Source organism: Diadema antillarum, unplaced genomic scaffold (genome assembly GCF_040938485.1).
Source record: "Diadema antillarum isolate AM-2024a unplaced genomic scaffold, OU_Dant_1.0 scf00000070, whole genome shotgun sequence".
In the NCBI taxonomy this organism is placed as follows: Eukaryota; Metazoa; Echinodermata; class Echinoidea; order Diadematoida; family Diadematidae; genus Diadema; species Diadema antillarum.
The window spans coordinates 2915201-3059379 of NW_027270959.1; the positions used below are offsets into that span (position 1 = coordinate 2915201).

General features: G+C 37.9%; 4 protein-coding genes and 1 long non-coding RNA gene across 6 annotated transcripts in view; 1 reads left to right on the plus strand and 4 right to left on the minus strand.

Moving 5' to 3' along the window:
- The window catches only part of LOC139716840 (uncharacterized), a 9376-nt gene extending 1340 nt beyond the window's left edge, over nt 1-8036 (plus strand). The window contains exons 3-9 of the mRNA XM_071628373.1: nt 541-683; nt 1543-1809; nt 2675-3337; nt 3814-4126; nt 5843-6059; nt 6865-7032; nt 7552-8036. Of these exons, the coding sequence (XP_071484474.1) occupies nt 541-683; nt 1543-1809; nt 2675-3337; nt 3814-4126; nt 5843-6059; nt 6865-7032; nt 7552-8036 (2256 nt within the window). The remainder of the gene's footprint in view (nt 1-540; nt 684-1542; nt 1810-2674; nt 3338-3813; nt 4127-5842; nt 6060-6864; nt 7033-7551) is intronic.
- Nucleotides 8037-15575: 7539 nt separating this feature from the next.
- On the minus strand, nt 15576-24333 carry LOC139716841 (sushi, von Willebrand factor type A, EGF and pentraxin domain-containing protein 1-like). Its single transcript, XM_071628374.1, has 6 exons — nt 24068-24333; nt 23292-23512; nt 20796-20948; nt 16750-16938; nt 16225-16419; nt 15576-15616 (listed from the first exon to the last, which is right to left on the minus strand). The coding sequence occupies exons 1-6, from the start codon at nt 24331-24333 to the stop codon at nt 15576-15578; spliced, it is 1065 nt and encodes a 354-aa protein (XP_071484475.1).
- A 10919-nt stretch (nt 24334-35252) lies between these two features.
- LOC139716852 (uncharacterized) lies at nt 35253-62706 on the minus strand. Its single transcript, XM_071628385.1, has 20 exons — nt 62638-62706; nt 58239-58422; nt 57009-57164; nt 55894-56055; nt 55221-55382; nt 54566-54820; nt 54083-54237; nt 53238-53517; nt 52060-52330; nt 51258-51468; nt 50041-50191; nt 49097-49303; nt 48325-48453; nt 47417-47539; nt 46773-46810; nt 45537-45635; nt 44680-44731; nt 43438-43957; nt 38667-38971; nt 35253-37316 (listed from the first exon to the last, which is right to left on the minus strand). The coding sequence occupies exons 5-20, from the start codon at nt 55264-55266 to the stop codon at nt 37132-37134; spliced, it is 3027 nt and encodes a 1008-aa protein (XP_071484486.1). The 5' UTR covers nt 55267-55382; nt 55894-56055; nt 57009-57164; nt 58239-58422; nt 62638-62706; the 3' UTR covers nt 35253-37131.
- A 37-nt stretch (nt 62707-62743) lies between these two features.
- On the minus strand, nt 62744-95573 carry LOC139716842 (sushi, von Willebrand factor type A, EGF and pentraxin domain-containing protein 1-like). Its single transcript, XM_071628375.1, has 12 exons — nt 94930-95573; nt 94138-94358; nt 80003-80152; nt 79115-79267; nt 77670-77858; nt 77127-77333; nt 75287-75481; nt 74445-74687; nt 67733-67978; nt 63585-63794; nt 62827-62942; nt 62744-62785 (listed from the first exon to the last, which is right to left on the minus strand). Exons 1-12 carry the CDS (start codon nt 95382-95384, stop codon nt 62744-62746), a joined length of 2427 nt encoding a protein of 808 aa, XP_071484476.1. The 5' UTR covers nt 95385-95573.
- Nucleotides 95574-139537: 43964 nt separating this feature from the next.
- Nucleotides 139538-144179, minus strand: part of LOC139716853 (uncharacterized) — a 5331-nt gene continuing 689 nt past the window's right edge. The window contains exons 1-3 of one of the 2 annotated variants that reach the window (XR_011709921.1): nt 141150-141214; nt 140546-140690; nt 139538-139834 (exon numbers count right to left, since the gene is read on the minus strand). This is a non-coding gene — a long non-coding RNA (uncharacterized lncRNA). Of the gene's footprint in view, nt 139835-140545; nt 140691-141149; nt 141215-144179 lie in introns of those variants that run through there. The other variant, XR_011709922.1, reaches the window with a different exon arrangement.

Consider the following 144179-nt stretch of genomic DNA (forward strand, 5'->3'; position numbering starts at 1 on the left):
ATATATCATTCAACTTAACTTGATATTTTAAATTATGGCATATCAAGCAATCTTACCACATAATATTTCAGCTAAAATTTTATTTAGACATTTTGTTTTAAAGGTGGATTTGAAAAATCACATTTTCATTCAATACTTTTGCAGCCTGACGCTATTTTTTCTTTTACCAATATCATTCTATTACATCGTGAATATAGTTTGATACATGAAGTTTTAAATAGTTCTAATTGTGTAATGGTTTCCATTGTATGTAATCATTCCTGTTTGTAATGTCCATTTTATGTAAATATTGCACTATTTCATACAGATAAACCGAAGTGAATTGAATCGAATGGAATGGTCATAGTCTACTTTTAAGGTTATACTTTTCAATGTTCCAGCACCCTGCTCTAAAATGAGCTTAATGACTATTTAAGGAATAACTTTGCAATTAACTGAGTTCACTTTTGCGTCTGTGAGCAAAGAATTAGTAACTTCAACTATTTAAAAAAAAATCTCATATTCTGTATTAATTATTATTTTCAAAATTATTCCTCACAGAAATCGTATAGGTGCCACCACAACACTAGACCAAGTCCTGGTGCAAATGCTAACCGGAAAACACAGTCCAAGAATACCAGCTGTCCAACAACCTTCACTGTCACTGTAAAAAACACTGTGCCAGTCACGAACAAGCTCTCAAGGTACGTCCTATTTTACATTTTAATGAGGAATAATGGTTATGATAATAAAGCAGGCTTGCTTGAGTGCTATTATGCACATTTCTTATCTTTCCCAAATCTTTTTTTAATTTCAAAAATCACAATTTTACGAAGAACATAGTTCTGTTCACCAAAATGACTCTTATAGAATACAACTCCAATTACTTAACTTTTATAATAAACAGTCATTTTCGGTACTAAGAGGGTCTATTCAAAACCTAAATTGGCACAAAGCAAAGAGGAAAAGTTTGTCATGACAAGTAAAGGACCACTATTCGTTAGGTTTATGGATAGCTGCATGTCCCTTATGAATATTTGTCCGAATGAATATCGATCTTATGTCAATATTACCCCCAAAATGAGCCTTTGGAATTTAACCTCAATGAACAAATGGAAGTAAAACACAATTGTTCTTACAAACTGTTCAGTGCAGTATGGTATCTATTGGGGGGGGGGGGGAGGAAAGAGTGTGTATTATTCCTTGATAGTCGAGTCCCTATTTTCAAAGAATTTATTTCATTTGTCCCTATTACTTACTGGCAGGTATACAAATTGTAGAGAATAAACATAATGAGAGGATAAGTAAAGGAGGATTTTTTGAGGAAGCTCCCTCTTCAAATTGTAATATTTGATAGAAAGCTTATAAAGTTATCTCTCAGTTAACTTCATCCTATTTGTTTCTTATATCTCGGTTAATCATTTCTGTAGGTGTTGAAGTGCTATATATCTGACCTATTTTAACCAAGTCCTCCTTTCATTATTTATGCATGCATATATAAAGAAAAATTTGTTTCTGTTTCCATTCCCCCCCCCCCCCCCAAAAAAAAAAAAAACCATTCAGAAACAAGACAGATGTCCATCTGCAAGGATTCCCAACAGTGATTTTGTTTAATTACAACCACAACCACAACCTTCAATGCGCTGGTGCGCTTAAATACAGGGACGTATCCCAGGAGACCAAAGACACACTCATCGACCTCTTCCATAGGAAGTATGGTCCTACTGCAGCTCTAGAAGCTCTCAAGTATGAACTTCAGGTGAAACATCCAAATTACTACAAAGTAGCAGCTGATAGATCTGTGTGTCCAGACATACAGTATTGCTGTAGGTGAGTATATGGAATTTAAAGGGAACGCAAACCCAACAAGCAATGTGGATTGATTGAAAGCAGTAACATTAGTATAACACATCAGTGAAAGTTTGAGGAAAATCGGGCAATCGATGCAAAAGTTATGAATTTTTAAAGTTTTGGTGTTGGAACTGATGGGTAAGGAGACTACTAGAGGTAATGTCGTATGAGTGGACTACAATATCAAGAAAATATAAATGAAATCAATAAAAATTCATTTTTCATGGAAATTACATATTCCATCGACTTGATACTGACATACGTATCTTAGGGGTAGCACTTATTCCCCCTTTATGAAAGCTGTTAGTCAAGTACTCTTTCATTTTGCTAGAAAATTGAATTTTTGTAGAATTCCTCTTATATTTTCTTTATATTGTTGTCCACTCATACGTCATAACCTCTAGTAGTCTCGTCATCCAGCAGTTCCAACACCAAAATTAGAAAAATTCATAAGTTTTCCATCGATTGTCCAATTTTCCTCACACTGTCACTGATGTGTTCTAACTAATATTAATGCTTTAATTTACTCAATCCACATTGCTCTTTGGGTTTGCGTTAACCATTAAAATATGAAGTGAGCGTATAGCAGTAGACCTTCAGACTCAGCTCTTGGGCATATGGGAGTGACAATATTCTGATGAGATTTTGGGGTCAAAGGTCAAAGAGGTCATTGTATACAAGAAAATGGCTATCTTGAGAAATCTAGAAATCAGTTAACAAATCAACTTTTTGAAAAACTAACATGAATGTGTAATATGATTCTGATCTAGCAATGGCAGAGGCATTAATTTTGTCTGCCGGTGGTTGAGAATTCATCTAGTTTATCTTCCTATTCTTCTTTCAGACTCTATCAGAAGATCTTCAAAGCAAACTACGGCGAAAGTAATGATGGAGAGGGCATGGTGAGGAGCCTGCAAGATCTTGCCAAGCAGTTTAATGCTGCAAGTGGCAAAATGGCTGTGGACATTACGGAAGACAATCAAGTTATTGCAGCTATTTGTACTCCCCTGATGCAAAGGGTCCATAGGCTACACAAATACTCCGGTGAGCTCTGCTTCATGGACGCATCAAGCAACATGGACAGACACAATTGCAAGGTGTTCATGTTGCTTACTCACTCGTGCGTTGGTGGTCTACCTATTGGTGTCCTTATTACCACAGCTGAGACACAACCGACCATCACTGCGGCTTTGCGACTCTTCACCACTATCCTGCCATCCGGGTCCTTCAGTGGAAGGGGTGTCGTCGGTCCCCAACTCTTCATAACGGATGACTGCATGGCAGAGCGCCGTGCTCTCCAGGATGTTTTTCCTCAGTCAACCTTGCTCCTCTGCTCCTTCCATCTGTTGCAGGCCACTTGGAGATGGCTGTGGAGTGCTGCTCACAACATTCCTCTCAAAGACAGGCCAGAACATCTACGACACATGAGGAGGATGATATTTGCCACATCATCACAAGAAGCTGATGAATTATTTGCATCCAGCATGGCTGATCCAGAGCTCCACAAGTAAGTGACTGCTATTTTCTATTTCTAAAAAAAAAGCAATCTTATGGTTAGTTTTGAGGGAATGGTCATCAATTCAGGGACATTTATATTTGAAATAAATCAATCAAGATAGAATGGGAATGTTGGAGTCAACTAACATACCGGCTTTATATCAACATAAAAACAGAGTATGATGAAGATGAAACTAAACATAATACTATCAGGAATTAAAATTAGCACTGAATAAATTGATTCAAATTACAAGACTCCTCAACTGGCTGCCACAAAGTGAGAAACGAGAACTACCAGCAATGACTAGGAATGAAAACATCCAAACAAAAGGAAACATTATACAGTCACTTTTTTTTTGCTGCCTGCCATGCTTCCACCACATCTATTCTTTTTAGATTAATTGGGATTAAGATAAATCAAGTGATGATCACCATAAAGGAAATTATTTTCAAATTTTTCACATATCTTGTCATTTCTATTTCAAGGTCCTTTAAGGATTATCTTCAGAGTGCTTACTCTAGAAAGTCTCAGTGGGCCTGCTTGTACAGAACTGAATTACCTCTGCGAGGTAATTTGACCAACAATTACTGTGAGTCAGCGATGAGACTGCTCAAGGACAGAGTTCTTTCAAGAACGAAGGCCTTCAATATTGCACAACTGGCCGACTTCCTCTCAAGCCATCTCCAAGACTATTACGAGCGGAGAATCTTGGACGTTGCCAATGGGCGCTTGGGTGATGTCCTCAGCAGCAAGAGTATGGTCAATCCAGTTGGCATTTCCAAACAGCATGTCACCAGAGTATGTATATGCACATTACCTTCATTAAGTGTTTTAATATCTCACTCATGGATCATGTGCTTAAGGGAGAGAACAATAGAGGTGTAGAGGATCAGTGGATAAGTCTCCAGACTGTGAACCATAAGATCTGGGGTTCAAACCCCCGCAGCACTAAAAGCATTTGCCACTCTTCACCCAGTGGGGTGTCTGTTCGTAAAGTTACGCATGATTTTACAAATGACTAAAATTTCACAAGCCAAATGGGATGCCCAAATTATTTTTAACTGCATCGACTTAAAAGTTGAACTGTGTAGATGAAGATTGACATTCCCATTATAACAAACATTCTTAATGCAAAGTGTATTTTTTTTTTGCCATAATTCAATTGAGGTTATCGAAAATACAGTCACACTTTGTTGAAACATCAGGAAAAACTTCTGGCACTTCATATTCAAGTCATTCATAAAGTCAGGCGTAGCTTTACGAACAGCTCATGAATGCCCCCCATGTGGGTATCCAGTAGGATGCGAACGATATTGTGTATGAATTTGTCAGCGCTATCATGCAGCAGCTAGCCAAGGAATGCTCCCTGGTGAGTGAAAGTTATGCACTGCCAAAGTGCGGTTTAAAATGCATTGACCAGGGTAACAATATGCTCTTCATGTAAAGATGCATTGAGCATCCCCTGGGATGCATACGTGCGCAACAATAAGATAATGCAGTTTTATTTTGTTACAATTATTAATCTGAAAGCTAGGGTATTGATCAGCTTTTCTTAAAGGACAAGTTCACCTTAATAAACATAAGGTTTGAGAGAAAGTAGCAATATTAGTAGAACACATCATTGAAAGTTTGAGGAAAAATCAGACAATCCGTTCAAAAGTTATGAATTTTTGAAGTTTTTGTGCAGTAACCGCTGGATGAGAAGACTACTGCAGTGTACGATGTCACATGCGTACAACAATATAAGGAAAATATAAAGAGAATTTTACAAAATTCCATCTTTTGAAAAAAGTACACATTCCCCTGACTCGTTACCGACAAATGTTATGGGTAATATTATTCCCCCTGCCTTTAGAAAGAGGCAAGTCAAGTGCTCTTTTATTATGCGAAAAAAGTGAAAATATGATGAATTTTCTTATACATTTTCTTTATACTGTTGTACGCAAATGACTCACAAGCTGTGGTAGTCTCCTCATCCAGCGGTTCCAACACAAAAATTTTAAAAATTCATAACTTTTGCATCGATTGTCCAATTTTCCTCAAACTTTCACTGATGTGTTCTACTAATATTGTTGCATTCTCTCAATCCTTATGTTTATGAAGGTGAACTTGTCCTTTAAGCTATCTGTATCAGGCACTTTAAGCAAATGTAGTATCAGAGTGAACTGTAATAAAGAAAGACCTTTTGACCATATAGAAACTACACCTGAAACCACTGCAATTGCCCATTGGTTAACAGGTGTTGTGTCATAGCCAGCCCATGATGTTTCCACTATGCATGTCTTATCTCCATGATTCATGTCAACAACTTTGGTAAATTATATCACCTTAATCCTTTGGTCCATGTGATCAAAGTGTATTCGTCAATATAGGGAGTGATCCAAAACATTAATCATTTTAAAGTTTAACATTCAATCATTTATCTATTGCTGTTCTTTTGCCTACTATAAAATTGTTTGGGACAAGCCAAAAATGTTTATCACAATAATTTTTATTTTGAATTTTCCATTGTAGATTTCAGAAACAGACTTCAAAGTTCTAAGCCAGAGCAAAGCTGACACTGAATACCACATCGACATGCAAGTTGGATGCTGCTCATGCTACAAGGGACGAACAGGAGGGCCCTGTAAACATCAGGCTGCAGTTGTCAAGTACCATTCAGCTCCATCACTCAACTTTGTGCCTTTGGCAGATGTTAAAGCGAAAGAGCTGTTGTACAGAATTGCTACAGGTATATATGAAAATGATATGTGCTTATATAGCACCTAACACTTAGTAAGAATTCTCTAGGTACTAGTATTTACTAACATAATATGCTACATAATTATTTACGCGAGTGTCTCCTACATTGTATGTACTGTATTGGTACATCTGACACTATAGCACATCTCCCAAATGCTAATTGTCCATACAATTACATTATCACAATCTAGATCCCTATGTCATATCAAACACAGTGAGTATCCGCTTTTATAAACAAAAAACACAAACCCAGAAACGAATTAATGAGTATAAAAGTGATCAGTTATAATAGTGAAAAGTAAGACACTGCATATAATGATATAAGCAAATACATGGGTAGATAAAGGATTGAATAGATAAAGTAACATGAGTGAAATATAAAGACATAGATTGGTTGGTCATCTGGAGCTTGTTCACATGTTCAATGAATTCTAGGTGCTTTTCCCATAATACAAGATGTTACTTGAATTATTTTTATTGAATATCATTCATTCTGTTTGTCTTTGCATTTGTATGAGGTGACTCTCCTGAACCAGGTTGGTTTGCAGGATTGCAAGGATTGCAAACTGAGGCTGCAACCGAGACCTCCAACATGTCAGAGGTAACCCCACCATCTCCAGCACTTGTACCCCAAGACGCACAAGAGCAGTCTTCCACCAAAGATAGCACAGCAACAAGTCCAACAGCAGGTATGCGCACTTCATATTTTAACTTGTAGGAATATATTTGATATTACTATTATTATCATTGTTGTTATCACTAACATTGTTATCTGTCTGTCTTTGCATTTGTAGGAGGTGACTCTCCTGAACCAGGTCGGTTTGCAGGATTGCAAACTGAGGCAGCAACCGAGACCTCCAACATGTCAGAGGTAACTCCACCATTGCCTCCAGCACATGTTCCCCAAGACTCACAAGAGCAGTCTTCCACCGATGATAGCACAGCAACAAGTTCAACAGCAGGTATGTGCACTTCATATTTTAACTTCTAGCAATGTATTTATTATTACTATTATTATTGCTGTTGTTGTTCTTGTTGTAATATAGTATTATTATTATCATTACTAATATTATTATTATTATTACTGTAATTATTATTATTATCATCATCATTATTGTCATTAAAAGTCTCATTATATATTACCATTATTAAATACCATAGGAAAAAAGTACTACCTGATTGATATCTATTTGTTCAGTTTGGGTTATTGTGGTCATTCAAGGTGCAATACTCAGTGAAATAATTTGCAGCAAATGACACATATTTCTGTTGACTCTTTAAAGTAATATAAACCTCATTTCACTCTTACAATGTAGTCACATGGTCGCATGAATCTATGTGGCCGTTCTTCTGTTTATATTCTTCTCTCATAGATATGATCGCGTTACTCCATTACTGCTTTGTTATTTCCATCACAGTGCCATTAACCCTTTATAAATTTTTTAGAAGTTATATAACAAATGTTTCTTTTCCATCCACAGTTACTGATGTTAAAGCCCAACTAAAATCCGAGATTTTTGATGCGATAACTGCAAAAATTGATCTCTATCCAACTGAGTTTGTACCAGCCGCTGAGGCAATGCTGAAACAATGTCGACAGATGAAGACTGATAGTCAGTGGGTGTCAGCAATGAATACATTCGGAAAATATTCCGGTGTTGCTGCAGCCTTCAACAGGGTGTCTGGAAAGAAAAGGTCTCTACAGCTCACATCTTCTCAGATCGGCGTGCAGCCAACAGCCACTGCAAGAAGAAGGCCGCACATGGGCCGTGGTAAACGCCATCTTGGCTGTGGCCGGCCCTCTAAAAAGTCTGGATTAAGTGATGAACATGGGTATGCGAGGCAGCAGGTCCATGGATCCAGCACAGTTCTACCAGTACCGAGGAAAAAGAGGTGTGCCCCACACAGTTTGGGATATTGTGTGGACATGAACATTTCCCTGGGGAAAACTCATAGTACAAAATAAAGGCAAGCCAATTTTGCCATCTCTTAGGGTCTTTGACATCTCATAGAGTGGTTTCTGAATATCCCGCAAAACGTAAAAAGCTAAATCCTCACCTCGACCAGAACTGTACACACCCTTTATGGTCAAAGTTCATAGACAGGGGTTAACAAACTCTTAGGGGCCAATGTTTTTCTTTTAGAGTGCGTTTCGATTATGGCTCATAACTCTTGATCTACTTGTATGCTATGAAATTGTACCATTTTTGTCAACCATATGACATTTTCACAATTATTGAAATATACTGTCCCGTGTTCTTTTTTTAGCCAATTTTCTTTATGAATAATTCTTATTATGCCTCCGCCACGAAGTGGTGCCGGAGGCATTATATTTTCGGGTTGTCCGTCCGTCCTTCCGTTCGTCTGTCCTTCCATCCGTCCTTCCATCCGTCTGTCCTTCCGTCTGTCCGTCCTTGCCTCCGCCACGAAGTGGTGCCAGAGGCATTATGTTTTAGGGTTGTCCTTCCGTCCGTCCGTAATGAATTTTGTGGACAGCGTAACTATCAAAACCTTTTGAGGTATCCTAATGAAACTTGGCATGAATGTGTATTAGGAGGTGAAGTTGTGTCTATCAACTTTTGGGTGCACGTGCTCAAGGTCAAAGGTCAAAAGGTGAAGGTCAAATACATAAAATTTCTCTATTTCCACCATATGTATGCAATGCCTGAAGATACTTTCTTGAAACTTACTTTGTACATGTATTACCCAATTAGGATTCTCTGGTGAAAGTTTGGGTCATGAGGTCAAAGATCAAAGGTCAAAAGGTCAAGTAAAAGTATTAAAAGTTCACTTTTTTTTCTCCGTACCTTGGAAATTGTTCAAGGTATCTTCATGGAACATAGTATATATACATGTACTGACTGGCAGAGTAGAGAATTTAGGGTTCATGGGGTGAAAGGTCAAGGGCAATACTTCAAAAATTTTACTTTTTCCCTCATGTTTATGCAATGCCAGCAGGATTATATTTTTCTTACACTTGGTGTATGCATGTACAACCTAATTGTAGAGATTCTTTTTTTTTTCCTCTTTTTTTTGCCTCAAAGGTCAAAAGGTCAAAGATTAAGTGAAAGTGCTGAACTAATTTTTTCCTCCATATCTCGGAAGTGGCTCAAGTTATCTTGAAACTTACTACATATTTATTCATGTTCTGCCTGACAGTGATTATCTTATGAATTTTAGGGTCAAAGGCCAGATGAAAACGGTAAGAATTTACTATTCAATACAGAAATTGCACTTTTTCTCCATACCTTTAAAATTACTCAATTGGATGCATAAACGTATGAACGGGTCAAGTCAAGTTAAAGTCCTTAAATCCCCAAATACATTCTCTCCTATTCATCCAATCAAACCTAGGTCAAGGAAGGTGAACATTCAACACATTTGTGACAAACTTGTCATTTTAATATTTGGCCAATTTTGTGAAAATGTAATCACACATTGTCCACATGTACTATAGACCTATTAGGAGAATCATGCATTATGGCGGAGGCATACCAGTCGCCATAGCGACATTTCTAGTTTTACATTTGTTGTACTAACACTTTGTCTTGATTCCACTTTTTATAACAATCAAAGTTAGATTTCTAAAAATGTGTTGTGGTACGTTTGTGGGAGAGACACATTTCGGCACTGAATTGCCTTGTATAAGATTGCAGGTAGACCCTACAAATGTAGAACTGCTTACATCTTACTTGCCAGCTATGCAACTTGGCTTTTGGTTTGTTAGAGTGTCCACTATAGGAATCAAGATATTTGAAGAGCTCAGTTACGAAAGGTACCACATCCATTTTCCATCAAAATCCACTTTTTGGTCTTGATGTGCTCATTTTTAGGACCTTTTTACACCTATACTAAGAAAAAGCTGAATTTCCAACCAGAAAGTGTTTAAAAATTAGATTTAAAAATCAGTTGGGATTCAAAAGGTAGATACATCCATTTTAGTTGGGTTTCAAAAGGTACTACACGCGTACTACATCCACTCCAATGACATCATCGGAAAATTGACCAATCAGAGAGCAGCATTGACTTGACCCTCTCCCATTGTCTACCGACTTACTCTGTAAACGATAGAAGTTGGCTTTTGGCGTTTTGGCTTTCTATTAAAATCACCACGCAAATCTGACAAATATCTTGAAAAAAATTAACTCATCACATTTTGATGAAGTACGTAATGGAGGATAATGAAGGAGAACTCATTGACAAAACAAAACATCCCAAGAAAAGGATCAGGAATTAAAAGCAGTAGACAAGGGCAAAGGAGAAACAGCAGAGAGGCTGGACAAAATTACGCGACTTTCATGTAGTCCCACGTACTGCATTTACTGTTAGTTACCGGTACTGTACGTTACTGCTAGGGTGTTGAGTTTGCACCATAAATTGTCCCCATAATTAAGTACAAACACTTTGTAGATATGAACTATACCTTATAGAAATGGACAGTTGTGTGACAACTACAAGTAGTCTGAAAGCAAAGTTACTTTGTTAGATGTATACAACGGCAAGGAATTCTGACATCCCTACCAGCAGCGCTTTACCTGTGAGTATGCTGTGCTATTCCATACGTGCATAATAAAGTACCAGGGCTGGCAAAGTACGTAATAGCATAAAGCTTTGAACACTAGATTCGTATTCGTTCTTGTAAATGACACATTTTACTTATACAATGTCACAGAGGTAATACCAAATGAGTGTTTAGTATAGGCAGCAATAGTACTCCTCGACGGTCTTCATTTTATCAGCTTTTAGATTATCAGATTCATCTTTCCTGATAAAGAACATACCGGAATGAAATTCATGTACGCATTCAATTACAGCGTTAAGAAAGTACAGCACATTCAGATAGGTGAAAGTGTCTGTAGAGGATACGTTGCACATATATATGCGAAGTTCATGTAATACAGTGTAACATGAGCAATGAGTTGGGCGTGAGGGCGTTTGCGTTCTGATATCACTTAGAGTTCTTATTTCTATATGAAGATGGATACTGTAAAATTATAACTATATGTGCTTTGTAAGAAGCGAATAAAGAATATAATAATAATAATAAGATGCATACTATTTGGATGATTATGGGAGTTTTAATGTCCTATATAAAAGGGGACAAAATTACTGCCAGTATTACAGTACATGTACATTTATTAGTAAAGTGCATGGATATGCTTTATTATGAAGAGTTTATGTGGATGTTGTGATTATAAAGGCAGGCCAGTAAACATGTTTATTTCTCAGATTTATTTAGTTCTTATGAAATTAAGGAACAGTGCTAGAGAATATTTATTTGGATTTGTCAAAGCATAGAAAGAACCTCAGAATATTACAGAATAAAGGTGTGATCATTTCTCTTGGTTTAAACAAAGTAATGACAGGTCAAGATTGCAATACACTGTACCTTTTCTGAGGTAATCTTTATTTGAATTTTTGGGAAGAAACATAATCAGTTCATGATGAAAGAAGAGTTATAAAAATGGAGACATATATGACTAAACAAATGTTTATATGCATGTTTACATTAAATTGCAGATTGAACCTGCATTGCAGATGTTACACAGTATCTTTATTGGTTTGTGTGGTTATGTCATCAGTGGTGTCAGGGGTAATATATGCCACACTTAGGCTTTTATACCTAAAACACATTTCCACTCTCCGTCTTAATTCGTTTGAGATCAATTATCAATGTAATGATTTTTTAAATTGGTGAGAAAGAATATTTTCACTTTGGCGCTTAAGCATAAGATTTTTAAAATTATTATTAGACATGTTTAATTTAACTGGTTGGTAGTTTGTACTGTTACAGTAGCAGATATCTCACCAAAAAGTAACACAGGCATATTTCACAGAATAATTATTTTGAATTAACAAATATTTTTTTCCTCATATGCACATTTGATTAATTTATTTGCCGGTGTTATATCAACACTAAATGACTTCCAAATTACAATTTGCATGGCCATGAAGGTTAAAGTATTCTTTGATTGATAGAATTTTCCTTCACTTGTCTTCTATTCTGTATTGAAAGTGAAACGTGACATGTGATGTGATTATAATCTTTCCACAATGCCTCTTTCTTACATTCTTTTCTTTTTTTTACACTCTAAAATAGACCTGGGCCCCTTTTCATAAAAAGTTGATATGATAGCAACTCTTGCTGGAATTTCAATTGTCATGATAACGACAAGAATCCAGCTTCCTGATTGACTGTTGCTATTGCAAGTTGCCATTCCAGTAAGAGTTGCCATCCTAAACATCTTTTATGAAATGGGGCCCTGTTGATGTATTTCAATTTATGCATGTTTCTCGTCAGAATCCTTAGTTGCCAACTATGTAGTGCACATGCTATGCATAATGGCATCTCCATGGATGGAATCTATTTTGCATTCAATACTTGTTGCTATGTCAGGCAAGCCTCGGGCAAGCTTTTGAGTCGTCAAGAGAAACTTTTGTTCAAGAGGTATGCATAAAATTAGTAAACAGGGAGGTCTATTAGACCAATACATGCATTCATTTTATTATAGGACCATGCAAGGAGAGTCACGAGTTCAAAGTGAGAGACGGGGGAGAAAGAAGGGGGATCAGAGGTTAAAGGGTTGGCGCGGAAAGCAGGAAAGAGAGAGGAGGGCGGAGAGAGAGATTTTTTTTTTTTCAATTCAATTTTATTTATTCCACATTCTAACAAGTATAAAAAAACCCACAAATACACGGTACAAGGACATAACATATTGCACATTAGGTTTACATAGGAAACAAAAGGAATGATGCAAACAGATATAGTTACCATGTGTGGGAATCAGAAAAAAGACCATAGGACTTATCAAGGCCGATTCCCTTACAAATGAAGAGGCTACAAATTGCAGTCAAAGATATACATTCTAAGAATAAATCTATGCCATTCAAAATTGTACGCAAAATTGCAAGAAGAAAGGACAAAATACAAGCAAAAGACAAAACAAAACGAAAAGGCAAATATCCCAAGAATTATTCAGCTGCACTTTGCATTAAAACATTCTATATCTGCTTTTAAAAGATGATAGATGTAGGACATTCTTTGATCACAACAGGTAACTCATTGACTTAGCTCCAATATATCTAATTGTAGTCTTTGAAAACTTATATTGGTAAAAGGGTGAACATATGTTATCAGCACATTTAATTGTGTTATAACTATGAACTACACTATTTTGAACAAATAACTTATGGAAGGTTACAGGTAAAACGCCTTTAAAATTCGAAAACATAAATATGGCCACTTGTAATCGCACTATTTGATCAATTTTTAAAACTTTCATTTACTTGAATAATGTTGCAGTGGGCTCAAAAGGGCTTACGTCACAGACTATTCTTATTGCACGCTGTTGTAATGATAACACACGGTTTAACAATGAAGTGTGACCCCATACTATTGCACAATATATCAAATGGGGGAAATCATTGTGTGATATATGGTTAAAAGATTTTCTTTTTTGAAGGAAGTGCATATTTCAAATAACTCATATCACCTACAATTCTGCTTATTTTGATGCAAACATCATTTATATGGTCTTTCCATGTTAAGCCATCATCAATTATCACGCCAAGACATTTGTGGGGATGACGAATAGCTATTTGCATGACGAATGTGTATGTGTGTGTATGTTTCATGATTATAATTATACATTTTCACGTTGCTATGTCATTGCACAAATCATGTTTTGTTAGGCATACATATAGCCTCCCTGTGCCCTGTTTCATAAAGCTGATGTGCTGTACTTTGATCAGAATTTCCATAATATCAGCACATCACCACTCGCCCGTATGTTGTTCGCAACTTTACAAACGGCTTTTATGAAACACCCCCCGAGTTTCATACAGCCATGCTATTCCGATGCTCGAGCACCATTCATGTATATTCATAAGCAACAGGAGTTTCCGTAAAGATAGTGCGCATGTGCAAAGATTGCTTCTCATGAATATTAATGAGCCCCATTGGTTTTCTGCCTCGCTGTAGTACGGAAAAAAAAGGCGCTCCCCGCCGGAAGTAGCATTTAGTAGCAAAATGTACAATATAGGTAAAAAGATCAAGGTCAAAGGTCAAAGAAGTCAAAGGTCAAAATTCTATGTAGAAGTTTTGAAGCCCTCACCTAGTGCCATCACATAAAGCAAACGGAATCGAAATCGGGTTAGAAATGGTGAAGGAGTAGCATTTTGTAGCCAATGTACAATATAGGTAAAAAATCAAGGTCAAAGGTCAAAGAAGTCAAAGGTCAAAATTCTGTGTAGAAGTTTTGAAGCCCTCACCTAGTGCCATCACTTAAAGCAAACGGAATTGAAATCGGGTTACAAATGGCGAAGGAGTAGCATTTTGTAGCAAAATGTACAATATAGGTCAAAAATTAAGGTCAAAGGTCAAAAAAGTCAAAGGTCAAAATTCTGTGTAGAAGTTTTGAAGCCCTCACCTAGTGCCATCACATAAAGCAAACGGAATCACAATTGGGTTAGAAATGGCGAAGGAGAAGCATTTTGTAGGCAATGAACAATATAGGTCAAAAATCAAGGTCAAAGGTCAAAGAAGTCAAAGGTCAAAATTCTGTGTAGAAGTTTTGAAGCCCTCACCTAGTGCCATCATATAAAGCAAACGGAATCAAAATCGGGTTAGAAATGGCGAAGGAGTAGCATTTTGAAACAAAATGTACAATATAGGTCAAAGGTCAAGGTCAAAGGTCACAACTGAAATTCTGTATACAAGTTTCAAAGCTCCCATGTAGTGCTATCATATAAAGCAAACAGAATCAAAATCGGGTTAGAAATGGCGAAGGAGTAGCATTTTGAACATTTTGATCACACACGGACAGACGGACACACGGACACACGGACACACGGACACACACACGTACGGAGCCCGTTTCATAGTCCCCTGCTCGAACTCGTTCGGCGGGGACAACAAGTGTAGGTATAGGTAGGTATAGGTAGGTAGATTCAGTGTAATTATAATAGGTACACAGAGAGAGAGAGAGAGAGAGAGAGAGAGAGAGAAAGAGAGAAAGAGAGAGAAAGAGGGTGAGAGACGTGATAACACTTGCTTTATCTTGCATTCTTACATCAACCTTTGGAGTATATAGCAAGACAAGGATGAATGTCTTCAATTCTTATGACAACGTTCAGTTTTAGAAACAATATAATACAGTTAAAGATTATTGTTCCAAACGAAATGTCCGAGGGAATGTTTCTTCCATTACCAGTACTGGCCCATCAATATTAGCAGACCCATATCAATCGATATTATGTGGTGCAAAAAAAAAAAAGAACAAAGAATCTAGTCAGTGAAAAGCGTAAGGAATACCTCAGAACAATTAACGTTGACCTGACAAGTGCTTTTGACTAATGAATATAAATTGTTGTGCTTTGAAAGCACACTAGATTCACGTTTCATTATACACGTTCAAGATTTTCAACTTAATCAGCAAAAAGAAAGAGATGGGGATCACAGGGAGTTATTTGTTTACTCTAACATTTGACAGTGGTTATTGTGGTCTCACAAGAAAACTGGTAAGTTTTCTCTTTCGGCTGATTCAGCTGTAAGACAAACACAAAATGTTAATGTGATCCGTCATCACGAGAGCCACGTAATGTCGGGAAAGTATACGTGTGGTTTGGTTTGTCATTTTATGCTTGCTAGATTTGGTTAGATTCTAAGCGTAAAATTGATAGGTCCGTATGATCTGCACTTCTTCCTATATGGAAAAGTCATACTTAAAGAAAGAATAAAGAATTAGAACACTGTAACTGCTATATTGCCAAAGATGGTGTAACACCCATTTTTCCTTAATGATCTCTGACTTTAAACGGGTAACGTGATGACACACTACGTATACATCGGGGCTCGACATTGACTTTTTTTCTCTGTTGGTCCATTCGGGCAACTAAAATCTTTAAGTATGAAATTGTACTGGCTCGACAAAGAAATGTAGTGGCCAGAAGTAATAAAAAATGTGAAGTATCATTTTGGATTTTAGCTGCCAGATCGAGCTATACCAAAAAAAAAAAAAAAAAAAAAATGGTGGCCCGATATAAACTTTTAGTGGCCCTTGGCCGCGCCATCGGGCCATCGAGCAATGTATAATATAGATAGACAGATATATTCTTAAAACAAAACAAAAAAGTCCTCAGAAAAGTTATCTTACTTTGACACTTCCAGTCTTGCCGAGACCATTCACCGTTGGTGTCGCCCTGTGGCTCGCACTCGACAGTACCTTGGTCGTGTTCATCGTAACCATAATGACAAGTGATATTACACGTTGTTCCAAGCCTGTTGTCATTTGGTGGGCTGCATGTGACGTCTGCGTTTGGTGGCGGTGTCAACGCAGGACATGTAATTCCTTGGGTGCACACGAATCAATATAAGTGCATGATATATTTAAGTGAAAACAAAATAATGACATATCGAATTTGAAGATGACAATTAAGCTCTCAAACTACCGACATGGACAAGACATCCAGCATAAGCACACTATGTAGCAACATCGGATATCATAATTGTTATTGGGATGCACTGTTGTTGTAAGGCTCTTTTTTGTTCTCTCTCTCTCTCTCTCTCTCATGCATCGGAACTTTTTTAATTTTGTTTTTTATTCGTTTCTTTCAAACTTGGTCAAACTAATTCTCAACACCTCTCTCGTTCGATTTTCGATGCCATGTTGTCGACTCACTTTCACACTGCAAGAAGTCATGTGACCAGTCGCCTTTCTCCGTGCACCGAGAGCTGTTCGACCCTCCGGAGGGGCGGTAGCCATCCTGACACTGGAACTCACACGAGGTATTGCTGTACGTATTGGGGCAGGCGGATGAGATCATGGAGACGCCAATTTGGTTTAATGACCGAACCGGACACTGAACAGCTGCGGGATTGGTATTATAGGGAAAGCTCATTAATAATTGACGTCTTATACTCTGGTGTCGCTACATAATCCGGTAGACTGTTCTAATGTTTTCTAACAGTTTCTAATGGATTTTCGAGCTGGGAACCTAATATCAATTAATGTCAAGTGCTCTTTGCACTTTTATGAGATGTACAAACTCTTGAAAACTTAGAAATCACCCGTATGGAACAAACACAGCGTTACCACAGTGTGTTCACACAGTTGACTATGTGTAAACAATGTGTTAACCATGTGGTCACAGTGTTGTCACAGTGTGATATTTGAGATCACATAGTGTACCACATAATTGGCATACCGAACACAGAGTGGCACACATATACCACAGTGTGGTATAGTGTTACGACAGTGTGTTCACATAGTTGACTTTGTGTAAACAATGTGCTAACCATGTGGTCACATCGTTGTCACGGTGTGAGATTTGAGATCACATAGTGTACCACATTATTGGCATTCTGAACACAGAGTGACACACATATACCACAGTGTGGTATATATCGAACTATGTGTAAACCCTGTGTTCATAATGCTACCACAGTCTGGTATTTCAGTTTAAGTGTTTTCCCACATAATCCCCACTTAGATCACATACTGAACACACTGTGAATCATGTTTGACACAGTGTGGTATATTTTTAACTATGTGTAAACCCTGTGTTGATAGTGTTGTCACACTGTGGGATTTCAGATCATTCATTTACCACATAATCCACACAGACTTGGCATACCGGACACTGTGACTTGTGCTTACCACAGTATGGTATATATTGAACTATGTGTAAACCCTGTGCTCGGTGTTGTCACTTTGTGGGTTTCAGATCATTCACCTGCATCATCTCCACATACTTGGCATACTGAACACACAATGTGGTATATATTGAAATATGTGTACTCCTGTGTCCATATGTTGATACACAGTGGGATTTCATATCATTGATTTAACACTATAATATCCACATACTAGATGTTAAGAAAAAAACACTACATTTTTTATTTTGAATAACTAAAAAATAATAAAAATTAACTTTCCTCAAATTTACACAGAAGGTAGCCGCTGAATAACGCACAATTTTGATGTGTACTGTTTCAAAATATTGCAGGGAACAGCATACAACAAAATTGTATGCCTATTAGCTACCTACTGTGTAAATTTGTGGAAAGTTATATTTTCATGGGTTTTCAGTTATTGACTATCAAAAGCGCAAACTATTTTTTTTAAACATCTAGTACTTTGACACACAATGACTCATGTTTACCACATTGCTGTGTATTGAACTTTGCTTTAGTATTGTCAGTAGGGGATTTCAGATCTTGTACTACCACATGGCATGTTAATCCTTGTAAAACCAGGCTATTTCTAGTTTTGTTGGGGGAGCATTTTACCAGTTTGGTGAAAGGATTCAAGTATTGTAGTTTATTAATAAATGTACATGTATGTATCAAATTAAAAGAATATACCTCATCACTAAATGTGCTCCCCAAAGATTTTCATCAAGTTTGTAAAGCCACTTAACTGGTCCGATTATCCAAAAAAGCAATTAACCAATAACTCAAAGCTGGTTAAGTAAACAGTGGTTGCTAATGTTTGATACTTATTTATTTTCCTAATTTCAGTTGATACCTGTCAAATTTCGAATACTGGCATTCAACAACAGATTCATTTAATGTGAGAATATGACCTATACATGTCATTTATCCAACCTTCAGATGAATAAATCATGCATCTAGTGTTGTGTTAATACCGTCTATGATATAATACTAGGAGTATCTGTAGTTGTGGAAAGAGAACAAAAAGCGACATGTTATAACTTCCCTGTTTCTCTCATAAATCACATGCTTTCCTAACATTTCACCAGGAGGTATTGCATACAATCTATTGGTCACACGTTTCACTACTCTGATGTGTACAGCATCAGCATGGCTCTCCCTGTCTCTATTCTTTACAAATGGGCCATCATGCTCTACATTCTTAATTAGAGCAAAGGCATCACTATCATCTTCCGAAACCACAAAACCATGTACAAAAGCCACGTCATTGCCTGTTACTTGCACACAATAATTTATTCTGGTATTGTGCCGACAATATTCAGTAGTATGGATACAAACTGTGTTTACAACTGCTTTGTTGTACACTTTGATTACAAAAAAATGTCACAGGATATTCTTGTGGGGTTTTTTTTCGTGACATGCTATACCACATGACTATCACAGGACAATACCACACAGCAGTACCACACAGAAGTACCAACTGGAATATAAAAAAGCAAAAACAAAACAAAATGCATATTCAAGAATCTCATTAATAGTTGAGTTATGCTGCGAATTATGACAATTGCTTTAAGCAGTACTTAACCTGTCCTATACTCCTACAGTATTACCTATCAAGTGGGAGTGCTGAGGTACAGAATGTGATACTTCAGGCGGTATTTCTGTGGTATTCCTGTGGTAACACTGTGGAATTCCTGTGGTATTCCTGTGGTATTCCTGCGGTACAGACTTTGCTTAGCTCATGAATATTTATAAAAAGCAACCTAAATGTGAGAAAATTCATAGAATACTTCTAAATTCGAAGTATTTGTGATGGGATTTCCTTTGAACTATTGTCTAATAATGTTACGTTATACCAATGTCATAAATTTTGTTATGAAAAGGTAACTTCATATTCAATAACAGTGTTATCTAGTCAGTAACTGTGCCTTCATGCATTACAAATATTGATACACCTGGTGACTATGTGGAATTTGATATATTTGATGACTATGTGGTGACTACCACATCGTACTGTGGTGGACTATATGGTGACTGCCACAGTGTGATAGACTATGTGGTGAATACCATAGTGTGGTGGATTATGTTGTGACTACCACAGTGTAATGGACTATGTGGTCATAACCCTGTGGTCATAGTGTGTGAGACTGTGGTTTGATTCACAGTATTTTTGATATATGAATGTGTTTTGGACAATGTGGTAACGCTACGTTGCACAGTGTGGTGACGGTGTGTTTCACACTGTGGTAAATACACAGTGTTACCACACGTCCCAAAATCACATATTAAACACATGTGGTCGACACTGTGTTACACATTGTGTTACACATTGTGTTCCACACTGTGTTCGACACTGTGTGCCACACTGTGTTGCACACTGTGTTACATAGTGTGGTAAAACTGTGTTCTTTCCATAAGGGGAGTCCTTTGTAAAGGTAAAGAAATGTACAAAAATAAAATTCCTCGATCTTTTTTCTTTTTCTACAATGCTTCATTGTCAAGCGCCATAGCTCCACAGGAATACAAAATCTAAAACTAAAGCGAAATCAAAAACAACAACAAAACAACAACAAAAGAAAGAAATTTGGGAGCTGCATTGACACAGTACAATAATTAGCATAAAGAACGTTGAAGAATGTTTCATACGCGATGCATGCTAACATGTGCATATATTGCATATACGTGCATATATACGTTCTTATTGAGGGAGACAAATTGAAGAAAACTTAGAAAATCACAACTCAACCTTCACCCCTCTGCTAAATATTCTCTTCCTTTCACCGTTCTTATTATACCATAGTGCATATAAAATATAGTATAGCTACGTATACCTACATGTAGCCCTACAATGATCTAATCATGTGTTATCATTACATCGTTGTTATAATTACGTTTTATACCTACATCTTTCTACAATAACTTTCTATGAAAATGTTTCATTTGAGATGCAAGTTTTACATCGTTCTTACGAATGAATTCTCCCAAAACAATAGCGTATCTGGCAATTCTAGAAAGACAAAGACATGAAAATCGAAGGGTATACTAACTGACCTTCGCAAGTATCGTTGCTGGTTCCCTCGTATCCTGTGTCACATTCACAGTCTGCGGGGCTAAGGCTGCCGGTGGAGTTCGTGGATGAGTGGGTCGGGCATGAATCGCAGGCGATGTTTCCTCGGGTGGATTTGTAGGTTCCACGCGGACAACCTGTGACAACCAATTAACAAGAAGACAGCAAAATGGTGCATATATCCACAGTTTGGGGCATGTTACAAAAAATTCCCATTACACTGGAATTTTGAAACACATAGTTGCCACTATCGTGTCCTTGAAACGGTTTTAGGCATAATCGGATATAGTGTAATAGTCTCCACCTCAGGAACAGTTTCCCTGAAATTCGTTTGACTTACACAATTAAGATCTGCATGGCTCTACATCATAAGGGCTTTTTACACTTGTGTTTCTTAACCCCGGACTTTCTCTGACCCAGGACTATCGTTAGTCCCGTACCAATTTTTTCAGCTTTTTACACTCGCTAATTAGTCCCGTACTATCTCTTGTCCGGCGCTAAGGAGAAAACTGACCTTTTTACACTCGTATTTCTTAGCCCCGGACTTTCCAAACCACATGAATATTCATAATTACGCTGTGTACTGTACACGTACACGCACGCACCGGCAGCACTTGATTACCTCGTTTCTGATTGGTCAGTGAGGGTCGGACTTCGTCTCCGTCGCTTAGCCCAGGATTATTTTTTCGTTCTGTTTACACTCACTTGCTTGGCACCGCAATTGCGGTGCTAACCCCTGCTATTTTGCAGGGCCAGATAGTACCGTACTATCGGTGGGGCTAGCCCACTTTGGCAAAAACGAGTGTAAACAGAAAGTGGGCTAAGGATAGTCCCGTACCAACGGTGGGGCTAAGGCCCCCCCCCCCCCCCCCCCCCCCTTAGCCCCACCGTTGGTCCGGGGCTAAGCAAAATTTTACAAGTGTAAAAAGCCCTATACAGGATCTAGGACTGCAAGTCCAAGGTTTTATGCTTTCTCTGCTTATAGGGTCTATACTTTGCCTGTAACTGACGTGTACCTGTAATGTTGGACCAATGACATGGATACCTTTGGATTAATTAGCATTCGAAATCAACACACAAGCATAACAGATTATCACTTAAGAATTCATAAAAGAGATACTTACTTCATGAAATCAACGCCATTGTGTCCCTGATGGGTACAAACTATGAATAGGTCAGTTTACTTCGTGTGTAGGAGGAGGTACTTGAATTCGTACTACAGGCGATCGATCCATAAAACGGGACATTTTCCGTGCTATTTTTGAGATATTTATCATTCGCATGCATTGTGCGTCAGTTTCTTTTGAACATGTTTATTCCTTTACATTTTCTAAGTTTGCTCTAAAATTGCCTTCCCCCCCCCCCTTCTGTTTCGACCAGAAGAATTTCCAGAGGGAACCTTCGTATAGTGAACCTTTTTTTTTTTATTTACTTAAAGAGCAAAAAGTGTGTGTGAGGGATGGGGGCGTTGTATAGCCCCCATCCTCTTCCATGATGTACAGTGTAGATGCTAGGCCTTCTACACATACTTGCAAAGAAATCGGAGCAAAAGTGTTCCTACCAGTACATCCACTGCCTGTGTTGTAGAATCCCGCATTACACACACACCCTAGGTCTCCGCTTTTTGTAGCACAAGTGCACACCGAGTTTGGGCCACACGAAGAAGGGCAATCACTATCACTCAGTTGCAAGAAGTCATCATCCTTCACATCTGACGAGAAAAATAAGTTAGGATACTGTATTTTTCATCAGTTCAGACACATACTACTCATTTAAACTCAATATGATCACGATACGATTGTCTTTATAGCAGAACGTTTATGTAGTTGCCCTGAACAAGTTGTTCTGAATAAGATATTCTGAACGTTCAGAGTTGTTTTGAACCTTATAACATTAAAATGGAAGCAAAAGAATATAAGCAAAATGAAATGAGAATTATATTGAATTGCGGATTGTAATATCTTCCCGCTCTCCATCACTTCGCACGCCAAACATATACACAAAGAGTGAAAAAAAAAAGACGAAGAAACAATCAGATAAAAAAAAAATAGGCAAAACAATTCAATACCAATCATAATATACGTCATGGCATCACAGGGGACATCAATGTGGCCATGTAGATGTATTCGTTTTCAATCCTTATTTCACGTTTACTAAATTTTTCTAGAGAAAAGACATGACCTGAAATGGTATTTAAGTTTTCATTGTCACAAACAACTTTTCTTGTCGCAAAGAAATTTTCAACATTTTCTAAATTTCTTTGCAACAAGTTGCGACCATGAGTAAAACTGTTTGCGAATTTGACTGCAACTATCTACGAACTTGACAGCAACTGTTTATGAACCCTGACTAAACCTATAAGATTCTTTGCGTTCGCAAACATTTACTGCTCAGTGAGATACCCCTTTTAGTGGATACAACATAATTGAATACATTACACAACTCATGTGTATACTGTGGACATGAGAAAGTTTATTTACCTGACTTGATCACTTCACCGAATCTCGACACATCTCCAAGATTGTCAAGATAGAAGAGATGATCCTCGACAGAGGTCGCTATTGCTTCCAGCTCTGCCTTGTTAATACCTGATCCCAGTCCAATGGAAAAGATGGTGATACCTTGGTCCTTTAGCCCCTGGGCCGTGTCTAATGGAGGTCCGCCGTCATTGGAGGCTCCATCAGTTGACAGCATAATAACCCTGAGAATTTTTAAACAAAGTGAAGGGGGGGAGTTGAGGGGAGAGGTGACAAAAAGATGATTCAAGTGGCGAAACATTCTAAGTTCAATTCAATTCATCTCACTTCCATTCAATTATAGTTATTCCATCAAACGAAAAGGACAAAACATAATACAAAGCTTTAATTTCGCTAAACATTTGACTGTTTAAAAAATGTAAGGCGTTATTCGAAGGTGCGATAGTCCGAAAATCAAATAAGGTTCTAGCTAATTTAGAAGGTTCCTCCTCGATTGTCCTTCCCCGCGATCCGATCACTCTACGTTAAAATCATAAAGTGGGAACTTGCTGCAGAAATCTCATTTTGTGAAAAAAAACCCCACTTAGGTCTATAGATACATGTAATATATAATGCATGTTTAAAACTATTGAATACACAATGTATAAGGTCTACATGTATAACACAATGGGAATTTGTTATTGGTATAGGCTTACTTCTTAACTCCACTACGTCCTTGGGATAGTACTTGTCCCGCTGTCTGTAAAGCGTTATTGGTGCATGTGCCACCGCCATCATACCGAACAGTCGAGTGAATGTCTTGGTCGAGGATGCATTTATGCTTGCCCACTGGGCTCCTGATGTAATCGACGTAAGTGTGGATCTTATTACACGACGAATACGAAACAATGGCAACCCTTGTCTTAGCTGGTTGTATTGGTAATATCAGGGAAGCTTTATCGACGAATTCGACGGATCTGCCGTAGTCAGTCACTCCGACGCTTCCAGACGAATCGAGCACGATGACAAGATCGGTGGGGTCGTCACCGATGGTCGACAACATCATATTTCGGAATCGTTTCCCTTCTTTAGTGACCTGATCCTGGTTTCCTGCCACATGATAATGAGCTATCAAGTGGAAGCATGCAAGGACTATTACACCGCGGGTTAACATGATCAACGCGCTTCTAGCTAAACTGACACTTTTAAAAGAACCTCCCCTTTTATCTGTGCCAAGATAATCTGAACAGCCTCTTCTGTAGATTCAACCATTCAATCGAATAGAAAAACTGGTGCCCTTCAGCCAATACTTCGTGAGACCTCTCAGAGTCCGTCTACAGTGCAGGCACATATCGGTCGGAATGCATCTGGGCGACTGGTCATTTGGCGATGTTTTGATGTGCTGCCGAAAAACCTTACCAGCATCACCAAAAAGTTGAGCTGGGAATGCTGCAAGCTCTCTATAACATGTTTATTTATACATGCATTATGATCAGGTCGTACTCTTGTACTCTTGCAAATGCATCCCGGTACATACCATGGCCATACGGATACACTGTGACAGACAAAAACAACAATAACTGAGAGAGTGCTCATTTCCTTCCTTGTTGTATCGACGAGATCTTTGGCTGTTTCAAAAAATAAAACAAGAAGCCTTGAACTTTTGCATACTCTTTAACTTGGCGGCGTATGGATTTTCATTGGTCGTTTAAGCCACCGGTCTCCAGCAGGCGCCAGACATACTTCGAGCTTTTTTTTTTCGGGAAGCAGAAGAGATATTGTGATGTCTAAAAATAGTCAAACTTCGAAGAAGAATGACTTTTGACATTTGCAAAGTCCTTTGATTACGTTTTAGTAATGCCATATGAATTAGAATGATGCTTCCACTAAATTGTAAAACAAGATGCTGGATAATGAAGAGGATAGTATCATTAAGAGCGGAAGTCAGACCAAAATGAGTTGGGGAACCATGACTTACAAATCCAATTCAGAAATTAAGACAGGAGAAATTATTCAGATTTTATGTTACTCTCTTGCATTAACTTTACACAAACGGCAAAGACGGAAATATACTAAGAAAATCTGGTGGTCGCGAAATATACACACGGAGGTAACAGCGCGGATAACTTTCTCTTAATGTTTGAGATTTACGCTGTGATTTTTGATTTCCTTCCTATTGTGACAAAAAATTATCTCGGTTTGACAGGTTACTCTCTGCCAAATGATTTGTTTGCTTTTTTACATGAACAGCGTGGAGAATGCGAAAGGAGAATCCGAGCAAAATGGCAGATTGTCACTGTAATCCTATTCCTTTTACTGAAATATAATGTTGACATATTATCCGATGCCGTGTAATGTTCTTACAAATGCAACTACGGTAACAGTGAGTTTTCAGCATTTAAAGAGTGACGCAGTACCAGTGGTGATAACTGCGGTTACACTTCGTTATTCCGAAGTTCCTTTATCACAAAGGTTCATCAATCCGAAAATGAAATAATGTTCTTCTGTTCTGAAGGTTCGTCAATCCGAAAACGAAATAAAGCTAGAAATGCGGAAGGTTCATTAATATGCACATTTTTGTTCAGATTCACGAACTTCATTTAATTTTCGGATTAACAAACCTTGGGAATGACAAACCCCATTTCATTTTCGAGCTATAACGAATTTTCGGAATAATGAACCTAACCGATAAATGCAAGTTATGAGCACGTACAAACTTGTCAGCAATGTGGTAGTACAGCATCTGGAAAGCAAGATTAATGACCTTAAAATGCGTAGTTGTGTCGTATAGACGCATCATATAATTTGACTCATTCAAAATTTTCTCTTATTGCCAATTACGTAACACATCATAGGGCAAAGGACAGTGGGTTTTACGTAACTATATGGATTTATAGACACCTCTTTGGGGGAGGGAATAGGGAAAATCCTATACAGCAAGCGGATGTTATCAACAAATTGACTTCGATTTGAACCCTGATTACGCAAGTACATGTATGCAAGTCGTTGATTATGTAAAAAGTTTGCCCATCGAAACAATTGGACACAAAACTCACAAATATGTAGGCCCACACACACACTCACGCACACACACACACACACACACACACACACACACACACACACACACGAACACACACGACACTACAGTGTTGCGATATCCTGACTGTCTTTTTTTTTTCTTTTTTTTCTTTGTTTTAAAATCGGGTTCTTTGACTTGGTAGATTGATGCTCGTTACAAGGAATCTTGTGCAATTGCAGGGGCAGATCCGGGAATTCTGTAAAAAGGGGGGGGGGGGCAACTGATAATTTGGTGTCACCTCCGGATTTCATTTCATTTTTTTCTTTCTCTTATTTCTTTTGTTTTTCACGAAAAATAAGGGGGATGCGCCGGTTGCCCCACCCCCCTCTGGATCTGCCACTGCCTTATACTTCCAACCAAAAAAGGTCGTCGCTGCAGGATAGGAGAAGTATGAAATAGCAGCAGGCGCAGCAGTAGGATGAAAAGTTTTTGTTTATTCTTCATTCATATTTATTCATTTATTTCTAGTGTTATTTAATCAGGGTAGCCTCGTCAGTTAAAAAACTGCTTTCAATGAGGGCTCTGCAGATGGGTAAAAACATAAAAAGATACAATACATAGCATTTTAAAGCAAAAGTTTACAGATAAAACTGCACCTGACAGACATGGATATAAAACATAATTACACATTGATAACAATTAGGTTACATATTTTTGAACATAATCAGTAATACATCATTGAAATAGTTATATGACACATACAATTCTGAAATTATCATACATTAATTTCCATAAATGAAATGAAACAAAATGCTCATTTAAAGACAATGCACAATGAAAAAACTGATATGATCAGATTTCTTGCTCCCAAAGTCACTCCAGTCATTATAGAAATGAAGATTCAAATGATTTGATGATGAGGCAACGATGTGTACGTTATTAGGACTACAGTAAATAGTTCTATGGCTTTTCTTGCATTTGCCAGTAGGTTGTATAATAATTTACAGCAATAACATCCTACAAACATGAAATTTTGTTTAACATATTTAATTAGAGATGTTATTCTCACCAAAGATGCACACATGTGAAAATAAACAGACTTTTAATGGCGAAACAGGCTGTATGTTACATTCACCAATGCTCAGTGCAGTGTCGATGAGCTAAAAGGCAATTGCACTTTTTCTCATTTACCTTTAAAGGTCCAGTTTACCTTCGGGAGAAGTGATTTAAAAAATGTTCAAGACATCACATTTGATGCACATGTATAGGTCTGTTGTATCACAAAACATCCTACCACATACAATTTTCGCAATAAAGCCTAAAATACAAGGAGATATCAGTATTTTTCTCAATAACACGTAACTGTATACGGTTTAGTCTGGAAACATTTTTATTATAACTTTTGTTCACAGTTTGTGTATTTAATCATATTTAACATCGATTATACGGACTCAAATTTTTACAGTGGTTGTTTCTATCCCTAACTCACATTTTAGAATTATTTTAAAGCACTAATGCTGGGTTTTTGTTTAATCTGCAAATGGTAAATTATGCCTTTAAGTAAACTGCCGACACACAGGATAACCAGAATCAGGAAACCGCAGATGAAATGGCTGCGTGTTGACCAATAATGTCGGAGCAAAATTTCCGTTATTGTAAACAAACAGATAAATCCTTCTCCATGGTTGGATATTCTTTCCTTTTCCTGTGCAAATTTGGCATGATTGTGCAATAGGAAAAGGAACAGAATAAGTTTCCTTCCTTTTTGACGTTCTGTAGAACGTTCGCCAAGACCGACCAAGAGCTTCACAGAAATCGTTATTGATGAAAAAGCAAGATTAGATCACTCAAAATATAGGATCTTTATGTTGTCAGACGTGAGGTACGTTGCACAAGGAAACCCTGTGTCTCATGGTTTCATTTAAAGTAAAAACCGGTAATCTACATGAAGTAATATACTTTATGACGTCATAGTGAGCTTGTGGTTTGTTTTTTTTTTCCTCCCAGGTTTCATGTTTTTCTCAGGGATGTCAACGCGCGCGCAGCGCATAGAATACTTTCTACGCTGTGTTGTATCTGCGGTTTTTGAGCAATAGGTTAAATATTATGTCCATGTTCTCCATAAACATACTTGTGCAGACAAGATATATGCAATAAGAACAATATTCTACAGTTATGTCATTAAAAAACAAAAAGCGCACGTTTCCTTGGCATGAACATTATGCTGTTTAAAATATCCAAAGTGATTTGGAATATTCTAGTTTCGCCTCCTAAACCGTTCTTCCACTGCACTTTTAGATTGTGGGGAAGTAATGGTAGACCCGAATCCCTCTATTTCTTTCGTTTGTTTTCTATAATATAGTTTTGTCTATTTTGAATAATAGATGCTTCAGAAAATGTACTATTTTCTCCAGTGTACACTGTTATTTCGACTGTAGAGATGCACTTTCTTTAATTCACAGTTATTACAATGTATCATGCTCCCAAAAACAGTTGACTTCGCCACTCTTGTATAGAAAAAAAAAAAAACCGAAAAAACAATGGCTAGTGTCATCAGTATCTAGGTGTATGGTAATTAATTGCTAAATTCTGTGAAGGCCATCATAACCCGTGGGTTGTAAGGGACCTTGCTATATGCCAAATGAACAATGGGTTACTAGTATATCATAAAAAATAATCATGATATTACTCTCTAAAAAAATCGAGTGAAAATTTTCACTCTTAAAGGAGTGAATACAAAAAGGAGTGAATTTAGAGTGAAATTGGAGTGAATTTTGAGTGAAAATGTTCATTTTCACTCGTTTCAGAGTGACGTCAGGGATCACTCCAAAATCTTCGAGTGATCCCTGAGGTCACTCCAAAATGAGTGAATATGAACATTTTCATTCGAAATTCACTCCAATTTCACTCTAAATTCACTCTTTTTTGTATTCACTCCTTTAAGAGTGAATATTTTCACTCGATTTTTTTAGAGAGTACTTGGCCAAAAGCATGGCTCTGCTGATGTACCCTATAGAACATTTCCGGGACACCTGCCAAAAAAAGAAAAAAGAAAAAAGGAAAACAAAAGTTGGAAAAGTTTGTACTTTTTATGAGTGCGGTTGCCAAATGTTATGGTGGTAAAATCATTCTGTTTGACAAATGCAAATACTCTACGCAGAATATGAGATGGATATTCTGCCAGTACACATGGCTAGAAGTTCTTTGCGATTACAGTGCACTCCCATTAACGAACACGGTTATAACAAAATTTCGGTTAAAACGAAGTAAAAAATTAGGCTTCAATATTATCAGCTCTTTGGTTTTTTGTTCATTTGTTCGGTTGTAATGAAATTTCGATATAACGAAAGAAAACTGCTGGACCCGAGCAATTCGTTTTAACGGGAGTGTACTGTACAAGGGATGAGGTTAGGAATTGCAGGGCTCGACATTAAAGGACAAGTTCACCTTCATAAACATAAGGATTGAGAAAATGCAACAATATTAGTAGAACACATCAGTGAAAATTTGAGGAAAATTGCACAATCGATGCAAAAGTTATGAATTTTTTAAATTTTTGTGTTGGAACCGCTGGATGAGGAGACTACTACAGCTTGTGGGTCATATGCGTACAACAGTATAAAGAAAATGTAAAAGAAAATTCAACATATTTTCACTTTTTTGGCATAATAAAAGTGCACTTGACTTGCCTCTTTCTAAAGGCAGGGAGAATAATATTACCCATAACATTTTTTGGTAACGAGTCAGGGGAATGTGTACTTTTTTCAAAAGATGGAATTTTGTGAAATTCTCTTTATATTTTCCTTATATTGTTGTACGCATGTGACATCTAAGTTATTCATACACTGCAGTAGTCTTCTCATCCAGTGGGTACTGCACAAAAACTTCAAAAATTCATAACTTTTGAACGGATTGTCTGATTTTCCTCAAACTTTCAATGATGTGTTCTACTAATATTGCTACATTCTCTCAATCCTTATGTTTATGAAGGTGAACTTGTCCTTTAAAGGAGACCTCCGGATGATTTTCAGATTTTTACTTTTGAACAACTATAAATTGGGTATAATGAGGAGAGAGTTTCAGAATTTGTGATAATTGGGATGAAGAATAAGAATATTTTCAAAATTTAGAACAAATTGCAATGAACAAGGATGATGACATTGCAGAGTCACCATAAGAATGCATGAGTTGGGGCTCAAGGAATCAGAGCAAAAGAAGAAGGCATGCATAGATTATACACAGGTGAACTCGCAAGCAAGCGGTATTGCAATGGAATTACAGTGCTACATTTCTGAAATATGTGAACCTCCTATGTCATCATTCTTGTTCAGTGTAATTTGCTTAAGGTTTTTCAAAGTATGGTTTCTCTGCTCAAGAACCACAATAAATTCCACAAATCTATACATGGAGTTGTCGATTTATGTACTACATGAAGTGAAATTATGAAAATCGTCTGGAATGTCCCTTTAACGGCGGCCCCGGTGGTCCGGGGCCAATGAAAATTGATATCGGACCACCAAACTTCCGAAAAGGCTATCTTTATCTCTATAGGTATATGTGTCTTTCTCTCTGTCTGTCTCCCCCCGCCCTGCCCCCCCCCCCTCTCTCTCTCTCTCCCTCTCTTCTCTTTCTGTCTCCGTGTTGTGAAAATAAATAACAATGAACGCATAGCGAGCTGATATGCCGCCAGTGATGCATTTTATCGCAATATCCATGCTTGACAGACAGCCGGATAAACAAATACAAGGATGATATCTCAACTTTTTCCTTTGATACCATTAAGTTTACTTTCAGGTCCCGTTTACCTTTGGAAGGAGGGATTTCAAAAATTCCCAAGATATCAGTTTTGATTTATATAATTATGTGGATCAGCTGTATCACAAAACATCCTACCATATAAAAATTTTGCTGTAAAGGCTAAAATTTTAGGAGGAATCACTATTTTTTCTCTTTAAACCATAACTGTAGACGGTTTATTCTGGGTTTTTTTTTGTATTATAATTACGGTCACATTTTTTATATTTAACAGAATTGTTGTTCCTGCAAAAGTATATATGTTCTTCACATTAAATGAATTGGGACAATTCTGGTCCATTATCACAGATGAAATATCCAGGGTTAGATAATTTATTAATGTATTTTATCAACAGACATTGCTGGTCCTTGTTTTCTGTTCTATTTTTAGTATCGATGTATTCCATGTCAAAATGTTGGTGCTTGTGAAAGTAGGGTGTTGAGTGTTCAGCTTGTGCTGCAACGTTGTGTTTGTAATTTCTTCAATCATAAACTTTTCTAAATTATAGCGTGATTGAAATATTCAGGTCATGAATTTCAGTCAAGGATCTTTTTTTTTTTCAGATTTGTCATATTCTGCAACTACATGTGTCTTATACAATGTTTTTATTTTCCTAAAAAGTACTTCGTCTTTACTTGTATTAGGGATGTTGAGGCATTTATTCCTTTGTGACATTGTATACATGCATTCGTTTTGCTTTTCAATTTTCTTCTCTAATGTAAATATATTGCATTAGCTCTTCTCTTCATGTATACATCTTTCAAGATTTGAACTGGCTTTCATCAGTTTTATTATGATTATGTGTAAACATGGCTGCACAAGGAGGAAGAAAAGGAAGATAATAAAATGTAAAATCCCATTTCAGTGTTCTTCAATTTCATGGAAAGTTGCATTCTTTTAGACTACTACTTACATATTTTTTAAACATTTAATGGTAAAAAAATGATAGTAGAGGGAACAAATGAACAAGCCTGAACTTTTAAGTGTATATTTCTAGTATCTAACTTTGTTGTTGCTTCTACTGCAATAAGTGAACGTAGCGGGATTTTCTTACGTGCGTCATAATAATGTACGTGCTTAAAGGGACTGTACAGTACTGGCTGAGGTGGGGATTCAGGTTTATAACATTCCTAAGTGAGATAATGAGAAACCTCTTATGAAATATGAAAGAGTATGTAATTTTAAGAAGGATTCAACGTTTATTTGATAAAAATTGGTTTTCAAATGGCTGAGATATCAAAAAAGGTGATAATGATAAAAGGCGACAGGCCACGCCTTTTATTAGGATCTCTTTGGTCCGTCTTGTTTTTGGATATCTCAGCCAATTCAAAATTGATTTTCATCAAATAAACTTTTGATACCCCTTAGAATTGCATGCTCTTTGACATCTCATAGAGTGGTTTCTGAATATCTCGCAAAACGTTAAAAGCTAAATCCTCACCTCAACCAGAACTGTACAGTCCCTTTAAGTTGTGTTCAGTCACACACGTAACCTTACCTCTCGTGTTTGTCCTAACAGAGGCCTGGGACGGAGCATTTTTTCCTCTACAAAAGAGGGGACAGCATGATTCTTCTGTAAGGCCAAGGACATTCAAGAGCTAGAGTTCCAACTGGCTTTAATTATTCAAAGAGCTGTCATTTTTATATGGATGGACAAAAGAATTACACAGGTGCATGTGTGCCTTTGATGATCGGGGTTTGAAGACGCCGACTTTCCGAGCAATCTGAAGATTCTTTTTGAACTCTAACACATTGTTTTCTATGTTTTGCTTGTTTACTCATTAAATAGCATGAAATTTCACCTGATGCTAAAAACATATAAAACAAAGATCAATCATGCCCAGATAAAAGTATAATCAGGGTTGTATCATGTGAAAGAGTTTGAAACTGTACCCTCCTGGAAAGCCAAATTTATCCCCTTTCAGCTTAATTCAGAAAAATAAAACTGATATTGTATATAGGCCCCTATATATATATAATGTAAGTATGGTTCTTTATCAATTACTTCATCAGATCCGTGCCCTAGCATGCCCAGTCGAGTAATTTTGATTTTTGTTTCATAAATTCTTTGCGCAATTAATATTCGTGCATGGCCCATGTCTTTATCATTATTATTTCATTATGTATATCGCCAATCTTAAAGTACTAGTAGAGGCATAGTGAAAAGTAATTACCAAAACCAAATACCATAAAAGCATATCTTAGAAAGGTGCTGGTTATTATGCAATGAAATACGAATCAATACAAATGTATTTTACTGTCTTCTTATTTCCGAGGCAGATCAATTTTTGCCCACTCCTACTTCAAATATTTTCAGTGGCGGCTTTGAACATGGGTTCTGAGGAAATAAGACAGTCGTGACTCCATTCTCCACCTCCATCACTGGGGTTCAAATCCGCGCCCGAACCTGCGCCATTCGATCGCAGGCAGATTATCATAAAGCCACTGTACTAGCAGGGAGGTACTAGCCGCCGTTTGCCTACCTGACTCCTAGTAATTGAAGATCTGAATGTAAGAACGACCCAAGTCCAATTTTTGGCCATATTCAGTTTGACATGGGAAGCTTATGCATGGACTCATCTTCTGTATAAATGATAAGTCCTAATCAACCCCGGAAGTGCCTGAAATGAATGATTGAAAATCTCACATGAATGTAAGAATGAAGGACTTGGGTCATTCTTACATTCATATTATAGCGCCCGCTCTCATCCTTCTCTCATCTCTATAGCAGAATATCATGTACAATGTATATGATTCAAAGAACGACCCAAGTCCATCACACAAAATGGCCTCTCCACAATTAATGTAAATGTTAATTGTCATAATAATGTATGTTCTAATTTGTATATACAATGTTGCCTTCCCATCACAGTTAAATAGAATGTTATTGGACAAATAAAAAAGATATGAAGTTTTTTAAAGTTTACTCGAAATGGTCTTTCATGGACATGGGTCGTTCTTATATTCAGATACTCAATTGCTTCCTTAACTGTGCAATGAGATTGGAAGAATTAGAGCAACTATACCTTGCCAGTGACGTCACCAGTATTCTCCATAAACTGACAGGACATGCCAGTGACGTCACCAGTCGTCCCCGACATGCTCGGTTACGTTCTCATCACTTTAAGTAAACCAGCTCCTGTCGTAACCTTGTTTAAACACAATGCGTTAAAGCGAGTAGACAATTAAAGAGAGAAGGCATAATCAGGAAACTTGAACGTGATGTGTTCAAAAGAAGATGTGTGTGTTGATTTTTGACCGATAGCGCGCGTTTTGCAGACAAAGAGTATGGTCCAAGCCTGACTTTATTGTAGATTATACTGACTGAGGATAGATAGGATAGAGTGTTTTCTAACAGCGTGTTCAGTGCATGTGTAAATTATTAAAATTCCTAAAGTCAATTAAGCGTCTCACAACAACTGTTAATCACAATAGATAATCCATCTAATAACGTGCAAAAAAATATATATATATATACAATTATGGAGGCCAAAAAAAAAAAACCAAAAAAAAAAAAAACACTCTCTCTTCATACTATTCTCCAATACCAGGTCAGGGAAAAAAATTCATTTCATTTCCTTTCTTGTCCATAAAATGGAAAAACTTCATGACTCAAGCTGCATGCATGGTTACACACACACATAAAACCATGAATAAATACAACACATCAAAGCAGAAATCACTGGCACATATACAACAGGACTACGCCTCACTCTCTCAAACCAACAAAACAATAATCTCTCGATCACTGGTATCGATTAAAAAATCGCATAATAAACCGTAGCTATAGGCTTTCATGTTAAGATTTACCATTTCGAACGATCTTATTATAGATTACCTAATGTATACGTATATACAGTATAGTCATGATCATATATGCATTTTATAATATACCGATACTATCTATGTATATCTTAACACAAAAAGACATAATATTGTCAATACCATTTCGTCCGTACCAGTATTCACGCAAATACACATTCTGTTTGTAAATAAAATGTTTAAATGCGCTACGACAGACCCAACGCTGTCAATAGCACTTCAAGGGTGTGCTGACATCACCAAGAGCGCTGAGTTGCGTTGTATTTGTTTTGGCTATCCATATCATAAATATATGTGTTATACACTGTGTATAGATAGAAGCATGCACAAATACGATTCGATTCAGTTCAGTTTTATTTTCCATAGAGGGGTCCACACAGGCTAAAAATAAAAACATTGTACATATTGTAAATACTTAGAGTTATACAAACGTGTATATAATGTATGGGAAGGTTAATAATATACAGCTGCATGAGCTTATTTTTAGACATGGAAGACTGATATTCCTAACAAGATTTTAGAATACAACACCAAGTCATCGGTTTTTTGGTAATTCTATTTTTTTCCAATGATGATTGTTTCGACAAGGTATAAACCTTTATTTGTTTATGCATTGTTAATGATACTGTTACATCTCTCTGCAACATCCCTAATCTGAGTTGATCGCATACAAGTAATCACACACACACACACCTGCATACACACTTCGGGCGTCGCACAGAAAGGAAAAAATAAAGAATATTAGATAGGTGTCAGAAAACGCATGCTCCAACGACTACTTTTGCAGTGGAAGAAACTGTTCACGCAGTGTTTATTTTTCGTTTTTATAGGTGGCGAGACTCCTCTGACGAATTTTCCAAAAATACAAGGAGTGTAACGAAATTTTGACAAAACGTGAGATCATAATATTATGATTGCAAGGAATTCAGTGATACTAATAATAGTAAATATTAATAATAAGGTCTTATTTACCCAGGTTAGCCTCTTCAGTGTTGCCACTGCTCTACCAGAGGGTCCTGCTATTATCATTACCCTAGCGTTGACAGGTTCCCATTTATACACCTGGGTCGAGAGGGACATAGTGGGTAAAAACATCTTGTCCAAGGACGTAAGCACTGGGCGGGATTCGAACTCGGCTCCTCCGATCAGGAGTCGGGAGTCTTATTCACTATACTACAGCGCCCCCAGCATGATCATTATTAGTGGTTTTAAAATTCAACTCAACACCAATTATCATACATGATTGGACTACCCCTATTGACTCTTGTTAATGGATGATCGTGCAATTCCCCCGAATCCTGAATTTTGTGTGCTCGACGGTACCGTTTAAGAATTAAACCAGCATCCCTCTTTTTTTCTTTTCTTTTTTTTTTTTTGCATATATGCCGCAACTATTAGATGGGCACTCGTATTCGATTTGTTCGAAAGGAATGTGGTATAAGGTAAACATAAGCCAAATTTGCAGCATTCGGAATTAGGGATTTGTCTCTGTAAATACTCCTCGTGTTACTTGTGATAGTTTTAACAACAACAACAACAACAACAACAACAACACAGGCATGACATTGAGTGCTTTACACTAGGAAAGGAAAATGTAAACTATACAACATCAGGTTCAGGGTCATATACACTGCAGCGTGTCTATAAAAAACCAACAAGATTGTATACAAAAAATATAGCATACACACTTTCGTAACATACATTAAATCATTTAGTCTTCCAGAAATAATCGCACACATCTAACCTTCCTTACCTCTCCCAACAAGAAAGGAAGTATGTGTCACATGAACTGACATTCTTCAACCTTGATCACAAGTACAAACACACACAAACACACACACACACACATATAACACACACACACATTAACACCAAAAACAAATTACGAAGAAGATAGAACTACGTTGTATCACTAAATTTTCCAATCATGCTTTACAATCATCCACGACCTGCTTTTTAGTAGAAGATAAACCCAGATCATTTAAAAAGTTGTGTACGATTACATCAAATATGAGCTTGTCCATACATGGTGGTAAATCATCTATAACAACACCTTTCACAAAGATCTAAAATATTTCCATCCGATTAACTCGCCAGCTGCTTTTCCTCACGATTCTTTTTCAAGGCGGCCTGTGACACCAAGTTTGAAAACGAGTATTCTGTTTTTACTGCAGTGAACATATTTCAGATTCGATATCATTGACCGGCGGCTAGATTGATATCGATTACGACGGGCAATCATCGATTCTGATGCACTGGCCATCGTGCAAAACACGCCCGGCCTTACACTGACAGCCAGCCTTGCATACCACCGGCGAAGGCGTACAGCTTTGGCCTTCTGGGTCCTCGCACGTCGCTCGGCATGGCGGCCCACAGTCATCGTACACTTCAGAGTGGTAACAGGTGATGTCTTGAATGAGGAAGAGGTTTTGTGAAAAAGAATGACTATTTACTTATGTTCTGAAAACACCAACTTGCTTTATAGACAGGTAATTCTAATTCATGCATTTTCGTACTTCTTGTATCAAACTATGGTGATAAATGTGAAATTCTAAAATAGGCAAGAAAAACAATAGGTAAAGATAAATTACGAAGGCATGTGCGATAGATACTTAAATATCTTAAAAATGAGTATGCAACGCAAATATTCACGTTTGGTCTTCATGAAGAGCTTCCTGTAATTGTATTAAACATTGATAAACACTTATAAACAGCTTTCTGTAATTGTTAGTTTAGAGTAATAATCAGTTGATGTATATCAGTGAATTTCGTTGACTGGTTTACTTCAATGTTTAACTTTCTTTCAAGAATTCCACGATTAAATGTGACAATTTTTAGAGTATTTTTTTATATGAGATCTTTTTCGTTAGAACGAATATAAAGGCGTGCGAAAAGAATAAGCTAAATATCTTTCGCTTGTTTTAATTATCATGCCTCAAGCATCTTTTAAAGTTTAACATTTTGATGAGAGATTCTTCATTACACTTTCAATTGATTTTGTTAAACTTTTTTTTTTGCCGGTCTTTTGTTACACAAAAGTCAGTGTATTTGTTTTTAGGTTTAATAGGTTACTAAGTGCGCCCATAATTATACTGAACGGCTGACGTGATATACCTTGCTACAGTTCATGACGCATAGCCTATCAACGTGTATCAACAATACGTCAGAAATCAAACTTCAACCGCATTCCGTATATTATCATGACTGTCGCGTGACCATAACTTTAAGTCTCAGTATTAGTGTCAGACCATAATATGGGCAAAAAACTTGTGTATAAACTCGTTATGTTTATTCTATAACACTTGCCATTCTCATAGAACAGTAGCATTACATTATTCTTTGTCTTTCTCTTTACTCAGTTGCTGCAATACAAATATTTGAATCTTGTCGACTAAATTGTAGGACCCATGGTTTTTGTTGTTTGTTTGTTTGCTTGCTTGCTTTTTTGTCCACGGAGCCTTTTCCCAACAAGCTTTGCTTTTTCACAAAGCTCCTTTGTTCCGCTTTTTTATGCCACTTTCTTTTACTATTTGCCACTCAATAAAACGTTAATTCATAAAATTTGTTGTTTTGATTTTTGTTATTGTTGGTGGTATTGCATTGGAATCTTAATATGTCTCAACGTTATATATTATCAATGTCATGACTGTGTGTTGCCTGGAGTGTGAAACAGAAAAAAAAAAGATAAGATAATAATTCTGATGAAATGAATGAATTTAAAAAGAATAAAACTGCAGTAACGAAACGTATTTAAACTTACAGCACGATGTTTGTCGTTTCCACGACTTGATCGCAACTCCATTGCGTTGGCACTCGTTGACGTAAGCTGAGATAGGCTCGCAGTAGCATGATTCAGTCACGCCACAGGTACATGTGTCTTCCAGGCAAAGCTTGTAGTATGGTGTTGGGTCGACGTACTTGTAGCACGCTTTAAACTTGTTCTTTTTAAATATCTTGCATTTTCCCCTGGCCTCAGTAAGTTGATCGTAATCGGAACACCATTCTGCCTCGATCTTCCCGAACCTAATACCTGTCTCGCTCTTTGCTTCTCGCTTCTTGCAGTACCTGCGAAAGCAATCGAACAGCTGTTAGTCGTATTTCCTGAATGAAAGATTGTACATTGAACTCGCCTCGCAACATTTAGTTAGAATATTATCTAGTATATACATGTAGGGGGATATAGTAGAAGTGCGGGGAATCAATCTTTCAAAGACATGCATCATGAATATGGCCCTACACAATAGGTTTTTAGGGTCACTGCCTCGTCAATTTAATTTCAATTTTTTGTTGATGAGAAAGAGCTCAATCATTTCAATTAGCACAGGTTATTATAAGTTGTGATTTATCATATTTTCCCCTTTTCTTACTCTTGATTCCTTTTGTTATTTGCGTGTATCAATTGTAATATGCGATTTTTCCCCTATCAATCTATGTACTTCATTATATTCATGTTTTTTGAACATATGTATTTCATAATTTCATATTGTATTTCTAATTTTCATGTTTTGGACCCCATGGAAGACCAGCGATTCCATGTTAGCATCGCTAAATATATGTGCCATCCAGCCGTTGTTGTTGTGTTTGTTTGTTTTTACACGGAAAATAAAATCAGTCAAGTTCAAGTTCAAGTACAAGTTCGAATTTATTCGTTTTTCCACAATAAAGTCATACAAACATAAATCTCACTTTCTTGAGTGACAGAAACAATGCACGTAAATTCGTACAAAGAAAACAACAATAATTGGAAAAACTAACAGTATCAATACATTGCAATTGTTGCAGAGGTAACGAAAATGAAAGAATTGTCAATATGCACTGTGTGAAAAAACGGAGGGACCCACTAAAAAGACAATGCTTGTAGAGTGTGGGCCCCTCTTGTATTAAAAACTCGATGCAAAATTTGACTATATAGCAACAAAGCAGCACGAAAAGTTTGGCATAAAAAGTTTAGCAGCCCACTAAGAGACAGACGGACATACAGTTACACACAAAACAATACAAAAGTCAATCAATCACAAGGTATGACAAAAGAAAATGACAGAGAGACGGAGAGAAAGACACAGGCAGACAAACAGACAAACTGACTGGCAGATCCAAAATGACCCGAAACGACAAATATTTCACAGTTGTCCATTCCTCGGAGTTTTTAAAGTAAAGGGACATTTCTAACTTCAGCAGCAACTGACAATCACTGATCAATAACGCGTAGCAAATGGACACTTTTGTTGTGCTTTTCTTTGTTCCATTATTACAGTTTAAAACCTTTTCTCATCCTTCTTTTATGACTGCCACCATTTTTTTTCACAATGACCTGCATCGCTGCTTAAAAGCATAATTTACCATTTGCAGGTGAAACAAAAACTCAACATTAGTGCTAAAATGTGAGTTACCAATAGAAACAACCACTGTAATTTTTTGTTGTTTTTTCATAATCTTTTATTGATTCCATATTCAATACAATTTCACGATAAATCGAATCACATGTATTACAGAATACACGATTCAACAAAACACAATTATAATGAAATCAAGCCAAGCTGTACTTTCAGCTTGAACAGTGCATTCGTAAAGAAAATACAATGCACCGAAAAAAAAAAACAAGATACACTACTTACTTACTTACTTTCATTAAAATCAAATGGAGCTGTCCTTTTAGCATGACAGCGCATTCATTAAAAAAAAGAATATTTATATCAAATGGAGCTGTACTTTCAGCATAACGGTGCTTCATAAAAAAACAAGATTAACACATCAATATGCACCCAAATAAAATCGATATACCACCAAATGGAATCGATATTCCCTTTAATCACCCCCTCCCCCTCCCCTCCCCCCTCCCTCTCCCCACTACCCTTCCCCTCCCTTCCCCCCTTCCCCGTGGACATCTGGCTCCGGGTCCTTCCATACTTATTTTCAAATTTTCCCATTTACTAAAATGAATGGTTAAAGTTCCCCTCATTGATGCTAATTTCTTTTCCTCAAATCTATCCACTAAAATATATTCTTTATTTCATTATATGTAGGCGGCTTTCCATATTCTCTACTTTTAAAAATCAAATATTTAACCAAAATTAAAATACGATTTAACAACTGATGTTTTCCCCTATTATCCTCCTTCCGCCCAAACAGAATTTCTTCCAAAGTACAATTTTTTAAATCAATATCCTCTATCATTTCTTCACATAATTCCCGGAGTAATTTCACATGCTCACAAATGTAATATAAATGTTTGTGTGTTTCTTCTTTTCAACAAAAAGAGCATAAGTTACTTGTAGTAAAACCAAACCTGAAAAGATGGTGATTTGTATAAACAATACCATGCATCAGTTTAAACTGAAACTCTCTTGATCGGCTATTTAATGTACATTGTCTTGGCCTTAAAAATATATTTTGTATCTCCTTAACAGAAAACCCATAATTTTGATTAATTCTATCAAAAATCAATACTGCACTTTCTTTTTCCTTAAGAAATTGCAAATACATTTGTTTTGATCTTAAATTGCTAATATCAATTGTTTTCCCTCCTATAATAAAATCAGTTTCCAAAATATCTTTTTCTTTTTCTTTCATATTTCTCCTCCAACCCATCGGTATATTTTCATAAATACATCTTAGCAAAAAAAAAAATATCTTTAACTCCTAAACCTAAATCTCTAAAATATCTATCACATTTCAATTCACCATTATTTCCTAATATATGTTTTAATCTATAAACTCCCTTTTTATACATATTTTCATCATTTATACAATTTCTATTTAATCGTATATATTTATTATTAAATATCATAACATTACCACTATACAAACTACTACTAACATTACTTCTCATTTGTTTCGTTTTTACCCACACTTCTAATAAATCCCTATAAAATAATGGAGTTTTCACTTTCAACAGCGCTGGTAAATAATCACACAAAAATATAAATTCTCCTCCTATGTCCCTCGTAACAAAATTAAAACATTGCTTCCATTTCATATTTTCATCTTTATTAAGAAGTTTCTTAACCCACATAACTCGCTGTGCTTTAACTAAATCAACAAAATTCATCATTTTTAACCCACCTTGTCTATAATCTAAAAACAATATATTTTTTCTAATTTTATCTCTTTTTCCTTTCCATATAAAATCAAAAACCAATTTGTCTAAAGAGTCAAAAACCCACCTGGGAACTGGAGTGAGAGAAGCTCGATATATAACTTTTGAATAAATATGTACTTTGAGTAATTGAATCCTTCCCATCAAAGTTAGATCTCTTTGTTTCCAGAAATTCAAAAGAACTTTTATCTTACTCAAAATCTCTTTATGATTCATATTTTCCTTCGTTCCCTCATCTAAAGAAAAGAAAACCCCAAGTATCTTCACAAAATCAACTGTTTCTCCAAAATTAGTATCTAAATGCTGATATGATCCCAATCTTAATACTTTAGTCTTATCCATATTTACCTTTAATCCCGACATTTTTTCATATTCTTCAAACAACATTCTTAACCTATGAATTGATTTCTCATTACGTATAAAAATAGTCATATCATCTGCATATAAAACTAATTTAATTTCCTCATCTCCAAACTTTATTCCATGTACAGAATTATCTCTTCGTAATCTATGCGCCATTATTTCCATGCATAAAATAAATAAATAAGGAGACAGTGGGTCACCCTGTCGAACACCTCTCTCCACTTTAAAATAACCGGTAGAAACCCCCTCATTCAAAACACAACTCAAAGCATTTGTATACAAAACGTGTACCCACTTTTGAAATGACGGGCCAAATCCAAAAGAAAGCAAAACCTTTTGAAGAAATTAATGAGAAATAGAATCAAAAGCCTTTTCAAAATCTATAGCCAATAAAAACCCTGGTAAATTATAATAAGATGTATGAAATATCATATCATCTATGATTCGAATGGCTACCCCAATATTTCTTCCCGCGCATATAACCTACTTGATCTCCCAAGATAACTTCATTCAAAACTTCCTTTATCCGTTTAGCTAAATCTTTGTTAAAATCTTATAATCTACATTAAGAAGAGATATCGGTCTATAATTCTTCAATAAAAAAGGATCTTTCCCATCCTTAGCAATTAACTTGATTACTGCTTGCTTCTGTGAAGATGACATTTTCCCTAATTTATATGCCTCATTTAAGGCTTCTCTTACTACTCCTCCAATCTCCGGCCAAAATATATTATAAAATTCAGTTGTCAGACCATTTGAATCTGATAATCGATGTAAAGTATTGTTAAATACACTAAACGTGAACAATAGTTACATAAAAACGGTTCCAGACTAAACCGTCTACAATTATGGTTTATTGAGAAATATACTGATATCTCCTTATATTTTAGGCTTTATTGTGAAAATTTTATATGGTAGGATTTTTTTTATATACAACAGACCTACACATATGCATCAAATGTGATATCTTGAACATTTCTTAAATCATGTACTGCTCCCAAATGTAAACAAGACCTTCAAAAGGAACAACAGCCATATTGACCACATCTGAATTGTCATGATCTGTGCTTACTTGTTTCCGTCCACCCTCCAGCCATGAAGGAGGATCTGTTTTCTCTTTGACTTGATAAACTCTCGTGTCAGTCCGTCGTCGGCCTCCTGCCCGTTCATGTTCCCGCACAATCCACAGGCCGTTGACCTATACTGAGTCGAAAGGCGCACCCGAACCTCTGTGGACGACCATTCAACAAACAGACCTTTGTTCGTCGTCACCAAGATATCATCCTCACCGATGTTTTCAATCCTCACATTCTGTGGACTATCGTGCACATACGGCAAAGCCAGAGTTTCATTGAAGACGTTCACGGTGCCGTTTGGACTTATTGTAATCTCTACACAGTCGACGTAGATATAGAGCGTCAGATTCATAGGAGTTTTCCCGCTGGTTGGTTCGTGCTGAACGTGCACCTCGAAGTTGGCCGTGCCTCCGCAGTCCTGCGTGAGGACGTAGCGGCATTTGCCCATCGACTCGAATCTATACCCGTCAAAGGTGGTGTGATTGCCTGCTGTATCCAGTGAACATGTTTTAGTTTCTGTTGATACATAATGTAGAAAAGGTGAAACATATCAATTTCACAAACGATTACAACGTACAGACACAAACAAACGAACAAACAAACCAAAGTTTTAGTGTATATCCAAGATGGACATTACTAGAGATTTAATGTGTATAGATACACTTGTAGAGAAAACATAAGAGACAATACTTGGTTCAGCCAGTAGCGCGTCTGCCTCCAGATCCAAAGGACCCGGGTTCGATTCTCGAGTCTAACTGAACAATTTCATATGCTGTCATCCCGTCCCCCTTAGTAAGAGCGAAAACACTTTGTCCCTCGTATAGGGCATATTATGATGGAGGTCCCGTCCGTGAGAGAGTCACAACTCATGCACGTAAAAGATCCCATTTCATTTATTCATCGCAAAGAGCAGAAAACCCGGTATGAACTATTGCCACTGAACATGGGCTATCTAGCTACTCTCTCAGTTGGAAATTAAACAAAACAAAACAAAAAAGACATGGAAGGTACTTCGAATGAGTTAAATGGCATACGATAGAGGGGTGAGAAGCGGATTCAGGCAGAAAACGAACATGAGAAACAACTCCACAATCAGAAAAGATTATTAGAAGACTTTGTGACGTCATGAAAGACCGATAGACAGCTTAGAGAAGATGCAGAGAGGAGGATATGATTAACCCGTCAAGGGTTCGCTGCCGTTACCTTCTAAATAAGAGATTGAGAAGGGAAAATATTACCTGGTAGACATGTGGGACAACATGCGCCAGGCAGCCAAATCTCGGTTTCATCCTGTTACAGGAAGAACAGAATAAAAACATCGCAATAGTGCATTAGAGTTACGGAGTATTTCCAGTGATTTACAAAATATATTATCATCAGAGAAGAAGTCGACTTGTTTCTGTTTTCTTTTCCTTATCTAGCAGCAAAAACGAGTTGAATCAAACGCATACAAAGATTTGCCATTTAGTTTACACTTTGATTGAGTCACTGGTTTACGTTGGTGACATCCAGAGAGGTCGAGTTCCTGATTGGCAACTTCAAAACGCTAACAGGCTCAGGTTGTTATTAAACAGGATATGTGAGTGACTTTGTCGGAGCACTAATGCTTAATTGACATCAATAAAATATGGACGCATTCCTTTTGATTTCCATTGCACATGATAATAACCAATTGTGCATTTTCATGGTGGTGTATTAATCACCACCACTATCTCAAAATTCTACTGCTGTTACATTTCTCTTGCCTCTGGACACGGTATATATGACGTATAATTTTCTGAGTGCTGCATCTTCTAGGGTTGTTGTATTCTATATTTACGAATGGCCTAATTATGTCAAGTGAAGGCAGGAACTTGATGTTATACACACATTTATGTACATGTGCAATCACTGTGTATAGACAAGTATATTGCTTCCTTCGTTTAAACCCTTTTTTTTTACAACTGCACAAACGACATGCATAATCATATGATTAAAGTATTACTGTATTTTAGGTATTATAGTTTGAATGCGTAGGCCTATGTCTATTAACACTTTAAACAAAGGGGAGATGCCTGTTACAACAATACATACACAGTGACACGGGTTAACCTACCGCGTTGCAGTTCAATACAGGACAAGTTCTCGGTGAACATTGCGCTCTCCCGTTTTGACAAATACATTCATCACACCCGTCTTCCCACGTGTATCCTCTCTGTGACAGAAGAAAAATGAAATAAAAAACAAACAAGAAATGGTAAATAAAAAACAAACAAACAAGAAATGATTAACTTGTTTTGCTTAATTTGCAACTGTGCTACTTGAAAGGATTGTTGCTTCCTGGAGTGTGCTGCCCGAACTGGGTTCCGTTTCATAAAGGTGTTCGTAAAGTTAGGCACGACTTTACGAACAACTTAAATATGGCAAGCCAAAAGGGCAACCTAATTGCTGTTCATTTCAATAGCCAAAGTTGAAATTAGCAGATGTTAGATGATCATTCTCACATGTCAACACACATTTTAGTTGAACGTGTGTTTTTGGACCAATGTAGATGATTCATTGACATACAGTCGTTTACTTTGTAAAAACGTAAGGATAAAACTGGGCACACATATTGGCACTTCAAATTCCATTCGTTCGTAAAGTCATGCATAACTAACAGCTTTATGAACCAGGGCCCTCGTACATGAAGTTTTTACGACGTCGAATATCAACGATCTTCATACGGCACCATGCAACATGACAAACCAGGCCTTGTCTGAAAATTTAATCTTCTGGCTACGGTATTTTGGTAGCTCCTTAGTAAAGTGTGTGGAGATTTCTGGACTTCGAAAACATATGAATTGATATATGATTGGATTTCTGCCGTAGAGCGTATCTATATCTACAGATTATTTAATTCAATTTAATTCATATTTACAGCTGTATTTGCAATTTTCGACAAAACATATCGAACACCGTCACTCCACTCTCTTTTTTTTTTACAAAAGAATAATGTAAATGGTACATTGTAAAAGGAACATATATTGTACAATAACAAAGCATTATCATACGCCAACATTGCAATAACGAAACATTGCAATAAATCACCAAGGAGAACGATCATGCAGGTACGAAAAGTGGAGGGACCCAACGAAAAGAAACGATCGTCATTATGTGGGTCGCTCTATGTCCCAGCATGCAAGCCACATGTTTTCATAACAGTTTTTGTGCCACTTCCTCTTATTCTGCGGTGAAATCACCATGTGGCATATTGTTTGAAATACTACAAATGATAATTGTCAGCCTATTTTTATGATCTTAAAAACCGTCATCTGGTCATCTAGTGGTCAAAAGATCTGGTGATACTCACGGCATAAAATGTCCCTTTGTACTCGCAGAAACTGATATCTGTGAAGGTAAGTGACCACACAAAATATTATTTCGTTGCAACTGACAGACAAATTGCCCAATCGACATTTGATTTAAGTCATTCATTATATAATTTAATATTTATCAATTTTTCATATTCATATTTATCAGTATGAGGAATAAATGCAAAAATATTGGTAGAACACGCAAGGAAAGTTTGAAGAAAATCGAGAAACCCTTTCAAAAGTTATGATTTATGATAAAGAACATATAACGAATATTCAGCAATTTTCATTTTGTTTTAGCAAAATGGAAGAGCACTTTGTCTTTGTCCTGCTGTGCCATCACAACTTTTTGGTAGTCTTCTTGTAAAGTCGTCGCGTTACTGAAACTTTAGAAATCCATAACTTTGGAACAAATTGTACAGTTTTCTCTCTAACTTCACTGATGCCTTCTGAAAATATCTCTGTATATACTCAATTCACACTTTTATTCCGGGTTTTATTCCCTTTTGAGGTATTTTCATTATTGCGGGTATTAGTCCGAAGACATTACGCAAGGGTTTGAAAGAAGGAAGTAAGGAGGTAGAGAAAGAGAAGGATGAGAATAGGTGAGTTTATTCCGCTAAATATATCATTCTCTTACCATTGCACGTTTTGCCATCTTCTTGAAGAACGTATCCCCTATTGCACGAACAGGAGAATGAACCAAAAGAGTTCTGACAGATGTGATCGCACCCTCCATTGTCAGACGAGCACTCGTTCACATCTATCGCAACACGGAAAAAAGCAATTAAATTTTAAATTGTGCGTCAAACACACAAAAATATGAAGACTGTCACCCAAAAATAAAATTCCACGCCACTGTCATGCTGTCTTTGAAAAAAAAAAACAACACTCGTGTAGAATATTTTTTTTCCTCAAATATGAATAAGAACATTAAAAAATAACGATTTTAATTTCACCGTTTTCGCCAACTGACGACATTGACCGCAAGAACATTGTCCAAATCAGCCGCTGTCAACGGTTCACAACTTTCTTATTGTTTTGTACACTAATATTTCACACTTGGAAATATTATGTACAAACCCCCCCCCCCCCCACACACACACACCGTTATCTAGTATCTAGCTTATTGCAGCAACAACAGAAACAACAACATCAAAAACGACAAAATCATTGAGGCTAAGGGCACAACTTCTGCGTTTTTCCTGTTTTCATATACGAAAAAAAAAAAACTCGATGACAATTTGTGTACAGATCGGAGGACTTGTGCAGATATATGTTGTGCTATAGACGTGTCAGCAAAACTAGTGGCCTTTGATACGAATGCATGGTAATTTGATATCAAAATGTATGAAAACATTCAAGCTTTATTTTGTATGAAACACAAATAACATAATCTGATACGACCAGTGTACAAACATGTCCAAACATGACAAATTTTACTTAATTGTCAGTATCTAAAACTGCGACTACACTTTGAAGGAAAATAACACAAACATAGAAAGACATGAAAAAGAGAAAAAAGGAGGGATATTCAGATGCACTCACCAAATTGGCAACGTCGGCCTGTAAAGCCACTGCTGCAGGCACAAACTGGCTTGCCCATACTAATGGAGCATATGTTGCCATTTTGGCATTGTAGACTGTCACAACCAACAACATCTTCGCAATTGCGTCCTTTTAGAAATAGAAAGACAATGAAACGAAAGGTAGGGAAGTATATTAGGCCTATGGATAGATGATCGTGCCAGTACACAGCGCCAACACCCATTGCCAGATGGGGCGTTATTTTCAATCCTTTCTCTTTCTTTTCCCGTGGCCGATACAAGAGTCAGTGACTATGCACAAGATTCTGACTTTATATGAATTGATAGTATTATTGTTTAAAATCGCACACACACACACACACACACACACTCACACACACAAAAGTATAGCAGGCCAAATGTTCCATAATCGAAAAGCGTTTTCGATTATTGGACTTTTCCCCTCTTTTTCGGGGGCCTTTTGGCGATAGATATAAGGTGAAATCTATTTTTTATCGTTTTTATAGGATATTTGCCTTGTGGCAAGCCACAGCTTAAGAAAAAAAAATGGTTTATAGACCGGTCCATCAGTCGATAATCCCAGATTAATTATGACACATTAGGCTTTCCGTACACAAACATTTTTTTTTTCTAAGTAGAAATCAATGAATTCTGTATCTTGGTACAGTTATCCCTTTGTTTACACGGTAGACACACTTACTGAGACAAAACAATAACAACAAGAATAAAAGTAAATACGTCAATGTGCATTTGGAGGAGCACCTCACAATTACCTTCCACTCCTATCGGGCATGCGCAAACACCATTTTGTCCCATGCAGCTCCCGCCGTTCAAACACTGGATGCCTAGCGCACACGGTACGGCCTCGGTCTCACATCGCGGTCCATACCATCCCTGAGAGCACACGCAGAAACGTCCGGACTGATTCTCCACACATACTCCTCCGTTCATGCAGTATGATGCCTCACACATGTCGATTGCTACCGCAACAAAATTACAACAACGAATCAATAATTGAATGATAAGCCACATTGGAATATCCATCTAATTATTAGCATAATTACACCGTGTTGCCTGCACAAAATTACAATGTCATTATAATATTTATCGTCCGAAGTCCACTTGTCAGATTTTGATGAGATTTTCCGTATTCCAACGTCGCCTCCGACGTCTTCAAGTGGAAAGGAAAAATAAGCAATGATGTTTCCTGAAATTTCCCCTTTTTTGCGTGCTTGTGTTTTCAGAGGAATCTTTAAAAAAAAACTATCAAAGTGGTTAAAAAATATCGCTCTTAGTTTTGTAGTTGCTACTTCTGTTAAGAATCAATTAATCCGTTGCTAATGAGGACTACAAGCAGAAATGTGTTTTACTTCATTTCAAGTATGTGTGTAACATGTCTAGACATAATATTCTCTGTTTAAATGATGTTACATGCTGTCTTCAAGGAGGCCACATTTATTCGCGTGATCTGTAATTTGATTTCTTTGGACTCTCTTATAGTGTAATTCATTGCACATTAGGCCCTAATTCCAATTCCATTTCATCTGGACATTTGGTCTGTGACAGTGTATGTGTACATACATGTATCTATTAATGACTGAAGTAAAAACACTCCATATAGACCCTCTGCCGAAAAAACAAACAAACAAAAACGTCGGTTAAGTATTTGAAATCATACAAACTAAAATCATCTGGCTGCAGCACAGCACAAACTTACCACCGCATTGCGCGGACGGAGTACGCGCTGTGATTTGACCCCTAATCCCTGTGGACAGCTGAGACCATGAAATGGCGTTGCCAGAGTGTGTGCACGATGCATGTACGTCCAGAATCTCGTCCGGATTCATCGCGTAGTCCCACACATTCACCTGAAAGTAACATGTCAGATCAAACGTTTGCTGAATTCAGCCAAAGCGGTATGATTATTCGAATGAGATGTTCATCTCGTAAATTCAAACAGATTGCAAACTCGCCCACCACCTTGGGTTGAACCTATGGTTTCATGAAGTTAAAGGGATGGACAGTATTGGTGGAGATCAGAATTGGGCTTTTAACTTTTTGCGAGATACCAAGAAAACACTTATGAAATAGTACAGAACATACCATTTTAAGAAGAATTAAAAGTTTATTTGATGAAAATCGGGTTTGGAATGACTAAAACATCCAAAAAACAAAGTAAAAAACGCGATCATAATCAAATGTGGGTCCCACACTTTATTAGAATCGCTCTGTTTTGGATATCTCAGCCATTTCAAAACCAATTTTTGTCAAATAAACGTTGAATTCCTCGTGGAATTACATGCTCTTTCATATTTCATTAGATGTTCCTCATTATCTCACCAAAAAATGTTAAAAACCTGAAATGAGGTCTCAACCAAAACTATACGATCCCTTTAACTATTTCTGGGCACTGAAAAAAAAATCGACCGACTTAGTTATTCGATTTAGGAATGTATTCCACCATCTATTCATTTTCTCTTCATAGCAGGTATTCGTCTGTTGATACATTGTAGGTCAGCTTTATGAGCTTTAGTAAAATGACTTTATATGGGATAAATGAAAAGAGAAACAGGATAATAGCTAGGTTAGGCTATCATGCAAAGTGTAGAACCAAGACTGCTCATCCTGTTCACCTTAAAGATGATTTCGTACCATCAACCACTGTCAACTACCTTAGCAAAGGAAGGGCAGCTTTAAAAAAATCTGTCGCAAGATTTCGTTTTGTGTCTATGGTAACTGCAATCACTGCACAATGAAATCATTAGACAGTTGGTAGATCTTTCCGTAACCCTATTTGTTCCAATGAGTCAAATGTGCAGAAATATACATTACACACACACACACACACACACACACACACACACACACACACCCCTTTGGATAAGAAATTAATGTCACACACGCAGAGGGTTAAATTAAGAAACATATCCTGACCTGTGTTATTGTCCCGATGAAGGATTCCCTCGAAACATAGGATCCCGCGTAGCTATCCTGCTCCTGGCCAACCACAAACATGCCCCGCCCCCTGATCAGGTTCCCGCGGGACAAATCCGAACCTGAATTTTCTCGGCGTCCGTCGACGTAGATTGCCCACGCCCCCGTCTCGCTGGTCCACGTTACTGTTATAAAGCGCCAGTTACTGTCTCTGAGAAAAGAAAAATGAATTCGAAGCTCAATTTGGGTGTTTATTATAGAAAACATCGAGATGGTATGGCGCGCAGCTACTCGACGGACGGCTTCGTGTCCCCTCCGTAAGATCTGCCAATGACACTGGTATATCTTGCTTCAGCCCACTATCACTTCTACCAGCGGGAACACCTTTTTAATGAGTGTTCTTTGATCAATGAATTGACCCAAATCACCTCAATTTTGACTTACACCAACAGAGAAAAGCGTCCTGCTTGATTATATAAACAAACTTAAACAAAGAACCTATCTTGACAATATGTCATTTGATATAATCTCCTGGTAGCGCCATTTCGAAAATGCTTTCCTGGGATTTATCTAACCTTCAGCTTTGTAAGAACAATTGAATAAGGTAAGAACAATTCCATTCACAGAATATGGAGACCATGCTGCAATCAAAGAGTGAAGTCATTTAATCACTTAGTGACAAATGAAGCAATAATTTTGTGCTCACTGCCGACTGAAATCATACCAGAGGAAGGATCACCCTCACTTTTCGGGCACTTATAGGATTCATTTTGATAGTGCCTATTGAAGACCTTGCGCTCACCTATTTGCCTGAACATACGTGAAAGCTGCCTCGCCATTCACGAAGAGAACGAGGTTGTTATAATCTTGAAGCGTGAGGGCGTTGTCCATATCTTCCTCATCGTTTTGACCTCTCACTGCGTAGGAAACTGGAGTGCCGTAGTTCTCTTGGTCGGACGTTGTCATCCAGAAAGAGAGAGTGAATTCGAAGAGATCTGGTAGGACGCCCTCTAATTCGGCTCGATCTGTCGTTCTGGCCGACGGAAACGGAAGATCGAAATCCGACGACAGCACTACAGACAATACACACAAAATAAACCAACAAACAAAAAGCTCGAACATGGAGTACTTCCTCATATCAACGTATCAAAACTGTCAATGCATATATTTGAAACAAAAGTAATCCCGGTTGACATATGATACGATTTTACTGCTGTAATGGCTTGCCAGGGTCTTTAAAATACCATCAGACTTGTTTCCAATTATAACATTAGGAAATGAAGAAACAACCAGGTATGCCCCCATTCCTTCAATACATATCACGATGAAATTTTGACAAGTGAACATTTTCATTAAGTAAAGCGATCATGTAAAAGAATACTGTATATACTACATTGTATAAAACGTCGTGTAATTCCACATGTAATGAGACTTTATGATTGCCTACTTTAGGGGACACTGAATTCTGAATTCCTTTTTGGTGCAAATCAGTAAAGATCATGATGTCAAACTTTGGAGATCAGCACATCGAATAAATTGTCGGCAAAAATTGTTATGTCAAAAATCTAAAAAAGAAAAAAATGACATCATACACTAGTTGGTAGGAATTCACGAAGGTGGTACAAATGAAAGCATGGAGCGCCAAGTGTCGCACGGAATGTTTCGTTACGAAATTGGTCATTTCGTCGACAAAATGACCGTTTCGTTAACGAAATTATTATTTCGTGGACGAAATGTTCATTTACTCACAAAATGTTGTCATTTCGTTACAAAATAATCATTTCATTGAAGAAATTACTGATTTTTGTAACGACACTTGGCGCTCCGTACTTTTTGTCCAAACCATGGTTTCATTTGTACCACCTTCGTGAATTCGGGCCAATAAGTTTTGTTGTATGTGCATGGCAGGGTTTAGAACACAACCCAATGATATTTCGATTAACTTCCCAGGATGTGACGAGAAGTGATGCTGAAATATACCTTGTTCACATTGCTCTCCGATGAAACCAAGAGGACAAGCGCACTGAAATCCGTTGATGAGATCTTTACAAGTGCCGCCATTTTCGCAACTGACGGCACTGCACTCATCGATGTCAACATCGCAGTCGCGACCAGTGAAACCAGGGGGACATGCGCATTCGTAGTTAGTGATGGTAGAGGTACAGTTGGCACCCCCGTAACACGGAGCTGAAGCACAGTAGTCTTTTATCTCCTCGCAGAAGCGACCAGTGTATCCCGGGAGGCAGCAGCAGGAGAAATCCTGTAAACATAACAACGGGGAATGTGGATGAAGTGGCATAGACAGTGGGCAGGGGTAATTTTTACTTTATTATGCCTGCAATTGCTTGCTAGACAGGGATATTATTGTGCAGGTTACATCAGATGTGTTCTCCAAACCTTTCGGATACTTTTACACCTCAGACAATGCTGAGCAGAATCTCGTAGATGTATCTCGTTCTTATTTCATCAACACACATGCACACATACCTATCATTTCTCACACGGTGTACCCTGCTCAATCATTTGTCAATTAATGGTTATCATATTATCATCAACTCCCAGTAACTCTACAGTAGTTACACGGTCATTTGAGACCGGACTATACGAGAGGTGTCTCAGTAAGATACATGTGGCTTTTTTAAACAGTGATCTTGGGATGAAAACAAAGAGAGGAATGAATGAAATAATAAAACGATGCATTGAAAAGGACGAGTGTATGATTACATTCATTAATGCACATTGGTAATGTCAGTATTGGATACAGAGGGGAAACCATTTCCGTATGGATAACACTCGGGAGTGGGAATAAAGTGCAACGCGCTTACCGCCTGTAGATCTATACAGGATGCACCATTCTGACAGGGGTCCGACGCGCAGTCGTACAGGTTAATCTCGCAGTGTTCTCCTGCAAAACCGTCTTGACACTGACACGTGTAGGAGTTCAGACCATCGATGCATGTGGCACCAAATCGACAGTAGGCTGCATTGCAAATATTGATGTTATAAAATAATTTACTGCATTTGCGGAATAATATCTTACTAATTCCCCTGCATGAGGGAAGATAACGGAATATTCCTAGATACCTTCCACTGGACCTATCGTTACGAGGATTGTAAGAATGATAAACACGAACAGCTGAAGAAGCTTGCATTACAAGAGTGAAAAACTGTACGATCATGGACACTAGCTGAGCTCCTGAGAACGACATACGTTTTCAAAGTCATGGAAAGGCTTGTTTGAACGATCCCTTTATCGTCTGTGTTGTATAAGTCATTCAGCGACACAAATCATCGGCGCTATCACTTACCATCTATACAGTCGTCAACGTTTATCTGGCAGTTGGCCCCTGCGTATCCCGTCGGACATTCACACCGATATCCCGCGACGAGGTCCTCGCAACGACCACCGTTTAGGCACGCGTCGTTGTTGCTGCATTCGTCGATGTCAACTTCGCAGTGCTCGCCGGCGTATCCCGGTGCACAATCGCAGCGATAGCCATGAGTAAGGTCCACGCAGGTCGATCCGGGACCACATGGTTGGTTCAATTCACATTCATCGATCACTGCATACCAAAAGCGTACGAACCAGAAAATAGATTAAGAGAGAGAGAGAAAAGAGAGAGAGAGGGAGAGAGAGAGAGGGGGGGGGTAGGAGGAGGAGGAGGGGAAGGGAGTGAGAGGGTCCTTAGTGTTTAATAGAAAATGTGGAAAGAGTAGGCTCTGTAAGACCAGGAGCAGATATTTTAAACGAAGTCTGTTCTTAATTTGATTCGGATTGAGATGTAACAGTATAGGCTTATATCCTAAGTCTACATTTCGTCTCAATTTGGATTCATCATAGTGATCATAGTTTTTCTCAGTCATTTTTTCTATCCCACCCCCCCCCCACATCATTTTATGCTCTTTCGTTCTCACTGCAACCTTTCATTCCGACATGATTGGAATATCTCCTCAGGAGCTCACCTTGGCAGTATTCAATGGCGTGCGCACCAGTCTCATGTGTGTACATTCCCGCGGGACAAATGATGCACTGGGATTGTTGGATATCCGGCTGGTAGAATCCCCGTGAACACGGTGTGCATGGTTTGAATCCCGTGTAAGACACATAACCCTTCGGACATGGATCTGTCGAAAGATCACCACAAACATGACAAATGGACACATTATTGGGCTCGTGGTTACGCGAACACTTCCACACCAGCTTTGGATATAGTCATAAAACATGCCTTGTCAGTCACCTGTCTACAGGTGTCACCTTCCGTATACGGTCACTAAAAACAACCCCGCCCCGAAAAGTCGTGTTTAAGATCCTCTCTATAACGGCCACCTGTCTATAACGGCCACTTTTCCGTCTCCGTATGATTGTCGTTACAGACAAATTTGACTGTATACTTGCGAAGACGTTCTTCAGACCTGGAATATCTCACTTTATAATGAAACCACCGAGTTTGTTCTTCGCTTGACGGAGAAACATTAGAAATGTGTTCAGAAATATTATAAAATCATTATAGTAGTTTCATTACAACATTCAGATAATGAGCGGACATAAAGATTAAAAAACGATTCCACTAGAACGAGGGGACATCTACAATTGATAAACACAACGGAGAGCAATTTCGAAGCTTGGTGGATTTACTTGTACATTCGTCTTCGGACGCAGAACCAATGGTCCAGGTGGTGTAACCTTCTCGACAAGGTAGACACGATTTGCTCCCAAACTCCGGCTGGTAGAAGCCCTCGCCACACGCTACGCAGGATTTCACTCCTGAGGCCGAGTAAGTCCCGGGTTCACAGAGGGCTGCGAAGGGTAAAGTCAGTCAGGGGCTGCCCACATTAAATTCTGATTTTCAACTTCGGCTTGTCAGAAATATATGAAAAGATTAACGTATTGAACTAAAAGCACGCACAAGATAATAATACATCTCTCCTGATGCTGCCTTGTGTCAAAATATGCGGGCTTCTTTTTCACAGATCCCATTCCAAATCATTGATTCGAATTATCTTACATGATGATATCATTTTTATTTTCTTGACCAATTAATGCCGAATGGGGTTAACGCACAGGACATAATGAAAACAGGTCTATAAAACGTCTATAATGGTTACAATGCATTACTATCAAGACACAGTGAAAATATATCAAACTTCGATGCGGGATACAGGCCATCGTGCTGAAACCGGGGTGTACAGTTTTTTGTCCCCGAAGAAAATTACAATCGTATTTTCGCATTTAATTGATTACTCCCTATGTGATTAAACTTCTAAGTGCTACTTCAGGGTCTTGAAATACAACATCTTAGCTCTTTTCAGCAGAAAACCCCCATTCAATTTTGTTATTGTAAGTAGTCACAGAGAAATGTGAATTGTTGTAAAGCATGTCATTGGTCAGATTTTTCCAAATTCAGCACCTGGATCCTCTTGGAACTGCATATTGATATGTAAAGATAATGGACAGAACTTGGAGGGAAGGAATTCCTGACATGCTCTACACAACTCCTCATTTCTCTTTGACCACTGAAGCAAATCGAAAGGGGGGTTTTCTGTTAGATGTGGGCAACGAGTTATTATTTCACATCCTGAAATTGTATTTGGATTAATTCACTATTTCTAAAGATGTCATTGCGAAGGGTCCCGTTGTATTTTTTTTTTTGGGGGGGGGGAGGAGTTCATACTGTATAGGATAGGACAAGTCTGCAAGAAAACGCGAAAGCCGAGAATTGCAATGCTCTTCGGGATAATGGACATACTGACCTCTACATCTGTCTGAAGATCTGCTTCCGCGTGACACAGTGGATGTGCCATCGGAACAATTCTTGCACTGGACTTGTCCGTATTCGTCCTGGTAAGTTCCCACTGGACACCTCTCGCACCTATTGTCACTTTGTCCAGTTCCAGGAGGGCATTGCACTGGTTCCAGGGTAACATTTATGTGGAAAATCAAGAAAAATAAAGGAGGAAAGGCAAGGTTATATCGAATTCACATTACTCGAGATTGTCTCTTGACGTGCGGTAACGTACATAGTAACGCATTCTGTGATTATTGAAGTCCTTGGGAGCAACAAATTTGTAGGTCTACACATCATTAGTGCAACACTGTACGAAATACTCTCTCTCTGGAATGTCACGGTTTAATACCATCAAAGTCCAGACCATATGAGTGGAATACCATTTTTTGTTTATTACAAAATGCCCACAAGAGGACAATGTTCGGATCTCCCATACAATATCTATGTGCTCATATATCCTCAAAGGAGTCTTACATGGAAACCCTGGTTAAAATTAAGACTATACGACATAAAAGGTAAGTACTTTCGATCATGTGGATCTTGTCCAATGTATTCATGAGTGATCTTGACATTTTAAGATGGAGTTTGCATCCGGAATAAGGTAAATTTATTGAAAGAATGTATATGAGGAATGCAGGTCACCTAGATTCACTCCAAGTATGTTTACTGAACAAAAGAGGACTGGTGGTAATAGGTTGTGAAAACTTAGGCAAGGTTTTTCGCAATGGTGCCTTGGTGCGTGTTGGTGGCTCATCGGTTATCAGTCAAAATAGTCATCATCCCTTCCCCTGATAATATACCAAGGCAGAACATTGTACTTAAGTTTCAGTCCAATGCCCATGTTACTCATTTCTTTCATAACTTCCAATTATCAATCGTTAATGTAACCCTATACTGCAAAGAGCACAGTGTCCCACAGTTAACCATAGTCGACTATATGTGAAAAAGCTCGAATTTAACAGTGTGAAAATGATTTCACACTGTGGTGTGGTTTTTGCGGAGTGTTCACATAGTAATACTCTGTTTCACACTGTGAATTGATGACTCACATTGTGTTCACAACGCTTGAACTCAACAGTGTGAAGAGATGTCACACTGTGTTCACACTGTGATTACACTGTTTTACATTGTAGGAGACTGTGTTCTTTCCAGCAGGGAATATACAGATACAGGCCTTGGAAGTCACGCTACTCACAACACAGATCGTCTACCAAGATTTCCCCAGGCTCACACGACACAACGTAGTCATCGTCAACCTCGAAGCTCGTTGCATCCAGCGTGATGTTCGTATCGTCAATCGAGATGTCCCCGTCGGTAAGCACGTTTCGTATCGAATCGATGTATGTATCCAGTGCAATACCTTCGGGTGGTACCCCTCTCTAAAATGCATTAATGTATGTAATATCAATCTTGTGATGTCTGGTAAGATTGAGGAACATTTAATCATCCAGGGCGGTCTACAGCACAAGCATGTAAGTAGCCGGTAACTTTTTTTTTTTTTGCCTTGAGTCTTCTGCATCCTATTAAACATCCTAGGAATAATCTTAATACTTTTCAATACTACATTTCATGAATTTGGAGAAAAAAAATGTCATTTAAGAAACACAAATAAGACTAATGACTGGCATATAGCATAATACTCTTGGCGAAGAGCTTGGTAAAGTTAGACATCATCTCAAATTATCATTGAACAATCTGAAATGAAAGAGTCAACATTTGTTTTTTCTTGTCGCGATGATTTTTTTTTTTCTAAAGGAGACTAACTTTTGTCAGCGCAGGCCAGGAGAAGCCCATTATCCCTTCAAGAACTTTGAATGGACATACTGTTTGTATTTTGTTATGTAGTTTTTGTAGAACATTGATTGCCGATATTGCCTTCATAGGAAGGTGGGAAGAGCTGTGAAATTAGTAAACCACAGAAACACAATTATTACATTATTATTACATAGGCCTATACTTTCACTAAATCATTATTACATATATCAATTTACACAGAATTTAAATTCCCTATTGTAAGATGATGCTGTAACGTATGAAAAAATGGTATACTATGAGAATGCTTTGCTGTGTTTATTACATCAAAATTATTGATGAGGCTCTTTGGAGCTGAAATGAGGCGTAAGAAATTTATAGTGTGGTTAGTTATTGATTTCGTTCATGAGCAGTTACCCCGATGTTTTGAGGTGTGTAGACAAGTTGTACTTAGTATCATCGAGGTGTACCGATAAATATAATTTCGGAGTAAGAATAATGACAGGAGGAGGCGGTTTGGATGTGAAGGAACTGAAATTTCAAAAGGGCATTTATTGGTTTGTGAGGTGTATTGCACAGATGTTGTTATTATTATGCCGTAAAACTGATAAGTTGGTCTGTTGGATGTTTCATTCAAACAGACTATTTTCTTGTAAAGATGAACGTGGCAGAATGAAGCTTAAGGGAGATGTGACAAGTAGTAGGGATGGTAGAATTATTTTCCCCTTTTGATAATCCAAAACTTAATTTACTTCAGGGATGACCTGGGCTCATCAAGTGCATGTTATTCAGTATGCAGTACCCATCATACGTCGTTGACCGTCACAAGTCACGCATCATAGTTACGTCCTTGTTCGCCAATAGTTCGGCACATTGTTCGTCCCTCATCGGTTTTCGCATCAACTCGGAGCATCGCCACCTCATTCCCCGTTCTCGTCCCGCATGCATGACGCGTACGGCCGACACTTCGTGCTGTGAGCATTATGGGAGCGGACTGGAGGATTGATAATTTGCGGTTCTATTCACCATCCGTAACCCCTTCACATTACTATGAGATACCATCTATACATATATGTTTCCCACAACCCTGAAGTAGTATCTATTGTGCAGCAAGTTACCACCTTGTATACATGATGTATAGACCGATTCAATTTCGATGACCTATTCACCTACCGCCGCTAGCGGCGCTATAGCGGCCGCCATAACTGGGGGCCAACGGGGCTTCCCAGCGAGCTAGCTACCCATCAGCGAGTTGCACTTGCAGCTCAGCAGCCTAGCGTACCCATCGCGCATAGTTAGCCGAGCGCGAGCGCTGCGCCGCGGCCGGCAACCGCTGGCGCCGCGCCCGGCGACCGCTGGCGCCGCGCTAATATTGTGATTGTTTACTCACTGTGTGGAAAAGTCATTCAGCGGCTTTTAATGCCATTCTGTTGGACAATTTGAGTGATTCAGACATATTGATCTACTTTGAAGGCTTCAAAGGAAAGATCAGGAAAACACATTGTGCAGTTGTTGGGTGCACAAATAACAGAAAAAACTGGAAATGGAAGCTACACGGCAGTGTGTGAAATTCAGACACCGCTGACGCATAACAAACTAAGGCAAAATTAAAGACAATTAAGTGAAATACATCGGTATAAAAATGCAAAGATTTCAAAACAAACTATGTCTTCTAGATTCTCTAATTTGGTTATCACTGCATATTCGTAAAATGTTGTTCATCTTAGAAGACAAGTTTAGATCAAAGAATATGATAATTCACTGTTTTGTTTTGTTTTATCCTTGGTGTCCTACTTGCCAAAGTTAGAATACACTTCCTAGCTAGACTTTATTATTATGACAAACATTTTACAGCCTACACTACAGCTAAATAAATGTTTCAAGATGCGTTAAATTTTTATAATCTCTAATTGTTTTCACTTCTTCAATGTTCAGCACTGAATTGACCATCTATAGGCCTATTCAATTTTGGCCTGGAACTCTGAATTTGACTTTTGATAAAGTGATATCATTAAGCCATGGATGGTGGCAAACATCCGTTTCACAATAATACTAAGAAAGTATGACTTAAAAATCACTTTTGTAGATTGTCCATGTGTTAGCATGATGCTATTTAAGGTTACTTAGACCTAAAACAGTAGAAGTTTTGCTTGTAGACATCAGGCGACGTAGTCGTAACTTAACTTAAGTTTAGGCATATTATACGGTCTAGAAACGCCTAGATTTATATTCCGTTTGGTTTATTCAGTTATAGGCTTGCCTGAAGTTATCGACATCCGAAAATGATATAGGATGTAGGGTTCTAGAAGTCAATAGGTCTAGATCTAGTCTGGAATCTTGCCTAGATTTCTAGACAAGATCTAATGTTAGACAGATTCTACCCTGCAACTGGCCCGAAACTCCCCGAGTAAAGGCAAAAGCCTGCCCTAAAAAGGTTGAATTAACCGATAGGCTAGCTTGTAATTTATCGTACCATAATCGAGCTCAAGATTCTTATTCATTATTTGTATTTAATTATGTCAGTTAACTTGACAACAGCCTAGGCTTATTAGCAAGACGTCTGCCTGTCCCTAGCAACAATTCTCCCCAGCGGCTTTTATTCTCTTGCAAGTCTTACACGAATGTGAATATACCGTACGGGGCTTACACGCGAGTACCCAAGTCATCGCCAAAGAAATAGAGTCTACAAACATTCACGGATCGTACCGATATTTACCTTGAAATTCAAGTTTTGGCTACAGCCGTATGTCATCTACCCATTCGCTCATAGTCGGTATAAGTTGTTTGATTTTATCTATTTTTAATTAGCTAGCAAAACAAAAGTAGACTCTAGTTGTCACAAATCCAGATGCGTCGATCGCTGCCAGCGCCAGAGATAGCTAGCTGGCCGGCTGGCGCCGGGTGGTAAAAAGCACTGGCTGCCGCTGGCACCCTTGCCATGCTGATGCACGCACGGCGCTTGCCGACCCGGCCTGTTTGGCCCCCAGTTATGGCGTCGCCTTAAGAGGGCGCACTTCCATGAACAGTCGCTTGAATCGGTCTATAGGTTTGTTGATTTATATACCGATTGATTTACACTGTATTTTTTAAGTACATGAGCCTGAACGTACCAACATTGTTCTAAAAAGTTTATTTCAGAGTATACACTATCTTGTGTGAAGCTACCCTTCTTTGTAGCATTATCATTTCCATTAGCACGACCTAGTTTATTTACCGGGTCACCCAGGGCTAAGAGCTAGTGATAGAGACATTTCGCCACCTGAGTGTGTGTGTGTGTGTGTGTGTGTGTGCGCGCGCGCGCGCGTGTGTGTGTGGTTCTTTTCTGCCCCCCCCCCCCCTTTTATGCGCTCTGGTAGGTAGGTAGATTCAAAAGTTGATATCAAGTCCGCTCAAAGGTGTTGTCCCCATAGGTAGAAAGACATGATGTCATTGTGTTCTGGTTACGCCCTGTGCCTCAAGTCACCCCCCCCCCCCCCAAGAAAAGAGAGAGAGGGGGAGGGGGGGGGGGGAGTATCATTGGTCTTGTTTAATTTAGCAGCTGTACAGAAGTAATCCCATATCCTTTTGTCCACGAGGAGACTGCAAAATACAAGCTTAGCTTTTTAGCATGTCTCCTCCATTTCCTGCAACTTTAGTTTAAATTCAATTTTCACTTGCTTTTGTAATGCGTAGTAGTGTTAACTTCACGTATATTTCTTTGTCACTACATTGTATTGATATTGTGTTATTTTGTGTATGAAAATGTTTTGCATTGTTGGAAAAGAAATAAACGAAATGAAATGAAATGTCTCTTACATGACTCTTTGACATCTGCAGACTATTTTTTTTTTTTTTTGGCTTACCTGATCAAAGGTATCTGGGTCTTGTGGTGGAGCCACAACTGTAGCAGTGAATATGACAGTGAGCACGCCCTCACCGCCCACCTGCCTACGCCGACGGATCTCCGCCTCACTGCAAGTGACTTTGGCACCTGTGATGTTGCACCCCGCGCTAGCGTCGCAGGGGAGTGTACCGTTAGAAGACTCAAGCACGAGTGATTCGACGTAACTCAAGAACTTTTTTGGAATTGTCTTGTTTTCAGTGTCGCAATGACCAGCGTAGAAGCGGACCTCCTTAGAGAACTTTCGACTGGCATTAGGCAGTATGACTGAAAAAGGAAATGGTTGTTGGGTAGGGAATGAGTTTATGGCAGACTCAAGAACAGCATACCGTAATGATTATTGTATTGTGTAATACAAAGTTGATAGTTTCACTGGTCCCGCAACCAATCAATGTACTTAAGATTTTCAATTTCCTAACGTAGAAAATGAAATATTAGAGAAATATCATGAAGTAGACTTAAAATTATTGGTTTGCAAATCATTGCAAGTAAGTTTTGATCTGCCGTTGAAACACACTGATTTGGAATAATAGACGTTTTGTGATCATAATGACAAAACAGTAGGGTTGAAAGAGTTAGATATGTATGTATTATCTCAATTTGTTTCTTTTGATTTGTTTCCGATGGAGGATTTTTTTTTTTCAAGAGCCAAGTTATAGGTCGTTAATCAGAAACCGGGAGTTACTATAAGTAAGTACTAGTTACTAATTGTTGTTTGCAGACACCGAGTAAATTACGTTCCAGTTTGCAAACGACAAGGACAAGCAGATTGGGAGGTTTGAACGCGTGACATCATTATCCAAACCTGCATCTGACCCAATATCACTATGTAATAGATGTAAACTTTTATAAAGTTGAATCATTATCAAGCAAGTTTTGAATTTCTCTAGGACCGAAGGAACCACTCACCAGTGCAATCGGGCCATGGCATAACTGCCTTGTGCAGCGTAGATACACCAGTCACCCATGTCTTCGTTGCGTCACAGATGTATATAGGTTCCGGGACGCCGGCGAACGTGTAGTGCTTGTTACACAGGACCGAGCAGGACGTGTTTTCCCCTGCTTCATGACATGTCAGGGCCCCGTTCAGAGGAGGAGGGTAGTACTCACAGGAATGTTCTATGAAGAAATATAGGATTAACAAACGGTATATGTTGCACTGAGGGAGAAATACAGTACATTTAAATTTTTTAAATCTTTCCCCGTGTCTATGGAAGCCGGAATGTTTAAACCCTAATAGTACTTAAGTATTCACGTCATTATCACTCCCATGTCTAAATTGCTATGAGAGCAACTGCTATAGTGTGCAGCATGTGGTTACTTGTTCTCATTTTATCACACACATAAATGCATGTGAGAAGAATCTTCTGAGCCCCGAGTAATAGTCATTCTCTTTTGTTTATCATTACTTTTGGTCTTAATTGTACCCGTGCTCCTCATCCTGTTCCCCTTACTAGGCTTTTGTTGGGACCTACACTCAACAAGCTTTGCTTTTTAGTAGGTTCCATCGTATTTCTCTTCGCATCTTTTACTTTGATTGAAAATGACACATCGACCGTTATGTATTACTTTTGTATTCCTATTTCTTCATGTATATATCCAAGCTGGACATTCTGTATTATATTTTGTTATATACCATGTATTTTCCATCGAGAAATACGAAAATAAATTGAAATTGAAAAATTGAAAATTTAATTGGCTTTCGTGTTGTGACTTTCGCAACGCATATGTCAAAACTAATTTTCATTAGCTTGTTTCTCTTTGATTGCATTATCTTTAGATGACAAATTTGGGAACTCGTCTTGCAATTACTTTTATCACTCTTATATGAAACAAAACGGCTTAAAAATAGTGAAATTGTCTCAGTGGAATTGATATTTCAATCAGGATTTGTAGGCCAAACAGTGCCAAATGAAATCCCATTGCCCATGCGTCGATTAGCATATAGAATACGAATACACATGAAGGCATACGCCTTACAGAAACATTGTTTCTTTCTTTCTCTCCCTCTCTCTCTCTCTTTCTCTCTCTCTCTCTCTCTCTTCCACTTAAACGTTTGCAGTTACGCGAGCCTGTTTGCCGATTATGACGCAGATTTCAGTCACTGACAGAAACATTCAAATCCAAACTGACGTTCCTCTCACATTGAGGATTATAATAACTGCAATCTACAGTGCTCAGGAAAAGTGTGTTCTTTTTCAGGTATCAGTGTTTGTTTGTTTTGTTTTGTTTTGTTTTTGTTTGTTATCTTCTTACCTGCCCTCATGTTATGTGTGTACATAGTATTTTTTTTTTCTTGAAGCGTCATGAGCACCGAAACTGGACCTGTGCACTATACAAGTAACCACTACTGTTATCATGGTTATTATGAATTGAAAGACAGACAAGAGTATCCCTTAAAGGAAACCAAAAGCTAAAGAGAAATGTGGATTAAAGGGGCATTACAGATGATTTTCATAATTTCACATCATGTAGTACATAAAGCAGCAGCTCCATGTATAGATTTATGGAATTCATTGCGGTTCTTGCGCAGAGAAACAATACTTTGAAAAGCCTTAAACAAATTACACTGAGCAAGAATGATGACATAGGAGGCTCACATATATCAGAAATGTAGCAGTGTAATTCCACTACAATACTCCTTTTGTTCTGCTTCTGTGAGCCCCAACCCATGCATGCTTATGGTGACCCTGCCATGTCATCATCCTTATTCATTGCAATTTTTTATAAATTTCAAAGATATTCTTAATTTTCATCCGAGTTATCATGAATTCTGAAACTCTGTCCTCAGTATAATTAACTAATTTATAGCTGTTCAAATGTAAAAATCTGATAATCATCCGGAGGTCTCCTTTAAGTGAAAGCAGCAAAATTAGTAGAGCACATCAGTGAAAATTTGAGGAAAATCGGACAATCGATTCAAAAGTTACGAATTTTAAAATTTTGGGTGTTGGAACCACTGGATAAGGAGACTGCTTCAGTTTATAGGGCTCAGACGTGTAAATAAAATGGAATGTCCCCGACCCCTTCACAAAATCGTACCAAAGATACCAAAATAACTGAAGAAAAAATTTGATTGAAAATCAATAATGCAGTTTGGCAAAAAACTGAATAGCTGCAGATATTGAGTGTGAATTCCTATACAATTTGCATTTTGGTTGAAAGATAAAAGCTTCTCTCCTGGAATTTAAAGGGACTATATTTCATTTGGTGCATGTACAGAAAATAGACGTTTTTTGTTTGAAAAGAACTCGTAGTCTGGCTTTGCGGACCCTTGGACAGAGTTTTAGCCAAAGAACCCGCCTTGGAAATTTGATGGATGAAAGGGTACCTCACTTATCCGGGTTAGTGAAGATGAAAGACCTTATTTCTCCCAGCTATTTTACAGAATTTTTTGAATTTTGAATTTTAGAACACGCCTCTACGGTGAATTATTTACCCATGTGAGCCCTATAACATCATGTGTGGACAACAGTATGAAGAAAATATAGAAATTTCAGCATGCTTTCACTTTTTTAGCGTAATAAAACAGCACTTCACTAAACTACTTTCAGAAAGCAGAGGGAATAATTGCTACCCTTAACATATGTCAGTATCGAGTTGATGGAATGTGTAATTTTTTTTTGAACAAAAAATGAATGTTGGAGGATTTCTCTTTATATTTTCTTTATATTGTTGTCCACACATGACGTCATGAAATGTGGGAGTCTCCTTAGCTATTCATTACAATACCAAAAGTTTAAAAACGACAACTTTTCCATCGATTGTCCGATTTTCACTTTCACTGACGTGTTCTATAACTGTTGCTGCTTTCATTCAATCCACATTGCTCTTCGGGTTTTGGTTTCCTTTAAAACAGTCTACCTGAGCTGTACAAAAAGTGAGGAAGCGGGGGGGGGGGGGTCAAAGTATCTTATCCTCATTGCCTATAGTTTTCAAAAGAGGACTGAAAGCTTTTCGTTCCCTGGGTCTCGATTATGAGCATTTTCCTAACTTTGCTTTGTTTTCAACAGCCACCTCCATAAAATGAAGGTCCCGTGTATGAGAGAGTAACAACTTATGTACGTAAAATATCCCGCTTCATTCATGCATCGCAAAGAGCACCGTGTTTAAAGGGGCATTCGGGATGATTTTCATAATTTCACATCATGTAGTACATAAATTGACAGTTCCGTGCATGGATTCGTAGAATTTATTGTAGTCCTTGAGCAGAGAAACCAATAAACTGAAAATCTTAAACAAATTACACTGAGCAGTGTTGATGACATCAGAGCCTCACATATTTCAGAAATGTAGCAGTGTAATCCCATTACAATACCGCTTGCTTACCAAGTTCACCTGTGTAGAATCTATACATGCCTTCTACTTTTGTTCTGCTTCCTTGAGCCCCTACTCATGCATTCTTATGGTGAGGCTGCCATGTCATCATGCTTGTTTATTCCTATATGTTATAGATTTTGAAAACATTCTCATTCCTCATCCTAATTACTATAGATTCTTCAAGTAAAAATCTGAAAATCATCCGGAGGTCCCCTTTCACCCGGTGAAATGGTCCCACCTCACTTCCAACTGGACCCCATGGAAGACCAGCTTAGCATGGCTGAATATGGGCTATCCAGCCATCTTTTCACATGGAAATTAACAAACAAGCAAACCTGATATCATCTCATTTCAACTACACAGCTCTCATTTCACTCAACAACGCAATGTCCGCAACATCAAGGTGGTTACCAGCAGTAGCTAATTTCTCGTTTCTTTGAAAGTTGAACACATGTATTCTCTCTGTCACCTGTCTTTCTCTCTCTACCTCTCTTTCTCTCTCTCTCTCTCTCTCTCTCTCTCTCGCTTTATCTATCTACAGAGGATCTCCACTTTTATGAAATGTATTATTGTGTATGTTTGCATATGACTGTTATGTATATATTTTATTGTATCATAAATGTGATTTGTTACAGCAGGGCTCTCTTGGAAAGCAGGCCTTGCGGCTTGAATGGGACTACCCTGCTTTTATAAAGAAGACAATAAATAAAAGTTTAAAAAAAAAAACAAGCACTCACGTGTTACTGTTATCGTGAATTCACAAGTGTTGTTGTTTCCAGACGGGTCTGTAGCTGTATAAACGACGTTTGTGTCACCCACCGGAAATGGCGACCCAGGTGTTGCATTGTATTTGTCAATAACGATTGTATAATTTCCGGCGTTGTCGACAAATTCTGGTTCTTCCCAGGTGACGTCAGCGTGCGTCGAAGGGGTATTTACTGTGAAGTCAGCGGGGCAGTCTCTTACCCTCGGCCTTTCTTCGTCTAGGAATTAATACATGCACAGTAAGAATTGACCTTCTTATAAATTTCAAAGGATCGCTTCGAGCCATTATACGCAGCCTACTCATCCTTCATAGAGGTACAATCGATTGCAAATTTGCCAGTTACAATCGGAACTATTTATACAATTAATATATAATATTCACTATGTACTGGGCGAGGAGAGTGCACAGGAGTAGCTTCCCTGTCGATATCTTCCATAACAATATTCTATCATGCGACATATAACTACAGAACAGTAGAAACATAATTGAAGCGCATAATGGGGTTATCTCAAATAAGTGCAGTGTATCTATAATAATATGACAATTCAAGTAAAATTGTAAAAATTGTAAAAAAAAAAAAAAAAAAAAAAAATCTTGGTCTTGTCTTCTCTTGTCAGTACTGCACCAACCGCCGCTGCTGGGCTATAAACGTGCAGTCCCTCATGCATACAGTTGCAGCACTTTAAAATCTCATTTTGGTCCAAGGTGGGTTAAGTGAGGTACGTTCGTTTCCTTACAGAAATTATCCGTCCTTATGATTTCATTATAGGATGAAGTATTTTGTTTTTGAAATGTAAATCACATGACAACAAATTGTTGCACTTGTGAACGATATCATAATTATCGATAATGCCCTCACTTTAATGTTATCAGTATAGATGTCACAAAGACAAAAGATCGCAGTTAGTTTGTGTGCAAAAATGAGGCACCAATGGCCCATCTTGCGCGCACTCTAGTATCTGGTATGAGTATAATAAACTTACTTTTGATGTATAGAGGTAACTACTATTTGGGACATCATTGAAAAATACAATTTATGCTGTCGTAGTTTTGTGTTCACTGTCCGCCGTCCACAGGTCGTCTTTTTGTGATTTTAACAGCCTTCTGTGAAGATGGCAGCGCACAACCCCACAGAAAATTGAATGTGAGACACTAACTGGTATCACTCACATTTCATGTCCAATTAGAAACTGAATTTTGGTAAAACCATTGCAATCACAACATCGCATTCAAAATGTCATTACCAACTGTAATACTAAAAGTGGTGACTTCTTACCTAGTCTTCCGTTATTGGCACCTATTTCAGCAATTTTAGCATTTTTCTTTATATATCTTTAGTCGTTATGGCATAATACTATTGCAGGGGCAGATCCAGGGATTTCGTAAAGAGGGGAGCCTTTACAAACTTAAAGGGGAGCGCAGCCATCCTCCCCCATTTTTTGTTCTTTTCTTTCTTTTGTTTTGACAAAAAACAAATGAACTAGAGATTGTAATTTGTCATCACTGACAAATTAAGGTGATCCGATTTTTTTTTTTAAATCAATGATTCGAGTCCTGATCGCAATAGGCATGACAATACAAGTTTCATCTGTGTTTAGAGACATTGGACGTGTGATGTTTGGATTCTCATTTAGAAAAGGGAGTCATATCTGCCATCTTTGGTACCGAATTCCGTATACACTAACGGAAATACAGAATGAAGTATATTTGACCTTTGACCTCACTTTGTACACCCAAGATGGCGTCTGAGCAAAAAGTGATTATTTTATAAAATGATTCTTGTGACATGGTCTTTGCGTGTGCAAAATATGGGAAAGATAGGACATGTATTCACCAAGATGCAGGATGAAACATTTATGACCTTTGACCCTATTTTACATACCCAAGATGGTGTCCGATCAAGTAGTTGTTATTTTATGAAATAATGTACGTGACATGAACTAAACAGGTGCAAAATATTGGGGTGATAGGGTATGTTTTTCTTGAGTTATTGCAAAGAAAGTTGGAAAAAGAAAGAAATATCTCAATACATCGAAGATAAGCTTTGATTTCAACCACGTTTTTCACGTGATTCCGACACCGTATGAAAATTAAAAGGCATGCACATGATAGCGCAAAGTCTCAGCTACAACATATTAAAATCTGGGAGAAATTCACCGGAGGGTAAGTGAGCTAGTGCTCGATAAAGACAATCATGTCAATTTTCACATCTAGAAAAATTCCCTCCCATAGAGATAACACGTCATAACGAATATAAAGAAAGAAGTACATTTGACCTTTGACCCCGATCTGCACAGACAAGGTGGCATCTGAGCAAAAAGTGGTTATTTTGTGAAATGATCCTTGTAACATGGTCTTTACGTGTGCAAAATATGGGAAAGATAAGACATTTATTTACCAAGATACAGGATAAAACATTTATGACCTTTGACTCTAATTTACATACCCAAGATGGTGTCCGATCAAGTAGTTGTTATTTTATGAAATAATGTACGTGACATGAACTAAACATGCGCAAAATATTGGGCTGATAAGGCTTGTTTTTCTTGAGTTATTGCAAAGAAAGTTGCAAAAAGAAACGAATATGAAAATACATCAAAGATAAGCTTTAATTTAAACCAAGTTTTTGGACGTGATTCCGACTCCGTATGAAAAAACGAAGGGCACATTGGCGATAGCCCAAAGTCTCAGCTAAACTATATTAAAATCTGGGAGAAATTCACCGAAGCATAAGTGAGGTAGTACTCGATAAACATAGTCATGTCAATTTTCATTTCCAGAAAAACTGCACTCCCATAGAGATAACACGTAAACTGGTCAAATTTGACAAGATTACATTTAATCCATTTTTCCGAGGTGATGCCGTCATCCAATTAAAATTTTGATACCACATAAGTGAAAGAGCATTTAATAAGCTACAACATACTGAAATCTGGGTAAAAATTGGCAAAGGACAAGTTAGATACGCTCGAGTGAACTTGAAATTCGATGACGTTATTTTGAAAATTTACTTTTTTTATTTTATTTAGAAATTTGATATCATTTAATCATTTCTTTAGCATCGCAAACCCATGAAATGACATGTACAAGTCATTCGCTTTCAGAATATGTAAAGAAAGTGGGGGGTCACTGACCATCCTGACGAGTAAAATCGGATTTAAAATTGGCGGTATTTTGGCATTGTTGCACTGTATATCGCCATTGACGCGCGCGCGGAATTCCAACTTTGACGGGCCCGTATGACGTCATAGTGAGTCGGATGGATTTGAAACTTGTTAGAAATATTCCTTGACATTTTAGACATCCGATCTGTGTGAAAAAACGGGAAATTTCTATTGCATATGAACTGTGCGTGCGTATATGCGCGCGCGCGTACGCGTCCGTCCGATTTTTTCATTTTTTCAAAAAATGCTCCAAATGGTCTAAAACGTATGCAAAAAAATTTTGAGCCCGATTTGAGCATACAAATATTTCAACGCGCGCGTACGCGCACGTTTTAAAGTATAGATGAATTTTGAGAATATGACTAGAATGCGCTTAACTTGAAATATATGTGACGTAAATTTCATTGAAAAATTCTATTCCATTAATGGAATATGATTGAGAATGTGTTTTCATATAATGACGTCATAGTGACGTCACGGTCGACTGATCACTGTGATTTTAGTTCGATTGTCGTCTTTTCGACACGATACATATATGGTATAAGTTTGACATTCATAGACAATGCACTTTCTGAGCTAACCTCTACACAACTTTTGGGGAGAAATAAAGAAAACTAGAGATTGTAATTTGTCATTACTGACAAATTAAGGTGATCCGATTTTTTTTAAATCAATGATTCGAGGTCTGATCGCAATAGGCATCACCATACAGGTTTCATCTGTGTTTAGAGACATTGGCCCTGTGATGTTTGGATTCTCATTTAAAAAAGGGAGTCATATCTGTCATCTTTGGTACCAAATTCTGTATACACTAGATAACGAAGATTCAGCAACAAATACATAATTTAGGCATGACCATACAGGTTTCATGTGTGTTTAGGGACATTCGCCGTGTGATATTTGGAATCTCATTTACAAAAGCGAGTCAGACCTGCCATCTTTGGTACCAAATTCCGTATACACTGTAACGAAGATACAGAATGAAGTATATTTGACCATTGACCCCACTTTGCACAGCCAGGATGGCATCTAAGCAAAAAGTGGTTATTTCGTAAAATGATTCTTGTAACATGGTCTTTGCGTGTGCAAAATATGGAAGAGATAGGACATGTATTCACTAAGATACAGAATGAAACATTTATGACCTTTGACCCTAATTTACATACCCAAGATGGTGTCTGACTAAGAAGTTGTTATTTTATGAAATAATGTACGTGACATGAACTAAACATGTGCAAACTTTGAGGGTGATAGACGCTGTTTTTCTTGAGTTATTGCAAAGAAAGTTGCAGAAAGAAAGACATATCTCAATACATTGAAGATAAGCTTTAATTTCAACCAAGTTTTTTAACGTGATCCCGACATCGTATGAAAAAACGAAGGGTAAAATACGATAGCCCAAAGTCTCAGCTACAACATATTAAGATCTGGGAGCAATTCACCTAAGCATAAGTGAGCTAGTGCTCGAAAAAGATAGTCATGTCAAATTTCATTTGCAGAAAAACTGCACTCCCATAGAGATAACACGTCATAATGAAGATACAGAAAGAAGAATATATGACCTTTGACCCCACTTTGCACAGACATGATGGCATCTGAGTAAAAAGTCGTTATTTTGTGAAATGATTTTTGTAACATGGTCTTTGCGTGTGCAAAATATGGGAGAGATAGGACATGTATTCACCAAGATACAGGATGGAACATTTATGACCTTTGACCCTAATTTACATACCCAAGATGGTGTCCGATCAAGTAATTGTTATTTTATGAAATAATATACGTGACATGAACAAAACATGTGCAAAATATGGGATTAATAGCCATTGCTATTGTTCATCTATTGCACAGAAAGTAGTAGAAAGAAAGAAAAATAAAGAAAAAATTATGTTATTTTATAGAAATTTGAAGGAGAAGCATGAAAAAATCAGAAAAAGATAAAGTTAGGAAAGGAGATTCAGACTAACTAAAGAAAAATGGGAAAAAAAGTGTTTAAAAAAATTAAAAAAAAACTGGCAGGGGTGAGCATCGAACCAGGGACCTTAGGATTACGAGTCGGATGCGCTATGCAATGACCTATTTCATGCTCCATAGGCCCTGTGTATTAAGCAAAATGACGCTGCATCGAAGCCACATGCAATTTTTCAACCAAGTTTTTCGACGTGATGCCGACGTCGTATGAAAAAATGGAGGGCACATTTGCGATAGCCCAAAGTCTCAGCTACAACATACTAAAATCTGGGAAAAATTCACCGAAGCATAAGTGAGCTAGTGCTCGAAAAAGATAGTCATGTCAATTTTCTCTGCCAGAAAAACTGCTCTCCCATAGAGATTACACGTAAACTGGTCAAATTTTACAAGGATACTTTCAATCCATTTTTACGAGGTGATGACGTTATCCAATCAAAATGTTGTTTTAATATTAATGAAAGAACATTTCATAATCTACAACATACTGAAATCTGGGTGAAAATTGGCGAAATATAAGTGAGATACGCTCGAGTGAATTTGAAATTTGATGACGTCATTTTGAAAATTTACTTTGTTTACTTTATTAAGAAATTTGATATCTTGTAATCATTTTTTCAGTATCGCCAACCTATGAAATGACATGTACAACTCATCAGCTTTTAGAATATATCAAGAAAATGGGGGGTCACCGTCCATCCTGACGAGTAAAATCCGATTTAAATTTGGCGGTTTTTTGGCATAGTTGCACTGTGTATCCCCATTGACGCACGCGCGGAATTTTGAATTTGACGGGCCCGTATGACGTCATATTGAGTCGGATCGACTTGAAACTTGATAGAAATATTCCTTGACATTTCGGACATCCGATCCGTGTGAAAAAACTGAAAATTTCTATTGCATATGAGCTGTGCGTGCGTATATGTGCGCGCGCGTACGCGTCCGTCCGATTTTATCAATTTTTCAAAAAATGCTCCAAATGGTCTGAAACGTATGGAAAAAAAATTTGAGCTCGATTTGAGCATACAAATATTTCAACGCGCGCGTACGCGCACGTATTAAGAGAAAATGTGAATTTTGAGAAAATGAGTAGAATGCGCATAACTTGAAATAAATGTGACGTGAATTTCATTGAAAAACTTCATTCCATTAATGAGATATGATTGAGAATGTGTTTTCATATAATGACGTCATAGTGACGTCAAGGTCGACTGATCACTTTGATTTTAGTTTGATTGCCGTCTTTGGGACACGATACATACATGGTATAAGTTTGAACTTGATAGGCATAGCACTTTCTGAGCTAACCTCTGCACAACTTTTGGGGAGAAATAAAGAAAGAAGAAGAAGAAAGAATCCGTACAGATACAGAAGGTGATCCGAGAGGATACTCGGATCACCTAAAAAAGAAAGAATCAGTACAGATACAGAAGGTGATCCGAGAGGATACTCGGATCACCTAATAAAGGGGGAGCGCGCCCGGTGCGCTTCCCCTGGATCCGCCAATGTATTGACATGATAATACTTCTACGCCTCAATCGCTCTAGCTCAAACCTGTAATGAGAACTGCGAAGGTGCATTGGCTGGTTTCCCCTGCCATGTCGGTCGCATTGTACGTGACAACGGTCACTCCAATGGGGAAGTCATAGGGAACCTCGTGGCTCGGTGTTAATGTTGGTGGAGCTCCACTGTTATCAGAGGCCGCTGGATCAGTCCAGATTACAAGTCGAGTTGGTTTGTGCTTGTCAGTAGTGCCGGTAATATCTCCAGGACACGTTATGCTAGGTGGTTCGGTATCTACGGAAATCGAGACAAAATCACTCGCATTAACTTGGAGAGTTGCATGCTAGATTTGTTGTAAAAGGAGGGAGAGAAAATATAAAACATATGGAACTGCTGAAACAGTTTTACCGATTAAATGAGGTGAACATAGGTTTTGACCACATACGTTGATCAAAGAAGGGGTGCAATTACCTCACAACCCTTTAGCAACTGAAGATTCTGTACTTAATGAGGTATGGCTTTCTGGAAGGTACTGCAATATTGCTCTCATTTCGACAACTTTCTAGACTATGTGAAGTAGCTCACTTAATGTTTATTTCTGTACATTAAAAGTTATGTTTATTTGAAAGCCTATTAAAACTTTACGGAGAGAATGGTATGTCACAGATTCTGACGTACTTTTATTGACATTTGATGTTATTTTTTGCATCTGCGAATGATTGGATTGCATTTTAAGAAATGTGTTTGTTTGTTTGTTTGTTTGTTTGTTTGTTTGTTTGTTTTTGTGTTTGTTAGCTGTTCATGACTAAGGACTGACAACTTCATGTCAAGAAAAAAGCTAGGGCCTACGCAAAGGCGGCTGCCCTGCGAGCATTACTCTGTGCGTGGCCTACCTATGCACTCAACTCGCGGGGAAGGGCTAGACCAGGTTCCGGTTGCCGTACAACTGACGGTGTCATCGGAGCTATTTAGACTATAGCCATTCCCGCACCTGTAGGTACACTCCTGTCCGTATTCGGAGATATTCTGGCAAAGCGCTGGTTCCACGAGCATCGGAGACACCACTTCGAGTGGTTGGCAAGTTTTCTCTTTATAAGATAGAGGAGAAAATGCCCGCAAAGAGGTATACAATTAATGTGGAACAAATGAAATCTTCTTCTTAAGCGTTCTCCTGGTTTTAAAAGCAAACCATAGCGACTCTCAATCAGACACACATACAGAGGATACAAACAGACCGGTATAATACTACTGTATAGATAGATTAGATAGATAGATAGATAGATAGATAGATAGATAGATAGATAGATAGATAGACAGATAGGTAGACAGATATACAGATAGATACACAGGTAGGTATGTATAGGTAGGTATCTATGATCATTATAGCTACAGAGAGAGAAAGAGAAAGAGAGAGAACGATACGTGATGACGCTATTATCTTGCATTCTTACATCAACCTGTGGAGTATATAGCAAGACACAGATCAATGTTTTCAATTCCTATGACAATGCTTAATAGAAACCATGCAGTTAAACATCATTGTTCCAAAGGAAAATGTCCGAAGGAATGTTTCTTCCATTACCCATATCGGCCAATCAATATCAGCAGACCCATATCAATCGATAGTATTATGTCATGCAAAAAAAAAAAAAAATAGAAAGAAAGAATCTAGTAAGTAAAGTGCGTAAGAAATACCTCAGAACAATTAACGTTGACCTGATAAGTGCTTTTGACTATAATTGAATATATGCGCTTTCGAAAGCACACTAGATTCACGTTTCATAATACACGTTGAAGATTGTTGATTAAACAGCAAAAAGAAAGAGATGGGGATCACAAAGAGTTATTTGTTTATTCTAACATCTGACAGGGTTATTCTGGTCTTACAAGAAAAGCAACTGCTAAGTTTTCTCGTTTGGCTGATTCAGATGAAAGACAAACACAAAATATTCATCGTTATATTTAATGTGATCCGTTATCACGAGAGCCATGTAATGTCCGGAAAGTAAGTGCGGTTTTGTTTGTCGTTTTGTTATATACAGTGGTGGATCCAGAGGGGGGGGGGCGCAACCGGCGCACGCCCCCCTTTATTTTTCGTTAAAAACAAAAGAAATAAAAAAAAAATGAAATGAAACCCGGAAGTGGCACCAGAAATATTAGTCACGGTCCCCTTTACAGAATTCCTGGATCCTCCCCTGTATAGGCTTACTTGCCAGATTTGGTTAGATTCTAAGCTTCAGATTGATTGGCCATTATGATCTGCACTTCTTCATATAAGGAAAATCAATATTTAAAAGAAAGAATAAAGCTTTTAGGACACTGTAACTATCATATTCCCAAAGATGGCTTAACACACATTTTCCCCCTTTTAATGATCTCTGACTTTAACCGGGTAACGTGATGACACACCACGTATATCGGTCCCCGACAATGACATTTTTTTTTCCTCTGGCGGCCCATTTGGGCCACTGAAATCTTTGAGTATGAAATTTAAGTGGCTCGACAAAGATATAGAGAAGTGGCCAGAAATAATAGAAAATGTAAAGTATCATTTTGGATTTTAGCTGCCAGATCTAGCTATACCAAAACAACAACAACAACAACAAAAATGGTGGCCCGACAGTAACTTTTAGCGCTCCTTGGCCGTGCCATCGTACCACCGCTAAAGTCGAGCCATGTATATAGCTAGATCAAGATAGATTAACAAATAGATTAAGAGACAAGTTAACTTACTTTGACACTTCCAGTCATGCCGAGACCATGAACCGTTGGTGGCGCCCTGTGATTGACATTCGGCAGTACCTTGGTTGATGGCCGATCCCACCATCTCGTAACCATTATGACAAGTGATACTACACGTTGTTCCAAGGCTATTGTCATTTGGTGGGCTACATGTGACGTTTGCGTTTGGTGGCGGTGTCAACGCAGGACACGTAATTCCTTGGGTGCACAAGAATCAATATAATGCATGATACATTTAAGTGAAAACAAATAATGACTTACGAATTTGAAGATGACAATTTAACTTTCAAAATACCGACATGGACAGGATATCCATAGCATCTAGGATAAGCACATAAAAAGCAACATAAGATATCATATTTAGAGTGAAATGCTGTTGCAATTACAAAAGCTTCTCTCCTCTCTCTCTCTCTCTCTCTCTCTGTTGCCTCGAAACTTTCTTTTTTAAATTCTATTTTTTATTCACTTCTTTCAAGCTTGGTCCAACCACTGCTCAACTCTCGTGTGATCTTCGACGCCATGTTGTCAACTCACTTTCACACTGCAAGAAGTCATGAGACCAGTCGCCGTTCTCCGTGCACCGAGAGCTGCTCGACCCTCCGGAGACGCGGTAGCCATACAGACACTTGAACTGACATGGGGTACTGCTGTACGTATTCGGGCAGTCGGATGGGATCATAGCGACTCCACTTTGGTTTGATGACCATTCCGGACACTGAACAGCTGCGGGATTCGTATTAAAAGGAAAGCTCATTAAAGTTCCCTGAAATACAAATGCATGTTGATTTTGTGTTGATTTATGACACCCTTAACATCACTTTTGCATGTTTCTATGATATTAATGTGACTCACAAAAGACATGGCGAGAGAACATAAAGTTATGCTGAGTCGAGGGGACTGAGGTGCATTCCGATGTTTTTTTGTTAAACATAACTCAGTAATTTAGCAATGATTGACAGATGAGGTCATCTCAAGAATATTGCTTTGGAAGGATTTTTGTAATCTGAAGAAAAGTAGAAGAAAAATTAGTCAAAAATATATATGGAATGTTTCTATAGATATTCGTTTCACCGCAAAAGTGATGTTTAGGGTATCATGAATCAACAAAAATCAACATGCATTATTTCAGGGAACCTTAATAATCGACGTCTTATACCCTGGTGTCGCTACATGTGGTCGACTGTTCGAAGGAACAGGTGTTAAGAATACTTCTAATGGTTTCTAACGGCTTCTGATGGATTTTCTACCTGGGAACCTAATATCAATTAATGTCAAGTACTCTTTGTACTCTTTGTACAAACTCTTGAAAACTTAGAAATCAGCCCTTTGAAAAGGTTTTAAAAAATGTAAAAAATAAAATTCCACAATCTTTTTTTTTACAATGTTTCATTGTCAAGCAGCATAGCTCCAAGGGAATACAAAATCTAAAACTAAAGCGAAATCAAAACAACAATAACAACAACAACAAAACAAAAACAAAAACAAGAAAAAAACTTTGGGAGCGTAAGTGTATTGGCACAGTACAATAATTTGCATAAAGAATGTTTCATACGTGACGCATGCTATATACCTGCATATATTGCATAAATACGTGCATCGATATACGTTCTTATTGAGGGAGACAAATTGAAGAAAACTGAAAAAATCACAACTCAACCTTCACCCCGCTGCTAAATATTCTCTTCCTTTCACCGTTCTTATTATACCATAGTGCACATATTATTAGACAAAGTATATGGCTACGTATACCTACGACATGTAGGCCCTACAATGATCTATTCATGTATGTTATCATCATACCGTTGTTATAATTACGTTTTATACCTACATTTTTCTACAATAACTTTCTATGAAAATGTTTCATGTGAGAATGAGATGCAAGTTTTACGTCGTTTCTACGAATGAATTCTCCCAAAACAATACAGCGTATCTGGCAATTCTAGAAAGACAAAGACATGAAAATCGAAGGGGATAATGACCTTCGCAAGCCGCGTTGCTGGTTCCCTCGTATCCTGTGTCACATTCACAGTCTGCGCGGCTAAGGCTGCCGGTAGAATTCGTGGACGAGTGGGTCGGGCATGATTTGCAGTCGATGTTTCCTCGAACGGTTTTGTAGGTTCCACGCTGACAACCTGTGACAACCAATTAACAAGAAGAGAGCACATCAGGAACAGTTTGCCTGCAATTCGTTAGACTAAATAACAAGATCTGTATGCATGGTCTACATCATACAAAGAGAATTCAGTGCTCTAAGTCAAGAGTTCCATGCTTCCTCTGCTTAAAGTAGGATCTATACTCTGCCTGTAATTGACGTGCACCTGCCATGTTGGACCACCTTAACATGGGTATCCGTATGGGTGGTTAGCATTCGAAATCTACCCACAAGCATAACAGTTTATCACTTAAGAATTCATAAATGAGATGCTTAATTCATGAAATTAATGCCATTGTGTCCCTGATGGGTACAAACTATAAATGGGTTAGTTTACACCGTGTGTAGAGAGGAGGTACTTCCGTCCTACAGGTGATCGATTCATAAAACGGGACATTTTCTTGGCTATTTTCGAGATATTGATTGTTCGCATGCATTGTGCGTCAGTTTCCACTGGGCATCTATATTCCTTGACATATTCCAAGTTTGCTCTAAAATTGCCCCCCTTCCGTTTCGACCAGAAGAATTTCCAGAGGGAACCTTCGTAAAGTGATTCTTTTTTTAAAGTTATTTAAAGAGCAAAAAGTGTGTGTGAGGGATGGGGGCGTTGTATAGCCCCCATCCTATTCCTTGATTCCACGAACACTGACGTACAGTGTAGATGCTAGGCCTTATACATATACTGGCAAAGAAATCGGAGCATAAGTGTTCCTACCAGTACATCCAGAGGGTGTGTTGTAGAATCCCGCATTGCATACACATTCCTGGACCCCGCTTTTTGTAGCACAAGAACACACCGAGTTTGGGCCACACGAAGAAGGGCAATCACTATCATTCAGTTGCAAGAAGTCATCATCCTTCACATCTGATGGGAGGAATATAGGAGGCGACTGCATTTCTAGTCAGTTCAGGCATTGCCAGTCATTTTAAACTCAAAACTATAATCACATTGTAATTGTCTGAGCGAGCGTTTGTGCATTACAGTGTATATTTTTGAAAAAATATCACATTTTTTTTTTACCTTACAACATGAAAATGGAAATAGAAGTATACAAAGATTACAGAATTCGCTCAATCGCGGACGTACACAAGTAAAGTAAAACAAACTTGAGAATTTACATCGAATGTGTGTGTATGTGGGTACGTGTGTGTGCTTGTGTGTATGTGTATGTGTATGTGTGTGTGTATGTGTATGTGTATGTGTATGTCTATGTCTATGTGTATGTGTATACATGTGAAAGCGTATACACTGTACTTCATGTAACCATCCGATTTGATTGAATGAAAACTGTATACTTTCAATGATTAGCTTGTACGGTACATGTATCGTTGTATTGTGTTATAAAGTCATATATAATTAATGTATTGTAGTAATGTAACGTAAGTGAGGGGACTGCAATCTACAAGTTCGCTTTTTAGCAGCCCCTCAATTTCCATTTCCATGAAGTTCTTTTAAGAACCAATATGTATTATTATGTTCCAATATATGTAATCATGTCAAAGTGTATTACCTGTGTTTGATTGGAAATGAAAATAAAAAAACATGCATGTGAACATGCATGTGTGAAATGAAATGAAATTCTGGATTGTGACACTTTATCGCTCTCAATCACTTACCCCCCCCCCCCCCCCCCGTGGGAAAAAAAAAAACACACACTGTTCCACAGTGTGAAATGCCAAACACAGTGTGAATACAATGTGACGACATTGTGAGCACATATTGAAATCTCTCCACATTTTTAAATTCGAGCGTTTTAACATTGTGAGCACATTGTGAATCATCATTCAGTGTGAAACAAAGCATTACTACTTGAACACTCTGAGAAAAACCACACCACAGTGTGAAATCATCTTCACACAGTTAATTCCAGCGTTTTACATAATACTTTGTGGACACACTGTGGACACACTGTGGACACACTGTGGCACACCGTGTTCTTTCCAGCAGGGGATCCCCAGAAAGAAAAAAAAAAACAGCAAACAAACAAACACACAAAAAACGCAAAAACACAAAAAACCCAAAGAAACAAAACAAACAAAGAAATTACAAGCAAACAAACTAGGCATAATGATTTCGTATCTTTCTCTAACAAATACGTTATGGCAGAGGACATCAATACTCCCATAGAATTGTACCTGTTTTGCATTTTATCTTAAAGCGACTGTACAGTTCTGGTTGAAACCAAATGTCAGGTTTCTAACATTTTTTGGTGAGATAATGAAAAACCTCTTGTAAAATATGAAAGAGCATCTAATTCTAAGAGGAATTCAACGTTTATTTGATGAAAATTGGTTTTGAAATGGCTGAGATATCCAAAAAGAGCCATTCTAAGAAAATGTGGGACCCACACTTCATTACGACTGCTTTGTTTTACTTTGTTTTTGGATGTTTCAGTTATTCCAAACCCGATTTTCATCAATTAAACTTTGAATTCCTCTTAAACTGGTATGCTCTGTACTACATAATAAGTGCTTTCTTGGTATCTCGCAAAAAGTTAAATTCCCAATTCTCACCTCCACCAATACTGTACTATCCCTTTAATGACTGACACAGGTTATAAATCAAAAGAAAATGTACATCATTGATGTTGGGGGGGGGGGGGAGAGAAATCTCCGAAAGAGAAACATGGAATGTTATCTCCAGAGGCTGTAAATACACTGCAGCAAATTTATTTGTCTTTCACTTGATTTCTGATTGACAAATAAATGAAGACTATAGACGAAAGGAGAGAAAGATATTGAATATCTATTACATACTATGCGCAGGTCGTAGAGTTCAGACGTGTTTCTGGGTGGGCTCCCGCCGCATACTTCCTCCGTCATTTACACATATCGAAGTACTACCTCTACTTGTCGTCAAAGGTGCAATACCACGCGGAATACCATTTAATTCTACAAGTCATGTCAGATATTCAAAAAACATATAATCTACGAACTCATATTTCAACGCAAAAATCTGACAAATCCGCCAATGTCACGTCGAAAATGCCAGGGAACAGCAATGCAAGGGGACCTACCACAGCGGGCACGAGGACGCGCTCATTGCAACCTGCGCCTCAACCGGCGCCTCAACAGGAGCCCCCACAAGCCATCGGTATCCCAGCAACGCCGACGCCAACTCCAACCCCAGGCCCTGTGAATGTCCTGCCAACTACAGGTGCTGGAGATTCCGGGGACTCTCGTGAACAGACATCCTGCCCACCAACCAACCCCGACTCTGGCGTTTCCACCATAATGAACGAGTTGAAAGGCATGATAACTGAACTATCCAACAAGTTGACAACGGAAATGGACTCGGTACTGCTGGAGATAAATACTGTGAAACATGACCTGGCAGAAACGAAAAGGTATGTGTCCGAAATTGAGGCAACCGTGAACTTCAACGCTGAAAAAATACAGTCGTTAGAGAAGGAAACCATACCTTACATAAATGAGTCAATGGAAAACAAAATAGACGATCTTAATGAAAAACTGATATCGCTGGAGCTGCACCAGAGAAAGCAGAATCTCCTTATCTACGGGATTCCGGAGGACAGGAATGAAAATATCTATGATACGATTGCTCATGTCTTCTGTCACTACCTCGGCAATACTTTACAGGAAGCCCGGGCAATTCCAGTCATCAATGCCCACCGACTGCCCTCCGCCAGAAGAGACGCTGAACCCACAGGGCCCCAGCCTATAATTGTCAGATTTGGCCGAATGGCTGACAGAAATCGTCTGCTACAGGCGTACGAGCATCCCCGAACTCGACCAGCCCCCGCCGCCCCTTCCGGAGGTCGACCGGACCCAATACGCCCCTCGAGTAACCAATCGACCCAATCCACTCCAGACGGCCAGCAACCCGAAAGCACGGAGAGAGTCGACAGTCCTACCCAACTGGGATCCACCAGCCCCGCCCGGAGCTATGCTGACAGCGTATCTCACGGATTCAACTTCGCCAGGGTGTCAATACGCACAGATCTACCTGCCAATATGAAACGGGAGCGGGCACGATTAGCAACAATCGCCTATAAACTTCGACAAGAGAAGATTCTCTCAACCAGGAATCCGGCTGAATGGAACCAAGGTGTACCTTCAAACGCGTAAAGCAAAATCGAATGGAGTGCCACAGCAAAATTGGAGTGACTGGAAAGAGTAAGCTCATTTCATTCAAAATGTATTCTACAGTGAAATTATGTTTTTAGAAATTTGATGTCTGAAAACGTGTCTTCGTTTTCGTACACTGCAACCAAACAAAGAAAAATTGTGAATCTTTATGTTACCCAAGATTATCAGCTTATTTATGGCTCACATAAGATTATCCATAAATGTAATATTGCTGTTTCCAATGCCAGTCAAAAAACAGCCTGAGTTAGTAGGTGACAGGAAAAAAAAAATCTCAATTCAGGATGTATGAGGCACAAGACTCTTCGCCAGTATCTCTTTTTTATTCATACATCGGCATGATTTTTTTTTTCTTCACCATAAAGAGAGAGCGACATATGTTACTGCCAATGCAATCAAGAATATTGCTTAAATTCCGTGTGCATTTTATATGGAACTCTTATAGTTGCCGATTAGTTTTTTCTTTGTCTTGTGTTGTTTTTGTTCTCAATGTCTCGGAATGAATTCAGTGGTACATTAACTCAATATAAAACACTGGTATTTAGTTTACAAAAGAAAAGAGAAACGTTTCTGATAAGCCCGGTGTGACGCTTCTTACATGATGAACGAACGTTTCAACTTTAAAAGTTTGAGTATTTTATTTGGTTTATGCATAATTGGTTAATTTTTTTTTATGGCGAAAAAGTGGTTTTGCGTAGTACAAATTAATGATAATTTCTCCCCCGAATTTCTATAGAGTAGTCAATAGGATGCATAATATGAAAGTTATTACACCCGTTAAAAAAATAATACTTTTTTTTGGATATACAGGGCACTAATGTCCGTGAGACAAAATGTATGTTATAATTCTTTGAAAGGTAATTCGCATATATATTCTCATTTGTTCAAGTATTCGGCGACTCTCTCGGGTTCACCATCTGTATCTTGTCAATCTGATAAATCATCGCACTCATCAATGTTACTTTTTCCCGTTATGTTACAGACTAAGGGAGGTCTGTTGCGACACGGATTGTTGCCCCTACACGGATTGTCGCCTCCTGCTCGGGGCGTCAATCCGTGATGGGCGTTGGCGGCACGGATTGTCGCCCCCTACACGGATTGTCGCCTGGCGACAATCCGGTTAGGGGGCTAGCGGCACGGATTGTCGCCCGCCCTCGAAGCACATTTTGCTGGGTAATATCGTTCTAGACATAATCATTGAAATACTAACACATAACTTACATGGCTACATCCATGCAAACATGCCATGTAAAAAGTCATGGTGAGGTTTCAAGGAAGTGTGTATGTGCGCGTGCACATGATAATTTAGTGTCCGTTTGTGCGTGTGCGTGTGTGCGTGTGTGTGTGTGTGTGTGTGTGTGTGTGTGTGTGTGTGATGGAAGAATGTGTTTATTATGTCAGTTTTTTGCGTATGTGTTTTTTAGCTGCGCGTGGGGAGGGATACTTAGTAAGCTGTTGCTGGCATAAACATTGATATTGATTTTATCAGCAGCTTTGAATTTGATGAGTTTGTTTGGCAGATTTGTATATGAATTCGGAGTGGAGCTTGCGTGCGGGCGGATGCTGCTTTTCTGCATACGGTCCATTATGTCTTATTTATCAACATTGGGAAATCGTTTCATCAGGAAGGATGTGGTATCGGTTCGGGTGTGCGTCGGTATGTGGGAAGGGGGTTACATTTCGTTATTGCAAAAGTTTGTTATTCTGAAGGCTCATTCGTCCGAAGGCTCATTCGTCCGAAGGGTCATTATTCCGAAGGTTCGTTATTCCGAATTTCATTTTTGGATCAACGAACCACTAGGTATAGGGAATTGTGTGTTTCGGATAAATGAAGCCTCGGAAAAAACGAAACTTCGGAATAACGAACCTTCGTGTGTATGTGTGTGTGTGTGTGTGTGTGTGTGTGTATGTGTATGTATGTATGTATTTGGGTCGGTGAATGTGGGTGTGGGATGATTTAGGTTTTGTTTAATCAGGGGTTGGTGGGTTGGGGATTGGATTTGAAGAAGGATAGTTATAAATGGTATGACGGATGTTGGTAGGATTTAATATTTAGGATAGATGTAGGCCCTAGATTTGTTTCGGTTTGGGAGGGGAGGGGGTGGTGGGGTTTTTTATGACTGATTTTATTCTAGATTTGTGTAATATATTTGTGTGTTTTTTTATGTATATGCCCTTTTAAGTAAGAAGGTGTTACATGATCCAAACCAATATATTCAAGGAATATAGGTTTGGTAGGGCCCTATACATGTCAAAACTTTCTCGTGAAGAAATTATTAGTAGGGTTGGTCTATAATCGAGTTATCTATGTTGAAGTGAGATTATTTGTGGTATAAATTGACACATGGATTTGCTTTTGTTTCGAATTGCCATTTGTAACTTTTTTTGTTCATGTTGCACCCAGAATGGGTCGATTTATGAATGATTTGAATGAAATCAATAAATATCAAGGAAAAAAGTGTTGAGTTGGTTTGTTTGCATTATGAGGTTTGTTCGAGTGTTTGTTGGTGTTTGTTTGTATTACGTATGTATTAGCGGTGTGCAATGGCAGTTCGTTTGTGCTAATTAATCAAGTAACGATTGACAATTTTTTACGGCGTGTGGAAATTATTCGCTCATACATAAAGCATGCCAAACCTATTCTGGGACAAAGAATAGTGGTATGGACGTTCTAGTTTATAAGACTGATGGAAGAAAATGACTGCAGGGAAAAATGAACAAAGACAAATAACATTTGGGGAGGGTACCTCCCTCGTATGTATTTTCTCTCGGTCTCTCTCTCGCCTAGCCCGCCTCACCGCTGATATCTGGTTGACACACCCATACTATTTTTAGATCAACGCTGGTGTGAATTCTTTAAACACGTGCTCATACACTCTGAAGGCGTTTGTATTGCCACAGTAGCGCCACTATATTCCACATACACACGTAAACATACAGGCACACATATACACACAGACAATCAAACCACTACCACTATGTAACCACCACACATGCACAGTTTCTACATATTGTATTATTATACTCCAAACACACACACAAACACACACACACACACACAACAAATCATACACATCACATATCATGCAGCTTACAATGCACACACACACACACACACACACACACACACACACACACACACACACACACACATACGCATAACTTTACCAGTCATACCCATCCCACCAAAGCTTAACACCGGAGGAACCACCCCGAGCCCGGGGCGACAATCCGTGACGGGGCGACAATCCGTGTCGCAACAAATTTTTTTGCCAACACGGATTGTCGCCTTCGAGGTCAAAAACTGGGAACTGCACAAGCGTCACGGATTGTCGCCAGGCGACAATCCGTGTAGGGGGCGACAATCCGTGTAGGGGCGACAATCCGTGTCGCAACAGAGGTCGAAATGATATTTTGATGAATTCATTGGAATTGAATACTGACTTTTTTCTCGGCAATGGGTCATTTTTTTTTTAATAATATATAAAATCCCTTTTGTATGTGTGGAGGTCTACCCCCTCCCCCCCCCCCCCCCCCGAAGAGGAGGTGATTTGCGACCAGGTTGTTACCGCCTGCTGGATGAATGATTATTTCAATCCTTTAAAAGGTCAAAGCCCGAGTTTGTTTTTTTTTTTGTGTGTGTGTATGTGTGTGCTAAGGTAAGGCGACACTCTTTGCCTTGCCTATTGTGTGATGATAGAATAGACTGGAGATGCACTCCTCAGTATAATCCCCATTAATATGTAAATAGAAATTAGTGTAATGTAAGAATCATTATGGAAGTTTCTAACAACGTCCACGTTGCCTGTTACACCATAGCCACTGTTAGCTGCCATCTTGTAAATTCATCCGTGACTGCTACTTTTCTTGAAAATGCACCCAATAATTGTTTGTGTGTATGTGTGTGTCTGGCATAGCGTCTCCCTTTCGACCACGGGTGTCCGTTTGATGCAATTTAACAGCTTGCATTGCTTCTCCCTCTAAAATTGAAACAAAAATAATGATGGCTTTCCCAGTCAAATGAATGGATTGAAAGGCTGTTGTAAATTTGATGGCTCATGGTATTGTCGAGGCGCACACATCCTAACTTCCTCTTTTCTCTAGATGAGCGACTTGGAATTTCTTAGAATTGTGTTTTCAACTAAAGTAACTCCAAACCCCTTCAGAGGATGAGCCCAGATGTTAGAGGTTTGCAGTTTACATAACCCCATTCTTTTGTTCTAAAAAATGCACTCCTTGCAGTGGATGCACTCTATGGTACATCCAACTTAAATCATGGCTATTGTGTGTCTTAACACTGGAGTCGAGACACGCCCATCATGAATATCCAGCCCCCCTCCCGTGTGATTTGGGATTCATTAGCCCCTATCCGATAATGAGACCAATTGTGACAGGTTTACGCACTAAGCGTAACCCTATTCTTTGTAAAACTGCAGCATTGTTCCGCATGCACCCTGAGATATTTGGTCTCTAAGGAATTCTCTAACAATGTATAGCAAATTCTCGCACTTATAAGTGAAGTGCTAATGCGCTTTTATCTCATGTCATTACCCTCTCTCCTCCTTGCATTTACAAATGAGTTGAAAGTACGCTTTTATCTTATGTCATTACCCTTCTTTTTTGTATTTACAAGTGAAGTGAAAAAACACACTTTCATCTTATGCCATTACCCTTTGCCATGACGCCTGTATTTGTTATCGTGTGTCAATCCCTTCTGTTCATTTATCGTGAAAACATTCCCTGGATCCTCTTGAACTAAAGTAATTTATGTAAAGTACATAATTATCCCACACTGGTTTGCTCCGGTTTGTAGAGTACCAAAAGAGTCTGTAAACATACAGAGAGGTTTTATTACCAATACCCAATCTGTCCTTCCCGTTCTATCCTGCCAACGCGATTCCTTGGCTATACCTTAGAAGTTGCATACTGTTTGTCATACAGTTCAATGCACAAGGTTTTAATGTTTTCCGTAAATATTGAGCACTATAAATGTACATTATTTTGTAGTAATGGAAGTTTTGAAATGTCTTTGAAAGATTATAATACGCTCTGGACCTTAAAACTACTCCAGATGTTTTATGTATTCAACACACAGGTGACGTGCCTTGTACTAAATATCACGCGAATGACTATTGTGTATGGTCTAACCGTGGTACTTTGTTAGTTTTCTTTTCCTTTTTTTATCCTTCTCCTCCTCTTCTTTTCTTCTTCTCTCTCTTCCTGCTACCACAGATTCATCTTGCAGACAAGTGCACAATAAATTGTCCCACTTGTATGATTATTAAAAAGCCTTTATTCATACTGTTCATTATACTCATAGCCACCAGGTGGCAGATTTCGGGTGTCTCGCTGGGACAGTGTGAGGTTTCCGGGGGTCCCTCGGGAATTATCATTTCCTTTGTCTACAGCCTTATTCTCATTTTGTTCCTATAACCTGAAGTCATGAGGTACTATCCTGTTTGATACCTGTATTTTTTTCCTTTTTTTTGTGCGGATATTACTTCCCATGTTCATAGTATACATGTTGTCTATTTCAAAATGCATTGTACACTGTATAGTTCTTCTCCCCTTTTACTTATATGTTGGCTTACACTTAGTCTCAACAATGTTGATGTCACACGATAGAGACGCTAGCTTCCGGCTCTATGCCGCCCTCTCTCGCTTGCACTGGCGTTCCCTCTGATTTCCTGCACACATGGTATACTGCATACTCTTTGCATCCTCAGCATACCGTCCAGTACATATCTCTGTTACCTTTCTGTCTGATGGCCATTATTATAAAACGTTTTCGCCTCATTGATTACATTGTTATATTGTAAAATTCTTGATTACCATGTACAATACTTTAATCCTAAATCTTGAACTCATTTGTTTTTTGGATGTTATATATGAATGTAATTATTTTTTTTCTTTTTTTCTTTCTTTCTTTCATTAATCGTTCCGAAATGTTATATCCGAAACTCAAGAAAGATGTATTTAAACCTCCTTACACATTCTCTTATGCTGTTAAATTGTCGTGTTATCATTGAAGGATCATTATTCATTACAATTTTATTTCATCTAATGTAATTCTGTTCCCCATCGTATTTTCCGTATCTGGCGGGAGCCCTCCCCCAAACACACTACAACATGGCTTTGTTATCCCACCTTCTTCGCTCTAGCATATCGGCTTGCCTCTCACAATCCTCTTTATCCTTTCCAATGCATGTATGTCTTCTCGGAAGCCCACTGAGACACTGGATTTATTCTTGTTATTGTGTTGTGTGTGTTCTATGTCCTTTTCTGTCGATTCTTCTCACTGCTCTTACTTACCTCATTCTTCCCCTTCTCGTTTCACGTTCTACGTCTCCTCAGCGATCTTCTGCTCATCATGATTTTGACGTCACCCATGTTCGTAACTTACTCCAGTGTCTTGCCACATTACGGCGACTGGGTATTTTCTTGTATTGTCCACTCGTTCACTACATCCTAGTTTCGTTGATGACGCAGACTTTAAAAGATTCGTTTTGTATTCGTAATTATGGCTAATTTTTTGAATGCTCCATTTTATTCCTTATCGAACGATGATTTTTTTGAATTGTTTAGGGACACAGGCTTAGACTCTGACCCAGTGAGTGGGTCAACCAGTATACGAACCACCCCTTACGATAATTTTGTTACCGATAGCCTGAACACTGCTGCAAATGAATTGCCTTTTGATTTTAGTAATGATAATATCACCCAAAATAAGTTGTGCAATTATATTAAAGTGAATCAATACAAAAATATAATTCATAATTTTTCTGAGGATACATTTTCTTAGTTGCATTCAAATATAAGGAGTTTGAATAAACATTTTGATGATTTAAAAATTTTATTAGAATCTGATGCAAGTCAGTCGCTATCCGTTATCGGATTAAGTGAGACATGGTTAGCTTCTAGTGCAGAAAATTATTTCGCAATCGAGGGTTATAATTTATTTGTTAACAATAGGTCTGATAAGAATGGAGGGGGGGGGGGTTGCATTGTATGTAGCACGTTCCTATGATACTATTATTCATGAAGATATCTCTAGAATGGACAATATTGTTGAATCTTTGTTTATAGAAATTTTTATCCCAGGATGTAGAAATCTTATGGTAGGCGTTATATACAGACCCCCTAATTCAAATTCTAATGATTTTTTAGATTATTTTTCAGATCTGGCTAATTCACACGTTTTTCAAAATAAGGATTGCTTCTTACTCGGCGATTTTAATATTGATTTGCTGAAGTCTGAGCATGATAATATCTCTAGTGAGTTTCTCCACACACTTCTGTCCTCGTCTTTTCTTCCGCTTATTTCTAAACCCACACGTGTTACAGATCGCTCTGCCACCCTCATTGACAACTTATTTTGTAATATTTTACCCCTCCCCGATTCTTTTATAATTCTTTCAGATATGACCGATCATTTTCCAATAATGACTTGTTTTACACCTAAAACACCAGCTAATACTAAACCTGTTTCATCTTTTTTGTTCAGACGTAGAGTTTCACCTGAAAAGTTAGCAAGTTTTGATGCGGCTCTCGAGAATGCTGACTGGTCAGGAGTATTTGGCAGCGATGACGTTAATATATCTTTTCATAATTTTATGGAAATTTTCAATCATCATTTAGATGATGTAATTCCAAAACAAAGAAATAGAACAGAGTATAAAAAAACACCAAGGTTACCTTGGATTTCAAGATCAATTCTTCGTTCAATTAATAGGAAAAATCGTTTGTATTATAAGTACAAAATGGAAAAAACTGAGCGATCGAAGAATAGATATACATCATACAAAAATACTTTGACAATGATTTTACGTTCTGAAAAGAAAAGATATTATTCTAAGCAATTATCGAGATATAAGTTTGATATGAAAAATACCTGGAAAGTTTTAAAACAGGCCATGAATGTTCCGAGTAAAAACTCTGACATTGATAGAGTTAAAGTGAATGATGAATTGATTAATGATCCCCTTTATATTGCAAATATTTTTAATACTTATTTTTCAAAGATAGGCGAAAATTATGCTCATAACATTCCTGCAACAGAGACTCATTTTACTGAATTTTTAGGTCAGCGTAACTCTGATTCCATATTTTTCACACCAACTAACAGATTTGAAATTATTGATATAGTTTCCTCTTTTGAAAATAAACGTAGTTCTGGTTATGATGAGATAAATAATTTTGTACTTAAGGGTGTTATTTCCTCGGTTGCTGATCCACTTGCTCATATATTCAATTTGTCAATTTTTAACGGTGTGTTTCCCGATAAAATGAAATTAGCTAAAGTAATCCCAATATTTAAGGCAGGTGATAAGTTTGAAATCAGCAATTATCGCCCAATTTCATTATTATCGTCATTGTCCAAGGTCTTAGAAAAACTCATTTATAAGAGAATGATTAATCTTTTTGAAGGCACATGAGGTTATTACGAATTATCAGTTTGGTTTTCGCGAGAAACATAGTACTACGCATGCTCTTTTGCATTTTGTTGATAGAGTTGTTCATGCAATCGATAACCATTCTCATTTAGTTAGTATTTTCTTGGACTTCTCCAAGGCCTTCGACACTATCAATCATGATATTTTACTTTATAAGTTATCGCATTATGGAATACGTGGGAAGGCCTTGGAGATGTTCAGGAGTTATTTAGTTGACAGAAAACAATTTGTAACAATTAAAAACTATGATTCAGTTGTCAGAGAAGTCAAATGCGGCGTCCCACAGGGAAGTCTTTTAGGGCCGTTATTGTTCATTATTTATATCAATGATTTTTGTCGCGTATCCGACAGCCTCTCTTTTATTCATTTTGCAGATGACACAAATGTATTTTTTGCCCATAATGATATTGATTTTCTTGTTCATAAAATCAACATTGAGTTGAAGAAAGTGACAAATTGGGTCAGGGCCAATAGGCTATCACTCAATGCTCAAAAAACGAAATATATGCTTTTTAGTAACACCGTTGATAGTTTAAGTATGAATATAGTATTAGATGACTCTCATCTACAAATAGTCTCACATACCAAATTTTTGGGTGTCATTGTGGATGACAAACTTTCCTGGAAATCACATGTTGATAATGTTTGTAATATAGTATCACGCAATATAGGTATAATAAATAGATTGAAATTTCATATTTCACAAAAATCATTACTTATGTTATATTCGTCGTTAATATTGCCTCATTTTAATTATGGAGTATTAGTTTGGGGCAACACCCATCAGAATTTATTAGACAAAGTGTTCCTTTTACAAAAGAAAGCTCTTCGTGTTATCTGTAATTCCTCTGTACGTTCTCATACAAATATGTTGTTTGCCTCCAACAAGCTCTTAAAAATTACAGATTTGTTTTTGTTTAATTTAGGGCAATTTATGTACAAGTATTGTAATAACTTGCTTCCATCTATTTTTGATTCTATGTTCCTCAAAAATCAATCATTTCATAAATATCCCACTAGGCGATCTGGTGAATTTCATGTACCTCTTTTAAGAACGATTTTTGCTAAAAACTCACTTATTTATGTAGGCCAAAATTATTGGAATTCTTTAAATCATGACTTAAAAGATGCACCATCCATATACTCTTTCAAGAGGAGACTGAAGTCTTTTTTATTGCAATCGTATGACTCTACAATACTGAATTAACCTTTTGGCCTTTTTTTATACTAACCTGTTTACTTTGTCCCCTATTCGATGAATTAACGGTATTTTTTCCCCTGGATGTTTGCAATGTTGTCATCTATGCCATTTTTTACCCATAGAGTCTAGTAGCTGACTCTCCGTGTGCTACTTCGGTTCATATATCCCTCTGTTTTCTATTTTCTTGTCTTTCTTCAAGGCGTCAAAATTTCGCTTTCCCCAGCAACTATCTTCTGTTTCTCTCGGCATGCTTCTGCCGAAGATCGCTGTTTATGTTTATGTTGTTTCTGTTGTTCTGTTACTGTTTCTGTCTCTTGTTTGCGTTCTTGTCTGCTATTTTGTCTTCAGTTCGTCAGTCTTGTCCATCCCGTTTTGTCCTTTACAACCTTTTCTTTAGTAGTTGTCTTGCTGTCTAGTCCTGTTTTATGTTAGTTCGCGTCTATGTATAAAATGTATTTATTTGTTAATTTAATTTCTAGCGGGCTTCCAGACTTCTTCCACTTTGTTATCTTTTTGTATATACGACGGTTCAATTTATCTTTTCGTTGATGTTCTTCTCCAGAGGGACCCACATACTACAAGCTCTGTCTTTTTAGTGGGTCCCTCCATTTTTCGCATTTAAAACAACGGTATACATGTATTTCGCTTTGATCACTTATGTTTCTTTCTTGCAATACAATGTATGATTACGTTAGGTCCTCAATTGTTATACTCTTTTTATTTCACTATGTTCTACTTACCTTATTTTCTGTTACTAAATGAAGTGAAACATATGTTTTTGTTGAAAAATGAAATAAACTTTGAACTTTGTACTTGAACTTGAACAAAGCCCTAAATCACTATCGTCTCCATGCATATACACAAAAATAGTCTTTGGCTATGATGGGGATAATACCGCAGGACGTTTCGCAATGTATACTCTTAGAGATCTATCAGGTCACGTTAGTATTTGCACCTGCTGCGAAGATACTGTGTGTAACAGGAAAAGGTTGCACAAACTCTTTTGTGTGTGTGTGTGTGTGTGTGTTGGTGTGTGTGTGTGTGTGTGTGTAAAAATCATATATTGTGGACATATGAAGGTGCAATTACCTGACTTGATCACATCACCAAAGTCCGAAACATCTCCGAGCTGTTCAAGATAGAAGAGATGGTCCTCGACAGAGGTCGCTATAGCCTCCAGCTCTTCCGCGTTAATACCTGATCCCAATCCAATGGAAAAGATGGTGATACCTTGGTTCTTTAGCCCCTGGGCAGTGTTAAATGGAGATCCGCCGTCATTAGAGGCTCCGTCAGTCGACAGCATAATAACCCTGGGGGGAGGGGTTGAAGGAAGAGGTGACAAAAAGATGATTCAAGTGGCGAGACATTCTAAATTCAATTCAATTCATCTCACTTCCATTCAATTATAGTTATTGCATCAAATGAAAAGGGAAAAAACATCATACAGAGCTTTAATTTCACTACACATTTCACTGTTTTTTAAACAAATTGTAAGGCGTTATTCGAAGGTTTGTTACTGAATTCGGACAGTTCGTGTATCATCAAACAGCTGTCAAAAAGATATAAGGTTTTGTTCGAAGGTTCAATAATCCGAAATTGAAAGAAGGTTCGTTATTTCGAAGGTGAGATAGTCCGAAAATTAAATAAGGTTCTGACAAATTCAGAAAGTTTCTCCCTCGATTGCTCTTCCCCGCGATCCGATCGCTCTGCGTTAAAAACATAAGTGGGAACTCACTGCAGTAAACTCATTTTGTGAAAAAAGAAAACCACCTAGGCCTATAGATGCATATGATATTATAATACATGTAAATATTGAATACACAATGTATAAGGCCTGCATGTATAACACAATGGACATGTTTGTTATTGGTATAGGCTTACTTGTTAACACCACTACGTCCTTGGGACAGGACTTGTCCTGCTCTCTGCAAAGCATTGTTGGTGCATGTGTTGCCGCCTTCATACCGAACAGTTGAGTCGATGTCTTGGTTGAAGGTGCACTTATTCTTGCCCGCTGGGGTTGTGATGTAATCGACATAAGTGTGAATCCTATCACACGACGAATACGAGACAATGGCAACCCTCGTCTTTGCTGGTTGTATTGGAAATATCAGGGAAGCTGTCTTGACAAAGACGACGGATTTGTCGTAGTCCGTCGCTCCGACGCTTCCAGACGAGTCGAGCACGATGACGAGATCCGTTGGGTCGTTACCAATGGTCGATAACATCATATCTCGGAATCGGGTCCCTACATTAGTAACCCGCTCGTTCCCTGTCACATGATAATGAGCTATCAAGTGGAAGCATGCAAGGACTATTACCCCGCGGGATAACATGATCAACTCAAACTTTAAAAAGGAGCTCCCTTTTTATCTGTGCCAAGGTAATCTTAACTGCCTCTTCTGTAGGAACAACCATTCAATCGAAAAGAAAAACTGGTACCCCTCAGCAATACTTCGTAAGACCTCTCAGAGTCTGTCTACAGTACAGGCAGACATCAGTCAGAATGCATCTAGACGACTTGTCCTTGAAAAAGTTGAGCTGGGAATGCTGCAAGGTCTCTATAACATGTTTATTTATACATGCATATATTCAGGCCGTACTCTTGTACCAAGGAGCTTCAAACGTTTGAAGCTCCTTGCTTGTACTCATGCAAATGCATCCAGGTACGTGCCGCCATACGCATACACTGTGACAGACAAAAACAACAATAACTGTGAGAGAGCTCATTTCCTTCCTTGTTGTATCGGCGAGATCTTTGGCTGTTTCAAAAAATAAAACAAGAAGCCTTGAACTTTTGCATACTCTTTAACTTGGCGGCGTATGGATTTTCATTGGTCGTTTAAGCCACCGGTCTCCAGCAGGCGTCAGACATACTTCGTACTCTTTTTTTTTTTTTCGGGAAGCAGATGAGATATTTTGACATCTAATAATAGTCCCTCTACGAAGAACAGTGACTCTTGCAAAGATCTTTTATTGCATTCTAGAAATGCTATCTCAATAAGAATGATGCTTCCACTAATTGTAAAACAATAAAGATGCTGGATAATGGAAGGGGTTAGTATCATTTAGAGCGGGAGCCAGAGCAAAATGGGTTGGGGAACCATGACTCACAAATAAGATTCAGAAATTAAGACTCACTCAGGAGAAATTGTTTTTTTGTATCATTCTCTTGCATTAACTTTACACTAGCGGCAAAGACGGAAATATACTTAGAAAATCACGTGGTCGGAGGTAACAACTCAGATAACTTTCTTTTTTATTGTAAATGTTTAAGATTTACGCTGCGATCCTTGATTTCCTTCTTACTGTGACAAAAAAAAAATATTCTCGGTTTGACAAGTTATTCTGCTAGATGGTGTGTTTGCTTTCTACATGAACGGTAAAGAGAGAGCGAATAGAGAATCCGAGCGAAAGGCAATGGTATTGTGACTGCAATCCTATTCCTTTTTATTGAATGTTGAAGTATTATCCCCTGCCGTATAATAACTTACAAATGCAAATATGGTCACAGTGAGTTTTCAGCATTTAAAGAGTAACGCAGTATCAGTGGTCATAACTGCGGTTACAGTTCGTTATTCCGAAGTTCCGTTATCCCAAATGTTCGTCAATCCGAAAATGAAATAATGTTCGTCTATTCTGAAGGTTCGTCAATCTGAAAACGAAATAAAGCTAGAAATGCGGAAGTTTCATTAATATGCATATTTTTGTTCAAATTTACGAACTTTGTTTAATTTTCGGATTAACTAACCTTGGGAATGACAAACCTCATTTCATTTTCGAACTATTACGAACTTTCGGAACAATGAACCTAACTGATAAATGCAAGCTGTAAGCACGTAAAAACTGGTCAGCATGGTGGTAGTACAGCATCTGGAAAGTAAGATTAATGACCTTAAAGTGCGTATACATTGTGTCATAGACACTTCATATAATTCAACTCATTCAAAATTTTCTCTTATTGCTAATTACGTAACACATCATGGAGCAAAGGGCAGTGGGTTTTACGTAACTATATGGATTTATATGTAGACAGGTCTTTTTGGGAGGGAACTGGGGAAATCCTATATAGTCGGGTTCCTTATGTAATTTCACCAGATTTTTTTGGAGAGTATCAAAATTATACATTTTTGGAAAGGTTATTGCATAAGCAATGAGGAAAACAATGTTTCCATTTGCGCCGATACCTATATGGTCGCCATCTTGGATTTTTCCAAAATGGCCGCCATGAAATATGTTTTCTTCAATAAATCGGCTTCTAATGACCCAGAAATTGATTTTGACAGCAAAACTACCATTTTCAGGGCCAAGAAACCCAAAGGTAGCAAAATGGATAAGCTAAATTTAACAATAACTCACATAATTGACATTTTCAATTTCATCACTTGTTTTACAAGTGACCAGACATGAACATTGCAATAAGTTAGTGTCCATGGCTGTGGGACCAATATGCTCATCAAAAGAGAAATGGATTTAATCTCTTAGGCTTTTAAGAAGGATTCCAATGGCAGAGGAAACCGCATTAAAAACAGAATCAGATTCAACTGTGAACTTGCCTGACTGACATTTCCTATCTAATTGTCTGTATTAAGTAATCAGATATAAATGTTCCCTTACCCCAAATCTGTCCAGGCGTTTTAGGCTGTGCTAAAACTGCCCACCCCCCCCCCCCCTAGTTCTTGGCCATCAGTGGCATGATCGCGACGAAATTTGGCATGCATGGCACCAGTAATCTACACGAATGTGTCATAAGACTGTTTGAAATAATAAATTTCTAGTCTTTGATTATCAATTAATTATGCAAATTAAGCCAAAGATCATATTTCAATCTAATAAGATAATCGAGAGTCTACTTTTGGTGAGTATATCTGTTGTAGAAAATTCAACAATGGTACATCATAAAAAAAATCTAAAAGTCATTTCAATTCTTATGAATTTTGTTATTTTTGGATTTTCTTATGTATTTTATATTTGTTTTTGACTTTTTTTTCTTTTTTATTGCAAATTGACACTGACCACTTTTCTAAAGTAATCATGCAGCATTAAAATCAATAATCAAAGTGATTAATTGTATCGGGTTTTATGAGTTGTCTCTAACCAAAGAACCAGCATAATCCTCCTGACAGAAATTGGTTTAATCTCTGAGGCAGCCAACTTTCTTTCCATCTCATCTCAATCATTGTCATTGTCAGTTTCATTTTTGGTCTGAAAACCCTCATCATTTTGACACCCGCTGCTGCTTCGGCACAGAAATAGAATGGTTTAAAAATCTTTGCTGTAGATTCAACCATAAACTGACATGTTCTGTTTCATTAACTGTTCTACAAGTAATCAGACTTAAATGTCCACTTTGGTAGTTAGTGTCCATTACAAATCAATATACCCCTGATGACAAATATGGGTTTATTCTTAGAAGCAACAACTTTCTCTACATTATAATCTCCATTATCGCCACTTTTCAGTCCGTACGTTAATTATGCTTGCTTAGAGTGTTCTCATCATTATGATCCTCAATGCCGCACCAGCAAAGAAATTCAGGGGAAACAAAAAATAAGCTAGATTCAACCATAAACTCACCTGAATTACATCTTCCGATTCATTGATTATTGCACAAATCATACGTAAATGTTCCACTGATTCCCACTGATTCCCACTAATAAGGTACTAGCCATCGCCTTTAAAGGCAGGTACCATGGATGTATCAACGTGGGTATATAGTACGTGCTTGTTTTTATTGCCTTGGATGTGCATTGGGTAACTCTGGGCAAGGCCCATATGCTTACTTTTGAATGTGCGCCCTTGTGACTCTATCGCAGAGCACTATTTCGTCTATCATTTCCATGACATTTTATGGAGATTAAAGCGTCTGTGCCAAACTATGGATTTATAATTAGCAATGTTGATCCATAAAAAGTGAATTACATAAAAGATTAAAAATAATCTAGGAAACTTGGTTTTACAGATTTATAGAAAATCTATAACGCAAATCGCAATTTCTGATGAACATGAGCAGTCATTCTTTTTTGCAAATTAGATGGTCAAAGATCATCGAATTATGTTTGGGAACTGAATTTTTTTTCCCCGATTCAGAACACTTATTTCTTTATTCTTATTATCATTTTTTTTTTAGGTAAAGAGAACTGGTTTCCAACTTTTGCCTGTATGAGACCTTAAACAGAGCCTTTTTTTTTATCACGACTATATAATATGTACGAGAAAAAAAGACACACTGTGTGAATATGTTTCATCACTCAGCGTGTACATGATATTCAGGGGTTTTTCCCTTCGTTTTGTCCACCATTGTTTGAATTTTCACAACCCCTCTGATACCTCGCTTCCTGCTTCCTCATTTTACTTCCGAAACTCAAGCTGTTTGTTCCGATATCCGCTATCCTCAAACTAAATACCAACTATAAAACGATACAGGATCTATAGCTTTGCAACATATTTTCTCTTCTTTTTTTTTTTTAGGGGATGGGGGTTTTCTTCTTAGGGAAAAAAGATGAGGTCGCCAATGTATAAAGATAACAAGAAAAGCAGTACGAACTGACAAATTGTTATAAAAAAGATCATGCTTCAAATCGATACACTGACTGATGTCGCTAAGAACCCAGATATCTATAATCAAAACTAGTCACACGTGGAATTACGCCTAAATTTGTTGGCTTCCATTGGCTTTCAACGATACTTTACAAGAAAATGATACGACGACAGCACGCCTATTTTGATGAAACACAGGGACTAAAACATAACGTTTCTATCACAATTAAGAGTAACATAAATCAGCGGCAATAAACGGAAATGTAGTAACATGTACCGATGCATTAATGACAAAAATGCACAAAAGAATTTTTGCACAAAACTGATTAGGATTTTGTTTTAGACATTAATAAGAACTAATGAAGTACATTTTGATTGAAAATATATAATTACAGATTCAGGAGAAACAATGAAACCATTAGAACAACCTTCCTCCTGGAAAAATAAAAATGATATAAAATATTTTAGTCACGTTTAAAATTCAGCCCAATCAAATTTTCGGTTTAAAGAAAAGAAAACATAAATGAAATTCCGGAGACTGATTCGGGTCACATCAAATTTTTACCACAAAATGAATAGTTATTGATAACAGGAACAAAACACAAAGGAAAAAATCCAGAAAGCTACTACAGCTGAAAGAGCAGACTTCAAGTTTTAAAATGATGTATAATTCCTAAATTATACAAGTAATAAGAAGTATAATTAGAATTCTATTAGTAATAATGAAGTATAAGTCGAAGAGGTTAGTATTTCCCAGGTGTTTAAGGCAGTGAAGTCACATAATGAAATTCAAAGTAGGTAAAAATTCCAAGCAGTCCCAGTTGGCTATAAATACCCGTGTCAGTGAGCAGCAAGCATCTTTTCAAAGAGAATACGGCTTTGGACAGACCAGCAACACCAGTATTGGGTGCAATGCAGACAATTAGCTCACTGGTCCTTCTCATCATACAGACAAGCAATAAATAAAGCACAATCATTGCTGTTCCAAAGGTACGGAGCATTCTTATACGTATGGACATCTCATGTCAAGCAATTGATAAGCAGAACATCAGCATACAGTAGGGCCCAGCAGTTTTGACTTCTGTACAGTGTTGGAAAGGGAGGGTTCAGAACTGAAGAGTATCGATTAAATGAGATGCTGGGTGGGAACCTCTTCGACTTATACTTCATTATTAGGTGATCCGAGTATCCTCTCGGATCACCTTCTGTTTTTATACGGATTCTTTCTTCTTCTTAGGTGATCCGAGTATCCTCTCGGATCACCTTCTGTATCTGTACTGATTCTTTGTTCTTCTTTTTATTTTCCTTTATTTCTAACCAAAATTTGTGCAGCGGTTAGCTCAGAAAGTGTATTGCCTTTCAATGTCAAACTTATACCATATATGTATCATGTCCCAAAGACGGCAGATCAAGTAAAATCATAGTGATCAGTCGACCGTGACGTCACTATGACGTCATTATATGAAAACACATTTTCATTCATATCTCATTAATAGAATGGAATTTTGCAATGAAATTTACGTCACATACATTTCAAGTTATGCGCATTTTGCTCATTTTCTCAAAATTCATATTTTCTCTTAAAACGTGCGCGTACGCGCGCGTTAAAATATTTGTATGCTCAAATCGAGCTCAAATTTTTTTTGCACACGTTTCAGAGCATTTGGAGCATTTTTTGAAAAATTGAAAAAATTGGACGGACGCGTACGTGCGCGCACATATACGCACGCACAGCTCTTGTGCAATAGAAATTTCCCGTTTTTTTCATTTATCGGATGCCTGAAATATCAAGGAATATTTCTACCAAGTTTCAAGTCAATCCAACTCAATATGACGTCATACGGGCCCGTCAAAGTTGAAATTCCGCGCGCGCGTCAATGGCGATATACAGTGCAACAATGCCAAAAAACCGCCAATTTTAAATCCGAATTTACTCGCCAGGATGGACTATGACCCCCCATTTTCTTTACATATTTTGAAAGCTGATGAGTTGTACATGTCATTCCATGGGTTGCCAATGCTGGAAAAATGATGAAAAGATATCAAATTTCTTAATAAAGTAAAAAAAGTAAATTTTCAAAATGACGTCATCAAATTTCAAGTTTACTCGAGCGTATCTCACTTATCCTTAGCTAATTTTCACCCAGATTTCAGTATGTTGTAGCTTATTAAATGATCTTTCATTAATATTTTACAACATTTTGATTGGAGGACGGCATCACCTCGTAAAAATGGATTGAAAGTAATATTGTCAAATTTGACCAGTTTACGTGTTATCTCTAAGGGAGAGCAGTTTTTCTGGCACTGAAAATTGACATGACTCTCTTTTTCGAGCACTAGCTCACTTATGCTTCGATGAATTTCTCCCAGATTTTAGTATGTTGTAGCTGAGACTTTGGGCTATCGTTAATGTGACCTCCATTTTTTCATACGATGTCGGCATCACGTCGAAAAACTTGAGGGCGCTGCTCCTGTGGCGACCAGGGATTTTTACTTCTCGTCCTTTTTTTCGTCAAATGTTGTGTTAATTTTCATCTTTGGAGATTGATTTCGACTTCTTATCTGTTTCAGTGTGATTATTGCATAGTGGTGAATATGTTCGTCAAACTGTTAAACGTCATGTGGGTTTGTTTGGTGCTTCTTTTGGTTGTTTTATCTCCGGCTCAATCCTACAACCCAATTACATATGACCAACGTGTACTACATGAACTTGCTGGAGCCGTGGCGTCGCGAGTCACGCCCATGGATTTGCCTTCATGGGTACCAACGAGAAATGACTCTTGGACGGCGCCACCGGATCAGCGTCGACACAGACGTCGTGGTAGGAAGGGTGGTGTGAGACAACGTGTCAAAAGGAGAGGACAACGCCCACCCTTACCAATACTAACGCTGTCTAATCTAAGGTCAGTAAGAAACAAAATCGATGAAATCCGAACTGGTTGCAAATACTTTTCCGAGTTCAGAGACTCCAGCATACTCTGTTTCACCGAGACCTGGCTATCAAATGACATACCCAACGACATTATTGACATTGATGGATTTGATATCTTACGTCTGGACAGGTCCCAAACTGCAACTAATAAATCAAAAGGAGGTGGAATTTGTATGTATGTGAACAAACGCTGGTGTCAGAATTTTCAGATAAAGAAAAGTATATGCAGCGCCAACATTGAACTAATGTGCGTGGCCTTACGTCCCTTCTACCTTCCCCGAGAATTTAACCAAATTCATGTTATTTTGGCATACATCCCTCCCGACGCAAATGCTGAAGTGGCGTCAAACTTGGTTTATGACACTGTACAGTCTATGTCTATTTCTTCCCCCGACTCGCCAAAGATTGTTCTGGGAGATTTTAATCATTGTGAGCAGCCTCTCAGTGAAGCCCTGTCTACATTTGTTCGATGTGTCAGTGAACCTACACGGGGAAATAAGATTTTGGACCAATGTTACTGTTCCATTGCCAATTCTTACAAGTCTCTTATTCGTCCCCCGATTGGAAACTCTGACCATAATGTCGTTCATCTTTTACCAAGGTACCGTCAAAAACTTAAAACAACAAAACCTACCAACAAAGTTGTGAAAGTGTGGGACAAACCTGCCATTGATAGACTACAATCTTGCTTTGAAACTACGGATTGGGATGTTTTTCGAGATGATAACGTTGATGTGGAAACGGAAAGGATAAATGATTATGTACGTTTCTGCATAGACAGCTGTGTTCAAACAAAGCCAGTGAAAATATATCCCAACCAAAAGCCCTGGATAACTAAAAAGGTGAAAGATGCAATGAAGCAAAAAATCGCTGCTTTCTCTGCAAATGATCGAGCTGCAGTATCTGAGAGCGCAAAGAAAGTAAAGAAAGAAATTAAGAATGCAAAGCTTGCATACCGAGACAAATTACATAACAAGTTTAAAACAAACAATCCCCGTGACGCCTGGACGTGCATGAAAGAGATGACGGGTTTCTCTTCGAGGAAAAGCGACCCTTTCCTATTTGCATCTAACCCCTTTGACAAGGCGAATGACCTGAATGAATTTTTCTGCCGATTTGATAGGGAAGGATGTGTGAATCCAATTGCTCCACCTGAACAGCTTTTGTGTGACGACCCATCACAATGCAGTGTCACCATCGAAACTTGGGAAGTCGCGAAACAGTTCAAGCGCGTGAATCCACGGAAAGCTTGCGGGCCAGATCATGTCACCGGGAAAATTCTCAAAGAATGTGCTCATCAGTTGGCAATTCCTTATGCTGCACTCTTCCGCAAGTCACTGAAGACACACATAATTCCTAAGTGTTGGAAATCTGCCGTTATTGTTCCCGTTGCTAAGAAACCGCGTCCAAGTGAGCCGGATGACTACCGTCCGATTGCTCTTACGTCACAAGTCATGAAGTGTTTTGAGCGAATTGTGTCCAAGCGCCTCATTGATCCGTTAAAGCAGCAGGTGGATACATTTCAGTTTGCATATCAGAAGAATAAATCCGTAGATGACGCGGTGTTATCATTGGTTCACTCCATTCAAAGTCACACAGACAACCGCGACACATACGCTCGTGCTACATTTGTGGATTTCTCATCAGCATTCAATACCATGGTAGCAGGGAAGCTGATCGAAAAACTTCGGAATCTGCGAGTTGACCCCACCCTCATTCACTGGATTCGCGATTTCCTTGTTAACAGAACCCAACAAGTATCGGTTAGCGGTGTTCTTTCACGCCCGATGTCAATTAGTACCGGTTCTCCCCAGGGCTGTGTCCTGTCCCCCATCCTTTTCATACTTTATACTAATGACTGTCAAAGTGATAGTGAGGACACAAGCATACTGAAATACGCTGATGACACGGTCATAATTGGACTGATTACGAAGAATGACGAAACAACATATCGAAGAACACTGGACTCTTTCGTAGAGTATGGTGTGACTGTAATTATCTCAAACTTAATAAAAAGAAAACAAAGGAAATTGTGTTTGATCACAGAAAAAGACAGAATGATGTTCTAAGACCAGTTGTCATCCACAACTCGGTTATTGAAATTGTTCCAAAATATCAATATCTTGGTGTAATGATTGATCAGTCGTTAAACTGGGAAGAGCAGAGCAAACAAGCACTGGCAAAAGGCCATGCAAGGCTTCATTTTTTGAGGAAACTAAAATCCTTTCATGTTGACAAACCCATTCTCAAACTCTTCTACACCGCTGTTGTCGAGAGCACCATTCTATATGGTTGCCTCTCCTGGTATTGTAGTCTAAGGAAAAGAGACCAAATGAAAATTCAAAGGTTATTGAATCAGGCAGGTAAAATAGTCGGAGAAAATTTCAGCCTGGATGACATGTGCACTGTCCGTATTCTTAGGAAGGTAGAGAATATCATGAAGGACCCCCATCACCCTCTTCACCAATGTTTCTGTTGGTTGAGATCCGGCAAGAGACTGCAATCTGCAAAATGCAAGACAAACCGATATCTCAATTCTTTCATTCCATTTGCAATTAGACTTTTCAATAGTACTCGTTAACCCATTAGTAGTTGAATTATCTGAGGCCGCCCGTGAGGTTGCTCACTGGGCCACCCGAGGCCTACAGCCCAAGTTCTGATAATTTTTGTGTTTAATTGTTTTCATTGTTTTTCACACAGATTCTTAACAGTATATACCTGTTAACTCATTAGTAGTTGAATTATTAGAGGAAGCCGTGGGGTTGCTCCCTGGGCCATCTGAGGCCGCCCGCCTTTTGATGATTTTGTGTTTAACCGTTTCCATTGTTTTTACGTGGAATATTGTGATTGAGTAATTTGAGGAAGGTTACGGGTCAGCAGGGATGTGTCGAAATTGTTTTTGTGATGAGTAAGTTGTTTGGTAGAATCATGGGCTTTCAAATGGAGTAATGTGATAGGGGTAAATGCATGGTGATTTTTGTATGTATGGGTTGGAAAGTTGTTGAGAGGAGGGGGGCATTGTAAAACAATAAAGTAGTTTGGAAGATGTTATGTTATTATTACCATCATTATTATCATCATCACCCTTAACTTTTTTTTTCCTTTTCTTTTCTTATTTTAGTCATTGACACAGACTGGTCATTATCATCATCACTTCATTTTGGGATTTTACAGTTTTGGGTTTATGATGCCATAGCTAATGATATTTGATATATGTCATTTATGAACTGTTATATATGCTTCCTTTCCTGTCTTATTCTTTTTCGTTCTCTCTTCTCTCTACCGCTGATCCTCCCTCTCTCTATATTTTTTTTTTCCGGCAAGTTGATGTACAACTACAATGATTATATTTTTTAACATTATTATATTTCAGAATTTGGGAAATGACTCTGTGCAATATTGGTGGACTTAGAAAGAAATCTATATGATATGATGATATAATCACTGATATTGTTTCTGTATGTTTTGATTTGTTTGCTGTGTTGTATTTTAGTGCGAGTTGGTTTTGGTTCCAGTCTATTACGGGCTGACGGGGGGGGGGGGGGGGTGATATTGGAACGTAACAAGAGGGAAGGTTTTTGAAGTTTTTAGCATCATGCCAATGGAGTCCGTTTTTATGCAACGTTTTTATACGATTGTTCTTTTCAGTTTGATTTTGCATACATGCCCGGTTATTTATTTATTTGTCAAGTGCTATTCCATGTTGTTCTTTTTTATGTATATATTGTATTTGTTATGCTTTGTCATTTATATGTGAAAATCCCGCGATGAGTTTCCTGTAATACTTTTTATTGGACGAATAAAGATGAATTGAATTGAATTGAATTGAATTGAATTGAAAATGGCACGAGGCTTCGATGCAGCGTCATTTTGCTTAATACACAGGGCCTATGGAGAATGAAATAGGTCATTGCGTAGCGCATCCGACTCGTAATCCTAAGGTCCCTGGTTCGAGGCTCACTCCTGCCAATATTTTTTAAAATTTTTTTAAACACTTTTTTCTTCTTTTCTTTAGTTAATCTTAATCTCCCTTTCCTTACTTTATCTTTTTCTGATTTTTTTATGCTTCTCCTTCAAATTTCTATAAAATAATATAATTTTTTCTTTATTTTTCTTTCTTTCTACTACTTTCTGTGCAATAGATAAACAACAACAATGGCTATCAATCCCATATTTTGCACATGTTTAGTACATGTCACGTACATTATTTCATAAAATAACAACTACTTGATCGGACACCATCTTGGGTATGTAAATTAGGGTCAAAGGTCATAAATGTTTCATCCTGTATCTTGGTGAATACATGTCCTATCTTTCCCATATTTTGCACACGCAAAGACCATGTTATAAGAATCATTTCATAAAATAATCACTTTTTGCTTAGACGCCATCTTGGGTGTGCAAAGTGAGGTCAAAGGTCAAATATACTTCATTCTGTATTTCCGTTAGTGTATACGGAATTCGGTACCAAAGATGGCAGGTCTCACTCCCTTTTCTAAATGAGAATCCAAATATCACACGGCCAATGTCCCGTCAACACAGATGAAACCTGTATGGTCATGAATATTTGGATCAGGACTCAAATCATTGATTTTGGAAGAGATCGGATCACCTAATTTGTCAGCGTTGACAAATTCCGGTTCTAGTTAGGTGATCCGAGTATCCTCTCGGATCACCTTCTGTATCTGTACTGAATCTTTCTTCTTTCTTTGTTTCTTTCTTTATTTCTCCTCAAAAGTTGTGCAGAGGTAAAATTAGCTCAGAAAGTGCATTGCCTTTCACTGTCAAACTTATACCATACATGTATCATGTCGCAAAGACGACAGCGCAAGTAAAATCATAGTGATCAGTCGACCGTGACGTCACTATGACGTCATTATATGAAAACACATTTTCATGCATATCTCATTAATGGAATAGAATATTTCAATGAAATTCACGACACATATATTTCAAGTCAAGCAAATTCTACACATATTCTCAAAATTTATTCTTATCTCAAAACGCGCGCGTACGCGCGCGTTGAAATATTTGTATGCTCAAATCGAGCTCAAAATTTTTTTGCACACGTTTCAGACCATTTGGAGCATTTTTTGAAAAATTGAAAAAATTGGACGGACGCGTACGCGCGCGCACGTATTCGCACGCACAGCTAATATGAAATTGAAATTTTCAATTTTTCACACGGATCGGATGTCCGAAATGTCAAGGAATATTTCTACCAAGTTTCAAGTTGATCCGATTCAATATGACGTCATACGGGCCCGTCAAATTCAAAATTCCGCGCGTGCGTCAATGGGGATACACAGTGCAACTATGCCAAAAAACCGCCAATCTTAAATCCAATTTTACTCGTCAGGATGGACGGTGACCCCCATTTTCTTGACATATTCTGAAAGCTGATGAGTTTTACATGTCATTTCATGGGCTGGCTATGCTGACAAAATGATTAAAAGATATCAAATTTCTTAATAAAGTAAAAAAAGTAAATTTTCAAAATGATGTCATCAAATTTCAAGTTTACTCGAGCGTATCTCACTTATCCTTTGCCAATTTTCACCTAAATTTCAATATGTTGTAGCTTATGAAATGCTCTTTCATAAATATAATTATACAATTTTGATTAGATGACGATATCACCTCGTAAAAAATGGATTGAAGGTAACCTTGTCAAATTTGACCAGTTTACGTGTAATCTCTATGGGAGTGCAATTTTTATGGAAATGAAAATTGACATGACTATCTTTATCGAGCACTAGCTCACTTATGCTTCGGTGAATTTCTCTAAGATTTTAATATATTGTAGCTGAGACGTAGGGCTATCGAAAATGTGCCCTTCGTTTTTTCATACGTTGTCGGGATCACGTAAAAAAACTTGGTTTAAATTAAAGCTTATCTTCGATGTATTGTAATATTTCTTTATTTTTACAACTTTATGTGCAATAACTAAAAAAAAACATATCCTGTAACCACCATATTTTGCACATGTTTAGTTCATGTCACGAACATTATTTCATAAAATAACAACTACTTGATCAGACGCCATCTTGGGTATGTAAATTAGGGTCAAAGGTCATAGATGTTTCATCCTGTATCTTGGTGAATACATGTCTTATCTTTCCCATATTTTGCACACTTGAAGACCATGTTACAGGGATTATTTGATAAAATAATCACTTTTTGCTCAGATGCCATCTTGTCTGTGCAAAGTGGGGTCAAAGGACATATGTACTTCTTTTTCTATCTTCGCTATGACGTGTTATCTCTATGGGAGGGAATTTTTTAGATGTGAAAATTGACATGACTCTCTTTATCGAACACTATCTTACTTATGCTTCGGTGAATTTCTCTCAGATTTTAATTTGTTGTAGCTGAGACTTTGCACTATCAGGACTCGAATCATTGATTAAAAAAATCGGATCACCTTAATTTGTCAGTGATGACAAATTACAATCTCTAGTTAGGTGATCCGAGCATCCTCTCGGATCACCTTCTGTTTCTGTACGGATTCTTTCTTCTTAGGTGATCCGAGTATCCTCTCGGATCACCTTCTGTATCTGTACTGATTCTTTGTTCTTCTTAGGTGATCCGAGTATCCTCTCGGATCACCTTGTGTATCTGTACTGATTAGGTGATCCGAGTATCCTCTCGGATCACCTTCTGTATCTGTACGGATTCTTTGTTAGGTGATCCGAGTATCCTCTCGGATCACCTTCTGTATCTGTACGGATTCTTTGTTTTTCTTCTTTATTTCTCCTCAAAAGTTGTGTATCGATTAGCTCAGAAAGCGCTCCTCCTATCAATTTCAAAATTATACCATATATGTATCGTGTCCCAAAGACGACAATCGAAATAAAATCATAGTGATTAGTCGACCGTGACGTCACTATGACGTCATTATATGAAAACACATTCTCATTCATATCTCATTAATGGAATGGAATTTTTCAATGAAATTTACGTCACATATATTTCAAGTCAAGCGGGTTCTACTCATGTTCTCAAAATTCATCTATACCCTTCAAACGTGCGCGTACGCGCGCGTTGAAATATTTGTATGCTCCAATTGAGCTCAAATTTTTTTTGCACACGTTTCAGACCATTTCGAGCATTTTTTGAAAAATTGAAAAAATCGGACGGACGCGTACGCGCGCGCGCATATACGCACGCACAGCTCATATGCAATTGAAATTTTCAGTTTTTTCACACGGATCGGATGTCCAAAATGTCAAGGAATATTTCTATCAAGTTTCAAGTCAATCCGACTCAATATGACGTCATACGGGCCCGTCAAAGTTGAAATTCCGCGCGCGCGTCAATGGCGATATACAGTGCAACGATGCCAAAAAAACGCCAATTTTAATTCGGATTTTACTCGTCAGGATGGACAATGACCCCCCATTTTCTTGATATATTCTAAAAGCTGATGAGTTGTACATGTCATTTCATGGGTTGGCGATACTGAAAAAATGATTAAAAGATATCAAATTTCTTAATAAAGTAAACAAAGTAAATTTTCAAAATGACGTCATCAAATTTCAAATTCACTCGAGCGTATCTCACTTAAATTTCGCCAATTTTCACCCAGATTTCAGTATGTTGTAGCTTATGAAATGTTCTTTCATTAATGTAAAAACAACATTTTGATTGGATAACGTCATCACCTCGTAAAAATGGATTGAATGTATCCTTGTAAAATTTGACCAGTTTACGTGTTATCTCTATGGGAGAGCAGTTTTTCTGGCAGAGAAAATTGACATGACTATCTTTTTCGAGCACTAGCTCACTTATGCTTCGGTGAATTTTTCCCAAATTTTAGTATGTTGTAGCTGAGACTTTGAGCTATTGTAATATGCCCTCCATTTTTTCATACGACGTCGGCATCACGTCGAAAACCTTGGTTGAAAAATTGCATGTGGCTTCGATGCAGCGTCATTTTGCTTAATACACAGGGCCTATGGAGTATGAAATAGGTCATTGCATAGCGCATCCGACTCGTAATCCTAAGGTCCCTGGTTCGATGCTCACCCCTGCCAGTTTTTTTTTTATTTTTTTAAACACTTTTTTTTCTTCTTTTTCTTTAGTTAGTCTGAATCTCATTTCCTAACTTTATCTTTTTCTGATTTTTTTCATGCTTCTCCTTCAAATTTCTATAAAAATGACATAATTTTTTCTTTATTTTTCTTTCTTTCTACTACTTTCTGTGCAATAGATGAACAATAACATGTGAATACATGGTGAATACATGTCCTATCTCTCCCATATTTTGCACACGCAAAGACCATGTTACAAGAATCATTTCACAAAATAACCACTTTTTGCTCAGATGCCATCATGTCTGTGCAAAGTGGGGTCAAAGGTCATATATTCTTCTTTCTGCATTTTCATTATGACGTGTTATCTCTATGGGAGTGCAGTTTTTCTGCAAATGAAATTTGACATGACAATCTTTTTCGAGCAATAGCTCACTTATGCTTCGGTGAATTTCTCCCAGATCTTAATATGTTGTAGCTGAGACTTTGGGCTATCGTATTTTACCCTTCGTTTTTTCATACGATGTCGGGATCACGTTAAAAAACGTGGTTGAATTTAAAGCTTATCTTCAATGTATTGAGATGTTTCTTTTCTTTCTGCAACTTTTTTTTGCAATAACTCAAGAAAAACAGCCCCTATCACCACCATATTTTGCACATGTTTAGTTCATGTCACGTACATTATTTCACAAAATAGCAACTACTTGATCAGACACCATCTTGGGTATGTAAATTAGGGTCAAAGGTCATAAATGTTTCATCCTGTATCTTTGTGAATACATGTCCTATCTTTCCCATATTTTGCACACTTAAAGACCATGTTACAAGGATCATTTCACAAAGTAACCATTTTTGGCTCAGAGGCCATCTTGTCTGTGCAAAGTGGGGTCAAAGGTCATATGTACTTCCTCCTGTATCTTCGTTATGACGTGTTATCTCTATGGGGGAATTTTTCTAGATGTGAAAATTGACATGATTGTCTTTATCGACGACTAGCTCACTTACCCTTGGGTGAATTTCTTTCAGATTTTAGCATGTTGTAGCCAATTTAATACTCTTTAAGATTTGTTCAATCAAAGTTTTAATCGGATAATGTCTTCACCTCGTGAAAATGGATATAATGTAACCTTGTCAAATTTAACCAGTTTACGTGTTATCTCTATGGGAGGGAATTTTTCTGGAAATGAAAATTGACATGACGGTCTTTATCGAGTACTAGCTCACTTATTCTTCAGTAAATTTCTCCCAGATTTTAATATGTTGTAGCTGAGACTTTGGGCTATTGACAATATTCTCTCCACTTTTTCATACGAGGCCGAGATCACGTCCAAAAACTTGGTTGAAATCAAACTTATCTTCGATGTATTGAGATATTTCTTTCTTTCTGCAACTTTCTTTGCAATAACTCAAGAAAAGCAGCCCCTATCATCCCCATATTTTGCACATGTTTAGTTCATGTCACGTACATTATTTCATAAAATAACAACTACTTGATCAAACGCCATCTTGGGTATGTAAATCAGGGTCAAAGGTCATAAATGTTTCATCCTGTATCTTAGTGAATACATGTCCTATCTCTCCCATATTTTGCACACGCAAAGACCATATTACAAGAATCATTTCACAAAATAACTACTTTTTGCTCAGATGCCATCATGTCTGTGCAAAGTGGGGTCAAAGGTCATATGTACTTTTTTCTGTATCTTCGTTATGACGTTTTATCTCTATGAGAGGGAATTCTTTTATATGTGAAAATTGACATGATTGTCTTTATCGAGCACTAGCTCATCCTTTAGTGAATTTCTCCCAGGTTTTAATATGTTGTAGCTGAGACTGTGCGCTATCGAATGTGTGCCTTCGTTTCTTCATACAATGTCGGGATCATGTTAAAAAACTTGGTTGAAATTAAAGCTTATCTTCGATGTATTGAGATATTTCTTTCCTTCTGCAACTTTCTTTGCAATAACTCAAGAAAAACAGCCCCTATCACCCTCATACTTAGCAGATGCTTAGTTCATGTCACGTCCATTATTTCATAGAATTACAACGACTTGATCGGACAACATCTTGGGTATGTAAATTAGGGTCAAAGGTCATAACTGTTTCATCCTGTTTCTTGGTGAATACCTGTCCTATCTTTCCCATATTTTGCACACGTATAGACGATGTCGCAAGAATCATTTCACAAAATAACCACTTTTTGCTCAGATGCCATCTTGGGAGTGTAAAGGTGGGTCAAAGGTCATATGTATTTGTTGCTGTATCTTCGTTATCTAGTGTATACAGAATTTAGTACCAAGGATGGCAGATATGACTCCCTTTTCTAAATGAGAATCCAAACATCACACGGCCAATCTCTCTGAATACAGATGAAACCTGTATGGTCATGCGTATTGCGATCAGGACTCGAATCATTGATAAAAAAAAAAATCGGATCACCTTAATTTGTCAGTGATGACAAATTACAATCTCTAGTTAGGTGATCCGAGTATCCTTCGGATCACCTTCTGTATCTGTACTGATTCTTTGTTATTTCTCCGCAAAAGTTGTGCAGAGGTTAGCTCAGAAAGTGCATTGCCTCTCAATGTCAAACTTATACCATTGATGTATCATGTCGCAAAGACGACAGCGCAAGTAAAATCATAGTGATCAGTCGACCGTGACGTCACTATGACGTCATTATATGAAAACACATTTTCATGCATATCTCATTAATGGAATGGAATATTTCAATGAAATTTACGTCACATATATTTCAAGTCAAGCGGATTCTACTCATGTTCTCAAAATTCATATTTATCTCAAAACGCGCGCGTTGAAATATTTGTATGCTCAAATCGAGCTTAAATTTTTTTTGCACACGTTTCAGACCATTTGGAGCATTTTTTGAAAAATTGAAAAAATTGGACGGACGCGTACGCGCGCGCACATATTCGCACGCACAGCTAATATGAAATAGAAATTTTAAATTTTTCACACGGATCGGATGTCTGAAATGTCAAGGAATATTTCTACCAAGTTTCAAGTCGATCCGATTCAATATGACGTCATACGGGCCCGTCAAATTCAAAATTCCGCGCGTGCGTCAATGGGGATACACAGTGCAACTATGCCAAAAAACCGCCAATTTTAAATCGGATTTTACTCGTCAGGATGGACGGTGACCCCCCATTTTCTTTACATATTCTGAAAGCTGATGAGTTGTACATGTCATTTCATGGGCTGGCTATGCTGACAAAATGATTAAAAGATATCGAATTTCTTAATAAAGTAAAAAAAGTAAATTTTCAAAATGACGTCATCAAATTTCAAGTTCACTCGAGTGTATCTCACTTATCCTTTGCCAATTTTCATCCAAATTTCAATATGTTTAAGCTTATGAAATGCCCTTTCATACATGTAATTACACAATTTTGATTAGATAACGACATCACCTCGAAAAAACGGATTGAAGGTAACCTTGTCAAATTTGACCAGTTTACGTGTAATCTCTATGGGAGTGCAATTTTTATGGAAATGAAAATTGACATGACTATCTTTATCGAGCACTAGCTCACTTATGCTTCGGTCAATTTCTCTAAGATTTTAATATGTTGTAGCTGAGACGTAGCACTATCGTGAATGTGCCCTTCGTTTTTTCATACGTTGTCGAGATCACGTGAAAAACTTGGTTGAAATTAAAGTTTGTCTTCGATGTATTGAAATATTTCTCTCTTTTTGCAACTTTATGTGCAATAACTCAAGAAAAACATACCCTATCTCCACCATATTTTGCACATGTTTAGTTCATGTCACGAACATTATTTCATAAAATAACAACTACTTGATCAGACGCCATCTTGGGTATGTAAATTAGGGTCAAAGGTCATAGATGTTTCATCCTGTATCTTGGTGAATACATGTCTTATCTTCCCCATATTTTGCACACGTAAAGACCATGTTACAAGGAACATTTCATAAAATAATCACTTTTTGCCCTGATGCCATCTTGTCTGTGCAATGTGGGGTCAAAGGTCATATGTACTTCTTTTTCTATCTTCGCTATGACGTTATCTCTATGGGAGGGAATTTTTTAGATGTGAAAATTGACATGACTCTCTTTATCAAGCACTATCTTACTTATGCTTCGGTGAATTTCTCTCAGATTTTAGTATGTTGTAGCTGAGACTTTGCAGTATCAGGACTCGAATCATTGATTAAAAAAAAATCGGATCACCTTAATTTGTCAGTGATGACAAATTACAATCTCTAGTTTTTCTTCTTCTTTATTTCTCCTCAAAAGTTGTGCAGAGGTTAGCTCAGAAAGTGCATTGCCTCACAATGTAAGACTTATACCATATATGTATCATGTCGCAAAGACGACAGCGCAAGTAAAATCATAGTGATCAGTCGACCGTGACGTCACTATGACGTCATTGTATGAAAACACATTTTCATGCATATCTCATTAATGGAATGAAATATTTCAATGAAATTTACGTCACATATATTTCAAGTCAAGCGCATTCTACTCATATTCTCAAAATTCATTTTTATCTCAAAACGCGCGCGTACGCAGGCGTTGAAATATTTGTATGCTCAAATCCAGCTCAAATTTCTTTTGCACACGTTTCAGACCATTTGGAGCATTTTTGGAAAAATTGAAAAAATTGGACGGACGCGTACGCGCGCGCATATATACGCACGCACAGCTAATATGAAATAGAAATTTTCAATTTTTTCACACGGATCGGATGTCCGAAATTTCAAGGAATATTTCTACCAAGTTTCAAGTCGATCCGACTCAATATGACGTCATACGGGCCCGTCAAATTCAAAATTCCGCGCGTGCGTCAATGGGGATACACAGTGCAACTATGCCAAAAAACCGCCAATTTTAAATCGGATTTTACTCGTCAGGATGGACGGTGACCCCCCATTTTCTTTACATATTCTGAAAGGTGATGAGTTGTACATGTCATTTCATGGGCTGACTATGCTGATAAAATGATTAAAAGATATCAAATTTCTTAATAAAGTAAAAAAAGTAAATTTTCAAAATGACGTCATCAAATTTCAAGTTTACTCGAGCGTATCTCACTAATCCTTTGCCAATTTTCACCCAAATTTCAATATGTTGTAGCTTATGAAATGCTCTTTCACGAATGTTATAAAATAATTTTGATTTGATGACGACATCACCTCGAAAAAATGGATTGAAGGTAACCTTGTCAAATTTGACCAGTTTACGTGTAATCTCTATGGGAGTGCAATTTTGCAGTATCAGGACTCGAATCATTGATTAAAAAAAAATCGGATCACCTTAATTTGTCAGTGATGACAAATTACAATCTCTAGTTTTTCTTCTTCTTTATTTCTCCTCAAAAGTTGTGCAGAGGTTAGCTCAGAAAGTGCATTGCCTCACAATGTAAGACTTATACCATATATGTATCATGTCGCAAAGACGACAGCGCAAGTAAAATCATAGTGATCAGTCGACCGTGACGTCACTATGACGTCATTGTATGAAAACACATTTTCATGCATATCTCATTAATGGAATGGAATATTTCAATGAAATTTACGTCACATATATTTCAAGTCAAGCGCATTCTACTCATATTCTCAAAATTCATTTTTATCTCAAAACGCGCGCGTACGCAGGCGTTGAAATATTTGTATGCTCAAATCCAGCTCAAATTTCTTTTGCACACGTTTCAGACCATTTGGAGCATTTTTTGAAAAATTGAAAAAATTGGACGGACGCGTACGCGCGCGCACATATACGCACGCACAGCTAATATGAAATAGAAATTTTCAATTTTTTCACACGGATCGGATGTCCGAAATTTCAAGGAATATTTCTACCAAGTTTCAAGTCGATCCGACTCAATATGACGTCATACGGGCCCGTCAAATTCAAAATTCCGCGCGTGCGTCAGTGGGGATACACAGTGCAACTATGCCAAAAAACCGCCAATTTTAAATCGGATTTTACTCGTCAGGATGGACGGTGACCCCCCATTTTCTTTACATATTCTGAAAGGTGATGAGATGTACATGTCATTTCATGGGCTGACTATGCTGATAAAATGATTAAAAGATATCAAATTTCTTAATAAAGTAAAAAAAGTAAATTTTCAAAATGACGTCATCAAATTTCAAGTTTACTCGAGCGTATCTCACTAATCCTTTGCCAATTTTCACCCAAATTTCAATATGTTGTAGCTTATGAAATGTTCTTTCACAAATGTTATAAAATAATTTTGATTTGATGACGACATCACCTCGAAAAAATGGATTGAAGGTAACCTTGTCAAATTTGACCAGTTTACGTGTAATCTCTATGGGAGTGCAATTTTTATGGAAATGAAAATTGACATGACTATCTTTATCGAGCACTAGCTCACTTATGCTTCGGTGAATTTCTCTAAGATTTTAATATGTTGTAGCTGAGATGTAGGGCTATCGTTAATGTGCCCTTCGTTTTTTCATACGTTGTCGGGATCACGTGAAAAAACTTGGTTGAAATTAAAGCTTATCTTCGATGTATTGAAATATTTTTTTCTTTTTGCAACTTTCTTTGCAATAACTCAAGAAAAACAGCCCCTATCACCTTCATATTTTGCACATGTTTAGTTCATGTCACGAAAATTATTTCTTAAAATTACAACTACTTGATCAGATGCCATCTTGGGTATGTAAATTAGGGTCAAAGGTCATAGATGTTTCATCCTGTATCTTGGTGAATACATGTCCTATCTTTGCCATATTTTGCACACGTAAAGACCATGTTACAGGGATCATTTCATAAGATAACCACTTTTTGCTCAGATGCCATCTTGTCTGTGCAATGTGGGGTCAAAGGTCATATGTACTTCTTTTTCTATCTTTGCTCTGACGTGTTATCTCTATGGGAGGGAATTTTTCAGATGTGAAGATTGACATGACGCTCTTTATCGAGCACTATCTTACTTATGCTTCGGTGAATTTCTCTCAGATTTTAATGTGTTGTAGCTGAGACTTTGCAGTATCAGGACTCGAATCATTGATTAAAAAAAGATCGGATCACCTTAATTTGTCAGTGATGACAAATTACAATCTCTAGTTTTCCTTTATTTCTAACCAAAATTTGTGCAGCGGTTAGCTCAGAAAGTGTATTGCCTTTCAATGTCAAACTTATACCATATTTGTATCATGTCCCAAAGACGGCAGATCAAGTAAAATCATAGTGATCAGTCGACCGTAACGTCACTATGACGTCATTATATGAAAACACATTTTCATTCATATCTCATTAATAGAATAGAATTTTGCAATGAAATTTACGTCACATACATTTCAAGTTATGCGCATGTTGCTCATTTTCTCAAAATTCATATTTTCTCTTAAAACGTGCGCGTACGCGCGCGTTAAAATATTCGTATGCTCAAATCGAGCTCAAATTTTTTTTGCACACGTTTCAGACCATTTGAAGCATTTTTTGAAAAATTGAAAAATTGGACGGACGCGTACGTGCGCGCACATATACGCACGCACAGCTCTTGTGCAATAGAAATTTCCCGTTTTTTTTTCATTTATCGGATGCCTGAAATATCAAGGAATATTTCTACCAAGTTTCAAGTCAATCCGACTCAATATGACGTCATACGGGCGCGTCAAAGTTGAAATTCCGCGCGCGCGTCAATGGCGATATACAGTGCAACAATGCCAAAAAACCGCCAATTTTAAATCCGAATTTACTCGCCAGGATGGACAATGACCCCCTCATTTTCTTTACATATTTTGAAAGCTGATGAGTTGTACATGTCATTCCATGGGTTGCCAATGCTGGAAAAAAGATGAAAAGATATCAAATTTCTTAATAAAGTAAAAAAAGTAAATTTTCAAAATGACGTCATCAAATTTCAAGTTTACTCGAGCGTATCTCACTTATCCTTAGCTAATTTTCACCCAGATTTCAGTATGTTGTAGCTTATTTATTTTCTTTCAAACATAAGATCAAAAAATCATCAAATTTCAAGTTTACTCGAGCGTATCTCACTAATCCTTTGCCAATTTTCACCCAAATTTCAATATGTTGTAGCTTATGAAATGCTCTTTCACAAGTGTTATAAAATAATTTTGATTTGATGACGACATCACCTCGAAAAATGGATTGAAGGTAACCTTGTCAAATTTGACCAGTTTACGTGTAATCTCTATGGGAGTGCAATTTTTATGGAAATGAAAATTGACATGACTATCTTTATCGAGCACTAGCTCACTTATGCTTCGGTGAATTTCTCTAAGATTTTAATATGTTGTAGCTGAGATGTAGGGCTATCGTTAATGTGCCCTTCGTTTTTTCATACGTTGTCGGGATCACGTGAAAAAACTTGGTTGAAATTAAAGCTTATCTTCGATGTATTGAAATATTTTTTTCTTTTTGCAACTTTCTTTGCAATAACTCAAGAAAAACAGCCCCTATCACCTTCATATTTTGCACATGTTTAGTTCATGTCACGAAAATTATTTCTTAAAATTACAACTACTTGATCAGATGCCATCTTGGGTATGTAAATTAGGGTCAAAGGTCATAGATGTTTCATCCTGTATCTTGGTGAATACATGTCCTATCTTTGCCATATTTTGCACACGTAAAGACCATGTTACAGGGATCATTTCATAAGATAACCACTTTTTGCTCAGATGCCATCTTGTCTGTGCAATGTGGGGTCAAAGGTCATATGTACTTCTTTTTCTATCTTCGCTCTGACGTGTTATCTCTATGGGAGGGAATTTTTTAGATGTGAAGATTGACATGACTCTCTTTATCGAGCACTATCTTACTTATGCTTCGGTGAATTTCTCTCAGATTTTAATGTGTTGTAGCTGAGACTTTGCAGTATCAGGACTCGAATCATTGATTAAAAAAAGATCGGATCACCTTAATTTGTCAGTGATGACAAATTACAATCTCTAGTTTTCCTTTATTTCTAACCAAAATTTGTGCAGCGGTTAGCTCAGAAAGTGTATTGCCTTTCAATGTCAAACTTATACCATATATGTATCATGTCCCAAAGACGGCAGATCAAGTAAAATCATAGTGATCAGTCGACCGTAACGTCACTATGACGTCATTATATGAAAACACATTTTCATTCATATCTCATTAATAGAATAGAATTTTGCAATGAAATTTACGTCACATACATTTCAAGTTATGCGCATGTTGCTCATTTTCTCAAAATTCATATTTTCTCTTAAAACGTGCGCGTACGCGCGCGTTAAAATATTCGTATGCTCAAATCGAGCTCAAATTTTTTTTGCACACGTTTCAGACCATTTGAAGCATTTTTTGAAAAATTGAAAAAATTGGACGGACGCGTACGTGCGCGCACATATACGCACGCACAGCTCTTGTGCAATAGAAATTTCCCGTTTTTTTTCATTTATCAGATGCCTGAAATATCAAGGAATATTTCTATCAAGTTTCAAGTCAATCCGACTCAATATGACGTCATACGGGCGCGTCAAAGTTGAAATTCCGCGCGCGCGTCAATGGCGATATACAGTGCAACAATGCCAAAAAACCGCCAATTTTAAATCCGAATTTACTCGCCAGGATGGACAATGACCCCCCCCCCCCCATTTTCTTTACATATTTTGAAAGCTGATGAGTTGTACATGTCATTCCATGGGTTGCCAATGCTGGAAAAATGATGAAAAGATATCAAATTTCTTAATAAAGTAAAAAAAGTAAATTTTCAAAATGACGTCATCAAATTTCAAGTTTACTCGAGCGTATCTCACTTATCCTTAGCTAATTTTCACCCAGATTTCAGTATGTTGTAGCTTATTTATTTTCTTTCAAACATAAGATCAAAAAATTTTGATTGGATAACGGTATCACCTCGTAAAAATGGATTGAAAGTAACCTTGTCAAATTTGACCAGTTTACGTGTTATCTCTATGGGAGTGCAGTTTTTCTGGAAATGAAAATTGACATGACTATCTTTATGAGCACTAGCTCACTTACCCTTCGGTAAATTTCTCCCAGATTTTGATATGTTGTAGCTGAGACTTTACGCTACCGTGATTAAGCCCTTCGTTTTTTCATACGATGTCGGGATCACGTCAAAAATTTTGGTTGAAATTCAGGCTTATCTTCGATGTATTGAGATATTTCTTTCTTTCTGCAACTTTCTTTGCAATAACTCAAGAAAAACACGCCCTATCACTTCTATATTTTGCACATGTTTAGTTCATGTCACGTACATTATTTCATAATATAACAACTACTTGATCAGACACCACCTTGGGTATGTAAATTAGGGTCAAATGTTATAAATGTTTTATCTTGTATCTTGGTGAATACATGTCTTATCTTTCCCATATTTTGCACACGCAGAGACCATGTTACAAGAATCATTTAACAAAATAACCACTTTTTGCTCAGATGCCATCTTTTCTGTGCAAAGTGGGGTCAAAGGTCATATGTACTTTTTCCTCTATCTTCGTTATGACGTGTTATCTCTAAGGGAGGGAATTTTTCTAGATGTGAAAATTGACATGGTTGTTTTTATCGAGAACTAGCTCACTTACCCTTCAGTGAATTTCTCCCAGATTTTAATATGTTGTAGCTGAGAGTTTGGGCTATCGTAATGTGCAATTCGTTTCTTCATACAACGTCGGCATCATGTCAAAAAACTTGGTTGAAATTAAAGCTTATCTTCGATGTTTTATGATATATTTTTTTCTGAAACTTTCTTTGCAATAACTCAAGAAAAACAGCCTTTATCACCCCCATATTTTGCACATGTTTAGTTCATGTCACGTACATTATTTCATAAAATAACAACTACTTGATCGGACACCATCTTGGGTAGGTAAATTAGGGTCAAAGGTCACAAATTGTTCATCCTGTATCTTGGTGAATACATGTCCTGTCTTTCCCATATTTTGCACACGCAAAGGGCATGTTACAATAATCACTTCACTGAATAACCAATTTTTGCTCAGATGCCATCTTGGGTGTGCAAAGTGGGGTCAAAGGTCAAATATACTTCATTCTGTATCTTCGTTAGTGGATACGGAATTCGGTACCAAAGATGGCAAGTCTGACTTCCTTTTCTAAATGAGAATCCAAACATCACACGGCCAATGTCTCCTCGACACAAATGAAACCAGTATGGTCATGCCTATTGGGATCAGGACTCAAATCATTGATTTTCGAAGAGATCGGATCACCTAATTTGTCAGTGTTGACAAATTCCGGTTCTAGTTAGGTGATCCGAGTATCCTCTCGGATCACCTTCTGTATCTGTACGGATTCTTTGTTGGTGGTTCTTCTTCTTTCTTTATTTCTGGACAAATTTTGTGTATCGATTAGCTCAGAAAGCATTCTTCCTATCAATGTCAAAATTATACCATATATGTATCATGTCCCAAAGACGACGGGTCTAATAAAATCATAGTGATCAGTCGACCGTGACGTCACTATGACGTCATTATATGAAAACACATTCTCAATCATATCTCATCAATGGAATGGAATTTTTCAATGAAATTTACGTCACATATATTTCAAGTTATGCGAATTCTACTCATATTCTCAAAATTCATATTTTCTCTTAAAACGTGCGCGTACGCGCGCGTTGAAATATTTGTATGCTCAAATCGAGCTCAAATTTTTTTGCACACGTTTCAGACCATTTGGAGCATTTGTACATGTTATTTCATGGGTTGGCGATGCTAGAAAAATGATTAAAAGATATCAAATTTCTTTATAAAGTAAAAAAAGTAGATTTTCAAAATGACGTCATCGAATTTCAAGTTCACTCGAGCGTATCTCACTAATCCTTTGCCAATTTATACCTAGATTTCAGTATGATGTAGCTTATTAAATGATCTTTCATTAATATATTTACAACATTTTGATTGGATGACTGCATCACCTCGTAAAAATGGATTGAAAATAATATTGTCAAATTTGACCAGTTTATGTGTTATCTCTATGGGAGAGCAGTTTTTCTGGCAGTGAAAATTGACATGACTATCTTTATCGAGCACTAGCTCACTTATGCTTCGATGAATTTCTCCCAGATTTTAGTATGTTGTAGCTGAGACTTTGCGCTATCGTTAATGTGCCCTCCATTTTTTCATCCGATGTCGGCATCACGTCGAAAAACTTGGTTGAAAATGGCACGAGGCTTCGATGCAGCGTCATTTTGCTTAATACACAGGGCCTATGGAGAATGAAATAGGTCATTGCGTAGCGCATCCGACTCGTAATCCTAAGGTCCGTGGTTCGAGGCTCACCCCTGCCAATATTTTTTTTATTTTTTGTAAACACTTTTTTCTTCTTTTTCTTTAGTTAATCTTAATCTCCCTTTCCTTACTTTATCTTTTTCTGATTTTTTTATGCTTCTCCTTCAAATTTCTATAAAATAACATAATTTTTTCTTTATTTTTCTTTCTTTCTACTACTTTCTGTGCAATAGATGAACAACAACAATGGCTATCAATCCCATATTTTGCACATGTTTAGTACATGTCACGTACATTATTTCATAAAATAACAACTACTTGATCGGACACCATCTTGGGTATGTAAATTAGGGTCAAAGGTCATAAATGTTTCATCCAGTATATTGGTGAATACATGTCCTATCTTTCCCATGTTGGGCACACGCAAAGACCATGTTACAAGAATCATTTCATAAAATAATCACTTTTTGCTTACACGCCATCTTGGGTGTGCAAATTCAGGTCAAAGGTCAAATATACTTCATTCTGTATTTCCGTTAGTGTATACGGAATTCGGTACCAAAGATGGCAGGTCTCACTCCCTTTTCTAAATGAGAATCCAAACATCACACGGCCAATGTCCCGTCAACACAGATGAAACCTGTATGGTCATGAATATTTGGATCAGGACTCAAATCATTGATTTTGGAAGAGATCGGATCACCTAATTTGTCAGTGTTGACAAATTCCGGTTCTAGTTAGGTGATCCGAGTATCCTTCGGATCACCTTCTGTATCTGTACGGATTCTTTATTTCTTTATTTCTGGACAAAAGTTGTGCAGAGGTTAGCTCAGGAAGTCCTCTGCCTATCAATTTCAAACTTATACCATATATGTATCGTGTTGCAAAGACGACAAATCTTGTAAAATCATTGTGATCAGTCGACCGTGACGTCACTATGACGTCATTATATGAAAACACATTCTCAATCATATCTCATTAATGGAATGAAATTTTTCAATGAAAACTACGTCACATATATTTCAACTGATGAGCATTCTACTCATTTTCTCAAAAATTCATACTTTCTCTTAAAACGTGCGCGTACGCGCGCGTTGAAATATTTGTATGCTCAAATCGAGCTCAAATTTTTTTGCACACGTTTCAGACCATTTGGAGCATTTTTTGAAAAATTGAAAAAATTGGACGGACGCGTACGCGCGCGCACATATTCGCACGCAAAGCTAATATGAAATAGAAATTTTCAATTTTTTCACACGGATCGGATGTCCGAAATGTCAAGGAATATTTCTACCGATTTTACTCGTCAGGATGGACGGTGACCCCCCATTTTCTTTACATATTCTGAAAGCTGATGAGTTGTACATGTTATTTCATGGGTTGGCGATGCTGGAAAAATGATTAAAAGATATCAAATTTCTTTATAAAGTAAAAAAAGTAGATTTTCAAAATGACGTCATCGAATTTCAAGTTCACTCGAGCGTATCTCACTAATCCTTTGCCAATTTATACCTAGATTTCAGTATGATGTAGCTTATTAAATGATCTTTCATTAATATATTTACAACATTTTGATTGGATGACGGCATCACCTCGTAAAAATGGATTGAAAATAATATTGTCAAATTTGACCAGTTTATGTGTTATCTCTATGGGAGAGCAGTTTTTCTGGCAGTGAAAATTGACATGACTATCTTTATCGAGCACTAGCTCACTTATGCTTCGATGAATTTCTCCCAGATTTTAGTATGTTGTAGCTGAGACTTTGCGCTATCGTTAATGTGCCCTCCATTTTTTCATCCGATGTCGGCATCACGTCGAAAAACTTGGTTGAAAATGGCACGAGGCTTCGATGCAGCGTCATTTTGCTTAATACACAGGGCCTATGGAGAATGAAATAGGTCATTGCGTAGCGCATCCGACTCGTAATCCTAAGGTCCGTGGTTCGAGGCTCACCCCTGCCAATATTTTTTTTTATTTTTTTAAACACTTTTTTTCTTCTTTTTCTTTAGTTAATCTTAATCTCCCTTTCCTTACTTTATCTTTTTCTGATTTTTTTATGCTTCTCCTTCAAATTTCTATAAAATAACATAATTTTTTCTTTATTTTTCTTTCTTTCTACTACTTTCTGTGCAATAGATGAACAACAACAATGGCTATCAATCCCATATTTTGCACATGTTTAGTACATGTCACGTACATTATTTCATAAAATAACAACTACTTGATCGGACACCATCTTGGGTATGTAAATTAGGGTCAAAGGTCATAAATGTTTCATCCAGTATATTGGTGAATACATGTCCTATCTTTCCCATGTTGTGCACACGCAAAGACCATGTTACAAGAATCATTTCATAAAATAATCACTTTTTGCTTACACGCCATCTTGGGTGTGCAAAGTCAGGTCAAAGGTCAAATATACTTCATTCTGTATTTCCGTTAGTGTATACGGAATTCGGTACCAAAGATGGCAGGTCTCACTCCCTTTTCTAAATGAGAATCCAAACATCACACGGCCAATGTCCCGTCAACACAGATGAAACCTGTATGGTCATGAATATTTGGATCAGGACTCAAATCATTGATTTTGGAAGAGATCGGATCACCTAATTTGTCAGTGTTGACAAATTCCGGTTCTAGTTAGGTGATCCGAGTATCCTTCGGATCACCTTCTGTATCTGTACGGATTCTTTATTTCTTTATTTCTGGACAAAAGTTGTGCAGAGGTTAGCTCAGAAAGTCCTCTGCCTATCAATTTCAAACTTAAACCATTTATGTATCGTGTTGCAAAGACGACAAATCTTGTAAAATCATTGTGATCAGTCGACCGTGACGTCACTATGACGTCATTATATGAAAACACATTCTCAATCATATCTCATTAATGGAATGAAATTTTTCAATGAAAACTACGTCACATATATTTCAACTGATGAGCATTCTACTCATTTTCTCAAAATTCATACTTTCTCTTAAAACGTGCGCGTACGCGCGCGTTGAAATATTTGTATGCTCAAATCGAGCTCAAATTTTTTTGCACACGTTTCAGACCATTTGGAGCATTTTTTGAAAAATTGAAAAAATTGGACGGACGCGTACGCGCGCGCACATATTCGCACGCAAAGCTAATATGAAATAGAAATTTTCAATTTTTTCACACGGATCGGATGTCCGAAATGTCAAGGAATATTTCTACCGATTTTACTCGTCAGGATGGACGGTGACCCCCCATTTTCTTTACATATTCTGAAAGCTGATGAGTTGTACATGTTATTTCATGGGTTGGCGATGCTGGAAAAATGATTAAAAGATATCAAATTTCTTAATAAAGTAAAAAAGTAAATTTTCAAAATGACGTCATCAAATTTCAAGTTCACTCGAGCGTATCTCACTTATCCTTTGCCAATTTACATCCAGATTTCAGTATGTTGTAGCTTATTAAATGATCTTTCATTAATTTTATTACAATATTTCGATTGGATGACGGCATCACCTCGTAAAAATGGATTGAAAGTAATATTGTCAAATTTGACCAGTTTACGTGTTATCTCTGTGGGAGAGCAGTTTTTCTGGCAGTGAAAATTGACATGACTCTCTTTTTCGAGCACTAGCTCACTTATGCTTCGGTGAATTTCTCCCAGATTTTAGTATGTTGTAGCTGAGACTTGGGCTATCGTGAATGTGCCCTTCGTTTGTTCATACGACGTCGGCATCATGTCGAAAAACTTGGTTGAAAATGGCACGAGGCTTCGATGCAGCGTCATTTTGCTTAATACACAGGGCCTATGGAGAATGAAATAGGTCATTGCGTAGCGCATCCGACTCGTAATCCTAAGGTCCCTGGTTCGAGGCTCACCCCTGCCAATATTTTTTTATTATTTTTTAAACACTTTTTTCTTCTTTTTCTTTAGTTAATCTTAATCTCCCTTTCCTTACTTTATCTTTTTCTGATTTTTTATGTTTCTCCTTCAAATTTCTATAAAATAACATAATTTTTTCTTTATTTTTCTTTCTTTCTACTACTTTCTGTGCAATAAATGAACAACAACAATGGCTATCAACCCCATATTTTGCACATGTTTAGTAGATGTCACGTACATTATTTCATAAAATAACAACTACTTGATCGGACACCATCTTGGGTATGTAAATTAGGGTCAAAGGTCATAAATGTTTCATCCTGTATCTTGGTGAATACATGTCCTATCTTTCCCATATTTTGCACACGCAAAGACCATGTTACAAGAATCATTTCATAAAATAATCACTTTTTGCTTAGACACCATCTTGGGGGTGCACAGTGAGGTCAAAGGTCAAATATACATAAAAAGGTCAAATATACATTCTGTATTTCCGTTAGTGTATACGGAATTCGGTACCAAAGATGGCAGGTCTCACTCCCTTTTCTAAATGAGAATCCAAACATCACACGGCCAATGTCCCGTCAACACAGATGAAACCTGTATGGTCATGAATATTTGGATCAGGACTCAAATCATTGATTTTGGAAGAGATCGGATCACCTAATTTTTCAGTCTTGACAAATTCCGGTTCTAGTTACTAATAGAATTCTAATTATACTTCTTACTACTTGTATAATTTAGGAATTCTATTACGTAATACTTGTATAAGTCTTCAGAGGTTAGCATGTTCAAAGTTCCGTACAGAAGTCAGTCTAGTGACATGAGTGAGGGCAAGAGGACAAGAAGGATGATGGACAGTTTTCACAACAAGGTTGAAACTTTAGTCATGACACCTCATGCATCAGAGAGTGTCTATCGATGGTGACACACATTGTCGCAAACAGGAGAAGAACTCGAGCAAAGTTTGCTTGAGAACCTACTAGTATCAGGTGCAAGACATAGGTTTTGAGTATGATATCATTTTGATACCTTGCGTGCTTTAACTGGAGCAGGATTAAGCATGATAGCGCACAGACAAATGAAATACAATGGGCCTCTTGTACCGATTTTCCAATCAAGACATAATCATAATCATGTTCCTTAATTCATGTACATTTGAAGGAAGAATTAGACATTAACCAGTTCATACTCGGCATAGTAATATTGTAGCAATAATTAGAGGCAACTCCATTGCCATTTGGGTTGATATTAGAGTTTAAATTCATCTGTTTAGTGGACCGAATCTCCTAAACAAGTGGCCGAGTAATGTGTCGCCATTTTCCAACGCACAACGTAACGTGATTTATGGTCTTGTGTCTTATCTGACTCGTATTAGGACATTATACAGGTATACACATACTATCACAATTTACATGTCTCTTTCTGACTCAGCAGAACTGAGAATTGTTGAACTAATGTGGAATCAATTGTTAGATTAGAAGGTAGAAGGTTCAAAATGTACCAGTGTTCGTCCAGTCAGTTGTGGACAAGATTTCGTTAAGACCTTTATACTCTATATATGCGCAAAAGTTTAGAAGTTGCGGCGCTTCTGTAGCTATGAGCTGAGAATGTGATACCCCTTTCATATTGGCATCCTTGGATGTCTTAACAGACCAGAGTCTGGGATGAACGCGGGATGACTGTGCTCCCAAATCCTTATGTATGTGAACACGAGGTACGTCCTGTGGTACCCTTTCATAACGTATCCGGGCACTTACCCCCTGGGCAACTACCCTCCGGATAACTACCACCCGGATAATTACCCCCCAGGTCTATTCCCCCTTAGGGCAACTACCCCCCGGACAACTACCCTCCCAGGGCAATCACCCTCCAGGGCCATTACCCCCTAGGAAAACTACCACCCGGTCATCTACCCTCCTAGGGCAACTACCCCCAAGGGCAATTACCCCTAGGACATCTACCCCCCGGATAACTACCCCCTGGGTAACTACCCCCTGGATGACTACCCCCCGGATAACTACCCCCCAGATAACTACCACCCGGATAACTACCCCCTGGATAACTACCCCCGGATAACTGCCCCCTGGATAACTACCCCCGGAGAACTACCCCCTGGGTAACTACCCCCCGGATAACTACCCCCAGGATAACTACCACCCGGATAATTACTCCCCGGATAACTACCCCCAGGATAACTACCACCCGGATTACTACCCCCCCCCCCCATTAACAATACCCCGAACCCCCCCCCCCCCCCCGCCCCCTCCTGATACTTACCTACTGGACAACCCTCCCTCCCCGCCCCCCGAAAGTTACCACCCGTCGTATATTTTCCATAAGTTCATAACACCATATCAGAAGATGCACCTTTCTCTTACACTGTCATCACTCTTTTGGCTTGTCATTTATTTTCTACCGTTATAACACATGATAGACGATAAACATAAGAAAAGGAAAGTTGATTTCACTGCAATTCATATTCCCTTAACATTAGCGAGGGACTCTTCGATATAAAGCCATAATTTCTGATAGGATCCGGGCACGGTTTTATGAAAGTTATCAGTCCTGACAAGCTGTCAGTTCCACACAATTACCAATCGTTGTAGGTCGATCAAAGCAGGTCCATGGTAACAAGTCAGTGACTCGAGCTTATCAATCAAGCAGAACCCATGGTTTTATTGAAATTATTAGATACTAACAAGATGTCATAACTGGCAACTTTTATCAAAAGGTGCCCTAATCTGTCATGAGAGTAAAATTACAGCTTGTTTTACATACAAGTAGAATTGTGCTAGTTTTCAAATTAAATGTTCTCGACACTTTGAGAGGAAATCCAGTTCAAATATAAGTTAGTCTCATTAGAAAGAGTAAAATATTACGAGTTTAACGGTATTTTTTTTTTTTTACAAAACACCCCTAGTTGTTAACGAAGTCTTTTGTCCTGCACCCTCTTTTTGAATAGATCTAGGGAGAGTTGTAGTTGACGGAATCCTTTTTACATTATAGGGCTGCTCTGTTTTATCCCGGCCATTTCAAGAGTATTTTTTTTTCTCAAAAAATGGAATCCTTCTTGGAATAACATGCTCTTTAATATTTCGTAAGGGGTTTCTAATTATCTCACCCAAAAGATGTTTAAAACCTGAAGTTAGGTCTCGACCAAAACCAGACGATATGAAAAAATGTTGGGGTTTTTTTCAATTCAAATAGCTAATGTGTTCGAAAATAACAATGAGAGACGTAATTTTCTGGGGGAGAGTTATTGTAAGAGGGGTGATTGTTTGGAGCCTAATTTTAATAAGGAGTAATTGTCAAGGGAGGTAATGTTCTGCAGTGATCATACCAAGGAGGTGACAATCTCTTCCCATCACATCCTTGATATACTAGTTGTTAATATGCCCAATAATGCAGTAGGGCAATTCTGAAATGAGCGTTAACGGTATAACAGTAAAATAGTTACAAAATTGATGAAACAATGCAAAGAAAGCAAATTAAGACAGAGACGAAGTACACAAATAAAGATACAGTGCACTCCCGTTACAACGAACACGGTTATAACGAAATTTCGTTATAACGAAGCAAAACTTCTGGTCCCAAAATTATCGCCATTAAAGTCTATGGTACAAAATTCGCTTATAACGAAGACGGTTATAACAAAATTTTCGTTATCACGAAGTCTTTTCTGAGTGCCACTGACAAAGAAAAACAAAAGAAATGCGCTCCGTTATAACGAAATGCGGATCGCATTCGAAAATGCGTAGCGGAACAAGCATTATTAAAGCGTCTCTGCATGAGCGAACGCATCATTAAATGTTCACTCCGTGTATCACGCACAGTTTCCGAGGGGAACTTGCGTTGTTGTAATAAAATAATTTGAATTCAGATAAGGTTTGTTTCATTGTTCCGAAGTCCTTTAATACAAAACACACAGATTCTGATACAACTAAATGTCCGTTAGTTCGGAAATGAAAGAGGGTTTGTTATTAAGCACATTTTGGCGTTATTCCAAAGGTTCGTTAATTCGATAATAAAATATGGTCCTTATTCTTATTCTTATACGGTTCGTTAGTCCGAAAATGATAGGAATTCAAAACGTTCGTTAATCGGAACATTACAAAAAGTATCGTTAATCCATGGTGGAAAAAGGAGAGTACACTAACAAAACTTAAGAATTGCAATCTTTATAATCGTCTTAAGATAAATAAATCTTCGAAATAACTAACCTTTCTCATCTTTTTTTTTCATAAACAAAATTTCTTCGGAATAACGAACCTTATTTCATTTTCGGATGAAAAAGCCTTCGGAACAACGGACTTTCTGACTAGTGAACCTTTTTCTCTTTTTTTTTGATTTATAAACCTTCAGAATGACGAACCTCATTTCATTTTCAGATCAACGAACCTTCGGAAAATGAACAATATATTATTTTGATCTAGATTATGAACTTTCGGAATGATGATTCTGCGGAAATGCGAACCTTCACATAAACAAACCATCGGAATCCCGGGAATGGCGAAACTTCGGAATAAGGAGTCTTCGGAGTAACGTACTTTAGTAAGAAAAGAACCTTTGGAATAGCGAACTGTAACCAAATCCTACACCGTCATTTTCTACACATGTGTGACAACACAAACAACTTTATGCTCTTTTTAAAATGTAATATTTAAACGAAATTAAAAAGGTATTCTCCCATTTCACATAGCTTTCCAGCGTATGATGAGGATTCAACAAACAAAATTTTTTTATGCGTGGTTTCCTTCTTTTCGTTATACATTGCATATTATATTTGTTCGGTTACAACGAAATTTCGTTAAAACGAAAAAAAAAAAAAAAACTGCCGGTCCTGAGCATTTCGTTTTAACTGGAGTGCACTGCACATGAACACACACGAGATAAATCCCTTGTAATGAGAGAAAGAGGAAAGGTGAGTTATGAATGACAGGAATAGACTACCTTCACAGTGGACAGAGAAAAGCGAGAGGGAAGAGGAAGATGATGGGTCAAAACCAGGGCACGTGAGGCATGAGATATAAGCTCCTCAAAATAAAGAAGTGTTACATGGAGTTGTGGTAAACGATAGACAATTGTGGTTAAAAAATATTGCAAAAAGTTTAACTCATTCTGAAGTGTAACATTTCTTCAAAATGTCTTTAGTTCAATGGTAAAGGCATTCAAACTTAAAACTTCTTTTATACTATACTATCAAGAGAAATCCGAAATTTCGGAACAGTAAAAGAAAATACAGATTTAGCGAAAATAGTTTGGTTAAGGGCATTGACATTTACTGGATTACCGGGTAGGATATGAAGGGACAGCTTCGTTTTTTATGAACATAGAGTCAAAATACAGAGGGAGAAATTAAGCTTTTACATAAATTGTCCTAAGTGCAAACGATACAAATCGTAAATCTTTAAGATGTTGTTTTCATAAAATGATGTATCAGTATGGCATCTCCGTGATTCCTGGCAAATAATACAAAGAACTTCGTTTCCTGTAGTAATGATATTCTTTTTATTAAAGGTAAGATGGGAGGGGGGCAATGACCCGGGAGGTAGTTACCCAGGGGGTAATTGGCGTGGTGCACTGTCCTGGGGTAATTTTCGTCTTGATAGTTATAGGGGAGGGGGAGTTGTAGGCTTGCTTATCCGGGGTAATCATCCTCGGGAAGTTATCGGAGGGTGTAGTTATCGGGTGGAAGTTATCTGGGGTCTAGTTATCGGAGGAGGGGGTAATTAACCTGGGGATAATTATCCTGGTGGTAATTATCGGGGGGGGGGGGTAGTTATCCGGAGGGTAATTATCCGGGGGGGGGTGATTATCCGGGGGGTAATTATCCGGGGGGTAATTATCCGAGGGGTAATTATCCGGGGGGTAGTTATCCGGGGGGGTAGTTATCCGGGGGTAGTTATCCTGGGGGTAGTTACCCAGGGGGTAGTTCTCCGGGGGGTAGTTACCCAGGGGGTAGTTCTCCGGGGGGTAGTTATCCAGGGGGTAGTTCTCCGGGGGGTAGTTATCCAGGGGGTAGTTATCCGAGGGGAAGTTATCCAGGGGGTAGTTTTCCTAAGGGGGAATTGCCCTGGGGGGGTGATTGCCCTTGGAGGGTAGTTGTCCGGGGGGTAGTTGTCCTGGGGGGTAATTACCCTGGAGGGTAATTGCCCTTGGAGGGTAGTTGTCCGGGGGGTAGTTGCCCTAGGGGGGAATTGTCCTGGGGGGTAATTATCCGGGTGGTAGTTATCCGGAGGGTGGTTTTCCAGGGGGTACTGTTCCTAGAACCCTTTCATAATGATCTCGAAGACAGTACAAACTCGGTACATATTCCCATAGCAATACATACATAATTGTATGCAGCAGTCAGTACAGTGTACAGGGATGTATTTGTACAGCCATTGACACTATATTAGTTATATTTTAAGTGTTTATACAAGCAGCTGCGAAGGACTGGCTTTCAGTCTCCGCTCCAAGATGCTTGTCGTCACCGATTTGTTGGGATGTTTCGAAGAAATTATGAGTTTGCTTTCTGAACTTGCTCGTTGGAGATGTTCTGTGCATTTAATATACTCGTGAAGAGATGATCGGAACCCAGAGTTTAGGATTGGAGGTAAAAGGAGGCACTTTAATTACCTGGTTAGAGATATACCTTTCATATCTCTCATGTGCAGACGTGGCCTCATCTTCCAGTAATGTCATAAGAACTAGATGTCTCAGCATTAAATTTGTGTACGTTTTGCCGAAACGAGTGCAAGCAAGGAAAATTGTTTTTGGCTCAAGGCACTGAAGGAATCTATAGTTCATAGGTATCTTGAAACGATAAAAAGTGATTCAAAACAATTGAAACATCCCAAGTCTTGTTGTATTTAGGCTTGCGAGGGCCGGAGTTAGATACGCCCTTCATAAGTCTGACTATAGGGGCTGTTTGCCTATGTCATGCTCTCGGTTTCAGGTAGTATGGAAGACCGAGCAGGTCTATGAGTTAATCATGGAGTGGGCTTTGTTGAAAAGCTATGCTATAGGCTTAGAAAGTTGACAACCTGTTCTGTAGATGGGTTAAAAAGGATCACAAGATTGTTCAGAATACTATCATTGCTATTGTCTTCAAGCACCATCATTTGTTTTGTTTATTGGTATTGCCTCCCCATGATGATGAAAGGAACTTTGCAGTGTGCTGCGATGTGTCTGTCACTTGTCATCGCTAGCAGATAGCACCCATGCAGGCGGCTAGCTGGAGGCTCGTCGGTGGGTGAGGGTGTGGGGCAAGAATTTTCTCGTGGAGTAATAGAGGTGGGGCTATTCGCACTTCGAGCAATAATGCGACCCATGGCTGCCGCCACCATTGGGGCAGTCAGGATTGCTCAGGTCACCTTGTTCAGTTGAAGCTTGTGGAGGACTGGAAACGCTCTAGGGTAAGGAACAAGGCATCAAAATTCAGGGCAATATAACTTGGCTTCCGTTTGACATGAGGAGCGAACTGGTGGTCAGGGAAACCGAGATGCAAATTAAGGTCAACGTCAGAGTCACTGCTAATCTATATGTAGAGTTTGTGGTTTATGTGGTGAAAAACATGTACAGTAATTAGCTGTTCATGTCTCTGCGAAACAAGCAGAAAACTTCAGGATTATCTACAATGTGTTGAATGTGAAGCTGATATCCAATTGCTAGACACCAATTCCAATGTTGACTGTTAATTTGTTCGGGTCAGGTATGCTACCAGCTGTAGAAATGTTTGACCGGATTATGAATAATCACAATTTTTTGTACACGAGCCACACAGGGCTTCAAGACCGTTCTGAATTGCAAGAGGTTCACACACATTGCTATGCGGGGAATTCTGTTTGGCACTCCAGACTCTCTGAGCAAAGGAATTGTCATTGTTCAGAATTAACTACTCTCCATACTGAGATGCTAGCATCGCTTGAAATTATCATGCTAATGAAGGTGGAAAATAATTCTTTGTCTTGCGAGACAGCCACCACCAAAGAATGTTTTGTATCGCATGACTAGGTAACGAAACCAAACTTTGTGTCGAAGTCATCTTCTGCTTTACGCATAGCATTAGTTGATTTATTTTTTTCTAGTCACAAGTGATGAGAATGTAAATTTCTTTGTGGAAGGCATTAAAATCCCGAAATTTGGTTTCGTTGCCGTACAAGATTGAATTTCCAAGGGCAGTAACCTTGTCAATCTTGTTCTGAGGAAAAAACTGAAAATCATTTGCTGGGAATTAATATGAGAACCAAGGAAGGTCTCGACGTTCTTTGGGTTGAAACTCTTTAAGGGTGACAACAAGTTGATCATAAAATTGGCTTTGTCGAGACACTCTTCTCTGGTGTGAGAAAGAATATGGATATCCTCGAAATAGGTGATTGTTCTAATGCCACTACTCCTCACCGAGGCAAAGACAGGTTTCATAACTTTAAGGAAAATCTGTGGGGTCGAATTAAGGCCAGATAGAAGGCACTGAAGGAATGTAGTAAAAATACTATTTTATTTCGAAAGACTTTGCTTGATGAACAAGGTGAATGGATACCGATAAATATGCACCCTTTGGAGGGGTAAAATTAAAGCCTTTATCAAGCGAAACTGTTCCACTCTAAAGTGTTCGTATCTTACAAATTTGTTCAAGTTTTTCAAATTTATGATTGGAATTAGACGGCCAGTCTTTGGTAGTGCTAGAATAGAGTTGATACTCCATGTGAGGAATCTCTCTAATAGCTTGCTTTGCGAGAATCTTCAGAGACAATTATTCTTCATGGGTTGCCTTTTCCTCCTCGGTAGAATGTACACACACAACCTAAATTGGTAGGCAGGACTAATAAGAAGCTAGTCCAGATGGTGTCACCCTGGACTAGTGTTATTCTAGTAATGCTAGCTTGACTTGCTTATTGGACTACCGTGAAGTTAGTAATGACTACTGGACTTGGTAAGCCAAGGCAAGTAATGACTTCTGGACTTGCATAATGCTAGTCATGATGTTAGTTAACACTGCTGGACTAGGGAAATCAAGCTAGTAATGAGCATAAAACTACTCATCATGTTAGTAGTGACTGCTGGACTAGTTAGGCAAAAGATAGTCAAAGAGTGCTGGACTAGCACAAAGCTAGTCATGTCTGCTGAACTAAGTTACTAGCTTTGGATTTCCATGCTAGTCATGACTGCTGGACTAGCATGAGACTTGTAATGGATGCTGGACTATGCTGAGTAAGGCTAGTCATTGCTGCTTGACTAGAAAACGACTAGCTTTAAACTAGTGTAGATGGTGTCAAGTTACACTAACATAGAGCTAGTACAAACAGCTAGACTAGCTTATTGCTGGTCTGGCCCTTTTGACTAGCTTTCACCAAACCTAGTGCAGCATGCGTGACAAGCGAAAGCTAGTCAAGGTCTCGGAGATGAATCTGAAATGAAATTACATGTATGCAGATAATGTAACTGTGACGAAAATACATTAAAACAAAAGCAATAATATCAGGTTAAAAATCTCAAATTTTATTCATCCAACGAATGCAGCAAATTAATGTTGGCATCATGAATATCACAAATGAATCTTACATAATTGAAAAGAAATTGAATTGCAGCATTGAATAAACATATGAATATACAGGGTTACATAAAAACACTCAATGCACAATGGGAAGCATGAAATAAATCAAGAGTCGAGCTCTACAACTGCATATCTCCTTATATACAACATTTATATAAAATTGAACCCGTAAATGGCCATGTGTTGTGAACTTGCAACCCAAAAGGGTGGACCAAAAAAAAAAAAATGTTATGATTCATTGTTATATGAGCTCATTAAGCACATGAAATTGTGACACGGCAAGTGATAGAATAAAAAAAACGATGAAGGTGCGGGGGAGGTGAGGGGGAGAGGGGAGAGAAACGGTACACATAAAGTCTATGGGAGCGATTTTTTAAATTATGTGAATAACTTTGCTATACTAGGAACTAGGCAGTTGATTTTGGTTTTTTCTTACAGCTAGGACAGGTATAATAATCCAACTCCAAATGCATTATAAATTTCTCAATGATAATTATCTCAAATCAAGTCACAAAAGCTTTAATCATATGACCAAGTCAACTTAACACTATGAGAGCAAATTTATTATAATTCATAATGTTGGTATAATATGGGCTACAAACTTGATTTGAGTCTTTCTCATCCTCATTATTTCAGCTTCATAACGCATGTTTTATTGTACAGTGTATTAAGAACTATAAACTATATGTGGCTATACAACTCGAAATCTGTGTCAAGGAGTAGCCGCAAGGCAAAGTCTGAAACTAAAGCAGAAATTCATTCCCAAGGATTGTGTACTAAATGTACAGTACATGTATTTTGGAATTTAATTAGAGAAATCTGACTCTGGTTGCTTTCTTACAAATGATTATAACATAGGCATATAGTAATAACTCATTGAGATAATGTGTGTGGTTCCTATACAATTTCGTTATTACAGAGTATATTTCATAAACTTTCACACACAAACACATTACTGTCCATAAGAATAAGATGTAATGAGGCTTGCAGTGATGTAACATCCAATACAAATGTAGGTACATGTAATGTATTAATCTGATCTAAAGATACAACAAACGGAACAAATTCTCTAAAAATTTCAGATTTTGACTTTCTTTTTATATCATGCCATTTTGTACAGAAAGGATGCATTTCTGAAGGTGGTATCAAGGTATGAAATCAGACTAGTACAAGACCGATGTTAGTACACAAAACAGTCTGTCCAAAGGGGTTTTCCGAGGTATTGTCATGAACAACATTTCATGAATATTCTTTATCTTTAAGGTATCTACTTAAAACGTATCTTGACTGTAATGCTTTCGGGTCTGGAGAGCAAGATTTTTTTTCCCTCTCTTGGGGGCCCTATCCTCTGCCCCCCCCCCCCCCCCCCCCCCACCCCCGAGCTCCAAGGAGGTTATCATAGGTATTGAGGCATTGTCATGAACGTATATTCTTCACCTATAAAGATATCCACATACACCATATCTTGCCTATAATGCTTTTGGATCTGGAGCACAAAAGTTTCTCCCATCTTCCCTTGCCCCCCCCCCCCCCCCCCCTCGACCACATGCTCAACATGAACAACCTTGGGACCCTACCCACTAAGGATGATCCCAACCAAGTTTGACTGAAATCTGGACTCCGGTTTGAAGAAGATGGACATGTGTTTTTTCCCCTTGGCCCCCACCACCGAAACTTGGGTCTTTCCATGAACAAACTATATTCTTTATAGGTAAATGTATAGATCTACAAATAACATATTAACTGCATTGTTTTGGGGTCTGGAGAAGAAGATTTTTAAAGATTACCCCCTTTTTCCCCTTGGGGCTGTCCCCCTGGGCCACATGCTCCACATGAACAACTTTTGGTCCCTACCCCATAAGAATGATCCCCACCAAGTTTGGTTGATATCCGCCCACCAATTCTTGAGAAGAAGATGAAAATGTAAAAGTCTATGCACGACGCATGACGAACAAAAAGCGATCGATCGCAATAGCTCACTCAAGCCTTTGGCTCAGTTGAGTTTAAAATAGACACAATGAACATTACCCACTTCACTAGCAGTTGTTAAGACCACATTTTGAAAACAGTACATGGATCGACCAGTCTCTGTCCTAAAAATAGATCAATTTTTTTTTTTTCACCAGAAAGCCAGTTTCTGACTAAAGGCAGTTTATTGTGTTACTGATATTTGATCATCTAATATTCAAATTAAATATCAACTAGCACTAATTGACAAAATTTTAAACAGTTAACCAAAATAAACTAACAATTATACCTCAAATGACCTTGTTTTTTGACTTTTGAGGCTTTGACCCTGTCATGTGACTTCAAAGTGTGTCATAAGGGGAAAGTTACCATAGTGCACCTATTATCCAAGTTTGGTTACGATTGAAGTTCAAAAAAGTTACTGAAACTGTAACAGATGGACACATGGAAGGAAGCATGGATGAACATACAGAATTTGGATCGTTTTGTGTCATCACAATATTTGGTGAATACTGCCAGTTGTTTGGGAAAATAAAATCTTCCCTATAATAAGGTTGTTTTCAGGGCACCTTGAAGTTTCAAAACAAACTCTTTTCATCGACGAGCCCTGTTCTACTTTTAGTGTTGAAGTGCTGCAGTACGTCCTGGTAACAGCTTCATGTTCAACTACAGATGAGCCTGATGAGGCTGACTCTTCAACAAGAATGTAAGTTCCAACTTCAGAGGAGCATTTAATGTATCTCAAAAGAGGAAAAAGCAAGGATATGTACGTAGGCCTATACACCGATGGTAGCTGTCTCTTCTCGTTGGGCTTCTAATCTAACGTTGGAATTGTGTTCAGTCAGGGGCTTGGTGGGAGCTGCAACTACTCTCTCTCTGCCTGAGTTGATGAGTGGTGTCATAGCTCCTCAAGGTCTCCAAACGATACTCAATGAATCCCGAGATCCTTGTCATACAGCCTGAAATATAAGAATGCATTGTAGGTCAAAGCTTTTTCTCGAGTCTCAACAAATTTCACTTTGGCACAGAGTTGACTATAACTGATGAAGATCTGATAGCAGTAGAAATACATGTAGTGGCATTCTTATGGAAGAAAACGAGAATAGGTTTATAATAAATGAACGGCGCAACTGGCATGTTGGAGCTTACATTACATTACGTTACGTTGGAGTTTACGTACATCCAACCTAAGTCATGGAATCAGACCAATCTGCACACAAAATTTATTAGACATCTATGAACATGTACATCAAAGATTATCAAAAGCCCCCACATGGCCTGTATATTTGCCCAATGATTTAATTAAGACATAGATGCAATTAATTTCCCTGTAAAGGCCATTTTTTTTTTTTTGGGGGGGGGGCTCATGACCATATCCTGAACAACTTTGGGTCCTTGCCCCCTAACTAAACAAGGATGATCAACTCCTAGTATGGTTGAATTCTGTCCACTATCTCTGGAGAAAAGTTGAAAATGTTCAAGTTTTTGCAAGCTAGATGAATAAGATACCATGTATGTCACTTAAGCTTTCTGCTAAAGAGGGCTAAAAAGTTGTAGATCACATAAACTTATGAGTATAAACTTACATATCCTTGTGCACCTTGTGTGGTGTCTCACAAAGTGGGGTACTGCATCGCAACTGCCTTGGCTTCAACGCGTCTTTTGCTCACTACTTGGGTATCTGAATTTAAAAAGGAAGCAAGAAGAATGTTAATCATATTCTACAAAGCAAATATATAACATCAAAAAATTGACCCTCATTTCAATCTTTTAAGGGGCTGAACTATTTTCATGTTTTTTTTCCTTGGCATTAATTTCTATTGCTATTCAGTACCGCTGTTTCAAGTACTTTATTCATGTGCTTCTTACACCAAATATCAGTTAATACAAATGAAAATTTCATGCAGATGGGTTAAGTGTGGATGTGCACAGTTAGCAGAAAAATACAAGATGTGATTATCCATCGAACTTTATGGCAAATCAATTTCCATTTTTTTTATTCATCATTATTATAATTATATCATAAGTATTAGGACTATTATCATTTACATGTGGCCCAATGGGGCTACCAAGAAAATAAGTCAGCGCGGAGTCTTGTAGGTACACTCTGTTTACATGTTTCATACAAGTATATCAGTCTTTATTTTTAAATCTATAACCATCACTTCATTTACAACGTTATACTTACCGGTCCCTTCATTTTTTTTTTTTTTTTTTTTTTTTGGGGGGGGGGGGGGGGCACATTTTAGACTGTTATTCTCTATATTTGAGAAGACAAAAACAAAAGTGAACAGGCAAATTAGATGGTGCTATATTGCATGGAAATGTATAGTACAAGACATGACAATGGGAAACTGGTTTTCCAGACCAGTATTCAAACAATTGAACTTACGCTGTACAGTTTTCTGCTTCCATTATCAACAAGAAATATGCTACGATGATCTGGATAAGCAGGTGTCTCCTTGGAGCAGTCAGAACTCCTTCCATCAGCTATTGAAGTATCTCCTCCCCCTTGGAGTGATGTGTGTGTTGAATTCCTGGGCAAATAAGTAAAATTTAAAGGTTTTATAAATCATACAAATTATGGCATGAGGATAATAGGTCCCTCCAGTTTACATTATAAACTTGAAGTGCAAAATCATTTAATATACATATTTGCCATAAGCAACGTTCAGCTCTACTTACACAACTCAAGACTGACCATAACATGGTTTTCACTTCTGTCGATACAGCAAGTACACATTTTTCTTAAATACGAGTACTAACCTCTCAAGGCTTTCATTTTCAGAGAGAAGGACAGCTCCAAAACTGCTCCATGAAGAATAATTAATACTTGAAAATCATTTCTTCAAACAAAACAAAACCAACAAAGCTTTCAGTCTCTTAATGTAGCCTCTTATGTAATTACTGAGACTCTAGAATGTAAAATAAATGTGAATCAATTTCAAACTAGTCTCCCTTCATTAATCATCGTGGAAAACAACAGAATAGCTTACAGCAGGGTTAGTGCAATGGAAGTCCATATCTCAGAGGCTCCTTCGCTGATGTTGGCCCGGTGTTTCTAGCATTCGTCAACCCTGCATTCAATGGCTAGTCGTTGGCCACATCTGTTACATGTACTTCTTCAATCTGGTGATCTGCACCCTCGTGGTGTGACAGAGACTGTACAGCTATCAATCTGTCTTCGTTCTCCAAATGATGACCCCTTTACCGAGTTCCTTTAAATCACCATCACTCCCGAAGAACTGTCATGTTACGTCTTTTTATCTGGAGGAAAGCATGAAAACACAATGTTCAGAAATGGATTTAGAACTCATCTCCACAAGACAATATGCAGTTCCGTTTTGTCCACACAAATACTAAGTGTGCATCAATAGAAAAGCTAGAAATTACTTATTAGCTACATCGATCAGCATATTTAGAAAGACCCAAAGATGATCTCTGCCAAATTTCAATGCCTAAGGTCACCTGTAACTTTCATAAAAAACAATGTTCAAATATAGTACCCGTTGTCGTCTGCTAAAAGGGGGATCGATCTCCATGATGTGTGAGCACGTTGATCTTCAGCTAGAAGTGTGATGTCACAGTGGACTAACACTTAACAGTGCATGCATCGTATTTCTTACTTAGATGATTGCAACACATGTCGTGGGAGTGCAATAGCACTATGGTATTCTCCCAGCTGTGTGGATGCTCGAATGTGGTGGCAAATAAAAGTCCTTTTTACTACATAGGTCATCACAATTATATAAATCACCAAATTTCACCATTTTTTTTTTTATTACCGTAGGCCTATCAATCGAGATCACCTTCTGGCAACACAGTGTCAGTGATTCGGCTGTCGACTCAATAGCAATGTAGAGTTTCTGGACGCTTCTAGTCTATTGCATTAACCCTATTTCAACTGGGCTGTTGGAGACCAAGTTTTTACGGGGGGGGGGGGGGGGGGTCAATTTGACCCCCCTTCAGATCTCGGCCGCCGATCGCGCGATCGCCGCAAAATTTTGCCTGAAAATAGAGCCGGATGTCAACTACAAGATTACACGGTCATACAATAGAAAAAATGTTGATTTTATATTTTTGAATAAATTAATTATGCAAATTTATGCATGAAATTATATTTTTACATATAACTCCAACAAAAAGACTGAAGGATTGCTAAATTTTTGTGTCAGAGTTCCTCAAGACACATCAAACAATTTTCTTTTAAAAAAATAGCGCAGTCAAAATCAGTTTCTTTTGTTTTTTTATTGTTTTGTTAATTTTTCATGTATTTTACTGTTTTTTTCGATCTTTTGTTTTTCATTGTTTGTTTGTTTTTTTTCCAAAATTTGTTGCAGGCACTTTTTCAAGCTTATCTACATTAGAATTGATTAATTTCAATGGTTAAAAGTTGAAATAATCTAATTTATATCAATTAAACAAAAAACAACAACAAACAAACCACAATTTGCATAGGATTTGCACAGAAATCATGAATTTGAGCTGTTTTCAGGTTGACATGCATATGCAACACATTGCGTAACTTCAAAACGGTGTACCCGGACATCGCAAATTTGGTCTCAAAATATGCGGGAGACTTCAATGAAAAAAAGTCATGAAATGACGCGGCAAAATCTTTGCGCGTTGCGGAATCGTGGCGTGAAATGTCGAGAAGGGGGTCAATTTGACCCCCCCCCCCCCCCCCCAGTTAAAATAGGGTTAATTATAGCACAGCTTTATATACGTCGATCTCTAACCGTGGTCTAAACTCGACCAGACGTCTCCCTCTACATACTTTCCAGTGATCATCTCTGTGTGCATGATGCTATGCTTGTAGTCTGTGTAGAGTTCATACCACTGCACTGTAGACCTAACGTTAGGTCTATGATACCGCAATGAGAACCGGACCTAGGCCCTAGAATATAGCTTATCCTGGAAAACCGTTCAATGTAGGCCCTAGATGTTTAACAGTGGTCTAGGTTCTGCTTCTACTACGTTCTAGGGCTAAATCGTGATATCGGTCCCCTCTCATTCTGCGTGTGTGTCTCCACTAATGCGCAAAGTCTATGGAGGTTGAAAGAAGTCCCCAGCTATAGCGGTGAAGGGTGAGTGGGGACCTAACCGGAGTTCTAGACTACCTACTAATACTAGTTGGGCCTAACCCGTTAGTAATAGTAGGCCTATTTCGCGTTAATGCTGTTCTAGTTGGAATAGAATAAATGAGTAGGGCCTACAATTAACGCCAACGGTTGTGAGACTTGTTTAGACTAACGCCAACGGTTAGACTTTTACAGTTAGACTTAGAGTAAGCCCTACCTCGGTAGAACCCCAACTTAAGTACATGTAGACTAGACCGTGTCTAGTTCTATTAGTTTCTCTAAGATCTAACATTACACTGTTAGTAGTTAACGTTAGGCCTACGACTAACGTTCTGGAGAATTTAGACTCAGAGTTTAGTGTGTCCCAATATTTTCTGAAACGCATAATGTTAACGTTAGAACTTTTAGAACTCTATTAGAAGATAGCTCCTGATGATCGATGTATCATGAGAGGCATTTTTTCAACTTCGCTCTATAGGTGCCTACAAAAGTACAAGTAGCCCCCTCACACAGTTACAATGTCAGATGTACAATGTCAATGACGGTTACATTCGTCACTCATTTTTGTTAATTTTGGAAATCATAACCTGGTCTAGACTCTATTTTGTTTGAAAAATGCGTTTCTAACGTTAAAAAGTTAAAGACTTTATAGTCCGCGAATAGGCCGAGCCCCATCCCAACATGCACAAAGACTCAAGTATTACTGTAGTATTAGATTCCAACACCTAACAGTTGAGTTTCGGCCTCGGATTCTAGCTGTTAGGTGTTTATGGTAAGGTAACTGCGACCAGCCCCATAGCTAACTGTGTACACTAACGTTACAAGGAGCGTCCCTGGCCCGGGGTTATTCGTACGTAAGATAACTTAGATGGTCGTTTACGGAGAGGTAGTAGCCCATAATACTGGAAAAACTCAACAAGTTATAATTAGATCGATCTATGGTTT

Bases quoted from the DNA above. Each gene is read 5' to 3' on its own strand.
- LOC139716852 (XM_071628385.1), bottom strand. From the start codon at position 55,266: ATGTACACACATGAGACTGGTGCGCACGCCATTGAATACTGCCAAG. The intron at 45,636-46,772 runs GTGAGTATCACC...CTTCTGTCACAG, and splicing joins ACAAAGGGACATTTTATGCC to AGAGGATACACGTGGGAAGA. The intron at 37,317-38,666 runs GTAAGTTTAAAT...TCCTCATTCAAG, and splicing joins GAAACGACAAACATCGTGCT to ACATCACCTGTTACCACTCT.
- LOC139716841 (XM_071628374.1), bottom strand. From the start codon at position 24,333: ATGATGTTGTCGACCATCGGTGACGACCCCACCGATCTTGTCATCGTG. The intron at 16,939-20,795 runs GTCAGTTAGTAT...CCAATCCCGCAG, and splicing joins CAGCAACGATACTTGCGAAG to CTGTTCAGTGTCCGGTTCGG. The intron at 16,420-16,749 runs GTGAGTCGACAA...TGTGCACCCAAG, and splicing joins TGACTTCTTGCAGTGTGAAA to GAATTACATGTCCTGCGTTG.
- LOC139716842 (XM_071628375.1), bottom strand. From the start codon at position 95,384: ATGTTATCCCGCGGGGTAATAGTCCTTGCATGCTTCCACTTGATAGCT. The intron at 94,359-94,929 runs GTAAGCCTATAC...CCCTCCCCCCAG, and splicing joins GGACGTAGTGGTGTTAACAA to GGTTATTATGCTGTCGACTG. The intron at 62,943-63,584 runs GTGAGTGGTTCC...TTCCTTTTTCAG, and splicing joins GCCATGGCCCGATTGCACTG to TCATACTGCCTAATGCCAGT.